General features: G+C 41.7%; 10 protein-coding genes across 21 annotated transcripts; 4 read left to right on the forward strand and 6 right to left on the reverse strand.

The window, feature by feature from the left end:
- The first annotated feature begins 2,947 nt into the window (after positions 1–2,947).
- Positions 2,948–13,905, forward strand: slc6a17 (solute carrier family 6 member 17). Of its 2 annotated transcripts, XM_028409790.1 has the most exons (12): positions 2,948–3,161; positions 6,196–6,618; positions 8,170–8,327; positions 9,615–9,741; positions 10,398–10,579; positions 11,266–11,376; positions 11,806–12,047; positions 12,134–12,326; positions 12,445–12,637; positions 12,721–12,880; positions 12,976–13,138; positions 13,240–13,602. In XM_028409790.1, the coding sequence occupies exons 2-12, from the start codon at positions 6,318–6,320 to the stop codon at positions 13,600–13,602; spliced, it is 2,193 nt and encodes a 730-aa protein (XP_028265591.1). In that variant the 5' UTR covers positions 2,948–3,161; positions 6,196–6,317. The 2 variants fall into 2 exon arrangements, with proteins under 2 accessions (XP_028265591.1, XP_028265592.1); XM_028409791.1 differs by lacking the exon at positions 2,948–3,161 and having other exon boundaries at positions 6,318–6,618; positions 13,240–13,905.
- Positions 13,906–27,909: 14,004 nt separating this feature from the next.
- On the reverse strand, positions 27,910–45,663 carry kcnc4 (potassium voltage-gated channel, Shaw-related subfamily, member 4). Its single transcript, XM_028410193.1, has 4 exons — positions 43,679–45,663; positions 32,879–33,815; positions 32,134–32,310; positions 27,910–29,987 (listed from the first exon to the last, which is right to left on the reverse strand). The coding sequence occupies exons 1-4, from the start codon at positions 44,291–44,293 to the stop codon at positions 29,920–29,922; spliced, it is 1,797 nt and encodes a 598-aa protein (XP_028265994.1). The 5' UTR covers positions 44,294–45,663; the 3' UTR covers positions 27,910–29,919.
- Positions 45,664–45,756: 93 nt separating this feature from the next.
- On the reverse strand, positions 45,757–48,202 carry hspa1b (heat shock protein family A (Hsp70) member 1B). The gene is made up of 2 exons (XM_028410192.1): positions 48,073–48,202; positions 45,757–47,809 (listed from the first exon to the last, which is right to left on the reverse strand). Exon 2 carries the CDS (start codon positions 47,797–47,799, stop codon positions 45,880–45,882), a length of 1,920 nt encoding a protein of 639 aa, XP_028265993.1. The 5' UTR covers positions 47,800–47,809; positions 48,073–48,202; the 3' UTR covers positions 45,757–45,879.
- Positions 48,203–48,594: 392 nt separating this feature from the next.
- Positions 48,595–61,275, reverse strand: ahcyl1 (adenosylhomocysteinase-like 1). 3 transcript variants are annotated; one of them, XM_028410413.1, is made up of 17 exons: positions 60,685–61,275; positions 55,249–55,363; positions 54,892–55,035; positions 54,147–54,247; positions 53,966–54,068; positions 53,609–53,703; positions 53,417–53,523; positions 52,383–52,499; positions 52,241–52,304; positions 52,065–52,153; positions 51,823–51,893; positions 51,529–51,623; positions 51,238–51,336; positions 51,044–51,112; positions 50,865–50,943; positions 50,117–50,237; positions 48,595–49,993 (listed from the first exon to the last, which is right to left on the reverse strand). In XM_028410413.1, exons 1-17 carry the CDS (start codon positions 60,874–60,876, stop codon positions 49,987–49,989), a joined length of 1,668 nt encoding a protein of 555 aa, XP_028266214.1. In that variant the 5' UTR covers positions 60,877–61,275; the 3' UTR covers positions 48,595–49,986. The 3 variants fall into 3 exon arrangements, with proteins under 3 accessions (XP_028266214.1, XP_028266216.1, XP_028266215.1); XM_028410415.1 differs by lacking the exon at positions 60,685–61,275 and adding an exon at positions 57,165–57,255; XM_028410414.1 differs by lacking the exon at positions 48,595–49,993 and having other exon boundaries at positions 50,113–50,237.
- A 503-nt stretch (positions 61,276–61,778) lies between these two features.
- On the reverse strand, positions 61,779–67,245 carry nfyal (nuclear transcription factor Y, alpha, like). 8 transcript variants are annotated; one of them, XM_028410819.1, is made up of 11 exons: positions 67,144–67,245; positions 66,294–66,395; positions 66,038–66,124; positions 64,969–65,115; positions 64,628–64,759; positions 64,321–64,423; positions 64,038–64,207; positions 63,405–63,578; positions 62,879–62,989; positions 62,661–62,767; positions 61,779–62,564 (listed from the first exon to the last, which is right to left on the reverse strand). In XM_028410819.1, exons 2-10 carry the CDS (start codon positions 66,372–66,374, stop codon positions 62,705–62,707), a joined length of 1,068 nt encoding a protein of 355 aa, XP_028266620.1. In that variant the 5' UTR covers positions 66,375–66,395; positions 67,144–67,245; the 3' UTR covers positions 61,779–62,564; positions 62,661–62,704. The 8 variants fall into 8 exon arrangements, with proteins under 8 accessions (XP_028266620.1, XP_028266621.1, XP_028266623.1 ...); XM_028410820.1 differs by having other exon boundaries at positions 61,779–62,767; positions 66,041–66,124; XM_028410822.1 differs by having other exon boundaries at positions 61,779–62,767; positions 64,056–64,207.
- A 305-nt stretch (positions 67,246–67,550) lies between these two features.
- On the forward strand, positions 67,551–69,103 carry ngrn (neugrin, neurite outgrowth associated). Of its 2 annotated transcripts, XM_028409095.1 has the most exons (4): positions 67,551–67,711; positions 67,823–67,978; positions 68,059–68,169; positions 68,261–69,103. In XM_028409095.1, the coding sequence occupies exons 2-4, from the start codon at positions 67,911–67,913 to the stop codon at positions 68,823–68,825; spliced, it is 744 nt and encodes a 247-aa protein (XP_028264896.1). In that variant the 5' UTR covers positions 67,551–67,711; positions 67,823–67,910; the 3' UTR covers positions 68,826–69,103. The 2 variants fall into 2 exon arrangements, with proteins under 2 accessions (XP_028264896.1, XP_028264895.1); XM_028409094.1 differs by having other exon boundaries at positions 67,551–67,978.
- Positions 69,104–79,038, reverse strand: sort1b (sortilin 1b). The gene is made up of 20 exons (XM_028409093.1): positions 78,440–79,038; positions 77,342–77,401; positions 77,077–77,150; positions 76,895–76,997; positions 76,618–76,779; positions 76,356–76,429; positions 75,410–75,459; positions 75,125–75,252; positions 74,620–74,764; positions 74,333–74,488; positions 73,901–74,007; positions 73,708–73,810; positions 73,427–73,598; positions 73,078–73,268; positions 72,802–72,991; positions 72,468–72,584; positions 71,910–72,018; positions 71,709–71,815; positions 71,465–71,594; positions 69,104–71,208 (listed from the first exon to the last, which is right to left on the reverse strand). The coding sequence occupies exons 1-20, from the start codon at positions 78,710–78,712 to the stop codon at positions 71,194–71,196; spliced, it is 2,466 nt and encodes an 821-aa protein (XP_028264894.1). The 5' UTR covers positions 78,713–79,038; the 3' UTR covers positions 69,104–71,193.
- A 2,359-nt stretch (positions 79,039–81,397) lies between these two features.
- On the forward strand, positions 81,398–84,479 carry sypl2b (synaptophysin-like 2b). Its single transcript, XM_028409097.1, has 6 exons — positions 81,398–81,589; positions 81,739–81,816; positions 82,348–82,466; positions 82,543–82,747; positions 83,101–83,292; positions 83,387–84,479. The coding sequence occupies exons 1-6, from the start codon at positions 81,572–81,574 to the stop codon at positions 83,507–83,509; spliced, it is 735 nt and encodes a 244-aa protein (XP_028264898.1). The 5' UTR covers positions 81,398–81,571; the 3' UTR covers positions 83,510–84,479.
- Positions 84,480–85,361: 882 nt separating this feature from the next.
- Positions 85,362–89,622, forward strand: atxn7l2b (ataxin 7-like 2b). Its single transcript, XM_028410264.1, has 9 exons — positions 85,362–85,482; positions 85,885–85,956; positions 86,048–86,366; positions 86,571–86,806; positions 86,963–87,045; positions 87,217–87,419; positions 87,609–87,786; positions 87,931–88,052; positions 88,548–89,622. Exons 1-9 carry the CDS (start codon positions 85,386–85,388, stop codon positions 89,236–89,238), a joined length of 2,001 nt encoding a protein of 666 aa, XP_028266065.1. The 5' UTR covers positions 85,362–85,385; the 3' UTR covers positions 89,239–89,622.
- A 625-nt stretch (positions 89,623–90,247) lies between these two features.
- On the reverse strand, positions 90,248–96,641 carry amigo1 (adhesion molecule with Ig-like domain 1). Its single transcript, XM_028411018.1, has 2 exons — positions 96,158–96,641; positions 90,248–95,448 (listed from the first exon to the last, which is right to left on the reverse strand). Exon 2 carries the CDS (start codon positions 95,341–95,343, stop codon positions 93,802–93,804), a length of 1,542 nt encoding a protein of 513 aa, XP_028266819.1. The 5' UTR covers positions 95,344–95,448; positions 96,158–96,641; the 3' UTR covers positions 90,248–93,801.
- Positions 96,642–109,705: the final 13,064 nt, after the last annotated feature.

Consider the following 109,705-nt stretch of genomic DNA (forward strand, 5'->3'; position numbering starts at 1 on the left):
TAACAAGGGTGAAGACTGAGATATGCACCAATGCATTTTATTTTTATCGGGGGAAGTGTAATTTTAACAGCTGATGACAATAACGTAGCTGTGACTTCGATGGGGTTATCATGCCAAAATGTTGACTACAGACTTGTTTCTTTTTAAAAAGTATAAGCAACCTTTTCCACCTTCTCTCTTCTCTTCTTTACCTTCTCGTCTGGCCCATGGACCATTACTGATGATTGTCCTGTTGTGGTCATGACTTTCATGTTTGCTCCAACAGGATGCTAATGAGCCACTTGTCACTTTAATAGCATGGTTGGGTGATTAAAGGGAAATAGGCAAAGGGCAGGAGGGAATACAAATGAGTTGTCTTTCCTCTGATGTTGCATGCTAACAACAGTGCACAGAAGTTTTAGTGGAGAAAAACATGATGTTGTTTCAGTGTTTCATCATTGCTACAAAGAGATAGCTTTAGGTCAGTGTGTCTGTTTGTGTTACACTTGAGCCAGCTTGGCTAGTTTCCCTGCAGTCCTTCCTCTGTCCAAGCAATCAGTCAGGCTAACTTGCTAATGCTGAAGAGTCCCTCCCTTTTCTTATTTGTCCCACCTCTTCCCAGTGACTCCACTGTCACACCCAGTGGGGAGTAGGCAAGGTGTTGGTGCACTGACAGAGATGGGACTGCACCATTAAAAGGCAGGAAAAAGGGGAGAGCAGAGAGGCAAAGCTGAATCCTGAGTGCCAGTGAGGCTCAGCTGCACAGAAACACCCCCTGAGGCATGGAGCAGATTTTACCCGTTGGTGTTCGTCAGCAATTTTAATTTGTGACCTGGCAACCTGGCTCTCCTGAGGCTGGAGATAAGGGCTGGTGCTCCTCGAATGGTGAACGCAAATTCTCACAATATGATCTATTATATAAACAACCCCTCCATTCACAATTTTCTTTACATCAGATTGAGCAATGTGACAGGAAATTCTGTCATCTCTCACCTGTTAAACCTTAGTTTGTGTATTTAGTATAATACCAATATTTGATGGAACAGCCTTGTAATTACACTACTGTATATTGGAGTGTGTCTGTGTCAGTACATCTCTATTTACTGGGTGTTTAGCTGTCCAACTCCACAGAACTAGACCCTTATAAATGGTCTTAAAAGGCTCAGTAAATCACAGCCCAGCCTGGTGGCTCATTACCCCTCCATTCTCTGCTCCGATTTAACAGCATGTGAAATATTAAGGCTGGAGCTAAAGGCCTGGCGCAGCTTTTCCTTCAACACCCTGCTGTATAGACTCGAATAAAAATAACATCACCCAGCTCAAGGTCAAGATGTTTCAGGTCAAAGCTGTAAAGATGGAGAGCCATTTTGGTGTTGCAGTGTAAGTGAAATTTATCCTGTGGCACCATTTGTCAGATATGAAATGTGATGTTTTTTCTCTCTGTCCACAGTTCCTGGTTCAGTGATTCAGTGTCATCACTGAGAATTATGACCTGTGGTTATTCATGAAGCTTTAAGGTGACTAATACTGCACCAGAATGCTGGCAGGGGACATCATGTCTGCTGTTTCATAATTTAAAGGTGTGATAAACTGTGTGTTTGCGAGTCAGGTCACACATCAGAGGCAATGAACCACAGACAGAAAAAGCATCCCTGTGATAAGTTATGTGTTGTGAGGTGTTGTACTATACTTTGGTGGCTCATTCACAGCCGTGTGCAGAACGCCAGTAGGTGCTTAAGATGAGGAGGAGGGAGGGAGGGAGGAAAAATGCAGGCAGTGAGTAACCATCATATGATCAGTAGTTGCCATGGCAACTGATCCCAGCAGTCAGCCCTTAGAAAGTGAGTCACATGAGTGAATTGAAGGAAGCATACTGTGCATACATGTTGTCGGTTGATGCAGTATTGTGTGTGTGTGTGAGAGAGAGAGAGAGAGAGGGAGAGAGAGGAGGGAGGTGTGTGTTTTGGAGGCTTGTCTTGTGATGGAAGCAGAGATAGCCTGGGGTTAGCACGTAGCGCATGGTTAGGATGTCCTCCATGTTTAAAATTTTTTTTAAGTTACTATTCATAGGAAGGAACAAGATGAACAGTAGGAAGAAGGAAACAGGGAAAGGCTGACACACATAACAAGCACTTGATAGTCCAGAGTTTATCGGAGGAATAACAAACTCTTCACTCCAGTGTCTGACACATTATTAACATTCAAATCTCTTCAATCCATCAAACAGCATCTGTGTCCTTGTTATGCTCATCTCTCTGTGGTGACTGAGGGATGATGCTGCCATGAGCTGCTGCTGTCTAACACACCTGACACGCACACATCAATGATCCACATGCTTGTCATCCAGGTACCATGAAAAATATATAGCAAAAAATAATCATGCAGTACTGTCTGTCTATTTTATGAAAATAAAAAGCCACCCAGTGAGGCAGGAGAGGAAATAAAAACACAGGACAGAGCCAAGGGCAGAATAAATTGCTGGTGCCAGAGAGAAAAATGACTGTGCCACAAATTATCTCCAGTTGAGAAATGACCATGAAGAAGTACTATGGCTTCACGCCTGTTTTACTTGACATCAGTGTGAGCACAGCAGCAAATTGAGATGTTAATAAAGAGCGGAGGTGACAGCACGCTATTAATGCAGTTGTGGTTAACTTGTAATAATACTTGACACTTCCTTCCTGCACCTGTCCAGGTCTACCTGTCTGTCTTATCATCCTGGGAACATTGCAGATGTTTTGGATCGCCTGCTGACGTCCGCACGGGCGGATGAGTCAAACCTGCGTCAGACTTTCGTCGTGACTTACCATAGTAATTTCTCCATCCTATGAGGAGGCTGATTTATCCCACAACACAGCCATAACCACGTGGAAACCAGAGGTGTGAGCAGGTCTGTTTGCAGAGCTACAGAGCAGCCTTCAGGCGTGGAAGTGAGACAAACGGCAACAATAAACCATCACCTGTTCACGTTAACGTGATTTTAGTAACCAAACTTGTGGCCGGCGCTCAGCTCCTGCGTCAGACTTTACGCACCATGCGCCCTGTGCGACTGGAAGCTTTGTGATTTCGCATCTCTTATGCGCGCAGAGATGTTGCATATGGAGACAGTGCCTGAATGAGGACAGCACACATTCACAGTGGACTTGTATTGTCACGCCGAGTCGCTCCGCACACTGCATAAGGTAAGCACGACATCTTTGAAACAATTTTCGCTGTTTGCACTGTTTACATGTCTGATGTTTTATCAGATGAATAGGTCCGGTTATGTCGTGCTCGTGTAAAAAAATAACGACAGGGAATAATTGACAGAGAGGAGCCACAGCTTTCCCCTCACCACCTGTCAAATGGTGATTTCGCCGCAATATTGACGGTGAGCGTCACTCATTATTCCTCCGCGTTTGACGCTGTCGCGACATGTGCGTCCAGGTTTGTCTCAAATACAACAAATCCTGCGAGACGGCTGTCTAGCTCCTGCCTCTGCTGTCAGGCTGCTGTTTGCATTGTTATTTTAAGGTGATTGGTTTGACCTTGACAAGGCATCAGAGGTTATACTCATACATGCAGAGTTTGTCCTCCAGCAGCGGTACATGCAGGCCTGTGTGACGGATGTCTTAACATGGCCATCAAGTGCTGTGCAGTTAAAATCACTTTGTTGTTCAGGGTTGAATAAAATCAAACGAGGGTGTGAATGAATGCTTCCTCGCTGGTTAAAGGATGGACTGGACTGCCTTTTCTGCTCAGGAATGGCTTCAGCCTAAAATCCACAGATGAGACGGTGTGTGATGGCTGCCTGATTGACAGTGCAATAGATCCCACAACAGACTATCCCCACCAGCTTTGCCACACTCTGTGTTCCCCGTCAGTGGTGTCACAGCAGCTCCATGTTATTTGCAGCCGTCCTTCAGGGGATATCATGTCTGTTCATTTGAGATGGTGAGAGGAGAGATAGGCAACTACTGATGCTGCTGCAGGGATGGGATTTCAATTTTGCAGGAAGAGCCATTGCTTAGCAACCACACCAGATAAAAGTGGAGCGCATCTTTGTAGAGAAACCTTTACTGTTACATCATCAACACCAGACTGTCTGTGGAGATTTTTGTGTATAGTTCCACGAACATAAGAGCAGGATCACATGTTTGTCTCCAGGGGAGCAGTTACACACACCCTGTGACCCTCCACTTTAGCCACAGGGGTCTGTCACCATCACTCCCATTCCATGAAGTAAACATGTCACTGTCAGCAGCAACTTTTGTCATTTATTGTTATTTAATGTGTGCACTTTTCTCTCTCAGAGGGTGATTGACAGCTGAGTCATAATCCGTACCGGTGTCTGGCCTTCTGTACCATCTGTGTCAGAACATACTGGGAAAGTTGCTTTTTGACAACATGACAACTTTAACTGCGCATGAATCGAGGGCGTGAGTGAGAATCATTTCTAAAGGGCCGTCATCATCCACACCCAGAAGCAGTAACTGGGACAGTTTGCTACTAACTATAACAATATTTCCACTTATTTGAAAAGTAGGTCAAAACACTGTGTAAACCAAAAACTGCACCTAATCCAGACACAATGTTTGCAAACATGCACCATCGCCTCACACCTCAGTCAGAGAGCAGTGGACGATGACTCAGGTTAGTTGTAGACTCCTGTGGGAAAGGTCACTTCTGTTCTAGCATCGGTGTCGGGCGCTCAGTCTCGGTGCTGCTGTGTGTCGTGACTGCAGGGCTGCTGAGGAATTTGATGTGCGTGCTACCGGTTCGGCCTTTGGGTGGGCTTTAGAGTCCGGCTGGCTGGCAACTGTTCTTAAGAAATCACTGTGCAGGCTGTATAGCTCTGATTTCAGTTGGCTGCATCTGTTTTCAGATTAAAGGCCTTGTCTTCAGATCAAACACCTCTGGCTTCTATTCTCTTCCTTTAAGCTGCCAGAATGAAAAGTCTCACCTGTCTCACACAATCTGACTTCAAAGTCTGGTGTCGGCCTTTTCCTTTCTTCTAACTGCTCTTTTGACTTTTAATTAAAGTTGTGTTTGGCTGACCTTTAGTTTAATTATTAATAAACAAGGGTTGCTAGCCTTTGTTAATTTAATGCGTAAACAAGTGTTTTTGGGTCAACAGCTTGACTTTGACTTTATATCACATATGATGAAATTTAACTCCTTAAAGTCTGAAAGTGTTAGCCATCAATTATAGCTAGTACATCTGAACATCTGCTGTTACATGGTGGTTTAAGTAGAAGTATTCATTATATCAGTAACTGATGTAAAATAATGATTGGTGGTGCAGCAGCATCAGATCCTTTGGACACAGTAGCTCTTAAAGCAGGCACAGCACACAGTTGTACAGTTATTAGTGGAATTTGCAAAGGAATGAGAGAGAGCACGTGCCAGAACACTTGGAGGGACCAGCTTTCCAGGCAGGTTTTCTCTTCAGCTAAAATGTGACACCAACATGCAGACAAGATGTTGGAGCTGGTGATTAGACATAAAGCAGACACTTATAATCGATGGAATCGCTGCTTAGAGGCTTTAGTTTTTATTGCCCTGCGTTGTCCAGAGACCTCAGTCACACAGACTGCTGCTGCTGCTGTTCATGCTGTTCACATGACTCAACTTTGGTATAATGGGCTCTGCTGTGAAATGGATTGTAATTCAATCTGTGTATCTCATTCACCATAATGAAGTGGATTACTGAAATACCTTATGGCTCTAAAGTGCTGCCGTTTTTTCCCCCACTGTTTGGAAATACTCAAGCTAATTAGCTGAACCAAAAGTCACAGTCTGGCTCCTGAACTGTGATGGGATTGATTTTTATGCTTTTTATGGCAACAAAGGATGAATTTATCAGTTTTCTTCTTAACGAATTAATTTAAAACAAACGTTAGTGTAGCTTTCCAGTTTCCAAGCACAAAAAATTCATTAAATAAAAATATTTAAACACATTTTTAACCCATTTGCCATTTAAGCCAAGATGTCTGACTCAGTTTTGAGAGTCATTCAAGATGTAGAGCCACATTCATGGTTCATCAAAAACAAGAAGCAACATAAATGAATTTCCTGAAATCTGTCTAGAAGCCAAAATACACTTTTAAAACCGTTTTTGGATCCTAGTCGCAGCGTTTCTGGCATTTACGCTGGCTTTCTTCAGGAGAGGATTGCCAACCCTAGATGACCAAACAGAAAAGCTTGAAGTATTTTTTCTGCTCTTTCTCTTCACAGATTTAAGATAAGGACGAATTTCCTTCCCCGGCATCCTCCCAGGTTCCACCCACTCTCTCTAGTCCATTACCTCAGGCTCTCCTCTTCTTCCCCTCCTCTGAAGGAGCTCCTGTGTTCCAGCCATGCCAAAGAACACCAAGGTGACCCAGCGGGAGCACAGCAATGAGCCAGTCACTGAGTCCGTGGCTGACCTGCTGTCCCTGGAGCACCCCATGGACTATAAGAGCAGTCAGATGAGTATGGGTCTGAGTCCTGGCTCTACTGCTCCAGTAAAAGCCCTGCTGCCTTCACCTGATCCAGATGCTGAAGATGGCCGACCAGCATGGAACAACAAGTTGGAGTACATCCTGGCCCAAGTGGGCTTCTCTGTGGGTCTGGGTAACGTCTGGAGGTTTCCCTACCTGTGCCAGAAAAATGGTGGAGGTAAGTGGATAAATATCTACCTGTTAAAACCAGAGACAGCTGAAGGTTTGGTGGAGACCGATGTGTGAAGTGTAGTAACACTTCCTGCACTCGTATGTCCCTAATTGGGCCACCCATCATGGACACGTGTAGCCACGGGGCAGAGAGTAATGTTGACTCTGAGTCAAGGCTGTTACTGTGACTTTTTCCTGTAAAATTCTGAATAAAACAAGTGGCCACCTGGGAGTAGTTAACTTCATAGCATCACGGAGTTTGATTTAATCCTTTTTTCAGAGCACATAGAGGTCTGATGTTGTACTAAGAGATCCTCTGGTTTACATTTTATTTGCTTTTCTGGCAGATTTCTCAGCCTTATCTCTTCGCTATTATGATTTGGTGGTATTATGATGAGATGAAAGGCTGGTGATGACTAAGATGGAGGAAGTGGAAGAGTAAATACTAATTTCCTGAGCTTTTAGACATTGCTGGTACCTTGTGTGGGAGGTGTGTGTATAGAGGGTATTTGAAATGCGAGATAACAATGTGAATATGTGTGCGTTTTCACCTTATAATCAGAGCCTGTGTGAATATATTTATGTGCAGTATTGAGCATGTATCCCCCGCTGATTCTTCCCTCAGTGGGAGGTACTGCATTGTCTCGTCTGGGCTTGTCCCAGCGATAAGGACAAAGTGTCTCTGTTTCAGAGTTCATTTTATAGCCTCATTTACAGGGACATATTTAAAAGAAATCTTGTCATACCATTAAATTGTTTTTTACTCTCTTTTTACCCTTAATGATTTTAATATACTCTAGTTTGATATCCTCACAATATGTACGATACCCTTCAGGATACCCCCTCACTTACCCCCTCTTAATGGCTGTGCTGATGTACACAGTGATAAGATGTGTTGTAATGCAGATGATTCTTTGCTGAAGAGCAGCATAATTTGAAGATAAACAACAAAAGCAGATACCTGGACATCTGCTACAACCTTACCAGCACATCTTGTCTGTGTTGTAGATCATAATATACATAAAACACAGACAGTTCAGATTCCACCGTGTAACGTGACACAGTCTTTGTTTCCTTTGTCTGCTGTGACCTTAGAAGAGCCACTCATGATGGCATCAGAATTTTGTTTTAGTCAAACATCAGCATCGTTTGTTTTTTGGTCTGGCTGTCCATCTGTGTGACCCCCTCCTCTCTGGCTCTCTGTGGATGGTTTTGTCACCATGGTTCCCCTTCTTTTGACGTAAGCAGGACTGAATTGTTGTCTCTGAATGCCTGCTGCTCTCTCCCTCATTGTCATTGTCCCCCCTTTTTTTAAAAAAAAGGAAACTGGCATATCTGACAAAATTAAAAATAAGGAAAGAAAGGGTCAGATAAGTGTAGGATGAAGAGAACGGGAGTGGAAGGCAGAGCAGGGAAAGATGAAGAGGTTCTGAAAATAGAACACAGCAATGCCCGCTCTGCTTTTATCCTTGAGTGGATTTCAAACAATAAACAATAAAGCATTCATTATTGTAGGCTCTGCAGTGATTCTTCCTCTGTCTGCCCTCCTCTGTCTCAGGTGCATACCTGGTGCCCTACTTTATTCTCCTCCTCCTCATCGGCATCCCTCTGTTCTTCCTGGAGCTGGCGGTGGGTCAGAGGATCAGGCGTGGCAGCATCGGGGTGTGGAACTATGTTTACCCACGGCTGGGGGGCATCGGGGTTTCCAGCCTGATGGTAATAAGTGCATCATGTCACCAAGATGACCTCCACTTACTTAATCACACTTTACTATATGACATAATTACATAGAGGGTTACATGTTACTAATGTGTTAATTATTGGCTGTGGCTCTCAGTCTGCAGCCATGTTAGCAGTAGGGCTGTATTTAGCCGGAGTGGTGCTTGGAGCGAAATGTCAACATGCTAACAGGCACGCTAAGCTAGCATGTTGCAGGTGACCCTGTAAGCCTGTTGAGCTAGCATGCTTCCTGTTTAGCATTAGGAACAACTGAAGCAAAATGATGAAAATATTAGTTTAAGTTTAATTATTTATTATTTGTTCCTTATAATTATGAATTATGAATTTAAGATGGCTGCTCCAGATAGAGGAAAAATAACTTTATGACACTCACCTTTCATTTAATTAAGGAGGGCAGGTTATTACCTTTTATGATGTGCCATTTTTTGTCATTAGTGCTCTGTCTCATAGTAAACCAAAGCTACCTTTATACATTTGTTAATAATGCTGAATGTTTGCTGAATTATTAATGACCTTTAAATCATTAATACGTTTATAAATGCACTGCTGACAAAAGCACACAAAGCATTGTACTCTTTTCCATGTGATTGTATCAACAAGTGAGTAAATATAAGGGGGGACCAAGATACATTTTACATCACTGTTGTTGGATTATGGTGCACATTTTCCCTTATTTTTAATTCTATACTCAGAGTGTGATGTGTTGCGTTCAAAGTCAACAAACGTACTGCAGGATTTACTCCTTAGATGGTCTCCTTCTGCCTGCTTGTTGCTTCAAAGCGAGGGACATGCAAAGACCAGCGCTGATCGCTGTCATAATCTACCCTCATCATCTGCGGGACATGTTCCCATCTCATCAGCATCACCGGCTTAAAGCATCGTCAGTCAGCCACCGTGTCAGTCAGTCAGTAAACTACTGCGCCACTCTTTCTGTCTGTCAGTCATCTCTACAGTGATTTCATCTGTCTACTGCAAAAGAGTGGATGGAGAGGCCTGGTCCGGGGCAGTGAGGCGTGTGGCAGCTTGGACGTGGCAGAGGGAGACTCAGCGGCTATAAATACCGCCTCATAGAGGAGCACTGCCTCTGCTGCTGAGAGCAAACAGCTCAATAATTTATACGCACACCGACTTAAGCTGTATGCTCCCTGTCTGTGCCCCGACTCAAGACAAGGCACACAGCTCAACACACAGCATGCAGTTTGTTCCCTGTGCTGTTTGTTTGTTCATTTGTGTGCTTTTTGTGTTTTTTTTTTGTCTCCTCAGGTTTGCGGCTTTGTGGGCCTTTATTATAATGTGATTATCGGCTGGAGCATCTTCTATTTCTTCCAGTCTTTCCAGTATCCACTGCCTTGGGCTGAGTGCCCCATTCAGAAAAATGGATCCCAAGCGAGTGAGTTCAAACATGACACAGTAAAGAGTCAAACATCATCAGAAAGTGTAACAGACACTAAAGATTTTCACTCTTTGTTGTGGCCGTGAAGAACTGCAGTTTCTTGAGCAGCATGTCTCAGCAGATGCAGACTCACAGGCACGATGCTGCATAAAGCCGCATTGAAGCAGCTTTCATTGCTGCGGCTCTGCAGTGTAGCAGCAGCATCTCTGCAGGCAGCTAACAGAGGAGTGTTTGTGCTGTCTCTGTAGCTCGGACGGCCCTGAGCCTCATCCTACAGGGCAGCTCTGTCGGCGAGGCTTGTCAGATGGTACGACCCAGCCGACAGTGTCAGTACCTCAAATAGCTGACGGCTGGTAGCCTGCGGTGGAGGCACATGCAGGTTCTGGCAGAGAAAAGGGCATTAACTTACATTAACATGAGAGGGCAGCATGTGAACTCTGCCACTTATTATAAATTCAGTGGGGATTCTGCAAGGAGTCCTGTATGATTCCTGTAGGGGGTGGAACACTCTGCTTATGTTGAATTATGATATCATTTTTTTCTACAGATGTCTTTATAAGATAGATGTGACCAATAGTTATTTTTATTAGAGATTCATTATTATTTTATTTCCAACATGTGATGCATGTCAACTTTCCTCCTCGCTGTTTTAGTTGTGGTGCCAGAATGTGAGAAGAGCTCAGCCACCACATACTTCTGGTACCGCCAGACTCTAAACATCACCAGCACCATTGATGACACTGGTGGCCTGAACTGGAAGATGACCCTGTCCCTGCTGGTGGCCTGGATCATGGTCTGCCTGGCTGTCATCAAAGGCATCCAGTCCTCTGGGAAGGTACGGGGTCTCTGTGCTACACAGGCTAAGCATGAAAACTATAGAGATAACAGAACACAGGCCTGATATAGAGACAATGAACCATTGCAACAAAAGGTTTCTATTTCTATTTTTAGTCATTGATTTATCCTGATCGGTGAGTGTTTCTTAGGCAGAGGTAAGATGCTAAGCCTCTCATCACTCCTTGACTATTTTTGGATCTCATCTATATTATGGAAGAGCGAGCCATGCAGCATTAATAAGCTTGAAGCTGAACCAAGCAGAAACTGGTTCAGGATGCAGATGGAAAATTCTCAGTTTGGCAACAACTGCCACAACATCCTGTAATCTCAATCCAGAGAGTGAGTCATATACCACAGTGCAACATCCAGCCCATAGCCCCAAAAGGAAAATACACAACAGAGAGCTAATCGCCAAGGTCTGACACAGGTTTTTAGAATGTAGTAATCCAATTATCATAGAACTGATTCCCTGAAATGCTGCAGGAAGGGTTGTCACTGTGAGGACTCCTCTCCACATTTGGTAAGATTTCACAGATTTACTGCCAAGCAAACACAAAGCTAGTTTGGGACTGATTTGTGTGTCTGTAACTGTGTGTGGAAGCACTTCTTCCTTCATGTGTGAGTCCTTGGAAAGTGTGTCCATGGCAACCATGTGTAATGTACTTGACTTTCTCTCTCTCTAAGGTGATGTACTTCAGCTCTCTCTTCCCGTATGTGGTGCTTTTCTGTTTCTTGGTACGAGGCCTCCTGCTGAAAGGAGCCGTGGACGGCATAGCTCACATGTTCACCCCGAAGGTGAGAGAACTTCAACTGACACTTTGACAAAAAAAAGTAAAAGGAAAGGCTGGAAAACACACATACAGACTATATCTGCAGTTTCAGTAGGATTGAGTGACATTTTCAGAGTAAAATGGGCTTTGTTGTGTTTGTCAAACAGAACTTGTTAAACCCACTCCTCTTATGGTGCAGCTGTCAATAAAAGTGACACTTACAGGCTGTTCTGTCATGAGTGGGTGACGGTTCCAAATCCACTCAATCAGATCCACTCAGGAAAATGTCATTAATAGCCACACTGAGTTGTGTGTTGGTTTGTTGTCTCCCTCTAGTGGTGATAGTGTAGAATGTGTAGAAGATGGAAATAGAATATCCATAAAATATGAATATAAAGAGGATAAAGGACACTAAACCTCCTCACTAATCTTTAACCTGTCATCTTCTCTCCAGCTTGAGAAGATGTTGGAGCCACAGGTGTGGAGAGAAGCAGCCACCCAGGTCTTCTTTGCTCTGGGCCTTGGCTTTGGAGGTGTCATTGCCTTCTCCAGCTACAACAAGCGAGACAATAACTGCCACTTTGATGCAGCCCTGGTTTCCCTCATCAATTTTGTTACCTCCATCTTGGCCACGTTGGTGGTGTTTGCCGTCCTGGGGTTCAAAGCCAATGTCATGAATGAGAAGTGTGTTGTTGAGTAAGTGTGGAAACACCTGCTTTCTGTTCAGTCTCAAGTCTAAACTTTTACTTACTAAACTGCCTCTTCTCTCCATCCATGTGCAGAAATGCAGAGAAGATCCTGGGTTACCTGAACACAGGTGTGCTGAGCAAAGAGCTCATTCCTCCTCACATCAACTTCTCCCACCTGTCTGCTCAGGACTACTCAGAAATGTATGGAGTCATTAAGACAGTGAAGGAGGACAGCTTTGGTCAGCTGGGCCTGGACGCCTGCCTCCTGGAGGACGAACTCAACAAGGTCAGTGGTAGAGAGTTTTTTTCCACATATCATGTACATCATCATATGTACCTGTGTTTAGCTACCTAACAACCTTTTTCACTGTAACCACTGTAACTTCTTGTTTTTTTTTCTTCAGTCGGTTCAAGGCACCGGCCTGGCGTTCATTGCCTTCACAGAGGCCATGACCCACTTCCCTGCCAGTCCCTTCTGGTCCGTCATGTTCTTTTTCATGCTTATCAACCTAGGCCTGGGAAGTATGATCGGCACCATGACTGGCATCACCACTCCTATATTGGATGCTTTCAAGATCCGCAAAGAGATTCTTTGTGGTACGTCATGATTGTGATTGTCATGTCTTATATCTGTTTAGTGTTCCTGAGCCTGACTGAGTATTACTTCTTTTCTCCTTCAGTGGTGTGCTGCATCATCGCCTTCTTCTTAGGACTACTGTTTGTGCTGCGTTCAGGGAACTACTTTGTCACCATGTTTGATGATTACTCTGCTGGTTTGCCTCTTATTGTGGTGGTGATTCTGGAGAATGTCTCTGTAGCCTGGATCTATGGCACTAAGAGGTAAGTGGGGCTGGATTTGTAAACTAAAACTTTAGTATGTAATGTAATTAGTTTACTTTAATACTGTTTCTTCCCTCTTTCCTTCCTTTCTACAGGTTCATGCAGGACCTGGAAGACATGCTTGGTTTCAGGCCATATGCCTTCTATTACTACATGTGGAGATACGTGTCCCCTACTGTCTTGATTTTGCTCATTGTTGCCACAGTCATCGAGATGGCCTTCAGTCCTGCAGGATACAGTGCCTGGGTGGAGGAAGATGTAAGTAATCACTTCATCCTGCAACAGAGTTATACTTTACTCACATCTTTCTACATGTTCTCTCTTTTTGTTCACTTACACCTGCCCTCTTTGGTTTTTAGGGCTCAGAGAGTTTCCATAACTACCCTCCCTGGGCGTTAGCTATGGCCTATGCTCTCATTGTGATTGCCATGCTGCCTTTACCCATTGTCTTCATTGTGCGCCACTTCAACTTGATCTCAGATGGCTCCAACAAGCTGTCTGTCTCCTACCGTAAAGGTATGATGAAGGATATCTCCAACCTGGAAGAGCAAGACGAGCAGCGCTTCATCCTCAGCAAGAACCCCAGTGAGGCTCCCTCCCCGATGCCTCCCCACCGTGCTTACCTAGGCCCAGGCGGCACCCAGGAAATGACCAACACCAACTATGGCACCAGCACCAAGACGGGCTACCAGAACATCGGCTCCCCCGAGTCTGAGCTATGATCTGCTGACGCCATAGATCCTCTCATCCATTAAACGCCGGCCCTATTTTAAGAGAGCATGGCAGAGGAAGTCAGGAGGGAGAGAAAATTCACTTCCAGCATTCATCACACCTTAACCCCCAGAGCTAAATCCCTCTACTCCCCCTCCTCTGCTCCATCACTCCTGACCCGTGGCTCTTGCCTGTTCTAGGATCTGCACTGCTGATTGCCTGTCAGACCCAGCTGTGATGAAGAGATCATGGAAATGTGAGCCACACCTGATATGACAACCTTTTCAAGGCATTACTGGGACAGAGAGAGGGATGGAGAACAAAGGGAAGAAAGAAGTGTAGAGATGTCACCTGTGGGCTTTGAAGTGGGCTTTGTGTGGTGAGGAGCTCTGCCTGAGATTAAGGTGTGTACAATGCTAAAATACTTTATGTTGCATATTGAACTGTGATACAGTGTGTCCACCGGTATGTGCTTCTTCTAGTCCAGCTGGAGAGGATTGTTACTTGTGGGCATGGGATGGAAGGAGACTCAAAACATTTCTCATCTAGAATATGACTACGGTACAAATGCATTTACAACAGTATGTAATAAATGATTCTGATAGTGTGAACAGTGTTACAAGCACATTATATGTTAACTGTGCCTATCATGCATCAGCAATAATAACCAGTCACAGTAGGGTCCTCATGAAACTGTGGATCTCCTTCTATCTCAATTTCCCCCCTGGTGTATAATACTGTACATATGTGTTGTGCAATAGTTTGAGATGTCACCGTAAACCGTGCATACACACTGCAATAGTGCAAATCGAGATTTGCCTGTTCATTCCATGAACACAGAAGCACAGATGCCTGCTATTGTTAGAGCAGCCTTAACACAGAGCAGCACTTTTCTTTCAAACCTTTCTGTGTTGTTCCCAGCAGCACGTCGCACACCGTCGTCTGTTGTGCTTTTCCAGACGACGTCGCCGGCTTAGACAAAGCTTTTTTCCTTTAATCAATCATTTTAATCAAGCGTTTCCATTTTAATGAATGTCTTTTGGAAGGCCAAAGGATAGCCAGGCATGAGCAGAAATAGGCAGAGTGGCATGTGTTTAATCGAAGAGCATCTTCACACTTGTCTGTCTCAGTGTTAGAGGGGCCAAGCGGGGAGGAATTGGAAATGGGAGTTTTGTCTGTACGCACAGATGTACAGATGAAAATGTGCAGTGTGTTGTCTGCTGCTGAATGAGAGCTCCCCGTGACCCTGCCTGTTTAAAAATAGAGCTGCGTTACCCAGGGGAAGCCGTGGCAACGCACCATAGATACATAACCTCCTCTAAAATGGAGGTGGAGGAGGAGGAGGACACCTTGTTTTGTCTGCACCACCTGCTCATCTTTTTGTTGAGACATTTTTGTGTCGATGACCTTCAAGAGCATCTCTCTGATGTTGTTGAATAATAGGTTCACTGCCATGCCACACTGTGGATTGATCACACTTCATCCTTGAGAGGATGGTGTTAGGTTTAACCACTGTACATTCCTCCAATTGTGACAACTAGGTACAAGATATAATTTCATATGCACTGCAAACAACACTTTGATGTCTTTTTGTGAACTAAGGTGTGAAAACAGCCTTTTTATTTTAATCTATAATATTGTATGACAGTGTATGTTTATGGGTATAATGTGGAAATGTACTGTGTTATAAATATGTGGAAAAGTGGTAATACATGATTTTCACCACTGGGTGTCTCTACTGGCCAGTGTAGGAGCCACCTTCTGTCTGTGGCCCCTCCCTGAGCGGAGGCCAATACTTGAGTCTGAACAGATGTAGTGTGAAGCACAGTCAGTCATATTGTTTGGTGCTTGAACAGCATCTGTGTTGTCCGTCTGCCTTATGCTTTGGTCATCTTGTTTTTTTTTTTTTTTAGTGAATTTGGACCAACGTTTTGTCTCATTCACTTGAGCACTTTAATTAGGTGGAGACCCTGGAGTTGTTGAGAGTAGGCACAAGACAAAAAAGACATTCAAAATGTATACAGAATATTAACATTTTATAAAAGTGATCATCTGCAGCGGATGATCACTATATCACCTCTGCTGCACATTACACCTGAGTAATGAGGCCTATTCAGAAGAGGTGAAATCTGCAGTTCCCCCTGTAGCCTGTAGGGGCTGGCTCCAAAAGTTTGTTAATCCTTAAAGACAGCCATGGAAAAAAAAACTAAATGCACACCTGTTTGCCTGTATTTGGAGTTGACTATGATGCTCCCACGAGGACTCAAAAAGGCTCCATGGGTGACACCAAAGACACTCTGTCCATATAGTCTATGACTACAGCCTATTTTCTGTAATGTACGCTGAGCCAGCCCTATGCTGTGATGAGATAATAAGGTCATGGAGCCTCAGGCTTCAGGCAACAATAGATCAACACTAATACGTATAGACTTTGTGATATGTCACTTGGTGCTGATGTTAAAACAAGACAATTCCCTGCCATGAAAAGTGCAATGAATGAGGATGAAGGCGGGATGGGGCGTTAAATGCAATCATAGGCTATATGAACCACTGTGCAAAAATCAGACATGGGAATTGATCTTCAACTGAGCAGTACACCCTATGATCAAATGTTTATACTGTATATTGTCCTGTGCCCTGCATGGCATCAGTCTTTACTGTTTTAGCGTGAGCTGCTGAGAAAATGTTTGCTTTCTCTCCAAGGGAACTATAGAGAGCGAGAGAAAAAAATAACTTTAAAAACTGCCCCTTTATGATTTTACAAATGTGCATGAAAAATGCACCAAAATTGCACAACATCTGATTTTAACTTCTTCAGCTGCTAAATTGTAGCACGCAACAGACAGAGACATTCTGTGAGAAACAGCACATAACCTGAATACAAACTGCAGCTTTGGCTCAGAGTTAAAGCACACTTTGGGTAAAGCACAGGACTTCGAGCACAAGTTAGTTTTTGTGAATCAATAAACAATGACTTCAAAGGTGAAGGAGTGACAACAGGTCATGTTAGTTGAAGTCTGATTCCTGCATCCTGCTTGAATCTGCACACTGAGAAGCACTACGGTCTTCATGACCACCTTGAAGCTACGAGGTGATCTGCACAATGTCCAAGAACAGCTGATAAGCTTGAGCTAATACAAATGTGATGGGTCCAGCACAAAGAGAGCACAATCACAGCACATCACGTCATAGTTTTGACATTTAAAACATCCTCTTTTTGCCAATACAAAGAACTTTAACATGAAAGCAGAAGCTGCAGCTCCAGGGTCTTCTTGTTCTTGTCCATGTGTCCGCTGTGTTGTAAAAGACATCTAGAAGATAACTCAGTGACATCACTGAGAGTAACAGTGAATTTATTTAACTGTGCAGAGAGTCTATATGTGAGAAACCATAGTTATATTTATAGTATTTAAGACGATGTATTTAATCTGTACATATTGATGTACATTCTGATAAATCACACTGAGTATCTATAGTAAGAGTGACAGAGTGTATACTGTAAATAATAATTGTATATTTTGAGATATTTTTTGATTTTTGTACTGTCGGTAATTTTACTTTAGTGTCTGTTGGTTGTTGGTGTTAGTGTGTGGTTATAAAAAACAGGCTGTGTGACTGTGCTTGTGAGTGAGTGTGTGTATAAGAGAGAGAGTGTGTGTGTGTGTAAAGCAAAAGTAAATGTAGTTTTTTGGTGTTTCAATGTGTGTTTTTTCCTCCTCTCTCAGTGTTGTGTGCTGCTGATCTAATACAGTAGATGAAATCCTGTTGTTACAGTGGACTGGGACCACTAATGTAAGCAATCTCTTCTATGTGTTTCTCACTGGAACTGTGCTGGCTTCCAGCACCAAACTGGTAACACAATCAAGACGAAATGTTTGACTATAATTATGAGATAGAATTTTTTTTGTTTTGGTTGAATAGAGTGATAACCTGTAGAAAAATGACGGAGAACAGGAAATTAAAACAACCACTTTTATTAAACAGACCATGTTGTTTGTGTCATTTATTCTGACTTGTTTAACAATGCTGGTAAACTTTGTGTGTTGAGGGATGATGTGAGACGGGGAGGCCCTGGGATCTCTGCTCCTCCTATTGCCTCTGAAACGCTGATGGACTCAACAGTTTGGATAACAGCCAGATAAAAGTACACTGTAAGCACCAAGGTGTCCACAGGTGGCAACACCAACGGCACTTTAACAAATATAATTGCATTTAAGCCTTGATAGGTTAAAAATAAATACAACATTAAGAATACAAGATTTGTAGATGGTTGCTGTAATAAGAAAAAAGAATTGCTGGAGCCAGCCTCCTCAGCTCTGAAGCACTTTGTTTGGCTTGTTTTTAACCTCTTCCTGCCACTAAACTGCCTGAATTGCTTGACTGGTGCTCTGCGGTGGCTTCAAACATCAGCCCAATAAACAACACAGACCTGTCTGTCACTGGCTGGCTCTCACACTCTGAGTGTGTGCAGGAGGGATGGTGGCACATCTTCACATCAGCGGTCACAACAGTGTGAAACATCTGTAAACACACAGCTTCTGGTGTCTCATTGACTTAGTTGAAAAACGACGTGTATTCCAGTGTAATTGTAGCTTCACTCCAGCTGAGTAGTGGATTTAATAAAATGCAGCTTTCCTCCCACAGACCATCGAGAATGACTCTGCAGAGAGACATTACTTTAATTGATATTGGACGTGCACTTTTGAGTCCCAATAAAGCCAGGACTGATGCAGCTGTGTTGCTTTTGGCTTCACATGTGTTGTGCATAAAGTCAGGCTGTTTTCCTTCAGGTTGTGTCGCACTTCCTTTCATGCACTTTGAATAAGTCTTCTACATCACAGTGGAACACATCTAGATACACACATCGGCTGTGGTGATTTGATAAAACACACGTAGAGAGTGTATATGTACTCACATTGATTGGAATCCCACCTATTGTTTTTTTTTTACAGATGTTTATCTAACAAAACAGCACACACAGCCAAGAGGCGACTTCCCATTCCACCAATGCTCCGCCACCTGATCCAGGAAAAGGCTGTGTCGGAGGACATTTTTCACACTTTGAGCTGCATTTTCCTGGCCGACTGGGTTTGCGTGGGCAGCGATCCATCAGTCATATTCTCACATGCTCTTTCAGCTTCTGTCAGCTTCCATGGCAGAGGCCAGATGGTCTTGTGTAAGGCCTGCTCGGAGGACTGGCCTGAGAGCCATGACAGCTCATTAGTGTTTGACCAGCTAGTTGCACTGCAAACAACGCAAAGCTTTAAGAGCAGCATCACTGAAGGAGGATAACCACACAAAGATCTGATACTGTGTAGGTATGCTTTTCCTTCATTGTGAAGCCTGTGAAGCAAGTGTGTGTATTATTTATACCACACATCTACAAAAGGCTATATAATGGGATGATAACACATGACCAGTGCAGTTTACTGTAATGGACAGGAAGCCAGGCCCTGGTATTCATTATAAAGAGAAACAATAACATCCAGATGAAACGCATGTTTAGCTCTCTCATATGTTTATTATTTAAGCTGTCCACTTACGTCCACCTTAAAAAATAATTTGTGCAGACTGTGTCTCTTTCTATCAGCAGAATGACTCATCACATTCAGCTGACTGCTACAGCAGGTTTAAGGCAAAGGAAACACAGACTGAGCACACACAGCAACCAAGTTTTTGCAGTCTCCTGCCACCTACCCACAATGTACCTTTGGGATTGAAAACTCTGTAATTATTATGCAGTGGTAAATGTGGCCTCAAGCTGAGTCAAGGACCTACAAAGCTCACTTCCTTCTGCCTCCACACCTCTAGATTTAATTGCAGTTTCTGGTCCTCATACAGAGTGACTCAATCACTTCAGATTTTCTAAGGCCACAAAAGTATTTCAAAGTAGCATGCCTCAAGACCTGCAAACAGACTATTTAAAGGGGTCATTTAAAAAATATTCAACAGTTTTAAAAAGTTGAAATTAAAAATTACATCTGTGACAAGCTTTAATTTCTTTGTATTGCATTGCAGAGATGTCTATTGCATTTGCCACAGTACTCGCCAGTGCTAGCCATGATGCTACTTTTATCCAGGTCATGTCGTAGCTCCAAATTGATCTGGATAGGTGAAGAAACCATGGACAGCGGGTCCTGCTCTCCAGAAACTAGAACTATCTGCTTACAGTTCTGCAGGGTTCATCTTATAATGATGTTACATCTACATAATGGTTGCGTACAGTATGTCTATACACTGGTTGTATTGTCTGTTGAGTCAACACAAATATCTGCACATCATAACAGCATCTGAGACCGTGACCCCTTCCACAGGATGTTACAACAGGCCTGTTTACAAATGGCTCCTGGGGTATTGCTGTTTCACTATATTATTAAAGAAGAGTCATAATCAGCTGTGAGAGTGTTTGGACACAGAGAAACAGGTAGAGGGGTCACGAGTGGCAGCTGTTTCCTCTCTATTTGTTTTTTCCTGTTGGATGAGCAACAAGTTGCGTACGAGGCTTCATGCACTGCTGAGGGAGCCGCAGAGGTCACTCATTTGACGCAGACTACAAGAAGACAGGAAGCAGCAGTGCAGGCTTAAGAAAATTCACAATGACAATATTATTATTATGCAGATCTAGAGGCAGATCAAAGGCTGAAAAAGATCTTTACAAAGTAATGCTAATGTCAGACAGTCCTTCAACACAGAGAAACCTCAGAGGAGAGGAACATGGGCAGCAGCAATTATCTCCACATACAAGCAAGCACCTTGTCTTCCTCGATCCCAATTAGATGCTTGAGTCCCAGACACACACTGACATCCAGCTATCTCTAATAACTGCAGCAACACCAGGAACCGTGAAGAGGAGGACCTTTCATGTTTCACTGGCACTGGAGCTCGAGCTGCTATAAAGCCAGAATATCCGTGGAAGGACAATAAAGACGGAGGGTTGTGTTATAGCAAAGCAGGGCTGGGTGTCCTACGAAAGAAGCTGCTGAAGAACAGAGCTAAAAAAAATGTGTGGTTAAAAAAACAAGCTACCACAACATATCCATCCATCTGCACAAAAAAAAGTTATCTGTGTGTGAGGTTGAAGGGTTGCAGGTAAACAGGAAGAATTTAAAAAGCATCAGGAAGAGAGAGGGGAGTGCAGAGGTCACAGGATCCATCAGTGGGAATGCAGTTTGAACAAACAAGCCCCAGAGCAAACAGTGCCATCTGACACACAGCGAGCACTTCTCAGTATGAATGCTGGTCTATGTGTGATGACACTCAAAGAGAATGTACATTTACATGTGTAAAATGAGCCATAAGATAATGAAGATGTAGATGTGAGATGGGACATGAAAACTGAAGTTGAGTGTAAAGCATCAGTGTGTCGCTTTGTGTGTCATAGGCTTTGGGCTGAAATGTTGGACTTGTTATAAACTCACTAAATGGCACTGATAGCATGTCTGCAGCACATTTTTTCCAGTAAAATATTGAGGTAAGACTGACCCTTTTGATGGGCAGCATGACAGCGCACAACCCTGTTTTTAAATGTCTAACAACTCCCCTAATGCAAACGTTTCCAACTCTATACTGTAAAATGGCTGATTTGTGTATCAGTGTATGTGTATATGCACAAAAAAATGACAACAACAAAAATATAAAATAAATAAATAAATATAAACAAACAAAATAAGTGGATTATTAGTGTTATATGCACAAAACATAGATTCCAGTGTACGATTATTGATGAGATGAGACAGCGATCACTCTCAGAATCAGAGAGGTGTTCCTTCAGGACACAGGTCATTGCACATACAGTGCAGTCTTTGTCTCAACTTTGTAATTTTCTCTTTGTGTTGAAATCCAAGTTTTAATATTTCAGCTGAACGTTTTTTTCAGGCACAAAGAGAAAAAGTGAATCATCCAGTAATCCAAATCAGAGGCCAGTCCCACGAGCAGATGGAAACCTTAACGTGGCTTCCAGGGAGAGATCTGGCATCCGGAGGCAGGTTCTTAGGACGTGAGCTGGGATCAGTACATTCTCTGAGACTGTCCTTCAGCAGCTTTTGGCAGGAGTTTAGAAAGTCAATATTATGATATCGATCTCAGTGAGACATCTTAACTGAAAATACAGAAAAACCCTCGACAGTGACAGTGACAGCTCACACCAATTATAAGGCAGACATACTGTGAGGGATCTTTACCTCAGCTTTCCTTCTGGGAAATCTGTGAAATCACACAAACAGAACAGAGCAGGATGGTGATGTGTTTAAAATGAGCCGTTCATCAGAAACATTTCTCCTTTTGAACTGGAGAGTGGTCTAGCACTGTGATGTGGAGGATGTTGTGGCTTCCCTTTCATGTTTCTTCAGACTGAAGAGGCTGATTTATTGTATTGATCATCGCATTGATTTAAGCTTCTCCTATAAAAGATCCTCATTGGTTGCTATGGTTTCCAGTCCACGCTAAATCCGTTTGTTGACGCTGCTTCACAGCAGCTTTTGCCCTCAGCAGGCAGGTTGGCGTGAAACAAGGAAAATTAGACAGAGATTGTGTAACTAATGAACCGGTCTGATGTTGCAGGTGATCTTTCATGACATTTTATTTTAGAGTTTAATTTAATCCAGACAGATTTATCAGCAGCAGGGAAGGGGGTAAACATGTTTATTATGTGACCCTCTTCTGTTTGGTTGTTGCTTTTTTCCTTTATCTATGATGTGCTTTATGTAAAAAATTCAAAATTAAGTCATATAAGTATTAAATCTAAATCACAAATTATTATTAACAAGCACCAGCAGGCTAAATGTTCATGGATTTGTGTGCTACAAATGTAGCTGATTTAAAAGGCCTGAAAACTAATCAGTGCTTCCTGTTAAGATGCTAACATCATCAACAAAAACATGATGTTACACCTGCTCAGCATCAGCACATCCTCATGAACTTGTTACTTACAAAATCTCTTCCTCAAACTTTCTTTGACGACTTGTACTTCACCCACACACCATCCAAACAACTTTCTTGATGAGGCTACAATTATCAAATACACAACAACATAAATATTTAAAAGCTCCTTGCTGTATGTGTAGCTTTTAAACATGACACAATAATTACTTGATGAATAATGCTGGTGTCTTAACCTGCCTACCTGGGAGTGAGTCGGGGGTGGGGAACAGGCATCACTAATGCAGTAGCCATTTAGTGCACACACTCTATACTGGCCTAGTCAAAAGGAATAATTGCACCCATCCTGTTGGCGAGCAGCTCTGAAAAACACCCGTCTGTGATGACAGCTGAAGAGGGCACTGATTAGACCAGTGGGGAGGAGCACATGCTCTCATTCTTTACCTCTTCATTGATTTCAGAAGGAAGAACCGACTTCATTAAAACCACGAGAAGGCTGACGTGTGACTGAAAGTTTCCAGTGTGGTCGTACTGGTGTGTTATGTTTTAACAGAGGAAGGAGGGAAGGTGTATGATCAATAAATATTCATGAGTCTCTACCCTTCACTTCTGTTATCGCAGTTTTTAATTCCTTCCTTTCAGTGTCAGGAAGTGACTGAGTGGGAATGTATCTAAATGGACCCAGTATTTCAGAGAGGGCATAGCTAAGAAGCAAATGCACTAATGGCTGTATTTCCCGCCTGTCTTTAGACATAATGGCAGAGCTCTTACACAAGACATCCCTCCTCATCCCTCCAGCAACATGAACATACTAAATGGTAGCGAAGAGATTGACTTTAAGTTTCATAAACTTCTCTGATATTCAGCAGAAGCAAAAACACATCACCTATAAATAACCAGTCATTTGGTGACTTGTCTGCTCGAGGAAATTGTTTGTAAGTTTGTTCAAGATTTATAAATGTTTCTTCTTGGAAATCCCCCCATGTGATTGTCCGACTGTTTACGTGCAGCTGGAAATAGAAGTATCAGAGCTTGAGGGGGGCTTCTTAGAAAATCATTAAGAAGCTGCAGCTTTGTGTTTTTTACATGCTGGCATGAGTCCACACAGCTGGCTCAGTTGTTGAAGGGTTATTGTTGAGACATCATCCCCTTCCAGAGCGGGAACGGAACCCACATGTGAGAACATGCACGGTGCATCACACATGATGGCTAACACTACCCAATGGTATTTTACACTACATCAGTTGTCATTGCTGTAGCTTACAATCCATTATATTGTCTTACAGTTAAATTATCATTATTGTTGGAAGAACAAGCTGTTTGTTGAACACTGGCATTTAGATCTGTGTCATGAAAACTTGTTTTAGAGACACATTTGTATTCCTCCTCACTAATCCTCCTTCATTTGGGGCCAAATGAGTTCATAATGAAGCAGCTCTGCATGCTGGCCTTACCTCTGTTCTCCTGAACTGTCACAAGCTGCACCACCATCACTCATTAAGGTGTGGATGCACAACAATCTGAGTCTTCTGGAGAGCCAGTGGAGTGGACACAGAAAACAGCCAATTACTCATGACCATAAGTATTTCTATTCAGTCCTATACAAAATACACAAGCATCTGTGCTTGTGGAAGCATTTGAGTGGCAGCAGAACATGCCACTCGTCAGACTTTTCTTGTATTATTATTTTAGTCACAAGCTGTTAAAGACTGACTCAGCAGCCTCCATATGTCCAATAACTGTTACTGGCTTCCTCTTGTAGTGACAGTAAACTTGATGATTACACTTGTTGGTTACCATCATCACACATTACCTCCAACTCTAATCATGCAGAGCAGTTTCTGGTTACAGGAGTCCTGTGTGATCAGCTGGTGTGTGTCTGAGGAAGCGGTGGCAGTGGAGTCGGGGGGAGCTGCTGTGATGTACAGTCCACCAGGGTCAGCACTGATGGAGCTGCACATTCAAAGGGCAATATTAATGTTCATTCCTAGACATTTTGTTGCCTGCTTTTTATATGCACACACTCACACAGAGGGACACAGGAGAACAGGGAGTGCTGTCCATTAGTGGCCCACCAGAGACAGGCCTTCTGCTGAAATCATAATGCCTCTGTGGTAGGGGGGTGGGGGGGCTCCCTTTAGGGTAGTTGACTGAGAAATAATGCTCCCGCTCGTCACAGATCATTACTTCTCCATTCCGGCTCACAGGGTTGGATTGGTTTCGCTTATTATTTGGGTTTTTTTCTGGCTTTTCACTCGGACAGTCATGATTATGAAGCACTGTGGCAGAGCAGCTGCTAGCCACTAAAAACAGGTTGTTGCTCCAATGACGTTATGAGATACAAATGGATGCTTTGGGTTCTATTTTAAAGGGCAACCTGGGCCTTATTTTTATTATTATCACAAAATATGTACAAATATCATAAATGCAGAGTTTGTTTTCAGAGCTTGTTTTGTCTTACAGTTACCTCTAATTAAAACATGTTTAAGAAGCCCAGTCCAAACCACTTTTCACATGTGTTGAGCAACACATGAAAATAGATTCTTAACTGGTGAGACTCAGATGACAGCATCACCTGCAGAAGCACAGTGTGGATGATCTGTCAGGCAGCCAAGAGTTACCACTGTCACAGATGAGGAGTTCAAACAGGCAGTGTGAAATCTGTCAGAGAAAATGTTTCTGACCGCCTCCAAGAGTGATTTAATGTGGGTCCTTCACCGTGAAATTACTCATTGTGGAATTGAGTGTGTTATATTTAATTTTAAATCATCATCGCTTTAATAATGAATTCTGAGCTGAGTCCAGAAGCAACAGGATCGTCTGTTCCCTGTGAGCTCCTGCGGCTGCACGTCCACCCAAGTTCTGAAAGCTAATAGAGGTTCTCTCCAAACGGGGGCGACCTTTGAACTCAGAAAGTGGAGACAGCTCCATCTGCATGGCAACCACACAGCTCTCCTGTTTTTCTCTCTCCTCTTTTGAAACAATAACTAGAACATCTCTCTCTGAACAGAGCAGGAAGCCACGTGTATTCTAGAAGAAATGGAATTGAACAAGATGGATTCAATAAATTGATCCGGCTCTCACTCTGCACATGTCTTCATCATCCAAGTGCTTTTAGAATTTGCAGGCCACAAGAGTCCAGTAATGATACATAATTTATACACAACAGGAAAGCTCTCTCTGTGCAAGGTCCATGCTACACGATTGGCCACATTCCCCATAAAACTTTAATCTAATTAAAGTTTGTTATTCCATCATACACGATAAGTCAAGACTCTTTTTGAACAGAGCAAAACAGAATCAAGTGGTGAAGTGGCTCGGGCTGAGCCTTTCTCCATGGAAACTGGGTTCAATATTGTCATGACAACCTTCAACAGAGGAGGAAAAAAATAAAACAGGGAAGGGGAAACAATGAAAGGGAATAATCGAGGCTGACACGACAAGCCCTGACAGATTCCCTCTCTCTGCTTCCGACTGACTGCTTCTGATCCGGCTGAGCTCACCTCATTTTATGAATCACTTTCACACATATCTGTCAATCATCTCTCCTCCAGGCCCCCTGAGTGTGGGGATGCGGCTTTGCTAATGGAGTTACTCAGGTGTGGAAAACTATGGGCTACCAGTACGATGCCTTGTGTAGATAAAGTCATCAGAATATTCGGCCATAAGTAGGACCATTATGTTGCCTCCCTCAGCAGTCATTGAGATAACTGGCGTTTCTTCAAAATTATATATAAATAAATGTCTTAAGAAGTATTACCCCTGTTCCTCAAGAAAATCCACAGCCCTTTCCATAAGCAAATTTATGTAGTAACGACAGCACTGCGAGTCATAAAGAAGGACATTTGGGGTGAAATGTCCTTTCAATGCAACAATAACATATAAGTGGAAGTGATGTAAAACGTGAGCTCTGCATGTGTGCTTTAATGTTTCATTTCACAAAATGAATACTTTATGCGAGGACCAAGTCAGTTAATGAACCTCATTTTCTCTGGTGTGCAGTAAAATGTTTCATTAAAAATAGTTCCAGAAACTATTTCAGCAGAAAACAGGACATTGTTAAAGCTTCCCAAAAGACAGCTGAAAATTATGGAGAAGTTTTCCAAATGAGCTTCAATCTGAAAGTCTATCTTAGTAATAATACTGTTTTCCTCATTTAAGGATTAAATGGAAGAAAAACACAGAGGACTTCAATCATGCTATCAAAACTACAAGACTCTTGTGGGAATTACAGCAGAACTGTAATGGACGATGCTTATCTGGGGTTGTGTAGTCTACATCTCCAGCTGAATCAGCAGGGCTGATTTCTCTGAAAGAACTGTACATGAGGCCATCTATGGGGCTGGAAGGGATCAGCCCTGGAGTGGACAGATAGGACTGTTATTACTGCACATGTGGAAAAACTGGAGACAGACTCATCTGATTTAAACATTGCTGTGCTCTCTTTTCCCATAAAAAGCTCATCTCTGCATGGTATGGCCATAAATGCCATTAAAACTGATTTATTTTAATAAGTGCTCTCAATTGAAATTAATGACTTTGTTCACTAATAACTCACCATCCATGAAATCACTGAAGATGTAAACTCTGAGGGTTACAATATTAAATTCCTACCCAAAAAATACCTACCTATTAAAATAATGGGCACAATTTCTGCTCACCTTGTATGGACATCGCCAGATTGTTATTGTGTATTCATGCTGGAACACTGCTCAGCTTACATTCTGTTTACTATTTTTTAATTTAGCTGTGACCCCTGTGGGATAAATGAAGCACTCTATCTGTCTGTATGCTAGCAAGTGTGCTAGCAAAACAAACAATAACAACCACTCACACAAGAAGAGAGGTGATGACACATGGGATGCTTCTGCTCCTTTTATTTCACCTGTATTAGTAAATAATATGAGGTGGGATGGGATTTAAATGAAATATTTATTCATAGCAAACCGAGACGTTCTGCATGTACTGATGTACATCAAAGTGTTTCTCATGGGTGACAGCAGTAATGGTGGTCATGCTGTGTTGAGGTGAGCATGCCTGTGTGTGTGTCTGTCTGACACAGTGAGAGAGCGGTGCTTCTTTGCATGTGACAAACAGAGGGAGCGGGAGATGGAAGCAGCCGAGCAGTAATTAGCGTTGCTCGTCATCCCAAATCTCCATGGAGATGGGTTCTGTATGTCATCTGCACCTTTGCTTCACAATCATGGAGGCACAGGAAAGCAGCAGGCACAGCTGTGACTGCCGTTACAGCACTTGGAGCAGGCACAATATCAACCAGCAGACTACACCGGTGGAGTCTGGTGGTTGATCTATAAATAGCCCCTACAGTAGATAACACAGCAGTGGTGCTGTATGACTGCAAACTGTGCAATTAATGGTGGAAAAAAAGCAGATTCCACGATGCAAGCTGGGACTGAAAATAAAATCAAAACAAACATCAATCAATTTATCTTCAACACCAGGGAAGGAGTGGATTTTATTTGCATTTCTGCATAGAAACACATGCCAAAATGATATGACATCACACACACAATCCGCCTCTCCCTCTCTCTCTCTCTCACACACACACACACACACACACATCAGACAGGTTAAGCCATTACAGTCACTTATACAATCCATAATGGGGAAATATACATCAGGTGTACTGTGTACTTGTCTGTTACAGTTTACAACAGGAAAACAGTAAGCAAGGCTAAAAAGTGACTTATTAAAATAATGATCTTTAAGAGCTATTTCATGGTGCATACACATGTATACTGAGGAGAAGAGTTTAATGATGTAGAATATTGTACTGTGCTACATACATACAGCTGTGCTTATACATAATTACAGAGCTGTGGGACAGCATATAAATAATCTAATGAAGATAAAATGAACTTCTTTGTTTATTAAACATAAGGCCACTATGGTAGACCATGAGGAATAGACGACTAAAAAGAAACCAGACTCCTCGCTCATACACTTAACAGGGTTTCTACAGAGCCAACAACCAGAAGTGTGTGTTTGAATTACATTACCGCACACATTTCAAACTCCATTACTCAACATGAGGCACGAGTGGAACTGATGGTATTGTATGTATGTTTTTTTCTATCATGTACTGAAAAAAAATCTACCATGTAATCTAATGGAGTCTACATTTGGTCCTGACTCAACCAGTAATGACGCATCAACTGCTTACAGCTAATGTAATAACCGGACAATACTGCTCCATTGATTTTTTCCCCCCTTTCTTTCGTTAAACTCTCTTATTGTACAAGAATTTACAAACGTGTTGCCTGAGCAGCACTTATGCCACACTGTGTCTCGACAGAATATCTGCATGTTTTTCTGCGGTCAGTGCTAAGGAGCAGTGGCACAACAGAAGGCAGACTGGATGGACAATGAATTCAAGTTTTCATCTAGTCCTATTTCACAGTAACAGTTCAACTGCTGTACAAATGAATCTTCACAAGTGATGACAACATTTGTAGACATTAATCCAAATAACATGTCCAGGACTGACACATGAAAAGAAATGACCTAAACAGGACTGAGGCCCATAAAAACTGGAAAATAATAATGAATAAAGAGTTTGCATCTCCCTCTATGACATCAAAAATTCACAACTACAGTATACAATATAGGTCACAGTCAAAACTGACAGTTCACGTTTTTTAAATAGTTTTTACACACCAAACACTTGAAGATGTTTATATCCACATCTGTGTGAGCCAGCTTGATTCATGTGAAATTTATGAGACCATGAGGTCACATGACAATTTAACCAGGCTGCGGTTCGGACCAGCCGAGACAATTTGATTGGATGACGTGAGCTCACGATACAAGCTTCATCCAATCGTGTGTCTGCTCTTTCCAAACATAGTTTTCCATGATTCTAACACACCGCCAGGCACGTCAGCTTAGGTGTAGATGGGTGGAGTTAATTTGATTGACTGTGACAACACACCACACCTGCTGCCTTTAGATTCTGAATCACACGTTTCTAAATCTTGTAAGTCAATAAATAGACATCAGGTTTTTGAAGGCCTGCCCACGTCAGAGATCAGGAGTGCAGAGTAAAATAAAAGTGTTCCCACTCAACAATAAAAAATGACAAAAAAAATGATTTGACCTGTCCACTAAATGATACAAATATGAATAAATAATGGAATATACTGCCAACTGAATGTACAAGTGACAGTTTTAGCAGTTCATCATACAATGCTTGATCATGCAATACATGCTTTGTAACAACTAAATGAGTGTACATACAGCAGGATAAGTCTGCTGTGCAACTGAGGGTTTTTACTGATGGATGGAAAGACAACAATACAGATGGTCACATCCTGAATATAAAGACTCTGGTTTGTAATTCAGGAAGAAAAGACAGAAGAATGAAGTGACCACATGTACTGCATGCCACTGCAAAATGTCGTGTGCTTTCTACTTTTTGTAACCAATCAGCTTCAGGTCAGAGTGGTGACCTCCGGCTGGGCATAGTTTCCAGTGGCAGCGAGGATGTCTTTACAGCTCTCTGTTAGGAAACACAAAGACACAGAGGCAACAAAACACAGTGACTGATGATATCATGGGAGAAGAGGAAGAAAAAGAAAGAAAAACGTGCAGTAGGACAACCTGTATTTACTCCTTATGGCTGCAACTAAATAACCCTTTCCGAGCTGTATGAACACATTATTAACATTTGGAGGATTTCTCAACCACAGCATGATGCTGTGGTTGAGAAATCCTACAGCTCTGAACTTCAGAGAGCAGCTGAAGACTTTGAGCCTCCATGTTGTTAATAGAATCCTATTAGTTGCAATCATCCAGAAGAGTCACTTGGGAACAGGGAGGCTCATCACAGCTCTGAATCCCTACCATCACATCCGGCTGCTGCATTATGCGCACGCAGCATTTTGACCAATGAAAGGAGCTAGTAGCTATCACACTGCAGTCACACTTAGACTCTGACTTGAACAGTGTTTGTTTTTGTGTGTATAAACTGTGACCGAAAGTGCTAATATTATCACAGGCTCCTTGTGACAACCTTAATCACTTCAACAGCATTTTCTTCCCGCTGCTGGGCTGGCGGCCATTTCCTGTCACTGATAACCATCAGAGTATCTTCAGACCTGCTTCCATCTGTCTTTTTCTCAGTTTCCTGCCATGCTGCAATGGTGAAATACCATCCACCTTATACCCTGTAACCATAAAATTAACAGACACCATCCCCTATGGAGTTAACAGACCTGGAGTCATAATAGTTCCAAATGGATGTAAACACAGAGGCAACCTTTGGCACAAAGGTGTAAATAATAAATTCTGCCAACACTGTTAGGGAACACTTCAACTCTTCCTGTCTATAATGTGCACTAAAATGTGTTGTGAATGTGTGAGACTCCCCTGTAATGGTTATGCACATACTCACCAGATACAGGGCTCAGGATTAAATTACCCCCCCCCCCTCCCCTCCCACACAGATTAGTTTTGAGGTGCTCTGGCTTTGCTCATGTTTCCCTCGTTTTCTCTCTGTGATTAGAATAAAGCTGGTATATACATCTCATGAGCTAATCAGTTAGTGCACTGTTAGGAAACTCAGCTTGACAAGCAGATTGCAGAGTTTTACTGTGATTGTGAGGCTGTAAATGTTACAGTGACAGATTCGTTTCTCCCCTGAGCATAACTGCACTTCCACAATCATCCCCTCTTCCCTGACAGATATATCTGAGGGCGTGTTATTTTAGTTTTCATCTGCTTGTGACAATATGCAATTAACCTGCACCAGTCTGCATCATTTGGGGATAGTCAGCCCTTTCAGGAAATATGTTCAAATACAATTTCCATGTAATGGGCTGCTGAAAAACAAACAGCATGCTATATGCTCTCTAGGAGCCAAGCTACAGTAAGTAGCCCATTTGAGTGTTGTTTTCTCCTCAACAGTGATGTGCTAATGAGCTCTGGTAGTGAAATGCATCTCAGCAAAGTGCAGGAAAACACCTTCAGTGTCGCTGGGCTGTTTGCTGTCAGGATGTTGACTGATTTGTCCTCACAATGTCAGGAATAAAACCACAATAGCCAAATATAGAGCATCTTCTCACCAGGGGCGTTTGTGTACTTTGGGAAGAAGTGAGATGGAGCGGCCATTCAAGCAGGAAGGGAAGGCAAGCTGACAGCAGAAGCTGACTGAGAGAATTGCAGGAACATTGCCTTCTTTGTCATGCCCATGTTAGCCACTTCAGACAGCTGCTTATGATCACATAATTATAGTGTTGTGAGTTAAAAATACACTTAAATTAGTGATACTAAGGCAATCTAGCAACTCGACTTGGACTTATATAAACAGGGCTTTTCCATGCATATTCTTGATTCTATTTTTACTAAAATACTTGCATAAAACACAACTGGGTAAATAATGCAATTAGTGCTACAAAGCTCACCGTTTGATTTTTTTGATCTAAGAGGTAAATAATGACTAATGAATGACTGAAACACATTGGTCAGGTGGTGGCCAAAGGTTAGCTTAGCGTGTCACAAGGACTGAAAAAAAGCAAAAACTAATGTGCCATATCAAGTTTGTTTAAGTCATTAAAAACAACACAACTACAATGACAGCCTGTTGGTCAGGTACACACATCCTGGCTGAAATACAGCCTGCATGCAGTGATGTTTAGGTAACCTACCAGTATGGACACTGTGGTCTCCAGAGGTCAGCAGGAAGCAGGTGCCCTCTTTCTTATTCTTGCCTCCCCCGCGGGAGCAACGCAAAGACCATTTTTCAGTAGGGGACAGCGGCTGGGTCAGGCTGCAGCCTTCCTCATCTGAAAGGGCCACATTTGCATCCCCGTTCTGTTTAGAATCTGACAGGAAGACAAAAAACACACAGCAACGTAAATGCCAAAGCTTTTACTGAGAATCCCCTGAGGGCCCAGACAGAGACGGAGGTATATCGCATAAAATCTGTATTTTTATGTGATAAAATACAATTTGACTGAGATTTTGTGTGGAGTAATTCGATTTTGGTGTGTTACTGTCATTACTGTCAGGAAAACTCTGAAAAACCCCTGAAAGTATAAAACACAGCGGTATCTGAAAGCTCCAAACCACTAAAACATTCATCCTGTCCATTATAAGACATGAACGTCCCCATCAAACATAATGATGTAACATAATGTAGAAACACACAGAATAATCAGTTACATTGGCACAAAGGCTCCCTTTCCCAAGGTACAAAGAAGCTTTTTCTATTGTGTTTAATTAATGAAGCTGCAGATGTATTTATGGTTTAATTTAGGATTTTGTGTGTAGAAGGTGAACAACAGTTTTTAATGTGCAGACTAATAAATTTAAGGAAAAGAAACCTGTGGTAGGAAAATATACATCTGTAATTTGAGTGAAATGACCCTTTAATGCACAGTGTGTCCTGACCTGAGCGTTTCCTGATGACCCGCTCCTCTGCAGCCAGTGGACATGTGTCACTCTGAGTGCTGTCCCTGTGTGAGTTTGTTTCCGACTTTCCAAACGAGGCAGAGTCAGTCGGAGCGTCTGGGTAGGGGTTGTGCTTCTTCTTCTTCTTTGGCAGCTTCTGTTTTGCCATTGCCAGCGAGTAGTACATCCCAAAGTTATTGACGATGACAGGAACCGGCATGGCAATGGTCAGAACCCCGGCCAGCGCACACAGCGCCCCCACCATCATGCCCAGCCACGTCTGTGGATACATGTCTCCGTAGCCCAGCGTCGTCATGGTGACCACTGCCCACCAGAAGCTGATGGGGATGTTCTTGAAGTGTGTGTGGATGGAGCCTGTGGGGTCCTCTGGGCTAGCGCCAATACGCTCAGCATAGTAAATCATAGTGGCAAAGATGAGTACGCCCAGTGCTAAGAAGATGATGAGCAGGAGGAATTCATTGACGCTGGCCCTCAGTGTGTGACCCAGGACACGCAGACCCACAAAGTGCCGCGTCAGCTTGAAAATCCGGAGGATCCGAACAAATCGCACCACACGCAGGAATCCCAGCACATCACTGGCAGCTTTGGATGACAGACTACTCAGTCCCATCTCCAGATAGAACGGCAGGATGGCCACAAAGTCAATGATGTTGAGCGTGTTCTTGATGAAGACCACTTTGTTTGGGCAGCAGATGATACGCACCAGGAATTCAAACGTGAACCAGATCACACAAATGCCCTCCACCAGGAAGAGAATTGGACTGGTTTCAATCTCTATTCTGTTCACTTCTGTTGTTTTGTTGTCTTTGAAAACCACATCTGTCCGGTTCTTCAGATGATTGAAGGCTTCGTGGGTCTCCAGGCAGAAGGTGGTGATGGACACCAGGATGAAGAAGAGAGAGGCCAGTGCAACTCCCTGATGAGACAGATAATCAGAGTTAATCCACACATTTTTAATTATTTCTTTTGTCTTCCAACTTCACAGCACCACCAATAAAGACATGGACATGCCAATCAAACTCTTTGGCAGCACATTTGGAGGGATTATTGTCTGATGGGAAAATTTAGAAATTCAAAAATACACTCAACAAAAATATAAACGCAACACTTTTGTTTTTGCTCCCATGTTTCATGAGATGGACTTGAAGATCTAAACTTCATTCCAGATACACAATATTACCATTCCTCTCAAACATTATTCACAAATCTGTCTAAATGTGTGATAGTGAGCACTTCTGCTTTGCTGAGATAATCCATCCCACCTCACAGGTGTGCCACATCAAGATGATGATCTGACATCATGATTAGTGCACAGGTGTACCTTAAACTGCATGGAAGTGTAATTACACTCCTATTGAAAAACTTACAACAGACAAAAATAAATACAAGCTTTTACAACATCAAAGTCACTGAAGGCATGCTGGTGTGTTTGTTGCTTGAACGAGCTCACAAAATGAAAGCCGTTTCTTTTTCTGTTAATCAAGCTGCCTAAACGAAAACACATCCGAGTGATTCTCACCACCGCTCATAACATGCCATGATCATCCAGGCAGTTATTAATCGTTGTGATGGTCCACTACAATGTGAAGACTACTATGTTTTTCTCATTTTAAAAAGCACTTTGTCCACAGGAGTTCTCAAAAAAAGACCAATTTCAAACCAATTACTTTCCCACCAACACAAAGAGCCTGAATCATGCTGATAGAGAACGTGATTCCATTAATGTGGGCTCCGTCGGGCAGCAGGGGGCGTTCATATAGACAATAGTCTCACATTCAAATCTGTTTTGGTTAAGCGGGTAATGTCACATGATGTTCTCTTCACCACAAGAGGAAGAAAGGGAAATAAAACACAAGCAGAGCCTTCTGGCACAAATCTGAACAACACACAAAAAGAAGCGAGAGTCCGGACAATGAGCCGACTCATGAAAGACTTTCAGAGCAGTCAGCTGCCTGTTGTCTCTGTATCAGACATATTAGTGAGTACAAATACGAAGGATTTGTGTTGAAAACAGAATAAACACGGTGCACTGCATTCACCTCGCTCAGTATAATGGCCGGGCCTGTCTGTGTTTGTGTTAACACTGTGTGCTTACTCATACCTGATCTGTCTTTATTGTTTACTGAAGCCCTGGACAAATTGTAATGCCTCTCCAGCCTTTCTAATCTTCCAGCTGGATAAATATGTACCTGCAAGTCAGATGCACTTAGCCATATTCTGTCACTCTCACATATCACTGAGCTTTATAGTGTTTGTCTCTGTAATGAAAAAAGCAAATAAAACCATGATGATGACCAAGAGTGGATCAAACAAAACACATAAGAACAGGACAGTCAGTGCAGTTCAGTGTCCAAAAACTAGCAGATACTTTTGTAAATATTTTTAAATGACTAAGTTCTCTCTATGCAGGGCAACCATGACGACTTCTTCAGCTTCGTCCCTGAAGAGCTCTGAGGTGCTTACAGGTCCCCGATCCCCTGAGAAGACAGCCAAAGGACAAGCTGGGGTTTGGCCCCAGGGGGACCTCAGAGACTCCCTTGTTGCATGGACACGGTTTCCCTGAACATCGCCTATCTGTGCACAGTGTGAGAGGGTGTCACAGGGCACATCACTACAACACAAACAGAATGGAAGCTAAATAGGTACAGTAAGAATGTCAGAATATTTCATAGCATCATTGCAGGAAAATCTAGCATCCCCTTTTTATTTAAAAATGTATTTACAGAAACTTAATTAAGCTGTCTGCAGCTTAATGCAGGTATCAGACCTTTGCAGTTACCAGCGCCAATAAACAGACACACATACAGATACACACAGATACAAGTATTCAAATAGATACAAATGTGTGTTCATTGTGTCCTCTCACCTATCATTTCCCTTTGGAAAGCTCTCCAGACAAAAGGGCCAGATACAGATAATTAAGATGGTCTCCACCGAACGACACTATTCAGCCTCTCCTGCAGACCTCAATTTCCAAAGTTGTTAAATAAAATAGAAGCAGTATTTCATCAACCTCTCCCTTTAGACTTCAAAGTCCCACTAGGTTCTTTCTGTGGTGTATGACAGCCTGAAAAATAAGCTAAATACTGAGGTGCAGTGTAAACATCAGAGGAAGGCTGTTACAGAAGCAGCCAGCAGAAACACATATAGATATATATAGATATAGAGAAGAGATAAAAAAGGACCACATTTAGTGACAATGTGCTCTCATACAAACACAAAGAATGAAAAAATACCTTATGTTGTTTATGGAGCTAAAAGAAGCTAAATGTGTGAGTAAATATAGTGATTCTTTCACAGCTTTGTTTGCAAGAGTGAAGACATGTGTCACATGACACAACAGCCTCATCTTCTCACCTGCCGGCAGGAAGCCACTTAAAATACACAACATGTGGGGTGTTTGCAGTAGCTTCCTGGTTCTACCTCTCACTCTACAAACAATGATAGACTGAACACAGCTTCCCACCTGTGAGCAGAATCAGTTGTGTTTGATGGACCACAGCCAAACCAGAGTTAAGCCTACGAAGTCCCGGTGGGTTGAGCTTGTCTTCCTTCACCACCTGTAGGCTTTGTGATTATACCCTCAGACAAACTGCTGGATGAGATAAGAATGTCTGAAAGCAGCAGAAATGTAACAAATGGGTTCTTGATATTATCAAAGGTGTAGCAGCACAGCTATGCTTCAGCCACATCTGTCTTGCCACCTTCATCCGTATCATCATCTCTTCCGTTCTTGTTCAGACCTGTGCATCCCTGTTTCATCTCTGCAGTCTAAGTAGCTCAGGTGACACAACCTGCAGAGCCTCCGTCAACCCCCAGCCTCCATTAAACAACTTCCTCTTCCTACATCCATTCATCCATCTTCAACATCCAATATCTGCTCATTTCACCAAATGATTAATCACACAGGCCATTATTTTATAATGGAGGGAGAGGCTGCACTCTCAACCAGCCATAATGGAGTGTTCCACATAAAGATTGTTCAACAAATGTTCAACTAAACTTTGACCCCAAATATATAATACACATTGTCTGTTTGATCAAGATGTTTTCATGAAAGCCTTCATAATCTTCATGATAGTGTCATTTTTAAATCTTTTTCCTCCATTCACTTTTTTATATGCACATGAATATAAATGTCTCATCATCAGTCAGAGCGGTATATTGACCTCATAATCATAAATGTATTTATTGTCACACTGTTCTGGCTTTAATTAAAAAAGGCACTCTGAACTGAGATCTTGTACAACAATAACCAACCAGCAGCCACCAAAAAAGAAAAAAAATCTGCTGCTGCTGCCCAGAAGCTTGTGATGAGCCTAACAGGTCCTGACAGCGTTCAGTTTACTGAAACGCTAAACGGTTTATATCAGAAGTAAATAGAGCTGCCAGGCCTTCCCTGCAGAGAAGATGCTGAAGGTGCTGCCACACACGAGGACAATTTGCTCTGCTCATAAAAGACTCAACCCCAAAATCTAACAATAACATGACACAGGCTGACCTCACACCTGTGTGAGCATGACTGCTCCTGGACCTGCAGCCCATACTGACGTGTTTTTTTTCTCTCTTGTATTTATGAAAGTCTCCATAAATCCATAAAAAAAGTCCATAAATCCTGCAGCATTTAAATGTCTGTATACCTTATGCAAGGCCTAAAACAAAGGGAGTCCACTGTATCATGTTTACAGCTCAGTAGTAGAAACTCTAAACACAGTCACAGCACAGTGATGAGTGAGTCTCCATGTTGGTCTGGTGATGTTACACAAGCTCAGGTCATTCTGAGGCAGAATAAACTGATACAGAGTTTGACATTTTTCCTGGGAATATACATTTAAATAGCTAATTTCTGTAATAATGTGTTGTTTGTTTTAGTCCTATAGGATTTCCTGTTTTGCTAATAAATATAACTTTCTCAAATGTTAAGACACAACTCCATATTTGGTGTCCAGTTTTAAGCCAATACTGATAACTTTACACATGAAGCCAGCACAGAGTGCATTAACATTTGGACAGTGTTTTTAATTCTATTAGTTCTAAATGCTCCTTACTGTTCATCTGCCGTTTGCTAACTGTATGTCTACTTTAAAAAGGGTTATACAGTATACTGTACATGTATACATGTTGCGGCTTATAGTTGCAAGCATGCCTACAGCCATACGGAACAACATCACCTCTGTTGGTATGCGATACTACTGGTGCCAAATAGACATCAATCCAAGGTCACTGGGTGTCAGTGTGCAGACAGAGCAGAGGCCCCTGGAGGCGTCAGCCGCCCGGTCCCAGCTGGGAAAATCAGAGCAGGGGGGAATGAAGCCAGACGTGCAACAGGCAGGCTGTGCATCAGCATGAAGCAGCTGGGGAGTCCCATCACAGTCATCACCTCCAGCTGCTGAGCATCACACTCTGTTACTAATATGCACGTACCACAACGATGAGGCTGCTAAACAGTCAGCAACAACCTGCCGCCACTGAGGTTTTCTGAGAATTCACGTCACACCGTTTCATGTCTGAGAGTGGCTAAACCTGGAGAATGGTGATTTAATCTCCACTATCCTGCCTGTCAGCCGTGTTTCTCCTGGGTATTTGTAGAAAGGTGTTTCATTATCAGACATTATCTTTCATAAAAATAGAACCACATATATCAGGAAACAAATGATAAGTTAACACAGACATACTTTCTTGATTGTCGTTATGTGATCTCTCATCAGTACTCGTGATAACAGTTTAGCATCAAGAACAGGCCTGAAAAGATCAGCAGAATCACAGGCATTGAGCAGAAGGGGACAGAGGAGAAAGAAGTGGAGAGCAGGAATCTTTAAGACCAGCACAGACTGCAGACCAGCCACAACGTCCCACTGGACTGCTGGATGTGGTTAAAAGCTCTGAAAAACAGCTAGTGTGTGAACCCTGAGCAGCGAGGTTATTATGGCGAAATCCAAAATCATCTACTAAAGAGCTTCCAGACTGCTGAGATCAAAACAGCACTGCATGTGTGAGTGAGTGAGTGTGTGTGTGTCTCCACATTTTTATTAGAATTCCAAACAGTGGAAAGTTTGGTCTAAAAACAGAAGAGCAGAACCAGATATCTCAGGATATCAAAATATAATCACACAATATTCAGAAGAGATCATCAAATCAGATCATCACTTTCAAATATCCTCAAACAGCAGCCAGGAAGAACACTTGCTCTGCTATTTAAATGTGCTTCAAGCTAAAAGTCTTTCTTTTTAACTGGATGTACTTTCTGCACTTCTTAATCTTCTGTGCTGATAAATATGTTGTTTCAGCTGAATGCTTTTATTTCAAATTAATTTTTATATCAGAAAAAAAAACATTTTGGATTTTATAAAGCCACATGATCAAATTACCAGAAAACCACATCATTGAGCTCCATAAAAATATTTTCAGTCATGTGTTTATTGACTTTATTCTGCAAAAGTCTGCAACAGCGTAAGACTTTATGATGCTGAACTATTTTCAGCCAACAGCTTAGAAAGTGTGCAAAATAAACAGCCAACATAATCACAGAGGATTAGGCCCCTCTTTCACAGATGTCAGTTTTATAGAAGTCTCCTTAACAAGGCTGTGATGATGTGTGAAAAATCAGATCCTGTGTTCCATTCACAGAGCCACAGACAGAGAGAGGTGTCAACACTGTGAAAGCCAGGCCCACAGAAATGAGTTTCACTCAAAACACTCATTTAGTATTAATCAGCCGTATGTTACGACATGATAGTGTGTCCCTTTGTAGGTTAGCATTAAATACTATAATTACAATCATAATAATCTCAGCCATACATGCAGAAATGAGGTTTTGATGAAGAGGTGTGGACACTATCATCATTGAGTCAGGTTCTGGTCGTTTAATTTTGGGATTAAATTTCACACAAATGTGGATTTGTGTGAAATTGAATGCCCGTAAAAATGTGAGTTATGAGAAGAGAACAAAAAGAACGATATTTTTCTATTATAGCTTGGTTCTTTTCACATCAAACCTCTCCCACATCAGTCAATCCTTTGGCCTCCTAACAAAGATATATTGATTTCTGCCCTGTAACAGAGGGAAGAAAGGTTGTTCTTTTCTGTGGGAATGCCAGCTTTAATTGCTTACCACTGATAAAAAAAACACGCAGCCCATTACCACAGCAGTGATTAATTACAGACAGCAGGGACGAGGAATTAATGAAAAACGGCATCAGGGAGGAAAGTACAACGTTATCTGGTCTGAGCCTGGCGTTCATGTCGCACATAGCAACAGTGAGATTACAAGGCTCAGTGCTGGATCAGTGCCATGGAGCTCCACAGGTGTTCAGTGTCACTTATACCCATACTGTTACTGTTGGAACAGTGATGGGTTTGATATGGGGTTCATGTTCAGGCTCTCACAGTGTTCACATTGACCTTAATACACACACTTCACAATCAAAATAAAACATAAAGTAGATTAATGAGGATATATAATGAGGATATTTTTCTGGTGCAATAGGGCCATGATGTCTGGCGCTGCTGTTAAATGTTTCCCACTGTATTGTATGTTTTTTGTTGTTGTTGCTCTAAGCACATAAGCAGGCAGAAATTAGGATTTGAGTGAAGGCAGAAACATCTCCAAAACTCACATTAACACATTCTAAGTCGATCGATAGCCCTGCAGGTCACAGGGGAAATATTAATACTTTATTTTGAGGTGAACTGCCCCTTTAATGTGACGTGAGGTCAGTGTTGCAATATCTGTGCATATGCAAAAACCTGCTGTTAATCTGTTGTGTTTGATGCGTTTCAACCAAATATAGGCCTTTCTTCTGGTGAGGTTTGTCTTACATCAACCTGATCTGTTGACCAAGGCTTCTTGGATAACATCTAACACAAGCCCAGAACCTGCCAGTTCTGTGCTGATAAGCACACAGCTGGACATTTGTGCAAACTTGTGATTGCACAACTCTCCACACAACCCGGCTGCCTTGCAAGGTAATGAATCTCTTTCACACTGGTGGATGAGTAAAATGAAACAACATTGTGTACATTTACAGGTCTGTACATTTCAACATGTATTTTTACTTTTAATATGCCAGATGTTTGATTCAGTGATGCCAGCATCAGCGTAGTGGCATCAGAGCTGCACCTCTATAATCTTGGTTGATCCTGAAGGGGGATGTGGCTTCAGTGATGGAATGATAAACTTCCCTCTGGCTCTGAGGAATCACATTATCTGAGATGAGCTCAGAGGCTCTTTCAAATAAAAAGGCCATAAAGGTAACGTGAGTCCCTCAAATTGCAGCCGTGCATCCTTTCAGAATGTATGCTCTCAGAACACATGCAGAGTAAACATACATACATGAATTGGCCAAAAAAGGAAATGGAGAAAGAGCACTATGTCTGGGTCAATAAGGATCTGACTGCACTTATTGCATACATACATTCAGGGAGATTCCTCTCTGTGCTGCTGCCTTTTCACAGAACTCCACAAATCCTAATTGATTCATTTACAAATATTCAGTGCTGAGAAACAGACATGATTAACTGGCAGGCACATCGCAGGTCATTTTCAGACGACACCGACGCAGTGGCAGCTGTGACTCAGAGATGTCAGCTGTTCTTCTGTGACTGCCTGCAAATGCCACCTGGACGACAGGCTAAAATAAACACTATCTGTAGCGTGACTAGCATGCGAAATTAGAACAATATATTCTGCAACACTGCACTGGTCTGAATAGACGATTCAACATGACAAACAGAAATCAGAATGAGCCATAAGCCTCTAAATGTATTTTTCTTTGCCTGACAACTCCTACTAGTGACACTTGATACTTGCTTTCACGTTCACTTCAATAAGCACTCTGCTGCTTTTGTTGCTGACCCATTAGGCATCGCATACATTCAAATGATTACAGCTGGATGACATGGCCCATAAAAGCAATGAACACAACTTTCTACTCTACATTAAACCAGAGTGGATCTTGTTATTGATTATAAAGTGACTAAGATTATATTCTTGCCTATACATTTATATCTATACAGTGTACTCCTGCAGCCTTTCATCTATTGAGGACCTTTGAGTACACACCTTACACAGGATGTGTGGGGACACTTCATTGTTATTGGCATGAAACTCCATGTCCTCTATGTTCACTATTTTGCTTCTGTATCATAAGATTTAAGACAGGAACTTAAAAACGAATGTTAGGAACATGAATCCTGCAGATGTCAGCTCTTTAAAAAACACACATTACTCAACTTGCTTCATCAGCAATCACGGTTCCTATTTCTGAGAATTACTAATAAAAATAACTGTATATGACAGTATATGTCGATGAAGTTCCTCAGTCATTCAGGTCATTTTCATTTCAGAGCTTGAAGCAGGCTAACTGGACTTGTAGAGTTTCTTGACGACATTCCGCTGTTCCTCCAAGCAGCTTCCTCAGGAGGAGCAGCAGAAACAGCAGCAAGAAACTCCTCAAGTCCAGTTGCCTTGTTTCAGGATCTTGAACTAAACTGTAGATGTTTACATTGAGCCCAATATTCCAACTAAAATCAGTTTGGCAACTTTAAAACGGAATCAATCCTCTGCTGACAGTCCTTACTAACAAGAAGGTGGCAGAAATGTAAGCAGTCACAACAAAAAATGTGTGCATAAACTCAAGTTGCATTCTTTTAACTTCTTCTTCACAAACTAAAAGCTGGGTGCATTTGATCATGGACAGCACATAGGATGGCATTTATACAGAGAAATATTTGCATTTTTGTTATTTTAAATCTGAAAGTCCAGATAATAACATAAGTATCCATTATTTATGTGGTAACTTTAAAACTACTTCATCAAAAAGCAGCACAATGAGTTTTTCACATCCCATCATGTTCTTTGAGTGCAAATCCCTGCACACACCGTCCATTGTCCTGCCTGTACACTCCTGATTCTAGCCAAAAAGACAGCACATTCTGTTGACTGGTAAATAAATACCCTAAATATGACACAAGGTTCAATGGACATTTTTGACATTTGGACATTTGGGTTTGGAGATGTGTTTGGTGTCACACTTTTGCAGGAGTCTGAGGTTTGTGTTACAAAGAAACTACAGTTTTTGCTTATAATTTGTGGGCCTGTATACAAATAATGGAGACACATAATCTATATTCCAAAATGTATAGCTATAAGAAGGTCTCACCATCACAGCCCGCATGGACTCTGAGGCCGTGTGTTTATTAACCCTAATGTTTCCCAGCCTAACCAGTCATTTGTGTTTATTAAATGTGTTACATGAACAAACAAGAAGCTTCTAACTGGTTTTATTTACCGCAGCATGTTTGACAGCTAAAGCAAACCACAGACCAAAACGCAGATTCATGTCAAATTATTACCCTAACTGACTGTTTTACATTTCACTGCCAATGAGGGTTCAACTGGAACCAAAGCCGGCACACTTTAGAGGCTGTTCTAATCTTTTACAGGCTCTAATTGTTTTATTGAGTCTGTGTTGATATTATGATCCAAAGACTCAGTATTGATATTGAGCGGTTAATATGATTGAAATGAGACCGTCTGTCTGCAGAGCATGGTGAGCTGCAGGCGACAGCTGACTGTAGAGAGGAAAGAAGCTGTATAAATGCAGACAGGCGGGTCAGGGGCGAACTGCTGACAGACTGGCTGAACCTCGTGGAGACACCTGTTGATTTGGAGAACATGCGCGCCTTTTTTCTTAAGATAGGAAATCACTTTGCTGTTTTGAATGTTATCATTGTGACATCAGTCTATTAAAGTGCCCAGAGTACAGCTGATCAACTCACCCTGGCCGCTCTGGATGAGTACGGGTCGTCGAACAGGGCCCAGATCTTCGGCTGCCAAACTTCGCAGCAGCTCCTCGACCTGTCAGGACAATCTTCGATGCCGAACCGTCTCGTCATCTCTTTGTCGTCGTCGTTGTCCTCCGGTTCCGGCGGTTCAAATATCTCCAGGGCCTCCTCTGCGTCCCGGTGCTGCCGGTAGGTCATCCAGCAGCACGGCTCCACGTCTGTCTCGTCTATCCCCCAAAACGCCAGCTCCTCCTCGAAGAGTGGCCCGCAGACGTCAGCCGGGCAGTGCAGCTTACCGGTCCGGTAATAGTTGAGCACGTAGGCGAAGATGCCGGGGTGTCTGTCGAAGAAGAACTCGGTTGTATTCGAGGGCGCAGCGTCAGAGTCCGAGCTGACCTGCGTGTCCGGGTCTGCCAGCCATGCCAGGCGCGTCCCCGGCAGGGTCCTGAGGGTGCTCTTGTAGGTTTCATGTCGAGTGCCTCCCACATTGATCACAATTTTGTCCGAGTCTTCTCCCCTGGCCATCTCCTCCTTCAGACATGATTTAGACGGAGGTTTGTTGCCCGACTTGCGCCCTCGGTAAGACGAAACACACACCGAGCTTATCATTTAGAAGCAGACCTTCTGGCTGTTCGCCCCTCAGTCTCAAACTGTTGTTCAGTCGCACAAAAATATCACAAATACAACACTAAATGCGTCCTCATTTCAGACCCCAGCCCATCCAATGACCGGTGTCACCTGTCCAAAGATGTTAGTCCAGTCAGCGCCAAAGTGCGCGCTCAGTGAAAACCACCTGTAACAAACTCAGCCCGGTGTTGCAAAGAAAAAGGCTCGGTGTCAGTGTCTCTTTCAAACGTTTTCGTCGAATATATTGCGCTCAGAGACTTCAGCTGTTCTTCTCCAGGTGTTTTTTCCGCGAAGACAAACCTGCTGGACTTATCTCCCGTCCACCAACACACTGTTGCTGCCACTAATAACAGAATATTGGCTTATTACGCACGGCCAAATGACCGCTCAGCCAGAAGTAATGTGACACTCCTCGCCTCTCAGATAAATCCTGCAGCGCCAAAATCCACAACTATCCCTGAGAACTTTTCTCTACTTATAAAGAGGAAGAGTGTTCTTCGGGGGCGCAGTCCCAGTAATCACGCAGACAGACCTCACTCCTCCTTCCTGCTGGATACGCTCAGCTCGCGTGCCAGATGTGTGCGTGTTTTCCAGCTGAGGATCTGTTGCTTCTCCACAAGTAGCCTAGCTTCCCCTAGCGACACAGCCCGGTTGGATGGCGCGTTCAACAACAGTCTCGGCGGGTTAACTCTTTGGATGCTGAAGGTCGGCGCATTATTGAACCACTCCCTCTAATTAGACCGAGAGGATGGGCTGATGGAGTGTTGAGGTGTGTGAGTGAGAGAGAGAGAGAGAGGGAGGGAGGGTGATGTGAGCAATGGCTTTTTAATTAAGCATTTTTAATTTTACTTAAGGCCACATGTGTGCATATTCAAGTCTGAGTCACTATGTGAACACAGTCACCAGCATTCATCTGTATTATGAAGCTAGAAATGCACAAAAGCAGCATTCAGCCAATATGTCAAAGGCTGCTTTGGTCATCCATAACATACAGTGTATGTTTGCACAGGAATAATTCCTAATAAACTGTATAAACCAGTAAATTATGACCTCCAACAGAGTCTCCGGGGTCACATGTGGTTTTCACCTGGAGCAGCTATGGATGATTGTTAATAATATTAAGTCTGGTCCAACAGGTAGCTGTTTGGCCTCCTGTGTGTTTAGAAAACTAACAACCTGACAGTGCCATCTAGTGGACGGATCAGTTAACAACATGCTTCTATAGCAAGTCTTAAAGATGAAACCATCTGCAGTGACTTTGATTCATCATCTCATGTCTAAATCTTAAAACAGGGGGCATTCTGATTTTCATTTACACCTCTGATCAGGTTATTGGTCATAAACCTCACAGTAGGTCAACTTAATGCTCTGAAAGAGTTCATAATATGTGTTGTTAAAAATGAATCTGTAAGTTGTTCAAGTTACTTCCAAATGAAAGAGAGCTGTATTGTTATAGTGTTTATTTTGCATAGTTACAAATACAATAGAATCCATCATTTTAGTATCAAATGACAGAGATAAAACTTTCTAAGAATATGAAGTCCTGAAGTCCACGAAATGCTTCACTCTTAGTCCACTTCTTCAATAGTGGGGCCACTAGAGCTGCCTCCTGCCTGGCCTCCAGTGCTTCCTCCTGGTGCTCCTCCCTGGTACAACTTGGTGATAATCGGTTTGCACACCTTCTCTAGTTCATTCTGCTGATGCTCATACTCGTCCTTCTCTGCCAGCTGGTTGTTCTCCAGCCAGGAAATTGCCTGGTTGCACTTGTCAATGACCATCTTCTTATCCTCCTCACTAATCTTTCCTTTCATGTTCTCGTCCTCCACGCTGCTCTTCATTTGGTAGGCGTAGGACTCCAGCGCATTCTTTGCTGCAATCTTCTCTCTCTGTATGTCATCCTCAGCCTTGTACTTTTCGGCATCATGTACCATCTGCTCGATCTCCTCTCTGCTAAGGCGGCCCTTGTCATTTGTGATGGTAATTTTGTTTTCCTTGCCAGTACTCTTATCAACAGCAGATACATTTAGAATGCCATTGGCATCAATGTCGAATGTCACCTCCACCTGTGGTACACCTCTGGGAGCAGGAGGGATGCCAGTGAGCTCAAACTTGCCCAGTAGGTTGTTATCTTTGGTCATGGCTCTCTCACCTTCATACACCTGAATCAGTACACCTGGCTGGTTATCTGAGTATGTGGAGAAGATCTGAGTTTGCTTGGTGGGGATTGTGGTGTTTCGCTTGATCAGAGGTGTCATGACACCACCTGCAGTTTCTATGCCCAGAGACAGGGGTGCCACGTCCAGCAGCAGCAGATCCTGGACGTTCTCTGAGGTGTCACCCATGAGGATAGCAGCCTGGACTGCTGCTCCATAGGCCACAGCTTCATCTGGGTTGATGCTCTTGTTCAGGTCTCTGCCATTGAAAAAGTCTTGTAAGAGCTTTTGGATTTTGGGAATTCTTGTGGATCCACCAACCAAGACGATTTCATGGATCCTGGATTTATCCAGCTTGGCATCTTGCAGGGCCTTCTCAACTGGCTCCAGTGTTCCCCTGAAAAGCTCAGAGTTGAGCTCCTCAAAACGTGCCCTGGTGATGGAGGTGTAGAAATCAATGCCCTCAAACAGAGAGTCAATCTCAATGCTGGCCTGTGTGCTGGAGGACAGGGTCCTCTTTGCCCTCTCACATGCTGTACGCAGTCTCCGAACTGCTCTCTTATTCTGGCTGATGTCCTTCTTGTGTTTTCTTTTAAATTCCTCCACAAAGTGGTTAACCATCCGGTTGTCAAAGTCTTCTCCACCGAGGTGTGTGTCTCCTGCGGTGGCTTTCACCTCAAAGATACCATCCTCGATGGTCAGGATGGATACGTCAAAAGTGCCTCCACCGAGATCAAAGATGAGTACGTTGCGTTCTCCTCTTTTACCTTTATCTAGGCCATAGGCAATAGCTGCTGCCGTGGGCTCATTAATGATCCTTAGGACATTCAGTCCAGAAATCACTCCAGCATCCTTTGTAGCCTGCCTTTGTGAGTCATTGAAGTAAGCTGGTACTGTGATGACTGCATTTGACACCCTCTGTCCCAGGTAGGCCTCAGCTATCTCCTTCATTTTAACCAGAACCATGGAGGAAATTTCCTCTGGATAGAATGCCTTGGTCTCCCCTTTGTACTCCACCTCGACTTTTGGTTTTCCGTTGTCATTGATCACCTTGAAGGGCCAGAGTTTCATGTCAGATTGCACGACTGGGTCGTTGAACTTTCTTCCAATGAGCCGCTTGGCGTCAAAGACAGTGTTGGTGGGGTTCATGGCAACTTGGTTCTTGGCAGCATCTCCGATGAGCCTCTCTGTGTCTGTAAAGGCCACATAGCTGGGAGTGGTCCTGTTACCCTGATCATTAGCAATGATCTCCACTTTACCATGCTGGAAAACCCCAACGCAAGAATAGGTGGTGCCCAGATCAATGCCAATGGAGATTCCCTTAGCTGAGGACATCTTTATGTGTCTAGAGAGATTAAGAAGACTTTGCATTTTAATCATCTGAAGAGGACTTCAGCTTACATAACTCAATAGATTGTTGATGTTCATAATACTGAAAATACAGTTTGTGTATATTACACTAGTGCAAGCCCAAAGTAATTTCATCACATTATTCTACCATCCTTCCTTAATAACAACATACTATTAAGCAGAATCAATATATGTGTATTAAAAGTCACAATAAAATCTGCACTAACATCTGCATCTTCAAATGTCATTACTACTTACATTCAGTGATAAAGTCTCTGTAGATCCAAAGAGTAGAAGGTCTTCTTGGAGCAGTTTCCTTCGTGTCAGCCCTGCCTCTGTGAGGTTTCTTCTGCCTAGACTGACTCAGGCCTGCTGCTTATATAGTTACTACCAGGTTTCCAGAAAGCTCCCGGCACCCCCCTCCTCCTCCTCCTCCAAGCTCAGTGACGGAGCTGTTAATATTAGAAACTAATGCAGCTGGCCTGGTGCGGGAGAGCGGGTGAATATTCCAGAGTGGGACAGCAGTTTGACACTCAGCCAGTAAGGCTGACTGAGGGGGAACATAATATAAGGTAAACAGAGGTACTGTTTGTGGAAGTGTTAGCAGCAGTTACAGAGCTGCCCAACCTCTCACTGACACATTCATCACTTTCACTCTCATTCAATAACTTGTTTGAAATGACTTTTCTCTGTTAAAAAGACTGGCTTTATTGCTTATTTAATGCATTCATTTACATACATAGAACACAATTATAATCACATTACCTTAGGTGACCCTGCTCGATCAAATTAAGTGACAATCATCTGCCAGACATAAAGTTATTTTTTTTGTCAATATGCAGCTCATACATGAGTTACTACAAGAAGCAGTGAAAGGAAGACAATAAATGCACCACTAATAAATGTGGTTTTACAAAAGAAAAAAAGGAATGATTCGTTTAAGTAAGGTCAGTGCTGATATTTACGCAGTGTAAATTATTTAAAAGGCACAATCATACCATGGCTTCGAAGGTATTATCCAGTCAAATACTCTGAGTGAGCAAATGGAAACTTTGTTGGAGCAGTTTTTAAAAAATGTACTGGCTCTTCTTCTCAACCTTTTACAACTTCCATTTAAGGAATGCACACAGATTGTTGACATACTGAGGTCTATGACATAATATAAGATCTCTTCTGCTGTCAGCACAAAAACATTTCTCTGTTTTGTGTTTGTGTTATTATTTCAGGGTAGGTGTTGTCTGCCAACTCTGCTGGTCAGGAATTTAAAATGTACTGCATGCTGTTATAAATTCTTAAACAGTTTACACAATAAGTGGTTTTCAATCCTCAGGTGCTTTTATAAAAAGGGATGACTGGATGTTACCTTTTAGGGCATGTATGCAGATACCATTCAGTGAGATTACTTTAAGGGGCAGTTTACCTGAAAAACAAATATTGATAGATTTCTTGTGGCCTCCAGCACAATTTATATATATATTATTTTGATATATGAATTACAGAGCACTGGAGATTGCTTACACACCTTGCTGGGCAACTTTATGTGGGAACTATTTTCTACCTAACGACACCTGGCAAATGTATGTCAGGTAGGATGTCATAAACATTTACATCCAGTCACACTAAAGCTCAGCAACTCAATCCAAAACGTTACAGATGTATAAATGGCAGTAGAGACCACAAACAAAATATGAATGTTTGATTTTGGGGTGAACTGTCCTTTTACCACATAAAAAGCAAACATCGCTGAAAATAAATGTACATCGTAATACAGAGTTTCTGTTGGCTCAGCCTGAACTCTGGCTCATGGAATGTACTAAAATGTCAAAAGATAAATGGTATCTTCAGCTTCATTCTTGCAGCCATCAATTGGCACTGTGCGTAAAACTGAGTAAACAAATCAACAACTCTAGGAACATAGTCAGTTATAATTATTTACATACACATCAAAGCATGCAAGTAAGCTTCTCTTTAAACACGTGACAGACATACAAAGTGCTAGTTGGTTATATTATTTGCTTTCTGCATGTCATATAATTTTATATCTTAACTCTACTTCTGAAGTGCTAATAATAAGTTACATTCAGCATAAGTAAAATAATTCCTTCATTTTATAGCAATTTAGAAAATAAAATAGATATCTCTGTGTATCCCAGGGTGACTGATGACCAGGCATTAATACCTGCAAAGAAAATACATATCTTGTATCATATCTTGCACATTTCAGATTTTAAATACACCAACACCATGTGGGGAAATAGAGTTATGTTCACAACAGAAGATGGAACACCAGTATGATGCCTACCTGTAATAATTAGGCTTGAACGGGCCGTTCTTATTGAGGCCCATGTACTTGGCCTGCTCGTCAGACAGCTCCGTCAGGTGGGCATCAAAGTTTGGTAGATGCAAACTGGCCACATACTCATCTGGAGAAAAACAATACAGACCAGTGGTGACAAAAGTGTTCAAAATCCTTTACTACTACACCAATAAAAATATGATTACATGTGAATTAATAATGCTAATCTGCTCATAATGCTCATCTTTTTTTAAAGTTAAGGTTCTGGTTTGGTTCTGACTGATTGACTGAAATATTACAAAAATCTAGTATCACATCAGATGATTAACATAAGTGTGTAAGGAGCATTTTATTCTTATACACAGGGACAGCAAACACATAGGATCTCAGATATTAAGGGGTCATAATTTCTGATACACAAATCTACTTTGAACGTTAGGATGTTTCCCTTGATCTCTAGGGACTTTACATTTCAATAGTTACAGGAGTTAAAATATGCAAGGAGAAATCTCTGAAATTAGGTCATATGGTGACATGAAATGTACTGTGGTGGTGAACTTGGATACAAGTAAAGTCTCTACATGTAGAGTAGTAGAAGTAGTAGAACTGAATGTACTGTTACTGATCCATTGTACCTGGTTGAAGTTCATTGATGGTTGCAATGTTCAAATAAAGTCAAAAGGTGGCAACAATGAGCAACAAATGGCAAAAAATAAATAGGAAAAATACAAAAGCATTATGTTTTAACTCTTACCCATTTTCTTGGGGAGGAGATACACATCCTGTTTGTACCGTCCTTCTGGAGCGTTGTACAACTCAATGAGGGCCAAAGCCTGCAAACAATACAGAAAACAGAACAGCTAAAACACTCACAAGCAAAGCCAAGAAGGTTTCTTTGCTTTAATTTTGTTTCTGTATGACAAAACTACAAACCTGAGTTGTAGCAGTGATAGACAGCACAAATGTAGGCACTGTGGAGCAGCTCAGATTTAAGAGGCGACCCTGAGAAATAACAAGAGATGAACATAGAAACAGATAATACAGAAGTTAAATAGGTAAATAAACCTTGTGTAATAAAACTACTTTTAAGATTTACATGGTCAGTTTTTGAGGACAAAAGACAGTACCTCTGCCAGCAAAACAACTCTTTTTCCATCAGGCCAGATGATGTGATCGACCTGAGAGCGAACCCTCTCCCAGGTCAGCTCGGGGCTGCGCAGACTCGCCTGAGGACACAATAGGGTACATATATACACTACATACGCCATTTCTCGTCTGTCTTTGTAAATATGTTATATTCTTTTATTTGGTGCTATGCCCAGCTCCCTCCCCTTCATATATTTTTGTGCTTGTTTGGAATTCCAGACAAACATTTACATACATACACTTACATACATACAAACACATAGTCACATTACCACATCAATCTCAGTATTGGAATGTCCCATGTTGCAGACAATGCAGCCATTTTTCATTCGGTCAAGATGTTCTCTGGTAACGACATTCTTGTTGCCTATATTCAAAGAAAAAAATCTGTTATGTAAGTCTAATAGATGTCTTCATATAAATCTGAAATGAGACCTTGTTATCTAACACACAGCCCCAAAAATCATTTAGACAAGAAGACAGAGGCAGAGACATGGATTTATACGCTAGAAACATGGTGATTATTAAAGCAGAAGTAATGAATTTCACTGCATGGGGCACGGTACCAGTGCAAGTTATCACCACGTCCATCTGCCGAATGACTTCGCTCAGCTTGACCACTCGGAAACCATCCATGCTGTGTGGGTACACATACAGATATCAGATAAATTGAAAACAACTCAAAACCACTGATAATAACATTTGTTCATTTTATGTTTTAGCTGATTTATTGCATGACACAGACAGACACTCGTGGAGCACATTTACTGGTGGAGCAGAGCTGCATTGGTAATGGTCAGTGACTCACCAAGCCTGCAGGGCACAGATGGGGTCAATCTCTGTGATGCACACAATAGCTCCGAGGGCTTTAAGAGCTGTGCAGCAGCCTTTCCCTACCTGTAGACCAAAAGGACAGTGCATTAAAAGTCTGTAGCAGTGAAAATACATACAAAGTGAGACTTTTAAAATCAAAGAGTAACTCACTTCTCCATAACCACACACAACAACTTGCTTGCCTCCAAACATTATATCTGTCGTCCTCTTCAACCTGGAAGAGACAAAACGACACGTCATGAACATGTTAATGCATCAAATGCAGCGCAAAAACATGACTGATTCTCCTCACCCATCCAGGATAGATTCACGGCAGCAGTAAAGGTTGTCAAATTTCTGCTTAGTAACCGAATCATTCACATTCATCGCAGGGACACACAGCTTGCCAGCCTTTGATAACTGGTACAATCTATAAGGACACATGGGAAAACATGTTCAGGCATATACATGCACACATGCACATATCCACACAGTGTGAGATGCAGTCCTAAGTGACTGAACTCTTTCCAGAGCGTCTAATTGAGTCTATTGAGAGTTCAGAACATGTAAAACTGCCAATGCTCTGCCATGCTTCTTCAGTTAAAGCAGGCTGCTGACCTTTCAATCTACAGTGTTAGCATGTATTAATACTATTATGACTTATACTACTATCTTTGATACTGACACTGTGTACTGATGGTCATCCAACAAGAACTTCTTTTGTAGGAAGCTTGGCTTAGCTCAGCTCCATCTAAAGGGCTGTGACAACAGCTGGCTTTACACGACTGGACATTTTGCTTAATCAAATGTGAAGTAGTCAAGGTCAAACATAAGATGCTAAATTACATTAAGTGTAGTAGAACACATGAAAACATATGACAAACACACCGAGAAGAAATAGAGAGCAAATATAGTTGCAAGTTGAAGTTTAACCCTTATTATCATTATTTGTCAACATACTATGACACACTGATCTTGCTTTTCCAAAATGAGGCCAGGGGCCAATAAGCAATAACCATAAAAACCCACATCTTTCTTTAAAGGTTAATGCAAAACATATTGTGCAATGGTTAATGATTAAAGTTGTTGAACTTTTTTTTAAAATAAACCAATAAATTAACATTGTGAAAAACAAAAAGGTCTGAGGGTCAGACAAAAAAAACCCATTAAGGCCTGATTTAATCCCCAGCTTGTAGATTGGATATCACTGCATGCGTTTTGATGGTTTCTAAAATATTTCTCAAAAGTATTTATGATCATTTAAAAATACTTAGTTTGCTTGAAAAAAAAAACATTTTTCTGGTTACTTTACAAAAAGTGCAATACTCATCAGACTCGCACTCTCACCTGTGCACCCCAGTGACACTCTCCTCTACAATGCCTCTGACTTTTTTGAAGACGCTGGGATACTTTTTGTACACCCAGTGGGTCAAGTCTCCACCATCATCCAAGATCTAAGAGAAACAAAGTGTGAACATAAAAATCCAAATCTCTCTAAATTAGACCGTGGTTGCTGTAAATGTATCATGGGACTGATACCATATTGGCCTGCCAGCCCTCAGTGTTGACACAGTGATCGATGCACCACCAGAAGTCATCCTCTGATTCACCCTTCCAAGCAAACACAGATACTCCTGCAGGAAACACACACACACACACTTAGGCAAAGACAGCATGAGACACCGGTCCATTAATGTGCATGGCACACTGAATCCGTGCAAACTGGTTTCTATTGTGGAGTTCATGTAGCTTTACTTCACTTAAACCGAAACTAAATTTTAGGGAAAATGTTCACAGGTAAAGGTTGTTTTAATTATCTATATGTTAACCCACAAACAATGATGACCCCTTACAAGTGTTTTTCATGCGAAAGACCAGAGTTAAAGAGTTTCTAACCTATCTCAGCAAGAGCAGCAGCCACCTCATTTTGAGTGGAGTAAATGTTACAGGCAGTCCAGCGACACTGAGCTCCCAGCGCTACCAGGGTTTCAATCAGGACCTACAATTGAAATATGCATGTTCAAATAAGCAGAGGTGAAAAGAGAAAAACATCAAATGCAGTGATGAGAAGACGTACTGCTGTCTGAGCAGTAATATGGGTGCAGCCTACTATCTTCGCCCCAGCCAGTGGCTTCTCTCCCTGGGCTCTCTTCCTCAGGGAGATGAGGGCAGACATGTCTGAGGAGGAACAGATCAAGATAAAGGTAACTGTGAGGACATAAAGGTCAGGGATTTTTTTGGGATTGGGGGGGGCAAATCACTCTGAACACAAACACAAAACCTTCCTACGAGGTAGATATGCAGTAAATGGAGTGTAAAGTGGAAACTGACTGAACAACAGTGCCAGCAACAGCTGTTGCCACCCAGGCTTTAAGCCTGAAGAATACTTGTCAAGCACTCATGCATTTTTACTGCTCACATGGTCAATGTAAACAGCCAGAGACACAGAGGAGAGGAGCGCACAAAAATGCTTGGGATGAGAGTTTGAAAGGTGAACAGAGCTCATGTTTCCAGAATAACACTAACAGTGCTCCAGCACTGGATCATGAACTGTTTTGAAATCAAGAGAGCACCTTTATCAAATACTGTCCAAGTAGCAGAACAAATGCTATATGATACATCTCAGGGAACAAAGTCACAACAGGTAGCTCAAAGCTCTCTTTGTATAAATAGTAATGACAGCAAGTCAATGAACTGACCCCGTCACCCTGTGTGGGGAAAGAGTGGTTCCATAGGAGAATGTTACAAAGTCAAAACCCTCAAAGTGTAGAGACTGATTCATTTTTGAACCACCCACAGAGTCCCAGTGATGTCCAAGATACCTTGTTCTGCAATTTCAATTTCCCGTCGGCCAAATTCAGCCTGTTTGATGTTCTTCACACAGAAGTCGCTGCTGCCATGGGTGTTGACCTGGGCTTTGTCCCGGGGGGAAGTTTCATCATCAGAGCTGTCGGTGTAAGATGCAGCTGGGAAAAGGAGAGTACAAAAGGTCATTTTGTGGTAAGGACTACAAAAAGCCAACTATGAAATATAAACTTTAAATAAACTGTGTGGAAGCTTGTGTCAGTACTGTACACACTGTATATGTTCAACACACATTTAGTTGTTGCATCTGTGTTGCACTTTTTTTTCATATTGACAAAATTAGGAAACGGGATTAAACATTCAGATCACCGTACCTGAGCTATAGCTGTCTGTGGAGGACTGCGAGATGGACCGTGACAGTGAGCGGCGGCCTGCCTTGGTTGGGTACTTACTGAATTCCTGTTTGTCCTCTGCATTTGCAAACTGGATCTGGAGGAAACCAAGAAAAACATAAAAAACAATGAGGACATCAGTGTTTAGATTATTCTCTGAAAGACTGAAAGTGTCAATAATGAAATCAGTGGAGCCGCAGAAAGTAAAATCATCATCACACAAAAAAGTGATGTCACTGTTCTCCTTTACATAATGTAATCATCATCATATTCTGTGGGTTTATATTTGGAATCATTGTGCTGTTTAGGTCAACAAAATCAGCTTGTTTCAGGACATCACAGGTGGATCAGGAAGAACAGAGCAGGCACCTATTTATAGATGCTCCCTACTGCTCTGTGATTTATGCTTTGTTCAGATACACAGGCCTCAGTTGTTGTTGTTGGTTGTCAAACTGAACCTTCAAAAGGCCCAAAGATCAAAGACCTGGATGCACATAAATTGGATCAGCAAACAGCTAGCTGGTCTGTTTTCTAGCTTAGCATTTAATAAAAGCATGCACTGTCTGATATTTGGAATTACTGTACCAAAAGAAAAATGTATTTCTTTTTACATTTACTTGTGTAAAAAATTGCAACATAGGCACTGCAATATTTTATGGAAGCAGGACGTCTGTAGTGCATCAGTCACCTTGTGATGTTGCACTACTGCAGGTCCATAAAAATGATAACATTATCTTCCATAAAAGCATCATTAAAATCACCCCGACCTAAAACTTACTAAAAGTCCTGATGAGGTATTGCACAAAGATCTGCCACTGCCTTTCTAAGCATTCATTGTCTGTTGGTATCAAAATATACATTTGCACTTATTCACAAACCTTAATTGATTTTTCCTGTGCTCAGTCCTTTTTCTTAAACATTCACTCTGCCTCTGTGATCAGCCCTTTAAAAAGTCTTAATTCATTGTGACAACGCCACAGCGATCGTTCACTTATTTTAAATGTTCATATCATCTGTTTGGACTACAAACTAAAGAGTAGGCCAGCAGAGTTGACACAACACACAGATGATGAATGCAGGAACACACGACTGCCAGACTGACAACAGTAAGTTGAGTAACATTTAAATGTGACTGTGTGCTGTAGATAAAGGTATACCTCTGGATCATAACATTTAAGTAAATCAATATAAAAAGTAATGACATCATTTCCACTGTCAAACACAATGCTGACAGGATAGTCTGTATGCATCGCTCAGTTACCATGTAGTCAGATAACAGGGCAAAATCTGAAGCTTATTGAATGAAATGGAAAATGCCAACTTAAAAATCGAACTATTTAATGTCTAAAACACTGTGATATCACTGTATCTCTTTCCATGTGCAGTGACACCTGGGCCTCAACAGCCTACTGTGTCAGTCAAAAGAAACTTAAGATGCTAGTGAGACAAAGTAAACTGAGGAGATCTCTGCGTGTCTCTTCACAACTGAGAGAGAGGTTGATCTCATGTGCTTGCAAAATAGTACTTTAACATTTACATTGCATCACGTTGGACTGGATGAGGGTTCCCTAACTTCAGTTTTTGCATTGTTCATTCTTCATCCATAGACATCAAATTCAGAGAATCCTTCCTCATCATTGAGGATGTAATAATTAATGAGGAATTACTCAGTGCTACTGAACAGAATTATGTTTCTCCTAAAGGTCAACTTTGTGAATAACCCTGATCTTTTGAGAAGAAATTAAACTTCTAAGTGCATTTCAACTGTACCTTTTTTGTTTTAATAAAAACAGAACTTGCTAAAAAATTATACAGGTTCCTTTATGTGTGGGTTATCCAGTACCTTAAAGACTAAGTAAACTAGACAAGCTCCCTGTGATGCATTAGTAGCAACTCACCCTTTCCCTCCCGTGCCCATGTTTGTGTGCCATGGCTGCCTGGTCTCTCCAGTTTTCCAGTCTAGCTTCCTGTGCCTGTGTATGTGTGTCCTCTGTGTGATGGTACTAGGTGTCCCTGATGCTATTATCCCAGAACACTCCCAGACTGAGCTGGGGGGAGGTTCCCACCTATTATCGTGATTTGTAATGGCCAACCTGGAGAGCGAGAGAGACAGAGAGTGAGTGAGAGAGGCCTAGAAAGAAAGGGGAGGTCGATTCCAACTGTGCCCCTCTCTCTCTCTCTCTCTCTCTCTCTCTCAGTCTCTCGAGTTCTGCCCTTGACAACCAGCTGCTAAAGTCAGTTGGTTGTACTTTATAGTGATGTGCAGAAAAGAGCAAATACAGGGACATGTTCCAAAGATACAAATTTGGATAGGTATGCATAGCAGAAATATGTTAATATCACTCACACATGCAACAAAAACACATTTGCTGCAGCTTTTACTTTCAGCCTGTGCTCCTGATTTGGATGACTAAATAAGAGGAGATTGACTGGAGGAATTAAACCCTGTTTCCATTAGCCTTCTGCTACATCAATAAGCGTCCCATGTAGGCCCATCCTACTGCTAAAAATACCCTTTCTTTCTTAGATAGGAGGTCACAGACTTAAGCCTTAGAGTGTGACTGTCAGTCGATAGTGTGGCCAGACTAACTACTGCACTTAACCAGACACCGCTGGTGATCTAAAGACAACCTGATCAAAAAAGATTAAACCAACTATAGTGGTTATACGTAGAAACTCAAAGACACATAGTCCTAAGGAGGAAAGTTCAGGTGTAGGTCTAACTGCTTAGATCAACGCAAAAGCATGACCGATTACGCTGTGTTGTGGAAAAAAACATACAGCACTAATCCGTCCACCAGAACTATGTGACCTTTAGCAGAAGCTTTACCTTCTACTTATTACCAAATTAATGCACACATATATTTCACAAATTAACACAAAGGAATGCAAACCAACAGTCACATTAATTCACTGATATTACCATTGTAAGAAGTAGTTTGAAAGAGTAGTGAAGAAGTGTAGTTGTCCTATGTTAACACCATGGGAAAAAACTTGGAAAATGATGAAACTGGTCTGTATGGATGTGCTATATTTCTCAGCTTATGGTGACTTTTCCACCAGTGTTAAAAGTACAAACACAGTGTGTTACTTGTGCAGACTTTCAACAAAACACTAAAGAGAAGCTGTGTTATTTCTAAGTATAGACAGCTGGAAAAATATGATGTGCATTTGTTGATGGCAACATTTTTTTATATTTTTCTTCACAAAAAGGTTTCAGTGAGAGCCCCTACACTTTGACAACCTTTGTGATTCCTCACATTTTGAAATGGTGAACATAGTGTACTGCTGGCTTTAGATTCTTTATGCATACTTTCATGTATAATGCTCCTGTAAATGGTGGTGGTGGTGGTGGGCACCTGCATTTGACCTTCATGAATCTCTGCCACAATGTTGGCGGACAAACAAGACAAGATAGCAAAAATGAGTTATGAACACATTTGGGATTCTATGTGAAACAGCCCACAGGGATCAGATAAAAAATGATGATGATGCATGAACAAATTCACAGAGAGTCCCATTGCCAGGGGGCGTATTACATAACCACTGCATTGATTCAGAGAGAGAGGAGGCAGAGCAGTGGTGTTCTTTGACTCACCCACCCTCACATTTTTAATTTGTAGCATTGATTGGGTTTACTCACTGCATCCTTGTGATGATTACGTGACCTTGAGCTGCCTCCTGTTCTATGCTCTTTTTTAATCTTATTTGAGTCTCAGTTTTGTCTTATTTGCGGTAGTTGTTTTTACTCATTTTTCATACAAACAGACAGCCCAGTATGACACCTGGCTCTCACATTTATTCATAACACACTGCTTTGTTTTCATAAGCACAGTGCACATTCCTATCATTCAATATGTTTTCAATCAGGCTCCCTGAGGCAGCTCACAGTCCACATATTATTGCCCTGTCAGACAGGGGGTCCGAGCAGGAATTCTAAAGTCCACAAGCCCTGCTGCTGGGAAAATAGATATTTGTATAATTTGGATTATTAATGTCTACCTCTTGTGGACATACTTATGTAACAGCAGACTTACTTTAGGGGTAAGGATAATGCAAGCAAGACATCAGCAATGGGTGATGCAAAATATTATCAATCTCAAAAATAATAGTTTAACTCTACTTCACAATTCTATGTATTTAGACCGCTGTTAACATCTTTAGCATCGCAGTGATGAGCTGCTTGCTGTTCTCCTCTACCAATGTTTTTCCACTTTCCACGTTACATAATTACTGCTTTGGCCAATTCATGAGTCAGTTCAGGTAACAACTATGTTAAGTCACAGCTAATAATCTTAATCTAAGCAGCCGGCAGTGTCCCATACAGAAGTCTAAAAATTATTCTAATGAGTGGCAACTAGCAGAAACACACAGATGTCATAAACATAACAAATTACATATTAAGTCAAGAGAAAAGGCTGCAAAATTATGGGTGATATAACATATTAAAAGAATGAAGTTTGTGTTTTAATCAGCAAATCCGCAAGTGTCACCAGTCAAAGGTCACCTTTATAAAAAAGACATTTGAAGGCCATTTCTGCCTTCTCTTTACAACCTCTGCTCATGTGTTCATTGTCCAAAAGACAAAAAAAAAACCTTTCCTGATTTCTTATCTTATCATCTGTGTTGTCTCAAATTAGGAGGTGGTGTTTTGTTTATTTGTGCCATTGTAAAACAGTCAATACATTAGTATTTTTTTTCTCACAGGTGCACCCTTTGCTGCTTATAGAAATGCTGATGTTTATATAAATATAAATATTTCCAACAGTGCTGATGCACACACATACAGCTCTTCACATGACAAACTAAGCACGAGGGTTCAAAGAAGAAGCAGACTTCTTCTTTTTAATAACTACCTCATCGTGTGCAAACCCTCTCGCTAAGCGTGTGTATGCATTTCTTCACATGGCTGAGGCCTTTGCTGAGGGTTTAAAAGCTCAGCTTGGCTTTTAGTTGCTTCCTGTCTACAGGATGTTGGCATGATGTGATAGTGTGATTTAAAAGAAACAGGAAGATGAAGGGAGATTCTAACCATAATCCAATCTTGGTTGCTTTCAAATTATATGTAGTTACTCCAGCATGATGTCATACAAACAATATAACACATAAGTTACAACTGGTCATTAAGTTTCCAGACTCTATACATGGTTAAAATGTTTTTCCCCTCCTTGAACCTGATCTTGGGATGTAGTGATCCTTCATCCATAAACATCTTCCCTGACACCTAAGTACTGAGAATCATGATGCCTTATTAATACTTCATAGCACTGCCTGGCCCTGCTGTGCAGTAGTAGATCTACAACACTGCAGTACAATGCGTACCAACGTGAATGCATCCTCCTCACATGTGCCTGCCTACAGTGCACACAGTGTCTCTGGCCAATGGCAGTGAGTGATGGCGAGCATCACGTTTCTTACCTTCTTGACGGATTTCAGAGTGGGGACTGCGGTGAACGCTGCGGAGGGCATTTCCCCGACATTCATGTTCACATCACTGCTGTTCTTGCTGACGGTCAACGCGGAATATTTCTCCGCCACGTTTTCGGTCTCTTTGACATATTTGGTGGCTTGTTTAACCTCCGCTTTGCTGTCCACAACCGAGTCTGTCATTGCATCCAAGTGATAGTGAGACTGAGGAGAAAAAAAATGCCGGCTAGCTTCGTCCGTCGCCTTCTAGCTCTCTTCGTGGCTTAAAGAGACCGGAGCACTGCAAACTAATGCACGCAGAAAGTAGATAAAATAAGCTGTTCTCTAGCTTCTTTACTTCCTATAGAGCAGCACAAACTACTGTTTCTGTCCTGCAGGTCTGCTGTCATCCACACACAGCAACAATACCGACGGGCGGGGGGCGGTTTGTTGAGGCTGTCACCTGAAACCGTGGGCAGTGTGTGGGCGGTGATCATCCGGTCCGCGCCGGTGCGCAGCAAAAGTAACGGCTGCTCGTTACTTACACGCGATGTAATTACATTGCATACTTATTAGCTGTGCTGGCGCAGGCGCACACGTTAAGTTTACATGGTTGCCGTGTCTGTGTTGTATCCCCGGTTAAGCTCCCTAGGAGCTAAGCACAAGTCCCGCCTCCTTTGCGCTGATTGGCTAGGGGTGCCAGCAGCATCTACAATCTACGCTTGTGATTGGCAGACTCTGTTAATCAGAATATTTAAACTGGGAGGTCCTGTCACGGAAAGGACCTTTTTACTTTTGTCCCATTCCCAGGAATACACTGAGCTATTGACTTTCAGTGTTACTAATTGCGAATAATCTAACATTACCATGAACGTAATGCTACTGCATCCATATATTTGTTTTTGTAAAACAAATTTGTTTTGCCACCTTTTACTTAATACTTGTTACAGAGCAGATTAATACATAATAAATATACTTGCCCTGTGATGGACTGGTGATCTGCCTAAGGTGTACTTACACCTCTCACCTGTAGACAGCTGGGATAGGCTCCAGCTCAGAAGAGATCACAATGAAGCAATGTCAAAAAAGTCACAGCATACACTTAAGTCACTTAATAAAATTTATTTAACAGAGGTGTCATGAATGCAATGTCCAACCCTTTTTTCATTATAAAAAAAATTAACATTGCAGGTCTGCATCTGATGGGTAAAAAAAAACATACCTACAAAGAATGAACCAAACACTTCCATGGACTTACTGGTGAAGACCCAACTACATGAATAGTGTGTAATGCATTACAATACTGGACTATTTCTTTTCTACCAACACCAAGTCAACACCAACTACAAACTGTATAAAATGCATCCACAGAACTGAGTAAATTACCAAGTATCTCAAAGCACAATGTGGAAGAAAAAAAAATTTCTGTACAATATCTTCACATTAGTCTCACATTTCAGTTTTTGCTCGATGGTCACAGGATGGACTTAAGATGCTGATTCCACACCCCACAGTACCAGGGTTAAAAAAAATTCAAAGGGCATCACATACAATATATTTTACAACAGCAGGGTAGCATAAACAAGTGTCTTAAAAAAGAAAACTTGTACCAGTTACAAAAAAATGTTTAAAACAAAGTTTCCACTGACAAATTCAAATGATTTTTTAACAAACCAAGGGCTGACAAGGTATGGCTTCATGGTTTATCTCCTCTGTGACAAGCCCTGGTAAGCTATAAATTCAGATTTCAATATTGTCCAAACAAATCTTTATGCAAATAAAAAGCAGGTCCTAAGTGCTCAACCATTATAAGCTGAGCATGACAGTGTTCTCCATTTTGGATAAAGAAGACCAGAGCAGTTCAAGGACCACGTGGCCAGCTCCCTGGAAGACTGGAGAAGGAGCGGAGACAGAAAAAAAGTATGATGGGCAGGAGAAAGTAAGAGGAGGAGGCGTGGCAAATGGTTAGCTGGGATGAAGGGTCTCACGCAGGGGAAGAGTTCAGGCAGAAGTGAAGATGGTGGTGACAGTGCTATGAGACTCGTATCATCTGAGCCACTGTCTCGTCTGCTCCCTGGGCTTCCTGCTGCTGCTGCTGCATCACAAGGGGAGATATAATCACTAAGGTCAAATATAAGTGTCCAGTTGACAATAAAACATAAAGAATAAGATCACTATATATTCTTTTTCTACACACAGCTTTTACCTGTGCTAGGGCCAGGGCCATTTCCTCCTTCTCCTTAGGGGAATAGAAACGCCCACCATCTCCTCGCTTGCGCTGCATAGCGTGACGATGACGAGACTCGTGAAGGTATTTCTGCCAGAAGTAAACAGGTGGTTTAGGCTAGGCATTTTCAATTCAGTTTTTCGTTAAAGCCTTGATATTTTTCACCTTTTCCCCCTTAAATTAGTACATTCACAGGAGGTGTAGGTATATACTGTATTGGTGTATGTGTGTGTGTAATATTTTTATGTATTTTAAAGTAAAGCACTTTGGTAGGCTGTGGCCTTGGAAATGTGCTATATAAATAAACGTGACATTGACATTAGTATGAGAGCTGTTGCTATTTGTTTCTTATCCTGCCAACTGTGTGACGAGGCTGTTTTTATCCAAAGATATTGTCAAAAGTTTGTTTATTCTTTGAAAGCCACAAAATATTAGCGCTAACATGTGGATTAAAAAAAATAATTACACGTCTGTGTTGTCCATTGTTATGACAAATACAACATACCCTCCTCTCCTTCGGGATCTTGCCTTCAGCCTCCAGCTTGGCCCGAGCCTGTCTTCGCTTCAGGATGCGATGGTACTGTTTGGCATTGACATACAAAGGCTCCTCCTCAAGCATTTCAGCACCTGGCAGGGGTATACGCTGCATTGTGGGAACTCCACCACCTCCAGGGACCATCTGATAAGACAGAGAGACACAAATAGGGATGCAATGCTTAGAAAGCTAATTACAGACTATACTGACACAAGCAAGTAGTTACATACCAAATGGATAAATCAAAACAAATCAATATATAAATGTGAGTACATCACAACACAGCACTACCACTACCAACACAGGTAGTGCTGAGATGTCTTCACTGAGACAGACAAGGGGTCTTTACATAGATTACAACTACAGGTATGAAAGCACTCTAAAGGAATGTAAACACACATAATAAGGTTTAATTAACTTAATTTTATTACTGAATGTGGTACACTATTCTAAAATCTAGCTGTAAATATAATAGAATGAGTAAACAACTCAATATGTAAAAATGTGATACGAATGAAATGAAACTGATGGTCTTAAAAGTTCACCACACCGCACACCCTTGTTGAGTCTAAATAAAAAAAAAATGTAAAAAGATGTTGGTACCTCTGCACAGGGTCTTACCATGACCATTCCACCTGCATTAACCATGTTGCCAGAGACAGGCAGGGTGACGGTCACAGTGCCTTGGCCGCTATTGGTGGTGTTGGTGGTAGCACCTCCTGCTTGCACAATCTGAGCACCTGCCAAGCTGGCAGCTGGAATTGTGATCATTCCTGCAAGCAGATGAACATTGCAGAACATCAACATTACAACCCAACAATGCTGCAGTTTATAAAGTCAACCAAGCAAAGGAGAAACACAAAAGGTAAAAGAAAACTGGACTCACCCTGCTGCAAGACAGTACCATCTGCATTGACGGGCTGGTAGACGATGGTCTGGCCGTCAGCTGTCTGTGCCACCTGTTGACCCTGCACGCTGATCTGTTGCCCCTGTAGTTGGAAATAATGGATAAACTTATAAAAGCCTGCTTCTCATCCTCTGCTATTCAAACAACACAACAAACAAACTACGTTGTATTGTAAGTTCATCTTGAAATTTGGCATTTTACACATATAAAGTGTTCAAGTATTCTGAACACAAACAAACAAGAGAATAACGATAACCCTTTTCTGGCAGAGTTCAAAATGTAACACCTGGTTCTGTCCAGCAGTGATGGCTGTCTGAGGTTGCTGGATGATGATCTGTTGTGGCTGACCCTGCTGGCCCTGGAGTTGGAGAGTCTGACCACCTTGTAACTGGATCTGACCCGGCTGCACCAGCTGGATCTTTACACAGACACAATAAGATAGTCTTGGTTTACTGAAGAACAACATGGTAAATTATTCACCACAGCATTTCCACATTATCCATCACATGTAAAGCTACTGTTAATGATTACCACAACTAATCTAGTAAAACAGTGCTGGTGTACAGTATAATTTGGTAAAAAAAAAATTAACACAGGTCTATCTGGAAACAAAGCCTTATCCCTTACCTGCTGTAATCCCTGAGCTCCAGATACAGGGACCTGCATTATGGTTTGACCCTGACCCCCAGACATGGCTTGCACCATGATGGGTTGCCCTGATGATGTGATGAGCTGTCCACCGCTCACCTGAACCATTAAGGGCTGTCCCTGGACCTGCAGAAAGAGAACAAATATTAAAGTTGTTACAGCAGCACTGGCAGTGTTTATCTCAGTACTACTTATATAAGGATGCGCTTCATGCATGTGACATCAAATCAGAAACATCCAGGAGACCACAGTGTGTGGAAATGTCAAGATTAAAAGATTATTCCAGTTTTGGAATATGCAACAATTAAAATCGTGCCGTTACATATGAACAGTACAAGCCAGAGCACTGTATTCTTCCCATGGAGTTACATTACAGCTGCCAAATACAAAACCTGGTTTGCTTCATTGTCAGGTTCCATATTTATAGGAATGCTGCAGCCGAACCAAGATGTTACGTGAAGCTCATTTAAACCGACTGATTAGTCAACACACTGCCACCAAATACATTTGTAATGTTTTACAAATCAATTTGATGATGTAACTGGCTGCCATAAAGTGACCATAGAGGACAGCTGAAAGCCTGTGGCAGCACCACAGAAAAATGTCAAGGGGAAGAACCCACTGCCATTTTGCCACAAGACAATAAGAAACATATTGCTAGCTGATGAGTAGTGACAGCTAGTAATGGCTTTGGATTCATGCTGTTTAATGCTGAAGCCCTGAAGGTTCTGACAAACACTACCAAAGATATGTTCCTTTAAAAACAAGAGCCAGCATCAGGCTTTCTAAGCTCGCTTTTAAAAGCAAGAGACAAACACAACCCAGACACTCTTCTGAAAGCCATGACAGCACAAGCAAAAACCAGAGGCTGACACATGACACACTGTGCTGAGGAACATGCATTTCAGGCAGTTGCAAGACATGCTAGTGGGAGATGATGAACCAAACAGCACAGATGAGTCATGAAAAACAGCCCCAGTGGAGCATGCAAACTCGCAGGCCATAACACAGGCACGACACTGAGACAGGGCGAAGGAGGTGACACCACTACCTGGAGTGTCTGCACCTGCTGGCCTGCAGCCGTCACCACAGGTGCATCTGTTTGCAGCTGTACAGCCGTCACTGTACCCTGTGTCTGCAGGCAGGGCAGGACACAAAGTCTCAGACAAGTAAGTATCGTTAAATGGACTGAATCGGGAATCCCTTGCACTTTAAGACTGTGGGCATCTGATATTGATGAATAACTAGGAATGGTAAAAAGTTAACTATGAAAATCATATTTAGTTTTACATATTATGGCTCACCTGCTGTTGGATTTGTCCATTGGCAGTCTGCACAACAATCTGCTCCCCAGTAGTAGTGGTGGCAGTGGTGTACTGCTCCATCCTTGTTACTGCCTCAGTTCTCTGGAGATAAAGGCACAGTATTAATATTATGAACATTAGATGTTTGTCTTCAAATCTATTTTAGATGTGTCTCACATGTCCCTTTTTTGCTATTTAAAAAACAACATTTTCTTTGCAACCATTGTCTGACTCATTGTAAGCACACATTGTCATTGCTGTTTACATATGGCCATTGGTTCTTTTTATAGCAGTATTTAGGGTTACCTTGTGTATGTCAAAGGTTATGGCCGGTGATAAATGAACTAATATTGGAACATAAAGCTAGGTCAGCTGTTGTTTCAAGGTGTTTTGTTCACAACATACGTGAACGACCTAGCGAGGCTAGCGCCAGTTAGCTAGCTAAAAAGCATGGTAAATGCTAGAAAAGACAAACCGAGGTCAATTATCCGATAAATTGCAAATCCTCTGGGATTTTGGATGTTTATCCCAGTTGATATGAATTTACTAGACAACGGTTGTCTGTGGATGAAACGTGGTATGATCAACCCTCTTTGTTTGACGGTGGATATTTTAGCTAACTAGCTCTGGTTAGCTAGGCTTTGTCGACCAGCGGAGATCGTGTTTCCTCTCGGCTGCCAACATTAGAAACTAGAAGCTAGTATTTGCAGCCCAACACGTCTGGACGCAACGGTCAAAATCAAACTGCAATTTGAGTTTTTTGCATTTAGCAGGGTTAGTAATTTGGTTGGTCCATGACAAACCAATCCGTGCTGACAACTACCAATGCCTTCAATCGGGGCTCCCTTACCGTGTCTTCGCTGTCCGGTTTCCCTCTGATTGGCTCTAGTACAGCTCGCTAAAGCCCAATCAACAAAGTGAGCGGACAAAATGGCGCAAATGAAACAACGACGCCTGGGAGGAGGTGCGCAGCTGCGTGACACATGAGCACCGGGTACAGGGCAGAGTGCAGAGTCCCCACTCTCCAGCAGATGTCGCCTTTAGCTTAGAGTTTTATTGTTTGAGACGATTCTCCAGGGATATTTATTTTGTTTTTAATCATACAGTTAATTAAAAGGCACATCAACATACGTTGGATAAAAGACACTTCGCTTTGTGTTAATCTCTCCATTTAGTAAAGGTCCAACACAGTAATTCTACCTCCGTGCCGCTAGGTGGCAGGACCGCGCCCTATTCATGCTGTTAGATTAATGTTTGCGGAAGTACTTCAATAACTTTCGCCGGGTCTACATGTGGAAAAGTCCCAATTTGGCTGTTTTCTGTTATAAAATAAGTAATCTCAGTGTGTGTTAGGTTTCTAGCGTCTACTTTCTGTGGCATGCAGTTAGGGAATCGAGTGTACGACACTTCCTTCTGACGTAAGACCAAGACAGTTTCGTGAGAATTAGCATGGCTCGGTCCCTTCAGGTCTTGTCCTTATTTTCCAGGGTTAGTGCTCTAAAAGTGATTCCGTCCGTTTCTGCTAATAGTTGTCGAGTTGTAAGTGGAGGTGCCAGTAAATCACGGGGAGGGCAGAACTACGCGCGCAGAGACAGACCCTCAGATAGACCCAGTTACATGGACGAGGAGTCTGGTGAGGAGCTTGAGCTGGAGGATGCGGAGGACAGGTTCCAGGCTTTGCTTGAGTAAGTTATAAGACTGGCCACACTTTAAAACTTTAACGTGTTTACGCTGTACTGTATAATATTTTCTCATGTTTCTCCAGTGAAGGGAGGAAAAGGCAAAGGACAGTAAAATTTAACATACTGAGGAGGCAGATGACTCCATCAGGACCTCCACCGAGGAAGTTAACCTGGGATGCTATCGAGCAGATAAGGTGATGGTGATGATGTAATCTATTCATGAAATAAATATGTGTTTTTTTCAAAAATAAAGCTCAAAATCAAATACTGATCCCCCCCACTCAGATATCTGAAACAAGAGGAACCAGAGGAATGGACAGTGGAGCGTCTGGCTGAAGCCTACTCTGTCACCCCTGATGTCATTCTCAGAGTACTTAGGAGCAAGTTTGTTCCATCTCCTGAAAGAAAATCTAAGCAGAATGCTAAAGTAATGGCTGGACTCAGTCAGCAGACGCTGACTTCAGGAGCAGGCTCACAGAAAAACAGGCAGAATCTACTAGGGCTCCATGCGCAAGCTGTACTCCCCCCCAGAAGCTCAGGAGGAGCTTTGGTGCCCGTGGCTAAAAAGACTCAGTTGATTCAAGGTGAAGGCTCAGGATTGTTAGTTAAGAGCCCTGTCCCCATTACTCTTGTGCCTGCCCCATTTACAGCTGACAATAGTATAAATGCCACACTGAAAGAATCAACAGAGGAGGATCCCACCAGAGATGAGGATGAAGAAGACAGCTGGGATGGACAGGTGTTGACAGAAGAAGAACTTGAACAGTTTATGGAGATAAAGTCATCCTCTGTGGTGCAAGTTGGAAGTGAATTTTTTGATGCAGAAGGCAACTTTTTGTATAGAATCTGAGGACTTCCTGTGTTGGACTGTTAGCAGAAGAAGTGATGGTCATGTCATTACACTCAATAATCAGCTCAGTGTCTATCTGAACTGATTATTATTACACAAGCAAAACAAATATTATTTTGTAATAAATTAAATCTATTAATATTTATTGAAATAAATATACAGAGCAGTAAAGTTTCACAAATATAATGTATTTTGAACCAACTTGAAAGTTGTGGAAAAACACTATATGAACCGTTTCGGTTCAGTTTATACATTAAAAAAAGACTTGTGCAACAACATTAGTGGAACATATGAATTTATTGGCAAACCCAAAGAAAATTGCCTCAAATATACATAAAAGAAACAGCAGATATAAAGGTGTAACCTTATATTTACAGAACCATCACAATGACTTATTTAATTATACAGCAGTTTAAACAGTGAGAAAAATATTACCTTCATGTAATTAAATAAGAACCCTTCCAGTGTCTCAGCTACATATTAACCCTGTATGCAGTCTGTTTTTAATTTGAGTTGACTCTGGTCGAAGTATCACAGATAGAATCAAGTCTCCTATCAGTACAGAAAAAGAGAATATCCAGATTATGGTTGTTATTTTTGAGAGTTAACATGCAGTTCAATGGGAGCTCATATGAAACAGGGTAACTGCTCAAGAAATCACTTCAGGCAACAAGTGCAACTTCAGGGGTGTCACTGACATACTGGATAAAAACTGGTTACAAATTAGCTGATATAAATAACAGTCAGTAAATAGATGCTGGCCACACATCAGATCCTCACACCAGGCACTTGTATAACCACATCCATTCTACTGCACTCTGAACCAGCAAATAAACCAGTATGAAAGCAATACATCCAGCACAGGACAGACAAAAAACTGTGCAACGACACTTTAAAATAAAAAATAATATAAGACTAATTTGCTAAGAAGACAAACAGCAGTAAACTGCAAAAGAAGAGGAACCTTGTATAACCCAGTTGTTTGAGTGATTTCGCTCCACCTTCGATTCAAACACCAAAAAACAGTCTTTCACTGTGTTCTAGCTTATCCAGCCATGTTAACTCTTATATCAGGCTACAGCAGGAATTATGATTTACAACATTTACATAGCTGAACAGTTCTCATTGCTTCTATGTTCCGGTCACAAGATTATAATGATGTATTTGTTTAACTGAAAAAAAACATCTGTAGATATTCACTATCAAACTATAATTATGTCTGAACATCTTTTAACCATAATTTGTCAGCTGTTCAAAATTGGTTAGTACAAAAATGATTACAACGTACAGTGTATATGACTACCGTGATTATCCGTCTGATCACATCAGGTCATATTTAAGAAAAATGTTCATCTTCAAACTCAAGCACACAAAGGACCTTGTGCTTTGGGCAGTTACAACAAGGAACTGCAGAATAACATATCAAAGACACCCTGTCTCAAACACACACACACTTCATGCCCTCCACACTGATGGACAATGTGCTCTGCACAATGACATTTCCATTGAACAAACAAAACAACAGTAGACAACAAGAGATTGTGCCAATAGGATTACATAAAGGAATGTGGACAACATACAAAGTATGCTAAAACATTATTGCTATTAAACTTAATGGAAATTGACATTTCCATGTATATCTTATTACTTCAACCGTGAATCTCACTGCCAAGGTGAACCAAAAGTCTACAGGTCTGTATTCTAAACCAGACTGCAATAGAAAATTTTACAGATCTGTGGAGTTCCCTCCAATTTACATTGGGGGGGGGGGGGGGCTTTCTGACAAAAATACTTATTAAGACTCAACTGTCCTGGGAGAGTTAACCAACTGCAACCATTTTTAACACGTACCAATGGATATTACTTCAAAAATAGCGAAGAAAAACAGGTTTATGTACAAGTGCACAATAAGATGACATCTTAAACAGAAGTAGGAAGTATTTCCAGGAGCACTCCCGGCTAATGGGAGATGCAGGACCCGTAATGCAGTGGTGGTGGATTTATACAACTAGCTTTTCTTAAAAAAAAAAAAAGATCATTCCTCTGGCTCTGTCAGCAGTTCAGGCTACTGTAGCCACTCTTCATCCCCTAAAATAAATAACTTCAACTCACTCAACAGAATTAACTACTAGAGCTCCTTTTACAGATCTCCCCAACTGTGGCATTAGTCCAAGGAATCCTCCGTACATTCATTATAATTCACTGATGACACCAGAGTAACTCAGACTCTTCATCTGTAGCTGAGGCCAAAGTTTATACTAGAAGGTGAAAGGAAAAAGTAACTGGAGACAAAAGAGTGACGGGAAGAGCGGCCAGCCACGGACTGGACAGGAAACCTGTTGCTCAGTTGCACGACAGGTTGAGCCTGTTATTCAAGCAGATCCTGTGCGAAGAGGAGAAGAGAGCATAGCAATGAAGCCAACAGAGCAGAGCAAACAACAGATTGCTATGGTTATGTCTACACATACACACTTAACTCTAGTTTAGATATGTGCATTAAAGTTGTCTAAATTAAAAAAAATAAAAAACCCTTTTCCAAGATTATTACACTCAGCTCAAATTCAGCTCCTTACTTTAAACTGAAACTGAACTGAAACTGGCCTATCTATGACCACACCCATGGATTATATCCACAGTACCTCATCTGAGTCATCGTGGAACTCTATTTTGCCGTTTTGAGTGTGGTTGGTCTCCAGCGGGTCGTCCATGCCCTCCGCAGCATTGTCCTCAACATGCTGCTGCAGCACAGAGTATCTGTGAACCAAGAACCTGTCGAGTGCAAAATACTGGCAGTTACCCAAATCCATTTGGAAAATATTCAGCACTACACATTGTTTTTAGAATTATGTGTACTGTAGTTTATAGGTGGACTGATAAACTAACCTGCCGCCACAGACGTATTTCTTGACAAAGATAACTCCAACTGCAACACTAACCAGCATGACGATGATGACCGTTATCACGATGGGCACAGAGGAGCGATCATCTACCTGTAAAAACAGAGGCCAGACGATGGCATTATGGAAACAGAATTGAATACATTTGTAACATTGTCAATAAATCTTAGGAGACAGAGATACTCACCAGAAGCTCTGGACTGACAAGGTCACTCACACACCTCTTACTGAGGTCAATCTCTTTACGAACAGGCATCTCTCCTCCTTCACATTTATCTCCTGGAATTTTTCTGTAGCTATGGAGCCAAGAGAGCAGATATAAGTCTCCAATTAAGAGTGTGTGATTGTAAGTCTTTGTAGTGTACTGTACTTTTTGACTAATAAGCAGAAATGGAAATTACAAAGGACAAACAGTATGTCTGTGTGCCGAAAAACAAAGAGTAACTAAAAATATCCTACTCATACACTCACTCTCACCCTTATCTGCTTCCTCTGCTCTCTGCATGACAAATACTTCCTCATTCTCATAACTTTTTTTATTTTAATATGATGCTGCTGGGGTAAGGCATCATATAAAAATAATTGAGAAAATATGAGTACAAGTTCAAATATGTGCGTCAGATGATGGCTGCTATGTAATACATGTTGGCACAGAGACACTGTGTGTTTTAGGGATTATCATTAAGTGTTCGAAACCAACAATAGTGACAAAGCAGAGACGTCTTGGCTGAGGCCGGAGTCTTACCCACTAGTCTGTAGCTGCTTCTCTTTGCCATGCAGACAGAACTCCAACACTTTGCCTTTTAAGTCCGGCTGCTCCACACACTCTGAGCTGTTCTCCTGACGGTAGTAACCAAAGTCGCTGTAACCAAAGAGTCAGAATAAACCTGGCATTAAGGGTTTGACATGTCACACACTGTATTTATTACAGTTTTTCAGTGCCAACAGGAACATTTAGTCAGTTAGCAGCACTTCAGCAAGATGCTTTGGTCTCCAACCAGATGATGGATCACCAAAAATATGTTTCGCATTTTCTGATGATATCAGATCTAATGACACTGAGCTGAGTGCCAGCTTACCACAGGAAGTCATCCAGGGTGCAGGGACATGGGGATGGCTCAGTGATGACCTCGTAATCACGTCCGTTCCAGCAAACAGAGTCCTTTCTGAGACGCAGGAACTTCTCTTTGTAACCCAGCATGCAGCCATCGTTAGGGTCACTGATGTCATCAGAGTGCGCCAACCACTGGACGTAATCCTTGTCATCACCTAAAGACATCAGTCATATGTATTGCTTATTTACATATGAAGTAAAAACAATACATTTGTGATTATCTTTTTATTATTTGACTCACAGTCTCTGGTGAGAAGATCCCTGAAGTCAATGGTGATGGAGATCCAGTACTGACTGAGAAAGGAGTCTCTGTAGCCCCAGATGCTGACGTTCATTGAGCGAGCGCCTGGTTCCGATGCCAAACCAGTAAAGTAAATGGGATCTTTGGTGAAGGTATACACGCCCCAGCACTGTCCTTCATCAGTAGAAAATCTGTCAGGACATTGAGGAACATTAAATATCAGCATAAACCTGAGTAAAGTTCCATTAGGGTCTTTGTTTCTAGGGCACTGGTATAGCTCAAGCTGACACAGTCTCACATCAGTAAATGCTGGTCTAGTCCTGCCCCCTGCCCTCTACCTATAACTCACTTGATCTTGTTGACAGGTTGGTTTGGGTTGTGCTCCACAGCTACCAGCAGCCCTCCAGAGTCCAGAATAGCATAATGATGAGGTCCATCAAGGGCCTTTATCCAAGTATAGCCCCCATCATCAGACACATACACATCAGGCCTCATCACTGAGATGGCATCACCAACACTTCCTGATTACACAAACACAGATACACAGAGATGATCAGAGTACAAAAGCTACTGTCACATGTATCTGAAATGAACAACTTATATTTATTTGAAGCTTTGAAGCAGATTTACCATGGGCTAAAATAAGACCAACGGCATTTGGTTCAGACAGAGGCATCATGGGGACGTTCAGCTTCATAGCAATACTATAGGCTGCGTGAATGTGGAGACTGCACTGTAAAAATAAACGAGCAGGATTTCATATCTAGTCTTATGTAACTTTGTTTTTATCCAAACACACCAGTTTCCCCTCTTTTTTCATTACCTTCTCTGGGTCTTTGGATGTGGCATCACACTTGCTGTTGGCAGGTTTTCGCAGGGGGACCCATTCCCCTCCTTGATCAAACGACACCACACTCTGCACAGAGTTATCTGGAACCACAAGACGAGAACAAAGCGTCAGCAAGTACTTGTCAGATTCAATGTACTCTCCTATACAGGAAGAGTGCTAGAATAGAGCTTGAAGCAAAGCAATGCAAGGCTCAGGTTTATACTGTGTGCAAGGTTTAGGTGGTGATGTAAGTGTCACTTCAGACAGACACATCTAACACGGAACAGCTAATTAAATATTTACTCAACACCCTCCCTCTGCTGTGTAATGGAGAAGTCATACGTGTGTGTGTATTTCTAGGGTAACTTGAGTACAGCCATGTGTTGCTATTCCTTTACAGAAATACAGACATATGAGTAGAGCTACCTTCAGCCAGGATACTAGTGATAAAAACCCCACGGAGGGAGGTGACGTTGGTGAAGTCTGTGTCGCCCCCCGTTGTGGTATAAAGGTGGTGCTCCAGTGACTTGGAGTACACAGTGCCCCGGTCATCTGATACATAAATTGTTCCATATCCTGTATCTGCGGAATACAATAAGAAGACATATGTATAAGTTGAAAGTCACATATTAGCATTCCGTTTTTTTTATATCTCACTTTATTCTCATCTTACAAAGCACAGACAGACAAACAACATGGCTGTATGCACTGACCTCCTGGCTCGTCTACATGCATGAAGACCATTTCATCATTCGCTGCCAGGATGGAGTAGAACTGTTCATGACCAACAGGAGGCAGCTGGGCCATGTTCCAGGTATCACCCTGATCCACTGACACATGGATCATCCTCAGGGTGCCCTGGAATACACACAGAAAAAGAGAAAACAGAGGGAGGATGTCAATGGATTAATTCTATTATACTGTCCAAATGTTTTATACTATGACTATAAAAAGATATCTACAGTTTCATGAACATTCAGTAAGTAGCAAGGAAATACAATAGAAGTGAAAGACAGACAATAATGTTCTTGTCATAATGTGTTCTGACCACTTCTCTATATCTGTTTGTATGGTACTTCCTTATATGTGGTATTGTGATGTTAGTTTCTCTTTTAAACCTCACAGAATGAATGTCTAATTTGAATCTACATATCCTAGACATATAACATTTGGCCTGCTTTTGTTTCCACATTGCTTTGGTTTTTACAGCATACCGACCTTGCCTGTCATTACAGAGGCAAAGAGGAAGCGTCCACCCAGGCCAAAGGAGTAGATCTTACTGGCAACAGTCTTGATGGTTTTACCATAGTCCGATGTCCTCCTCAGTTCTAACATTCCCCGATCACCTGATATTAGCGCAACAAATGTATGAAAATTTAAAACTGAATGAAAGAATTAATCATGACATTTTTTTTCTACATTTTTTTCTACACAGAACACACACTTTTTTAACTCTTTGCTAACTTCAATGTACAAGGTTGAGGTTGATATTTTAAAACTTACTGCATGATCCATTTAGGTTGGTTGTAAAGAAGATGGTATTTTTCCTTCCCCTGTAAGAACAATGTATGACTTGGTATGCTACTGTGCGTGCATTTAAAATAAGCAATAAAAAACAGAAACATGTCAAGGAACAATCATCCATCAATGTTGAAATAAGGTTTCATACAGGAATCTGTATGCCTTCATAACCTAATCCATTGCAATACTGTAGGTTTTGTCTCACTGTGAGAGTCACATGATATGACTTACCAAGTACAACCTGCCCTCTCTAAATATGCACGTTCTTTTGCTGTGTGTTGACTTCAGAAAACCATGACCCAGTTAAAAATGACCCATTTTTTTGCAGCCTGTTCAGATAAGCTTTTTGGGATGGCAATAAAAGGTTATGTTTCAGAAAGACTGTTTTGTACACACAGTTCTCTCAGGAAGAGAGACCTTGACAACACAACCTTAAAAGTAAAAGTAAAAAGATATTCGGAGCTGCCAAGGTTACTAAGTGATTCACACCAGGAAGTGCTTCCAAAATAACAGGAGTGCTGTGAGAGTTTGGCCGCAACAGCTAGTCAAACAATCCTTGACTCCAATGCAGTTTTACAGCGTAACTGGTAACGGTGCAGCAACAATAAAAGTCTGTATATGGCTTATAATGTTTTTATCTTCTTCTCTGATAATTTTTAGTAACAGCAACAAGGAAAAGGTTTACATCTATTGCTTATAATAATAACACTGTTAACACTGGAAAAACTAAGCTATTAAGCTAATTGACCAGGCTAACTGATTGCATATGACTTCCTGAAATCTTTGCTACATCCAAACCAGTAACAATGTTTTTCACTGCTCCCTAATCTCACTAAATAGAATTTTCCTCTGAATTCAATAAGACCAGTGTTTGTTCACTGAGCACCTGATGTAGGGGCTGCTATCAACAGTTTGTCTTGCCTCTTACCATTTCACAAGACACACCATGTTGTGGATCTTTCTCCAGTCGCTGCCAAAATCGTCAGAGAGCCACAATTCATTCTGGTGATGGAGGGAAACAAAATAAAAATTATTATTATTTATTACCTCACAGCTCACACTTTGGCACAGAGGATGCGATATACTAGACCTGCTTGTAAACACTACAACCATGTTAATGAATGACCAAACAATGAAGGCTGCTCACGTTCTTTTAAAAAAAAACAGAAGATAAGACATGGAGTACTTACACTGCTGCTGAGGACTACCAGCACATTGGAGTTCTCAGGGTTGTAAGTGATCTGAGTCATGGGGACGAAAGGCAAGTCCTTGTGCGTGAAACTCCTTCCAAAGTCATTGGAGACAAAAATTCGAGACTCATGACCTCCAGAAACTTCACCAGTCAGGATCACCTACAAGCCAGAACACATTTTTTATTTTACTGTAGGTGCAAATTATAGGACTGCTCCATTTATGGATGGCATAAAGTGAATGTACTGAAAGAATGTAAGCGTGGACATGGCTCACTTTTCCTGAATTCTCAGGTCCAATTGCAATGCCAAACTCTGATCTGATGAAGGTGTTGTTGATCAGGTTGGTCACATCCTGAAATGACTTTCCGTAGTTCTCACTGGCAAACAAGAGGATTCAGTCAAATGAAGTGCAAATCAAATATTTGTTCTTCTCTAAGGTGTGGCCACAGGACTTACCTTCGGTAGAGTTTGGACTGTCCAAGTCTTATCATAAAAAAGGGCACCTGAAAAGTCGTCAAAGCCAGAATGACCTGCAACAAACAAAGAAAATTTAAATAAAATGAAATCATTTAATCGTGTGTCTTATGTAATGTAAAGAGACTAGCCTATTATTTGTATTCAGTTCACCGACTAATCTGATCCTGTTTGTCCAGTACTGATGTTAATCAGAAACAACACAGCATGAAAAACAGGTGCAAATGGGAACAAAAGTAACACTCACCCCTGTGCCATCTCCAACCCAGGCCAGAGACACCGACCCACTCAAGTCATTAAAGGTATACTGTGAAAAAAACACATGTTCAGATAAAATGCAAGATAAGAAAACTGTACAGCAGTGGTTAGGGAGTGTGAATAACAACACCACAGCATAACAGGAACTGAACTCAGAAAGAGAGAAACTGACTGTGGCACTCTCGGTATGTGTCTGTATATACCGAAAGATGCTGACAACAACTGCAGCCAAAACCTATTTATGAGTGTTGCCTGTAGACAGTGTATTTTTGCTTTGACTGACAGCATGTCCCCCACCCCACCAACTGCTCAAGCACAAATGATAACTTGTACAGAGTGAAGCACCACATAAACAACACACAAGTATTTTAGTCAGACAGATATTTCATTGTTTTCAAACAGTGGGACCTGCAGCAGAAATCTCGAGAGGACATTGAGCCTCCAGGAATTCTGTCAACTTCAGATTTCTGAGGCCATGTATTCAGAGACCGCAATGCAAAGTTGATCACATGGTGGCGAGGAGCTAGGCAAATAAGCAGCGCAGGGTTCTGCTCTTTTTGTTTAATGGCAAATATCACATATTGATGCCACATATGATCATATTAGCTCACTATTTTACAGCCCTTAGTGCAACCTTGGACGAGATAAAACACGTTTGGTTGTCCTACAATGGCTCTTATGCAAGGTGTGAAGTATGAGGAAAACACTGCTGTTAGTTTCACTACACACACAAAAGAACTCCTGGTCAACAGAGAGACTACATGATACTTAATGAAACAGGTGAAGTGTGCATAGTGACTGCTGTAAACCATTAGTATGGCGTTTTGTTTTGATTTAGCTTCATAACATGTTTTACAGCACAAAATCCACTCTGCAGTGAAATGTCCTCCATCATGCAGTTATTCTGGGCTTCAGGGCTTACAGGTGAGTGGAAAACAGCGCATCAGTAACCAGGTTTCACAGTACACTGGATAGCTGATTAGGCCTGTTCGTGCACCTGTTTAGCACCTGCGCATCGTCTTCTCTGGGCTCAGTTAATTATCGAACGCATAAAGTGAAACAGGACCTCAGTCGCTCGCTAACTTACATGGTGGGTGTTGTCTGTTAACTTGGCGTCAAATCCTTGAATAGCTTTGCACGAGTCGCCCTGCTCGGTGCTCCTTCGTTTTATCTTGTGGTTTGGAGATGCAGCCAGCCAAGCGGGCAGAGACCTCTTGATGATTTTCGCCGCTGTCTCTTCAGTGTTTGACTGCTTTACAAATACCGCCTGTCCGGAGGGTTTGGATCCCAGCTGAAAATCTACAGCGGCTGTCAAAGTGCACACAGATAACAGCAAGACACCAGGCAGCAAAAGTCCCATCCTCGTTTCCAGTGCTGTTGGCCAATAAGACAAAGCAAAGAGGAGAGAAAACACCCAAAAGGAGTCTTTGTTTATCCTGGTCTTGCCTAGAAATTGAAGGTCGCTACAGCTCTGCCGCGGATGACATCAACAAAACAGTAGTCCTCCTGACAGCGGCGACTATTTCGGCTTAGAAAACACGGAGTGCCCTCGCGGCTCTAAATGTTTCAGCGCGCAGGTGCGAAAAAATATCAATACATTTAAAAAGAATCAGAATTGTAGAAATGAACCGAGGCGTTGAACACCGCAACTCCTTAGCCTACATGATACATTGTAACGATCATAGAAATTGTGTCTGCAAGTCGTAATGCTCCACACAGAGAGATGCGCTGTGATTGGCTGATCCTACCTTCTGGTCCACCTAGCAGCTTATCTGATTGGTTAAAATCGGAAAGGCGGCGCTAAATCAGGGGCTGCACAATTAGCTGGCGGAGACTGTCAGGGTAGGTTGAGTTATACTATACTGCGGCTCCAGCTCACCGAAACGTTTCAAGCAAATAATGTGAATTTCTTGCAACTATTTCATATAAATAATTCAATCTCATGCTGTACTTTGTGTTACAATATCAGATTGTAAGTCCTTATTATGTCTACAACAACAAGGACATTATTATAATATCTATGAAACATTTGGAAAACTAAAAGAAAAAACACTCAATAGTGTTTTCCTATTAATTACCCTCAAAATCACAGTTAATACAGGAGAGACAGGCTTTTTAAAATATAATTTTTACAACATAAGACACACCTAATGTGGTACTGCCATGTTTACTCAAGGATTTGAACATTGACACTCAATCAAGAGATTAAATCAAGGCTAATCTGAGTAATTCTCCACTAATATTTTGCCATCAATACATTGAACCCTCTGCACACAGTGAATCTTTGGAGATGCTTACAAACAGGTTGTTTTTCTCTTGACATATAATACTGGTTTTAACAGTATTGGTATCTGTTAGTCTGAAGACTTCAGAGAAATGAACTTTTCTATCACATGATCATAACTTCTTCAAAGTAATCAGAGTGGATGGTTTCATACTGCCGCGCTCTCAAATTCTATTTATCAATTTTGTTCATTGCACTGAGTCATATTGTATTGATTAAATTTGTGCATGTGACACAAACTCATGACTACTGGTCATGTGTTACAGAAAAAATATCTTGACCCGTGGCTCCCATGGGCCATATTCAAGCTACATGCCAGGGACTGTGATTTTCAGTTTCTCCGTTGTTATGTCAACCTCCTGCAGGGTGAAACATTGACTTGTCAAACTAGTGAAACTGCTGGCAACAGTCTGGTGGATCAGACATGCTAGTAATGCTGCGTATTTAATCAACCTCTCTTGGAGTGGCACAACCGGCCCAACAAGTTTAAAAGCCTGCAACAACAACAAAAGGTGTCATCTCACCACAGTCACAAACAGCTGTTGAAAAAGTTGCAGTGGCTTTAAAAACCCTTAAACTCACGTAACTATGTCTTACTTGTATATGACAAGATTCTCAGATTCACACAGAAAACTAAATAATCTGATCTGTAGAGCAGTATTCCTACACAAAGGGACTGTACAATGGAGCTGCAGCCCCTCCCCCGGGCAGCCTAGTCAACTATTAAAAGGTGGAGAACAAAGCCACTCTTATTCCTTTGAGATGTGCTCTGTTAAAATGAGAACTTGGCCTTTCTAAAAGGATCAAAATCTTCCTGCTCAGCTGTGCGGCTTGGTGAGAGGAAAATTAGCCAAATTAGGACTTGGAATCAACTGTACCTAAATTTCCCTACATACCAAGTCCAAGAACAAGCACTTCTATTGACTCAGACTGAGTGCATTACAGGCAGAGTGTGTGTGAGTTCAGCCTACACTGATAGGAGTCATGGGAAGCACATGGCTTTCTTTGCATAAAAAGGATCAGTTAACAGGGATCTGTGGAAATGGTGACCTCTAGTGAAAAACCTTGTCCCTGTGCAATCTCAGTATACCTCTGCTGTACACTACACTACACTATGCACACTGTTAAATCAATATAACTGAGTTTGTAGCCTACAAAATCAAAGAATGTGACAAATCTTTACTATTTAATTATATAAAATGATGGTATTTAAAATATTAATATGTGGCACATCACAGTTAATACCATGCATTCTGTAATTTGCATTAATCTGAAAACATTTTAAAAGTCCAGTGTTAGTTGGCCATGTGCAAAAGAAGCTTAGTGAATTCAATATAATACATATGCATAAAAATATATATACCAAAACACATGGATGAGCAAAAATATAAAGTCAACGCAATATAATCCAGCATGCATGTCACAGGCATTAATTAAACAACAACACCGTTTAGGGTGTAGGTAGTCTGTGTAGGAGATTATATGGAGCAGATGTTATATGTAAAGGTTCCAATATATTATTATTTGGACACCATTCCAGTGCATCTCCTGTATTCGTTTTGCTATTTATGCTTTCATAAATACTCAGGAGCCATTCTGCAAACCGACCAATCAATTCATCTGTCAATTATATCAGGTCACATTAATATAATTTATTTTCACGTGATTTGAAAAATGTATAAACAACTAAGTGCAACTGAGCACTGAAACACTTTTTATTATGACCTGTTCTCCGCTCTGAGCCTCAGTTGTGAAGCAGCAGCGCCCCCTCTCGGTCTTCATACGTCAGTGATCACGTGTCATCAGCAGCGATTCGCTGAAGTTGTTGAAAAGTTTGACAAGAGGCAGAAGCTTCGACAGAAAGAGCAGCTGAAGACCCACGACGTGAAGACACGACTGTACCGATAACACACCGCGCATTTCTCCGGAGAGACGATGGAATCCGTCGCACAGGTAATGGCGCTCACGGGGAGAGTCTGAACGGTTAATGGCGTATAATGAATGAGCATTTTTAGGCAAACACGCCTATTTGTGTGTTCCCTCCTCAGCTGCATACAACGGTTCTTTCACCCACACACTGTGTGTGTTTTATTTTTCATTAGAAAGTGCTGACTTCGGGGTTTAGTCTTGATCTGGGGCCCCTGAAAGAGCCTTTGGCATTCATCCGTTTGCTGGAGTGGGTAAGTTTTTCCCCATCTCTTTTCTTTTTAAACCAAATGGCCTGTGGTCCATCCCTGGTTTGGTACCCATACCTTACAAATTGATTGTGTTGTCTTGTGACTCGCTGTGCGCCTCGGGAAGCTATGCAAGTCATCCTTAGAGCTGTAATGCCGTTTCAAACATGGTATGCAGTTCAGGACCCTGTTTATATCTACCAGATTAGCTAAGCTTGTCGGCCCATCAGGCTCAAATTAAATGACTTGTCTGAGTTTTTATTCCGCATGATCCTTAACAGGGTGTTAGCCTGTTGTGCTGGCATGTTGGTGTCTTTATGTAAGCTTCCATTTATTAGATAAAACCGTTTTTTTTACTTCTGCATGACTTGAAGTTTTTGCTGTTCACTGTGATTGCCCAATGTGACTAAGGCTTCCTGTCACTGAATTGCATCAAATATGAAGGGAAGTCTGACACTTGTCTAGAACTCTTACACTGAACACATCCCCATTGGTCAGCAGTGGCTCTTACCTTTCTTTGTCTGTGTGTGGCTGCAGGTATTTGCTATATTTGCATTTGCTACAACTGGTGGTTACAGCGGCACCACCAGCTTCAACGTCCAGTGCCACGGAAGTAAGAATGAAGAGATACATGCAGACTTTAACTACCCATTCAGGTGTGTGTAAGCAAACATGAACAGTCCTACCTTGAGATGTGTGTTGTATTTAAAAGGTGCTCTGTCTCCTCCACAGGTTGATGCAGCATCCTTATGATGTCCCGAACTGTAAAGTCAATGAGACCGGCACCACTCCCTACTACCTGACTGGAGACCACACGTCTTCAGCGCAGTTTTATGTGTGCATTGGAGTGCTGGCTTTCCTCTACAGCACTGCCACACTTGTGCTTTATTTGGGTTACCAGCACTTGTACAGAGAATCTAGCCGTGGCCCCATTGTGGTATGTATGTTAGCAATGTTGTCCATTTGTGTGGGTGAAATGTGCGTGCTTAGCTGCAACAATATGCACATTTCAAGCAGTAAAGTCTAGTGTCTTTAGTGTCTGGGTCTAGTTTTTTCCATTATTTATCCTTCTAGTGTAACATTCAACATGTGACAACAGCTGCTGCCTTTCGAAATGTTGGAAACCAGTCAGAGGGTCAGAGAAAGTGCATTTAGCAGAGCTGTGTAAATGGAACAATGTGGAGGGTGTGGTTTTCAAGCAGCTAGGGGACATACTGCATCTTGAACAAAGTTAGTACCGGACCTAGTGCTTTGTTGATTTAACTTTGATAATGTTTCTTGCTCTGTAAGGACCTGCTGGTGACTGCGGCATTTGCCTTCCTGTGGTTGGCAGCATCCTCTGCTTGGGCCAAAGGCTTGACTGATGTGAAGTGGGCTACCAGTCCTGCAAACATTATAACCTTTCCTGATGTTTGCAAGGATACTGTAAACAAATGCTCTCCAGGGGCTACGCCTCACATGGGTCGCCTAAATGCCTCTGTGGTAAGATTAGTAATAATCTGTTCTTTTTGAATATATACACTCTTGTATGTACACCGAAGCTGTGATATCTGACTCGTGTCTTTTTATTTGACAGATTTTTGGTTTTCTTAACCTCATCCTGTGGGGTGGCAACTGCTGGTTTATCTACAAGGAAACACCTTTTCACAAGTCAGCCAACCAGCCTGCAGACATGGCAGGAGGAGTTAGGCCATCGTAATTACACAGCTTCTTTGTTTGAAAGTTAGTCATGTTGATAAAATGTATTAATAAGTACTGTGGTTATGACTGAAAAAGCAGAATACTACTCAAGGTACAGTGTGCATTTTCCAAATCTGACTGCTATGTTTTTTGAAGAATACATTTATATTTGGCAATATCTACCACAGTTTTTCAAAGGTCATAGACACTCAGTTGGCATATTTTAACAGGTTTTTACCCAGGCCCTTTATATCATATTATGTACAGTATTTTTGTATTATTCATAATTTTTGTCATTAACAACTACAATGAACAGTATGTTTAAAAACTCAGGGCTGTTGAGCGTAGACTGTAGACACAATCTAATATCAGTCCAATTCTAAAAGTTACAATAATACATTTGAAGTTTATTTGGAAAAATATTCTGTTGCCATTGTGAGATTATTTACTAACATGGGTCAAAGTAATATGTGATCTAGTTTTCTGTTGGACTAATTTCACTAAACAAGTTCATGTTTTGTTGAGTGTAGCGCTCCTAAACATTGTTACTTCTCCATGAATGTTACATTTAAAACAGCAGTAAGATGTTTTCCCTGTTAGGATTTGTTTACTTTTTAATATTTAAATGTAGGATTTGTTTAGACCTTACATTGTTGCAGTACTATTGTAGTCTCCGTTGAAGAACCCTAGCTTGGTGTCACTTATTGTTTATTTTCCTCCAAAACAATTGACTGATCTCTGACTTGTTCTGTACAGAGCCTTTATTCCTGGCTTCAACCTTTGTTCTTTTATAAGGGAATGTAAGCAGCTTTTCTCTGTTTGCCAGTGTTATGAGTTCTTTCCTGTTATATAGCCTTTCTTGTTTCAAAGTCTCAAACGTGAACCACCACTGTGTTAAATTGTTACAGATGAGACTGGAATTCTAGTTCCTATCCAACATCAACAATGTACAGACGTGGAATGCTGTGTTATTAAAAGAACAAACTGGACTTGTTATGTCTGTTTTTTTGGTCTTTGCTCGATTCTTTAATGTGTATAACATGCAGTCAGTGTTCATATTGAGTTTGCCAGGCAGGCGGTGCTAATGCCAAAGCAGACATGTTTTATGAATTAAAATGGCCAGGAAATGTGTGTATAGTTAACATATGACGACATATGTGAGAAACAATTACAGATTACATCAGGTCAAAGTAGCCATTATGATATTATAAATTAACTGTTTCCACCCTACTAACCACACTACAGCTGTATCTTCCGGTGTTATGCTGAGTTTTGCATGCCTTGCCGGGAAATGCATCCCTAGTCGCGGGAACGCGCACACAGCTAAAGCGGAGACTTCGGAGTATTGTATGGACGGACAATGCATTTTTATAAATCACAACAATTGATCGTCTGCCATTTATTATTATTATTATTATTTATTATATATTATTATTGCCATTATTATTATTATTACCGGTATTATTATGATCGTTTTGGCATGTCTTTGTCTGAAAGTTTCACACATTTTTCAGATACATTTATGCAATGACATTTTAAAATACAATCAAATTATCAGACTAAAGTAAAAAGGTGGTTTGCCGAGATTTGCACCCCCTGATAAAATAAGCCAGGTGAGTGGCACCTACATGAAATTTGTTCTTCAGCTGCTGAAATGCCCACACTTATCAGCTAAAGCTGTAAAATGTAAGTTTCACATTTAAGGTGTGTGATTATCTGAAGAACGACAGTTTGCATAAGGTTTGTATATCGATACGGTGCAAATTTAAAGACTTGATCCGGAAATGGGTTTTCAGTTTAGGATCAAAAGGTTTTAAACACGGCCACGAGCTTTGTGACGCGTTTAAAATGCGCGTGAACTAGTGGTGTCGTCTCGTGGACGCGCAAGAGCAGCAATGGCCGCTTTGGATCGGCGAAATCCTAATCTTGAAGACTTTGTCGGATTAAATTGGAGTTGTTGGGTAGATAGGGTGAATAAATTGTCATCTGACGGTGAGTCGCAGCCTCCTTCCTTAGCAATAACGTGCATCACGTCTCAGAGTCGGTGTTCTGTCATTTATTTTTGTTACATCCACACAGAGCGGCATGAAGCGCGACCCAAACAAAGACCCGCCGGGTCCTAGCGCAGAAACGGTTGCTAAACTATGTGAACTGGAAACAAATAAAAACACACCTAGTCATTATTTCATATTTTTGAAACTAAGTTACGCATGATGTTATCATTGTGTAATGCTAGCGCTTCACTGGTAGACAGGTAAGTTTACCGCTGGTCTGTCAGCTACACCAAAAACAACGACATTAAGTTAGTTAAGGATTTGTGCTAGCAGCAGTACTGACTGACTAACTAGCCACAGAGGTGCCTCTTTCTGCTAACTGTTCTTCACTTGTCTGCAGCCGGGTCTAACGCTGAAGATGAGGGCAGGTGTGGGATGAAGCGCCCTGAGACTATGACCCTCAGGAAAGAAGGTGAGGATAGTGAAAGTCTGTTACTCTGAGTGGGCTGCTGTAATAGCAAGATGTATTTCTACTGACCTCTGTTCTATATTGCTCTCTGCAGACATGCACATATATGGCTACTGCCCAGCACATGATGATTTCTATCTGGTGATGTGCAACCACTGTGGCCAGGTGGTGAAACCGCAGGCCTTTGAGAAGCACTGTGAAAGGCGGCATGGTGCTGTCATAAATATGAGTGATCAGTCGTCTGCTCCAGCCCCTCAGCAGCGATCTTGCCCTAGCCAGCCTGTCTCAAGTATTTCCTCATGTACAGAGAGGCAGAAGGATGACAGACGTCGGGAAGGTGGTGGTGCGGTGTCCACAGCAGCATTACCTGCCCACCAGCACAGAGCTGCTATGGCCCACAAGGAGACAGTGAGGTAAAAATCACGGGTGCCTGCTGAATAATTTGAAGTAAAGATGCAAAAACACTTCAAAATATAAAGTGCTAAGCAGTGCTATGTTGACTGACTTAACAATATTGGCACAACAAAAGAATTTAAGAATTATTAGTAATCAATTGCCGAGCATGCTTACAAATTGTGTAAATTAATTCTCAAGTTATTCTTCTATGTTTTTTGCAGTTTATCTTCAGTGAAGAACCCTGACAAAAACCCTCCGCTCCCTCTCCACTCATCCACCACGCCTTCCCCCAGGAATCCTCCCTCTCACTCCGGACCCCTGGCCCCTGGTGACTGTTCCTCCTCTGCTTCTGGATCAGAGAGAGCTCCTGTTCAGAAGGCTTCCGCTGGGCAATCTGAGGCTCACTGTCCTCTGCGAGGAATGAGAACTTACAGTCGGATTTACAAAAACACTAACAGTAAGTTTGCTGTTCTTACAACTTGTCTGCGGCTTAGTTTTGCATACTATGTTGTATATAACAGCTTTTCTAAATCAATACAGTTGTTTGTGATCTCCTCCCATCAACCTTTTAGCCCAGCTGGTACTAACTGAAGATTGTGTTTTTTCCACGTAGAAAAAGAATGTAAGCTGAACAAACACAACAAAGTTCTGCCTCCGGAAAGGAAGAAGCCGTGCAGCCAGGAGCTTATATGCAATGTAAACACTCAATCCATTCTTTTCCTATGGTTTTTCCATTGTTCGTCATTACCAGAAACACAAGTCTTTTGTCTAAGAGGTTTTATTTTTTATTTTTAAATAAAAAGATTTTTTTTTTTTAAAGTTCAGAGTAAATGTAGCATCCTCATTTTGTCTCTCTTGCTTACACAGAATGATTCCATCCACCAGCAGCAGAATGCTTCAGGAAAGCTGAAGATCATTGATCAGTTGGCAGTGGAACAGAAAATGGCTTCAGCAGCTCGAGACAAGGAGCAGCTTCTTGTCAAATCAAAACACAAAGAGAAACATTTGGATACTTTGGAAGAAAAAATGACGACTCAGGGCAACCTTAGCAGCAACTGCCACATTCTCAGGTCAGAAACACAATTATTCTTCTAAATAAATCTACAAGTTATCACTGCAGCGAAGCTAAGCTTTAAAACGTTATCTGGAAAAAAAAAAACCTGCTGTACAGCCGTGCTCAGGTTGAGTCGTTTCCACTGTATTTGTTGTATGTGCATTTCTGTGTATCATGCTTCATTTTGATTTTTACATTTAAGCAGGTCCACAAATCCACCAGAAAACTCTCCAGAGGAGGAAAGGAATGGCACTGTTGAAGTGAAGGTACATCCTCCGTACCCCTTTAACCAGAGCCTGCTGTCCAGTGACGACGGTGAAGAAGATGAGCAGGATGAAGCCGCCAATCTGCCTGCTACATCCTGGCACCCAAAGCCTCTCGGGGTGAGTGCAGAGGCACAACAGCTGCACATAGCTCTGCACAACTGCTTTTAAGCATAATATTAAACAGTTGTGAAATGCACAGTGCCTGTAGTCAGGAGTAGCAATTTACACCTCAATATTTATAACTTTGCTTCTGTCTCATAGCTATGCACTTTTGGATGTCGCACATTCGGTTGGAGCGTCTTCACATTTGACCGCCGTTCGTATCACCTGCGGTTTGCCCTTGGTGCCATGTTGGAGCGGCATGTCGGCACACATTTGTGGAAGTGAGTGTCTCCACTCTATAATTAGCATAAATGTCAGTTTAAAAAAGTATCTCAGTAGATGAAATTAATGTTTGGAGTCCAAAGCAGATCCCTGTTTTCTTCTCCCTTTTAATCGACATATTGTTACATAAAAATCACCTGAATAATAACATCAATTCCTTGTATAATCTACTCACTAGTAATTTCTGAAGAGAAAAATCATCAGATTAGATCTGATACTCACAGCACTGATACTATGGCCATGGCAAGTTTCACTGCATCCAGAGAGTCGAGAAAAGCTTTATTGTATTGAACAGAACTTTTAAGCAACAAGATGTGTAGTCTGAGTCACATTTAATCATCTGGATGATTCAACCAATAGATGATCTATTGTTAATAAATGAGGCTGCAACTAAGCCAAGAGAATGAACCAGCTAATTAACAGTTAATACTGTGTTGGAGGATAGTTTTTATTTCTAGAAATGCAGGAACTAAAGCATCATGTTTTTCCATTAGGAAAATGCCTCAAGTATCATCAGGTCTCAGATCACGCCATGTCAAACCTCAAATCGAAACAACTGTCAGAACTTTGGACAAACCTTCCAAATCCACTGGCTTCCACAGCCTTGAGTCTACCTCGCTGGGACAACTGGCAATGAAAAGAAGTCAGCAGACCTTTCACACTACCAAACTGCCTTATTCCACTGACTCTGCATGCCTTGGGGCTGATAGACAGTGCAAGGCTCAGCTTAAGTTGGACCTTATGCAAAATGCAAGTGCAGCACAGAAGGTGCGGTACACAAAAATGTTGCACAGTAGTGAGGACAAATCCTCCGGATACATCAGGGAACCCCCACACATCCCCTCCTCTCAAGGACCAGCCACTAGTACCTTGTCCCACAGAAAGAAGCCATGCCCTCCTCTCCCCAAGAAGCCAGCTGAGAGACAGCTGTCAGGTTTGGAGAAGTGTTTTCCTGCATCAACTTACTGTTCTCCCCGCAGCAGAGGTAAGCCCCAAGAGGCAAAGCAGAAAGTGATGGGGTCTGACCAAAGGAATCTAGCCCAAAAGCGCAAAGGTAACGAACAAAGGTCGCTGGCCCTTAGCTCCTCACTATCCAGAGCCTCCAAGTATAAATGTCTGTCCTCCACTTCCCGCTCTAGCCTCGTGTCCTGGAAGGGAGAGAGTATTGAGGACGTGCTTTCTTGAGGATTGGAACAAAGATCTGACCCATGAGACCTAATTCCCGTTTGTAGTGTGGTCTTTACAAACATGATTCTGCATGGTGCATCTTTTTTTTTAAACATTAGTGAATTTATATGTGAGTGACACTTGTTTACATTGCATCTTTATAGCCAATGAAAAGTCAGCCTTAAAAGGTCCACTTGGAGAAGAGGCCTCAGCCGGGCCATTGGTGCTGCCAACATAGTGAGTGTGTGTGTCATTTTGTTTATGTTAATTTATCTCAGTTTTTATGCACAAATATCAGGAAAAAGCATTTGTATCTGTATATGTATTACTGTATTTGGGTATACTATGTCACAGTCGGTTATCTGTGTAAGAACCTAAACATACCTCAGTCTGCTGCTAAAATTAAAAGACATCTCTTAGCAAAAAAAAATCCAAGTCTTCACTCTTTTATTTCATAGCATGTATATAGTGAGAAAGTATCCAAACTGAATGTTTGAATTAACATTAACTGAAATATTAGAACCTGGTGTACACAGAGGTTTTTTCATCCTGTCAATTTCAACTTTTGAACACCAGATGGTGCTATAGTATTTCAGGGAAAAACATGTGACATGTCTTGTCAACCAGGTATGTTCTAATGTTGATTTGATAATACTTTAGGTATATTTTGCCATTATAGTTTTTTTATGAGTATCTAACCAAACTTGTGGCCCTCGGATCATCTGTGTACCTTTTTTATTTGAGATATTATCCATCAGCAAATGTGTTATGAACATGTATCCTGTTTTTGTACCCAATATATTTAAACAGATTTTCCAATTTCTATAAAACTGTTGTTTTGCATTTTTCTTTTTTAATTTAATTATTATTAACACAAGGAGACTTTTACCATATTTCACCATAGGATGGTGATAAGTCATTGGAGGTGCTAATAGGTTTATATACCTGCAAAACTAAAGATGCTATTTACTTTCTCTCAAATGAAAGTTTTTGGTAAGAGACAATAAAAATGCATGCAGCACAAATGTGTAAATCTTGACATTTTATTAAGTCAAAGGATATATCCATATTCTTTATACTTAGTGGTGTGCACCTATCCTGCAGTCAGAGTTCAAAGTTCTTAGCCATACCATGCAAAGCCATTCCACCTTTCAGTTTTATTTTTTATGGTAGTGACCAGCCATCTTATATTTAAAGCAGTGGTGTTTTTTTAAATGCTGCTAAAAGCTCCCTTCTTGTCCTGTGCACAGAGCTTTTAGCCTCACTGCTGTACAGACACTAATTGCTACTTCATAGTTAGATGGATTGGAGATGTGTGCCAGGCACTGAGGAGATGGACGACCATCTTCAATAGTTTGTGAGTTAATGTAGCCTTACTGTAAGCAGCAAAGGGCCTGTAAAGTCCACAGATCTCAGAAACAGATTTCTTCCTCATACTCCAAATATGAACACTTTTAAAATGCAGTTAATGATTACACATCATTAGAACTGACGTAGTCCTGAGAAGATTTATTCACCCACCGTCTTAAAACTCCTTGTTTTACAGGAATTTATTGTTGGGGTTATTGTAATTATTGTAACAACAACTGTCTGTTAGAGGACACACCCACATACAACTGCCTATATCATCTGATAAAAAAAAACTCTTTAACTGACTATGGCTTCATCAGTCAAATACTGACTAAATATAACTGGCGGCTACATACTTACTGCCTGTTAGGACAAATCATATTCCCAAAATTCAAAGCTGGCACTCTTTCCATGAAGTTTCAGGTTCAAATAAATTCTTCAGCATGTGTGAAATACATCCTCTATCAATAAAAAACTAAGCCCCACCCCGCTTAAAAAATAAACATTTATATCAAGACTTGAATGTTGAAACAACTAACAGCAGCACAGCGGTGGACAAAATGAACAACAACGTCAGATTATACAAGGATACAATCAGTACACTGGTAGAACATAGCAGTACACAACTAACCAATACTGAACACAGAAAGTGAGTCTCAATACATATATATACTGTACATGTAGATATATATAGGAAGGCAGGTATGTTTTGCAGAGACCAAAGCCACTCTTCTCCTCCATCTTTGCAACAGCACTTCAGTTTTCTCCTTATAAAATGTGTATTTTAGTGACAACACACAGAGGAGAAGACCACCAAGGTTAGACTGGATCCTGGGTCTCTGCAGGAAAAAGCATACAATATTCTACAATGGTCTGCTAATTCAGTGTGTGCTGTAATATCTCTGTAGGATTTTAGTTTGTCACCTCTCAAGCTAAAGCGTTTTTTGAACAGCACCCTACTTTACTAATACCCAGGAGTCATTAAAGTGTAACAGATTCTTGTCCGCTTGCATCCAGCCTGCGGTTAGTGCTAAAGGTTATTTATTTAAGTGTGTCGTGGTATTTCTCCACCTGGTATTCCGACGTGTGAGAGAGTGGAGTGATTCACACACCACCTCTCTGATAAGTGTGACTTCCTTTTTCACCCACACAGGAGATGCTGTGGTGCACACAGCAACTATGAATATTCCAACAATTTTGTGTAAAAACCCTATTGCACCAAGAAATGTCATCTTGACATTGGAGCTAAATTGATCCATACCTGCAAAACGTATGTCATTTTATTAGCTAATTTTGATACAGGTTGCACTTTCGCAACTCAAAAACATGATTAATTCTTATATTTTTTTACTGTCTTTTTGCAACCATATAACTCAAGAGTGCTAATTTTCAATTAAAGTGCACCAGAGCACCACATTCATTGCCTGGCTAAATGGTTGGTTTTGAACTTCAAAAAAGGGCAGACACATAATGACAGAGGTACACAAACAAAGCAAACGCATCCGGGCTGAACTGAGGCTGTCAGTGTACATGGAGCCAGAGAGAATGTGTTTGTTCTTTGTGTTGCTGTGACAGAGCCCCTCCAGCTCAGAGGAACAAGGACGTGGATAGCAGAGGGAAGCTACATCCCATCAAAAGGTGCAATTAGCATTTACACCAGGCTAGCTTTGTGTCATTACACAAACGCTGCACAGTTTAATGAAACTGCTCTTACTTATTTGTACCACCACGGTCTCCTGTTCTCATCTTGTTAATGAAATATGCACAGCATACCAGGTGTCTTGCATGGTTCATTTTATAATAGAGGATTTAACAAGATAAAGATTTCAGGTCCTCGGTCTTACTACACGTTTCTTCACAGCAGCTACAAACACTAACCTCTGTTTTTACCTATCTTTTCTTGGAGCAACCATGAAGGTTTTACTGTCATCTAAACTGAATGGTCTCAGCTACCACAGCTACATTTTAAGCGTTACACTGGGAACTGGAACTGTCTGTGTGATTCAGACAAATACATAAATCTACAACATTATTTATCAATACATTGTTTTTAACAATGTACATTAAAATATTCCACAATTTTATTTTTAGGGTGCACATTTTTCATACAGTAATACAGATAAAGGTTTTTGTCATTAACGAATCCTGCGTTGTGACTGTCAGAAACTACGTCCAAGAGGAGGGGTCAAATGACAGAGAGGCACCTCAGAGGACAGTGAACAGAAGCCTGTTCCTCCTTGTACAGACTCTGTGAGACAAAATGTTGATAATCAGTCCAAACAAAATACTTTCCTGCACCTAATGTGGTGTGTCTGTTGGAGGCGTTCCATGGTTTTAATTGTGTATGGCTGCTAAGGTTTGGACCTATTTCTTAAGCAACAAGCTGGTTAACAGTTTAGTACCATAGAGCTATGTAAAACTGATCCTTTAACATAGAGGAAAAAAACAGCTCTCTCCTACATCTGTACATGACTATGACTACGACTAAGGATCAGGTTGATCAACTATATCTGAATCAAACAAGACAATGACCTGCACTGACCTCTTATTATGTTGCTGCCTTTTCTATATAAATGACTACACATCTAAAGAAACCATGTTTCCATTATGCATTGCTCAGTCTGGGATCTTACAATGTGGTCTTATGGCATGCTGTTTTACTATAGATAACTCAAGGTTAATGTATTCATAGCCTGGTGACGTGGGTATCTATGACCATGTCTCTGTGTTGATAGAGGAGAGGTACATGTATCCTGTGTTAAAGATGCAACCTATTCTAATCTTCCATGGTTAAATATAATTATGAGACAAATATGGTTTACATATATGTGTAAGCTATCATCTGATTTTAATCTGTGCATTGTGTCACATGTATTTTCCACACCTCCGATTTCACGTCACGTCCTGAGTGCTGATATCAACAACATGTTGTCTGCTCTCTCAGTCTTACAGATTCCACTATCCATGTACGCTGCCATTCCTTCACAGTATGAATATTAAGTGCTACAGATTAAAATGCTGGAAAAGTCCTGCTTATTGTCTGTTTGACAACAAGACAGTATTATGTTTTTTTTCTCCCATCTTTTTACTTCCCAACAACTACAAATGACCATCCTTTCTGCCATTTTCTCCCATGAGGTCACAGCCACAGTTAACATTAACTCAGACCAGGCTCATGTCGTACCGTATGCATCCAGTCATGTGACATTCACTGTCTTTGCCGGTGCCACCTCAGACCACCATGGGAGTGTCTGAGAAGACGGAGCTAATGGACTCCGCAACTGACTTCTTCCTCTTCCCCTTCATAAGAGAACCTGCCTCTGCATCCAGCTCATCATCGTCCTCATCCCCGTTGGGGTTCAGCTTGCCATTCTGGCCCTGCAAGTCCTTGGAATCTATGAAGGCCACATGCCTGTTCAGCTCGGCCTTCAATGCTGGGTCCCCGTGAGTCGGTGTCACGCTGAGCATCGAGGAGTGGATGCTGTCCTCGCCTCGAGTCTTCCCCTTGCTGGGGCAGCAAAAACAGCGACATGGTGTCATGTATAGGTACATAAGCACCAAAACCACACTGGCTAGGCAGCCTACTAATGTGGTGTATGCTGTGTTCAGGGTCTCCCCGTTCCCATGCATGGTGAAGTTGTGAACCTTGAGCACCACATAAATAGTCTCATTGAACCCTTCGCTCATGGCAAAGCAAGTGTAGGTCCCAGAGTCCTCAGACCTCACTGGACTAATCTTCAGGCTCCCATCTGACAAGACCTTAGCTGTCTGGTTGCTTCCAGGGGTCACCAACACATTACCAGGTATTGTCCATGTCTTTAACATGTTTCTATGCTTGGTATCGCAGCCAAGGATCAGTGTTTGCTCCAGAAAAGCCTCTTCTTCGGCCTCTATGAAGGTGCTGCAGTTCATATTGTCACCGCTGAGATTGAATACAAGTTCTTTAATTTTTTGTGGGCCTGGCAGAACACATGTGAAGTCATCTTTAAAATCCACAGCAGAGTTGAGCTTTCGAAGGTGCCAGTGGACTAGGAGTGTGTAGAGATCACAGTGACACAGCAAAGGGTTATTGTGGAAGTAGAGGCCATTTCTGATCCAGGCAGGCAGTACCTCGAGCTCGTCGATGGGCAGGATCTTGATCTTGTTCGAGGAAACATCCAGAAGGCTAAGTTTCTCCAGGCGGGACTTTTCCCTGACCAGTTCCACAGGGAAGCGGGAGATTTGGTTCTGGCTAAGGTAGAGCTTCTGAAGGTTGATCATGCCAATAAAGGCTGAGCGGTCAATCTGTGAAATTTGGTTATTGTACAGTAACAGTACCTCCAGGTTAACCAGTGGCTCAAAGATGAACTCATCCAGCTGCCGCAAGTTGTTGGAGGACAGGTCTAAGTAGCGCAGATGCTTCACGTAAATGAATGCCTCTGAAGACAGAAAGTGGAGTCCGTTATGACTGAGCAGGAGGTTATGGAGATTTGGTAGCTTGACTGGGGTCCACTCAGAACGCAGCCGTTTTATCTCATTGTAGCTCAGATCCAGGACGGCCATGTAGAGTGGCAGACCAGTAGGGACGGTGGTCAAATTCATCTTGGAGCAGCTCACAATGTTGGAGGCACAGATGCACGTCTTATGACAGTTTAGTGTGGATCCTGCTGCCTCTGGAAGCCACAGGAGAGCCACGCAGAGGACGAGGAACAGGGCCCATCTCTGCTGACACTTTCTCCAGTGAGGTAATGTTTCCAACAGGCTGTCACCTGTTCTGCAGGAAGGCTGCAACATGCTAGCAGTTGTTCTAAATCCCAGAGAAGTTTACTACGATCCCATTCTCAGATGAAAGCACAGAAGAGCAGCTAGAGGATTCCCAGGCACATCGCTGACTGAAGGCTGAAAAAAGCACCAGACAATGGGTTTTTAGATTAAAAGCATTCATGCTGAAAAAAGCATCTACTCATCTGCAAGTATTAAAGTAGGAAACAGTGTTGAAAGCGGAATCAAATGACAACAAAACGGGCTGTGAGCTTGCAGTGTCTGAACCATCAGTGAGGTCTGTGCTGCTGTTTGTTCCCATCAGTACTGTCATGCCTTCTAAGATGGAAATATTAAAGGCTACTTGCTGCAGACGTCCCTTTGAAGGAAACATGCAGCACATCACAGCCTCCTATTCTCCTCATGTATCCCTGAATACAGGCACAAACTTTCCCCTGCTGCTTTGCATGGTGCGCTTCTCCCTTTTAAAACAAACACACAAACACACACACACACACACACACAGTGGGAACTCACGCTAACCCATGTGCACTCACACTCCTGCAAGACAAGCATTGATTTTCTTCCTCTTCCTATTCCCCTGTCTTTCCCTCGCGATCTCTACCTTCCTAACAAGCATAAAAATACACACACTGTAACACGGGAACAAACAAATAAATCGAGGCCTACATATAAAATATATAGAAATATTTACATTAACTTGTATTATGATATGTCCTTGCCCCTTTGTGGAAGTGGTGTGCAATCGTTGCACTGCACCATTCTGCTGGAAAACAAACAAGCACAACATGGAAACGTGAGCCGAGAGATGGAGACAGGCACTTACCGTCAAACGGGATGCAGCGACGCAGGGTTTCATTCAAACGGCTCCTTGTTTGTTTACAGTGTCGCTGCACACGAATAAACCCTCGTTTTAGTGAGTCTCCGTGCGTGTCCGCTGCTGAGGACAACAGCGAATGGATGCAGGGGAGGAGGGAGACCACTAGAGATCTCTTCGCCAAAATAATCCCGGTTCCACGAGGCGTCCAACACAAAATTACGCAAAAAAAAGAGATTACGTAAAGAGTAGACAGCACGCGCTGTTTTAACTGACCACCATCGATTAACTGTTTCAATCAGCTGTCTTGGATTTCACTGGAACATATTGCTCTGTACGCACACGGCCGCGCATCCGCCTTCTGCACATAATTGGCGCATCGTTTCGAGCAGGTCCGGCTCTTGTCGGGTCTCATCAGCAGCCATGGAGATAATTAAGAATTAGCAGTCCAGCGCTGTCAGGCTTCCTGTATCTCCTCGGTAGGCCCGCTGCTCTCTGCGTGCAGAGCTGCTGCCGCTGCTGCTGCTGCTGCTGCAGTGGTTGACGTGTTTTTCGGCAGAGGTAGCGCGCTCAAACCCAGAAGGCGCTGTTTACCCGGAGCGGCCGCACCAAAGACGCACCGAAATGGAAAAGTATTCATTATAAAACACAAGCATTCAAATGTTTATTACATCTGGTCAATGATGAGCTTGGATGATTTTTATTTTGCTCCTATAATAAAACAATTAGGCACAGATTTTGGTGACCCTTTGACCTTTTCCACAGCTCCATCATTATCAGTCCTGACCCACAGACAACGTTTCATTCCCGACAATCCTCCACTTCTTATGATGTTAATGTCTCAACCAAAGTGACAGGAATAGCCGTCTTTTCTGTGAATGAAGCATATTGTTTTGGCACAGGAGCTCTTTGATAGCGGGATGTTCCCATCTGCTAAAATAAGACACAGATTTCTCTCACATGTGGCTGACTGTTGCTGCACAATGCTGGCTCACATTCTCCTCTCCTCCTTCCAGCCCATCATCACTTAACCATCTGACAGCTGAGTTAATTACCTACATGTACTGAATTATGCTACTACTATTATATTTTTCATATGTAGGATCCTTTCATGATCTTATCTGAGTTATTGTAAGTGATCTGTGCCATGGATTTGTATCTGTGATTGATCAATTGGTGATTCATCTGTGATTAAGTTCGATTATTTCTGGCCACATGATGCTTCTGCTGGACTGATGTCTGTGAGAGAAAACTAGGACAACTGTGTCTTTAAGTGCATTTAAAGCTATTTATTTGTGTATTAGCTAAAAAATATTTAGTTCTCATATTTACATCAGTCTATTATTTCATGGATGAGTGCTTCAGGAAGCCAGACGGCTGCCAACCTGTCCAGCTTTTATGTAGCTCATGCAGTTCCTGCTCCCTGTACACATTCTGTTTATTATTTGATTAGGTCTGTGTCTGAGTGCCAACTGAGCGGGGAAAACCGTGTCATTTTTTTTTTTACTCAAATGAATCCACCCACACAGCGCTTTTTGAGATTTTTTTTTCGGGTTTTCCTCTATTCACAGATACACTGCAGCGATTCTTAGCTTTGGCAAAGCTGTACAATTCAGTGCCAATAAGCTGCACCAATGTAGCCTCCTACTCAGAATAATGGCACCAGAAAACCGTTTAGTAAATGGAGATTATAACAACAAGGGACATGGGATAATTTTTATGTCACATGAATTATTACTTCATTATTAAAAAGGGCCTGAGAGACATTTACCTCTTTTACTTGCAGAAAGAAAGAAATATAAGTGTCTGGCTCAAGGACACTGGGGTTTGAACTGCCAACTTCTCAGTCAGTGGATAACCACTCTACCACCTGAGCCACAGACTCTCTTTCACACGCGACCAAGGCTGGCTCTCACCTGTGTGAAGCTGCCAGGTGTTGTGGGTATAATTGCTGAAGCTCTGCTGGAGCTGGAGCCACCCTGAAAGGATGTGCTTTGGCAGCTTTGGTGCTTTTGACAGAATAGAAGCTGACAACAGGCAGATATTACTCATTGTTTGCTTTAATATTTTTATTTTTCAGCGCCAAAAAAAACAAACACAAAGCACAACAGAAATCCTCTTGGGCCAGTTTAATTTGTTTCCAGGTAACTGCAAGCTGTGCTTAGTCTAAAAATTCCCTCATATGTGGGACAGCACCAAGATGTAGCTACTCCATTAAATGCTCTTGAGTAATCTCGTTTGCACCAATTTGTGTAAAATTCCATTAAATCCAGGTATGAGCCACGGTGACTGCACACAGTGTGGAACCTCTGTCTGACCAGAGCACCAGAGCTGCGACTATGAGATGGAGCTGAAAGTGATTAATGTTCTGTTCGACTCCACTTCCTGCTGTGATAGGGATAGTGTTGCCTGGCAACAGCCTGCGGCCTTTCATTGACTGTTTTGGCTCTGTGGCAAATCTGAGGTGGCCTTTCCTTCTCTTGTTCTTGCATGTACCTGCTCAGATGGGGTTTCCAGCACCGATCAATGACTGCGAAAACAACTTCAAACGAATCAGTGCTTTTCCTGAGAGCTCTGAGAAACACCCATACTTTCAAGAACAATGCTGTGGCTGCACATTAGTCTTTTGCTACAAAGTGGTCAGTCAAGGCAAGCAGAAACTCCACCTCTTATTAATCTTTAAGTGGTGAAGCATTGTTGAGTGACTCTTGTAACCAGCACTTTAGTAGTCAGGAAGCCATTTTGGACCGATCATATTTCAGAAACAATAAGATAGATATTACAACCCAGTAACCGCTTTCTATGCCTGTGAGGGCGATGACAACAGTGTAAACAATATTTACATCCAGCCGTCTCTTTCTGTGCTCCACCTGGTTTCTCTGCTGACATGGTAAACACACACTCTTGTCCCCGAGCTGACTACTTTACACAACATACAATTGGATGCAACTAGACTCCATGCTGGCAGCACACATTACAGCTGCAGCTGCCTGAACAATACGGCCCAAAACACAAAGGTTTGTCTGTGTCTGTGGTTGCGGTTACTTATATTATTTCAATGTATCTGTAAAGATGGTCACTTTTAAATTTGCAATGATTGATATTTTGATTTATTTTTTTCTTTTTGTTCTTTATAGGGATTTCCATCCTTCAGGGTTGAAGTTGAAAATGCATCCCTGGTTTCCTGGTGTGTGTATGTGTCCATGTATCTGCTGCTGTATTCTCTTCCCTTGTCTTGTCAGGGAGCTATGTGCTCATCTCTTTTTACTAGCTGTGTTTGTAGATCTTTTTGCCATTAAAAAAATTGCCTTGTGGAGACAAAATAATGCTCTAGGTTGGTAAAGGCTGTTATCACTTCCTGCTCAGTCTACCTCCTGGTTGTCATCAGTCATTATAGGCTGCACTTGAGATTAAGCGGGTTAGGCATGGTGATAATGTGGATATTTCTTGGTGTGAGGCAGCTATTATTCTTTTTCTTGCTCACAGTTTGTGTATGCTTTCTCCTTATCACTCATCACAATATATGATAGTGCACTTCTGTGTATGCTCTTCTGCATGTATTAATAGCAACAGTGTCTAATTAATAGCTCAATAACAATACTGTGTTGATGTTGATCAGACTGCTGGAGAACTAGCTATGTAACTATGTGGAAGGAAAGCTTTTACTGCTTTAATATAAATTACTTCAATGTAATATTCTGTAATTATGAAAATATTGATTAAATCTAATAGTAATTTAAAATGTAAATTGTTGTATTGTTTCTCACTGAAGGTGTTAATAGGCTGAAGTGTGATTTTTTTTTTTTTTACATCTGGTGTTGCTCATGCAGGTAAACATTAGGACAGCTTGCACCTCAGACATTGTTAATAATATATTAGATCTAAATAAATCAGTCAAATAGTGGTGTGTCTGACGCAGGTAACAGTAGCTAAATGAGGTGTTTAGCTCCTTCGGGTCAGATTGCCCTTCTCGCTGTATCACTTCCCTTTGAGAAAATCTGAGACATGCCGATGCCGGAATAGTCTTGACAGGACAGAACAGGAAGAAAAAAAACTAGTCGTAATCTTTGTTTAGCCTACTGGGCTGCTCTTGGTTTCCATGGCAACACTTTCAGTTTTGTGTTCGATCAGAAGGACAGGGATGAAACAAGGTCACTCGACAATCCTATCTCAGAGAAGAAGCCCGCACAGGTGGCTCATGCTTCCATAAAAGCAAAGCTGTTTGTAATCTTGGCAATCTTGTAGTCTTTTTCTCCCATCGCTTAGCAACGGGCTGTGCCTCAGCCATGTGTGCTTTCTTAATGGCAGGGACCACTACTCTAAATCATGGAGAAAGGGCTGCAGGTGTCAGCCTACACTGAGGCACTGTGGGCACCAACAATGGCTGTAATCAGGAGGCAGGGCACACATTGTTTTTACTCGCTAATTAAAGCTGTCACTCCTGCAGTTGCTAGCGTTGTTGTAATCACTGAGCACTACCAAGATGAATTTGACCACCGGCAAATCAATATTTTTTTTTGTTTTCTGAGAGACTGGAAGACAAGGCTTTTCCCAGGCTGTATCTTTAATACCTGTTAATCCTTTCCTCAGGGCATCGATAAAGGGGTTGATGCATGTTGTCTGTTCCCAAAGGAGACAGATGATTCTCAACTAATTAAGTATGTGGGAAAACAATGATAATCCTCTGTCTTTGTAATAAGAGCCGTGCCCCTGCACTCAGCCAATAAGAAGAGCCCCCCCAGGCAGAAGCAAGAAAAGACTCTAAATAGTCAGTGACTCACTTCCATGAAAATCTTTGGCTACCAGCAGAAATAGAATTTCTGCTGCTTAGAAATCACAGGAGCAGTTTTATATACTCAAAGCTGTATTCATGGTCAGTTCTTGACCCGCCATCTATGTTCTGGAGCCATTTTGGGAAGGTGCAGACGCAGCAGAGAGCCTGTTACCACAGAGAAATCTAAGACTGCTCAAAAACCTGAGCCCCTCTTCTCATCATTACTAAGAGCCCATCAAGCCAGAGAGGACAGGTTACAACACTGACCTGCAGGGTCCTGCTGAGCGCTTTTTCTCCACTCTCACTTTTTTCAGTGCTTGTTTCCGTGTCCACTACTTGCACATTAAGCCTAGATGAGGAGGTCTTCTCTACAGCGCTCCAGTCAAACGGCAATGATTGTGCTCCAGGGAAGAGAGAAAATTGCATCTGCGTTTTAGAGTGCAGTGGTTAGTCTCTGTATATGCACAAATTTCTCTGCAGACTGGGAAATGATGTTTGAAGAATGCATTTGTTTCCATTTTAAAGCAGAGAATTAAAGTAATTATCAATTAGAAATGGCAATGCAGTTAAAATCAAGGATGTAATGTTGCATTAACAACAATGGAATAATGCAGCTGTTTACAGAGTTAAGATGGACTAAATGTTTTCTTTCAAAACGTCAGAGCTGCAGCAAATATGGAAACATTATATTGTAATGGGCTCAGTGCTATATGATACAGGAAGGGAGTGTAACAGAGACGGTTCTAGAGAGTGGCTCTACCTCTGGATCCATAACAAAGTGAAGATTAAGGAGCCTCAAAACATAAATCTGCCGCGCCCTTGCATAAAATGAAATGTCCAGCACACCATAAATCCAGCACCTGGGTCACAACTGAGGGCGGCGATTGGTAGGTCTTAAAGGAACATGGATGGAGAGAACAGCAATACAGCACTGAAAGGGGAGATTCTCAAGGAGGCGAAAGGCAGGGAGGAAAAACGAAAAAGAGTTGGACAGAATGTCCTTTGGCTTTAAAAAGCAGTGTCCTATTGCATCATTAGATCACAGGTGTTTACTGTGTGCCTTTATTTATTCAGCTCTGGGCTGTGAATGGAGTACAGAGGAAAGTTGTCAGCAGAGCTGAAGACAAAACCAGCAGAGGGGGATCAATTCTCTATTTTTACTAGCATGTGTAATCCAGAAACTGCCCAGCGTGTCTGTGTAATTGAGCATGCTGCGCACCTCTTCAATTAATGGACACACTGGTGGTATCAGATGCTTCTAAAATTAGTCACACTGCTTGAAGCACTCAGGCGGATTACCAGTTTGACTATTATCTGATATTGGAATAAGATCCCAGTGAGGTCCCCCATGAGCATCCCTCCTTCTCCCACTGAACTCTGGCCTTCACACTGCCAGCCAAAACAGAACCTGACATCACTGATTGCATAAGACAGATGCCTCGTGCATGAGTGCTCTGCAGTGACTCCGACATGAGTAAGAGGATTTTATGATGAGGTTTTAGACTTCCCCTTATCTATTCAATCCTCAGCAGGCACTATGCTGCCAGGAAGTAGTTTGGTCAATCCCACAATGCACTACTAGGAAGTCAGCCCCCCAAAAAGACAATTAAGTAGACAGACAAGCTGGTTGTTGCAGAGGTTATATAATGGCTGCTGATGTCCATCACAGGGTGATGAGGGAGTGAATGAGTCAGTTACTTTGATGCTGCAGGGTGTATCTATTATTTAGATGTTGCTTTGCCCTCAAGTGCTCTCCCTTGTACCCAACATCTGGCCATGACTGGACACATATGTCCAAGAAAGTGCTTTGAAGACTTGGTGTGGCAGAGCAGTGCGCCACCAGCAGCGTAAAGTAAAGTTTTGCAAACAAAAAGAAAGGAAATTCAAGCTTTACAACACTGTTCTACTATTTCACCATGATTAACTGTCTTGATTGATAGACCAGTCACTCTGTTGGTCATGATGGACCTATATCACCACCAATCTGCAAAACTGGGCAAAGAGGTGGAGCTTGAATGAAGTTGAGCTGGGCAGGTGAGGCCTATGCAGACGGCTAGCAGTAGGTGTCTGTCTGTCTGTGCAGTTGTTATGAACAGGGAGATTATCAATAAATAAATATGTTTAGTCCTGCAGCGAAGTTGAACACTTGAACATGGAGTTCTACGGGGATGGACCCTCTTTTGGATCTAGCCTCAGCTGGCTGATTGAAGGACTGCAGTTTTGGCTCTACTGCCTCACCTGTCTTCCTTGGATGTTGGCACTTCAGGTAGTTATCACTTTGTTTTACAGCAGCCTGCTGAAACTCTGCCAGCTGTGGTGATGATGACAGAACTGCAGTATCAGATAACATTTCAGTCATTTTTTTGTTTTATTACAAAAAGCAGCTTTAATTTAAATCTTTTTTTACATTTGTATTGTTGCTGTGCCCATTGTTCTTCTCCTTTCTAGCTTGTGGTTAAATTCAGATCTGTTCAGCCTTGAGATTCACTGGATGACTCATACAGAAAAGCTACTGCAACCCTGGTACCATCAGATTTGGCGTCTGACATTTGTGTCATGATAATGGCTATTCGGGGTCCAGAAACATCCTACACTCTGTGAGCAAAACAACCACAAGCAAAAGAAAAGGCCTGGTGTTACAGGCAGCATGAGAACTGTACTGTTACTGTAAATTAAACAGATTTGTCTGGAGCCTGTGTCAGTCTGTAATAATCTTGTGCTTCGGAAGCAGCCTTGTGGCGAGCTTTGTGGGATTTAAAAGGCTCTACTCCACTTGCTGTTGTCTCTATTAATCGCAGCCTGCTGCTGTCTGTAGCGTGTGGACACTTTCTTAGACGTTGGGTTTAATGCAGGGTTGTTATTACGATTACATCAGGTGTCTGCTATCATCCACACAGAGCCGTGTGAGAAACACTCTTCCTCTTACACAACTACATTGTCAAAACGGTTCCCCTGGGCACGTAACTGTCCTCTTTATAACATGTTAATGCATTTCTGTTTTAGATGATTCAGCAGAAAATGCAGAAACAAAGATCTGTTAGTTTGCTTATATTGTCAGAAGTAGAAGTCGTGTAGTTCAAAACATTTATCCTGTCTAAACATTTACTACAGTGAAACCACACATTTTTTTATTTCCTGTTCCTGTATTCTGTTATTGTTTTGTAATCTGTCCCACAGCCTTAAATCTTGTTTGACAGGCTTTGAGTTAATCTCTCTTTTTGTGTGTGTGTGTTATTTTAGAAATAAAATAATGGTGACATAACAAATACAAAAAACAACCACAGCAATTTTACTTTGACAGAATTAAGTTTGAGAAATGTTCTCAGATGAATCTAATTTACCTTTACCTTTACCTAATTAGCATAATCAGAATCACACATATAAAATTATAATTCAGAGGTGGTTGTTTTCTATTTTTGTGGATTAAAGTAAAATTTAAATGTGTTTAATTCACACAAAACCTGAATAAAAAATTTGTATTTTGCTAAATTACAAACTATTGTATTTTTCTCTGAGTTGGCAAAAATGTTTATTTTATGTATATATTAATATTCATGTTTATGTTTATTAGGAAATGCAATGACATTTTGAGCTCGTCTCACAAAGCTCTAACTGTGTGAGTTGTTGTTGAACCACTGGGTCTGAGCGCCTGAGCTGGAAGGATGTTTGGCTGATTCACAGTTTGTCAGTCTTCTGAATGTTGACAGCTGGCTTGCATTATTAACCACGCAGCATCTGTCTGAATTTCACAACATCACCCTCCTCCTCCTCTTCCTCCTCCTCCTCCCCCTGCCTCCAGGACTAAGCTCTCTGTGGCTCTAATAAGGACAGACAATAGTGCAAGATTGCAGCAGAGAGAAACTACTGAAACAAGAAGACAACAGCAACAGCAGCAGCAGCAAAGCTGCAGTCAGTGCTGTAGTTTCCTTTCCAGATCCCCGTCATACAAACTGCACTAAAAACATGACAAGTTGTCGTGATGATGTTTCACTTTTGCAGACCTCTGGCATTTGTAATGTTCTCATGAATTTGTATGTTATGACAATTTTTGTCACCTAATGTTTACGAGAACAGTTAGAGTGAGTAATGCTCTTTCATGAGCTGTCAAACCAGAGAAAAACCAAACTAACCAGCAAGTCATTAGTCACACTGTTTTTCCATTTCTTTTACAACAAAAGGCAGATCAGTCTTTTTAGGAATATTAATTTGTCAAATTGAAGCTTCTTCTTTTTCCTGTCTGTGCCTTTAAGGCATTTTTTTAATTTGTTGAGCAAAAAAAGATAAATTCATGACAGAAACTCTGCAGTCCAGGCCAACAGCATTCACCACAGCATGTTCTGTAAATCATTTTTTTTTTAAAGCTATCTGCTAATTCGCAACACTGACTCTGCTCCAGTGAGAATTTCACAAGCCCACCTCCACCTCTGCATCCACCTGAAGGCTCTATAGCTCCATGTTCATCACAACTCCAGCTCTCTGTAGGCTGACCCTTTCATGTTTGTTCGAGTCAAGGCGAAGCCATCATCTCTGCATATATTCTATATTCAGATAACATTGCTGCCTGAATTGTTCAGCTAGCAACACTTTAAATAATTAAAGGCTATAGTACACACACGACAACATAATTTACCACAAATCCCTGACGAGGTAAAATAATCCTTTTCATGAATTGTAAAGTCACAGATTACACCCACTCCTATATAATCAGTGGATAAGCCAAAAAACATAAACAAAACAGAGAGGTGCAGTGAAGATGCAGCTAAAATGTGCCGTCATTTACTGCAGATGCTTCCTGAGAGGAAATGCATTTAAGTGCTCGCTCATATGTGTGGCAGCTATTGATTGTTTCATCTACTGCTGGGCGGAAGCTTCCTGTTGTTGGTGAGGAGGTGAAAGAGGGTTCAGAGATGAGAGATGTGGTGTATGATGCGTAATCCAGGTTGGGGGGGGGGGGGGGGGTGTGACAGGCATTAATCAACTCACTGACTGCACTGATTGGTTTCTATAAATTACACTGGTGTTGTGGGTGTTTGCTGTAATATATATAAACACTGTCCGTTCTCAGTGGTTCACGTCAGGCAGGGACTGCCAGCAGCCAAAAACAGAACTTTTATTACTGCATGAAGGCATCATCTAAATTTTAGATCAATGTTAATGTGCTGCTTCAGGCTGAGAGAGAGGAGAAGGTGAAGCACCAAGGAATAGCTTTTTGGAAATTATTCTTTTTTCTTTGTCAAAAGGTAGATTATTTAAACAGCCAGATTAGCTTTGGTTTTTGGCAAAGGTAAGAAAACCATCTATGTTCCACTATAGCGCCTAACCTAAAGCCCTATCTTGTGTTTTTAGCACTCATAATGCACCATTAATGGCACAAAAATGCTCAGATTTGACAGTATTGCATGTCAATAGTGTGCCTAAAGGAACAATTTATTAAATATACACCAAAGTTATAGGACATTTCTCTAAAATAGAGCTGCTTTTGTTAAAATCTCTGAGATATACTGAAGCTACTTTAATCATTATGTTTTATAATTACATATATTTGCATTATACTGACTCAAAGGCTAATTAATTGAATGTAGCAGAAGAAGAAACAAAAATTATATTATTATAATTATTTTAAAACTAGCTTAATTTACAGAGGTGCGGTGATCAATCCCACAGCAAGCATACTGTCCACACTAGGACCATTGTTCTGATAATACTTTGGACAGAGGGCAGATAATGTAGGTGTTTCCAACTTAATGAAGGTTGTGTTATACTGCAGTGAAAAGCAGCAAAGCTCCTGTGGGCCATTTGTGACTCAACCAAGGACACCTCACCTCACCGCACCACCAGCCAGATGCTCCATGGCCAGCTGAACGTTTTTATGCAGGGGCACTGTCACCTCCAGGAAGTCAGAATGCAAAAGTAGCCAGTGTTTATGGAAGCTGCTGTCAGTATAAATAGGTCATTTACTGGAAGACATCTAAATGAGTCAGTCAGATGACGTCACATTACTCATAGCTGGTAAGAGAATAAAAAACAGTACTTGTGTGGGATTCAAGATCTTTTCTGATTAAAAGTGTGATACTGAGATGAGCATCTGGTAGCTCGAGGGTGCTATGTTGTATTTTTGACTGAACATACTGAGAAAAAAATGACTGAAAGCAGAGATTCAATCATGATAGTGTGGACTTAACAAAACGTACTGTGACTTTTTGCTATACTGTACAAAAATAAAATAATTCTCACAATCTTGGCTCCTTCTTTGAGTTCCAGAGTTATTATACATCCCCAGGCAGCCAGCAGCCCGGGACATGGGTGTTCATCAGTGACTCAGAGTGTACAGGATGACAGTGCCAACCTGGAGCCAACAGAGAGTGCTAATTGTGTCTGTTTGGACTCTGATGCATGGCTCTGGGAAATCAAACAGCACAAACAAGCTACTGTCACTGTTCAGTATATTCTCTGGCTGTCTACACAGGGCAGCCTGTCCCAGGACTCCCAGTAAGCTATCACTCTGAGTCCAGTTAGTTCTAAAAAACAAAAAAAAACAAAAAAGTGTGTTCACTCATAAAACTTTGTTCTGGGCTGCACGCTCTAATAACTCTGTGGAGTTAGTGGAGCATGCAGATCAACATTTGACGTCACAGTTTCTCTCCAGCTCTATAGATATAAGCAAACTCAGCACACCCTAATAACATCTATGGATCACTGCTCCTTCTTGGTAGCAACATTTAATTTAATAACATTTAGCATGGTTCAGTGAAAACATGTCTGGATGCACAATGTCTCTGTGAGGGTTTTATCAGCTCAGATAATGGTGTGTCCCCTCCCCTGTTTGGTGGGGCCTTAGTACCCAGCGTGACCTTTCAGCTGGAAGAGGCTACCTTACTTTTTTTTTTATAAATGAGAATTTGTTTTACTCAAATGATGATACTTCCATAAAACTGTGTAAGTGTAGATGCCAAACATTTAACACCTCACCTTTCCTGTCAGGTCAGTCGTAAAAGAAAGTACAGAAACAGCAGAACAGGATATCTTAGGCATTCTGATGTCATGATCTTTTATGTACTGAGACAAAGGCACAAATTGTATTAATTCAAATTGACTAACTAATTTACCTAACAGTTGCTAATTTCAACAGCTGTCCTCTACATAAATATGAATAAAACACCTGGATCATTGATGTTTTGGAGCAGAGTAAGTGTAGGCTGGAATATCAGGTGTTGTTGTTACTTGTTAAATGTGAGAGCTCCCTCTGCTGATGAGATCTCAGATCACAAGTAAAGCCACAATGGTTCAGCAGGCACAACTGTGTATGAATCAGACCACCTGAGTTCAGTTAAACAAGAACAAAAAAAAAAAAGTAAACACCAGTTCAACATGGTTGCAAAACACATTAAACACTTCTCCAAATGGCTGGTAATGGATGCAGTGTGTATGAGAGTGTGAATGTTTGTGCCCCGAGGTTGATGCTGGGGGTGGGGTGGGGATGGGTATGAGGGGGGCCAAGGAGAAAGGGAGGCTATAGACGGGGTTGCCATGGGAACCATTGTATTTCCCTCCCCTGTGATTGGTGCTGTTGGTATGAGCAAGTATTTGCTATTTCTGTCATTACTCAACACCTCAGATATGAGCACAGTCACAGGACACACACACACAACACGGAGAGGAGAGCATTAACAACAACAAAGACTCTTCTATAGTTCCTTTTTTTCTTGGAAAATGTCTTTGCACTACTGGATTATTATACCTTAACCCCTCAGGATATTATTTATCATGTTGTGCCAAAGTCTTTAATATCTTTTACTGCTTAAACACATTTCAGGGTAAAATAGTCTGTTCAGATCACTGACTGGTGGCTGCAACCTCCCAGCAACCACACACAAAATGCACTTAGAATTAACAGCGTAAGACAAAGCAGGTCCATGTCAAGCAGTCTTCATGATGTGACAGTAATTAAATCAAATAAACAAACACATGCTCAAATTGCTATTGATCTGTGAGTAAAAAGAAGCTGTGACTCATGTGCAGATTGGGGTTTGTGCAGCTTTACTTTGAGTGATAAATGGATCCCTCAGGATCACACTGCATGAAAGAGAGATGTCAAATCATGATTAAAATCTATAAATCGTGTCCGTACTGTAAGTCAGATGACAGAGAGGATATTCACAGTAAGAAAAAAAGATGGGAGTTGACAGATACAACAAACACCTCCACATCAAAAGGTTACTTCTTGTGTCCAAAGCAGATTGTTATTAAATCATCTCATGTGGCACTTTTCCCAAAAGTGTACTTCACACAAAAAAAGAGACAAGAAGACCGAATGTCTCCAGAGGGAGCATCAGTCTCCCAAAGGTAATGCAATAAGTAGCCTACGCAAAGAAAAACACAGATTCAACAGGACAGCTCATCCCAAAATAAATTATTATTCCTGTGGTGTGCTGAGCTGTTTATACATCTAGTTGCTTTTAGTGTGAGCCATAGAGATTGCTAAGAACATTTGATCATTGTTTTGAGTAAGCAGGTCAAAATGGAGACATTGTGTTTTTAATTTTTACTTTGGATAATAGATTGATTGCACTGCAGACCGTGAGAAAACAAATTAAAAATTATTTATTTTAGGGCTCTTTAACCTGTATATGTATTTATGAATAATTTACAGTGTGAAGGTTGAAGATCTATATCTTTTGTGTTGTTTACTCTGATCAATCAAATCTTTGTGTTAAATGCCAAGGATCCCCATTCTACAGATATGAAAGAATGGGAATATTATGTGCTAACTTTCATTGTTCAAA

Source organism: Parambassis ranga, chromosome 7 (genome assembly GCF_900634625.1).
Source record: "Parambassis ranga chromosome 7, fParRan2.1, whole genome shotgun sequence".
NCBI lineage: Eukaryota > Metazoa > Chordata > Actinopteri > Ambassidae > Parambassis > Parambassis ranga.

Excerpts from the sequence above, each read along its gene's own strand:
- sypl2b (XM_028409097.1), top strand. Across the intron at positions 81,817-82,347 it reads TCATCCGTTTGCTGGAGTGG|GTATTTGCTATATTTGCATT; the intron begins GTAAGTTTTTCC and ends GTGTGGCTGCAG. Across the intron at positions 82,467-82,542 it reads GACTTTAACTACCCATTCAG|GTTGATGCAGCATCCTTATG; the intron begins GTGTGTGTAAGC and ends TCTCCTCCACAG.
- sort1b (XM_028409093.1), bottom strand. The coding sequence starts at position 78,712 with ATGGGACTTTTGCTGCCTGGTGTCTTGCTGTTATCTGTGTGCACTTTG. Across the intron at positions 76,780-76,894 it reads GACCTGAGAATTCAGGAAAA|GTGATCCTGACTGGTGAAGT; the intron begins GTGAGCCATGTC and ends TCTGGCTTGTAG. Across the intron at positions 74,765-75,124 it reads CCTCTGTAATGACAGGCAAG|GGCACCCTGAGGATGATCCA; the intron begins GTCGGTATGCTG and ends TGTGTATTCCAG.
- ahcyl1 (XM_028410413.1), bottom strand. The coding sequence starts at position 60,876 with ATGACAGACTCGGTTGTGGACAGCAAAGCGGAGGTTAAACAAGCCACC. Across the intron at positions 55,364-60,684 it reads CTCTGAAATCCGTCAAGAAG|ATCCAGTTTGCAAATGCAGA; the intron begins GTAAGAAACGTG and ends GGTTTCCTCCAG. Across the intron at positions 52,154-52,240 it reads TTGTGTGTGGTTATGGAGAA|GTAGGGAAAGGCTGCTGCAC; the intron begins GTGAGTTACTCT and ends TTTGGTCTACAG.
- nfyal (XM_028410819.1), bottom strand. The coding sequence starts at position 66,374 with ATGGAGCAGTACACCACTGCCACCACTACTACTGGGGAGCAGATTGTT. Across the intron at positions 62,990-63,404 it reads AGATCCCGAAGGAGAGGAGG|AAATACCTTCACGAGTCTCG; the intron begins GTATGTTGTATT and ends TACTTCTGGCAG. Across the intron at positions 62,768-62,878 it reads TGGCCCTGGCCCTAGCACAG|CAGCAGCAGCAGGAAGCCCA; the intron begins GTAAAAGCTGTG and ends CTTGTGATGCAG.
- hspa1b (XM_028410192.1), bottom strand. The coding sequence starts at position 47,799 with ATGTCCTCAGCTAAGGGAATCTCCATTGGCATTGATCTGGGCACCACC.
- slc6a17 (XM_028409790.1), top strand. The coding sequence starts at position 6,318 with ATGCCAAAGAACACCAAGGTGACCCAGCGGGAGCACAGCAATGAGCCA. Across the intron at positions 8,328-9,614 it reads TCGGGGTTTCCAGCCTGATG|GTTTGCGGCTTTGTGGGCCT; the intron begins GTAATAAGTGCA and ends TTGTCTCCTCAG. Across the intron at positions 12,881-12,975 it reads TGGATCTATGGCACTAAGAG|GTTCATGCAGGACCTGGAAG; the intron begins GTAAGTGGGGCT and ends TCCTTTCTACAG.
- atxn7l2b (XM_028410264.1), top strand. The coding sequence starts at position 85,386 with ATGGCCGCTTTGGATCGGCGAAATCCTAATCTTGAAGACTTTGTCGGA. Across the intron at positions 85,957-86,047 it reads TATGACCCTCAGGAAAGAAG|ACATGCACATATATGGCTAC; the intron begins GTGAGGATAGTG and ends TGCTCTCTGCAG. Across the intron at positions 86,807-86,962 it reads GATTTACAAAAACACTAACA|AAAAAGAATGTAAGCTGAAC; the intron begins GTAAGTTTGCTG and ends TTTTCCACGTAG.
- kcnc4 (XM_028410193.1), bottom strand. The coding sequence starts at position 44,293 with ATGATAAGCTCGGTGTGTGTTTCGTCTTACCGAGGGCGCAAGTCGGGC. Across the intron at positions 33,816-43,678 it reads ACTCATCCAGAGCGGCCAGG|GGAGTTGCACTGGCCTCTCT; the intron begins GTGAGTTGATCA and ends CTGTCTCATCAG. Across the intron at positions 32,311-32,878 it reads GGTCATCAGGAAACGCTCAG|ATTCTAAACAGAACGGGGAT; the intron begins GTCAGGACACAC and ends TCTTCCTGTCAG.
- amigo1 (XM_028411018.1), bottom strand. The coding sequence starts at position 95,343 with ATGTTGCAGCCTTCCTGCAGAACAGGTGACAGCCTGTTGGAAACATTA.
- ngrn (XM_028409094.1), top strand. The coding sequence starts at position 67,743 with ATGGCTCGGTCCCTTCAGGTCTTGTCCTTATTTTCCAGGGTTAGTGCT. Across the intron at positions 67,979-68,058 it reads AGGTTCCAGGCTTTGCTTGA|TGAAGGGAGGAAAAGGCAAA; the intron begins GTAAGTTATAAG and ends ATGTTTCTCCAG. Across the intron at positions 68,170-68,260 it reads GATGCTATCGAGCAGATAAG|ATATCTGAAACAAGAGGAAC; the intron begins GTGATGGTGATG and ends CCCCCCACTCAG.